At 41.2% G+C, this 132915-nt stretch overlaps 1 protein-coding gene across 1 annotated transcript; it reads right to left on the reverse strand.

Moving 5' to 3' along the window:
• Nucleotides 1–13731: 13731 nt before the first annotated feature.
• Nucleotides 13732–121356, reverse strand: cntn3a.2 (contactin 3a, tandem duplicate 2). The gene is made up of 22 exons (XM_051662873.1): nucleotides 121302–121356; nucleotides 115595–115724; nucleotides 96108–96283; nucleotides 92483–92575; nucleotides 91720–91923; nucleotides 89258–89360; nucleotides 86486–86670; nucleotides 69209–69345; nucleotides 68835–68964; nucleotides 60785–60935; nucleotides 56424–56551; nucleotides 52343–52512; nucleotides 43893–44010; nucleotides 38531–38689; nucleotides 38014–38163; nucleotides 29266–29336; nucleotides 28734–28968; nucleotides 22825–22934; nucleotides 22226–22412; nucleotides 21106–21218; nucleotides 20572–20737; nucleotides 13732–14495 (listed from the first exon to the last, which is right to left on the reverse strand). The coding sequence occupies exons 1-22, from the start codon at nucleotides 121354–121356 to the stop codon at nucleotides 14395–14397; spliced, it is 3072 nt and encodes a 1023-aa protein (XP_051518833.1). The 3' UTR covers nucleotides 13732–14394.
• Nucleotides 121357–132915: the final 11559 nt, after the last annotated feature.

Below are 132915 nucleotides of genomic sequence, written 5' to 3' on the forward strand. Positions count from 1 at the left end.
GATATCAAGAATTAGCGTTTTTACTAGTGCAAATGTAATTACTGATATAAAAAATTGCACTTTTACTAGTAATTAGTACATTAGAAGGTGCACTAGTACATTCCTGATATCAAGAATTAGCATTTTAACCAGTGAAAATTAAATAGTTGATATCAACAATTCATATCCTGCGAAAGATTAAAAGGCAATTCGGCTTGCCATATAACGATACATATGATACAAACTGGTTTAAAGGGCTTTAAATGGGCAAGAAATATATTTATGTCTGTATGTGTGCATGGTATTCTTTAGAGCAATATTCGATTGAATTATATTTTATCAATACTACTTTTTCAATGAAATACATTTTTAATAATTATTCTTGACTTGCCTTCTTGGATTAATTTTTTCAATGATGCTGCCGTCACATTTAGGGTAAAGAAGGTATCTCATAAGGCCCTCATGTTTTTACTTAGCCATGAGACTTACATTGCAGAGCTATTGTGTTTTTCACCCAGCTTCCCACACATTTGACAGCCAAACTTTCACATTTGTATTAATGAGGACATCCTTTGAGGAATTAGATTCGATTCCAACATTTCTTGGATTGTACATGCTTATTATGTGCTGCTGAAGTGTTGTCATAGCAATGATATTCAAATTCGCAGACACAAATGACTTTTGATGTGCTGATTATAATGCACATTAGGGAAAACACATGTATTGTGCTATAATATAACAATGATCTAACCTTTTTCTTGTCAGTAATTTATTTTCTGCCAGATCCTGTCTGTTAACTTTCAGATCTCCTGGGGTTGCTTTACTCCAGTACTGCACTCTCCAGGGGGAGGAACTATAGTTTCTGTCCTGTTTCTTCAGGAATCCCAAGTGTCCTCTGAGCTGTAGCGCATTCTTGTCTGAATATACTTCAGGATAGTTTTAGTATCTTAGTCATCTTGAAAAGGTAGCATGAAATCAACACTGACACTATTCACTTCCTTTACACATTACTGGTCTTATTGTGCACTATTCATCAGTGTATGATATTTTTAATAAAAATATTTGTCTTCATAATCATTCATTAAAAAGGAGAGTCTGTATGGTCTATTATTGTAGTTAATGTTAACCAATTTCCAAATCAAGGATACAATCAATTACAGATGGATAAAATCAAGTCCTTCACAATTTTTTCTAATTGAATATCCTGTTGCTCGGAAATACTACAGTACATAATTAAATGAATTAAGAATGTTGCTTCATGATGACTTTAAATGACTATAAAATGACAATAAAATATGATCTTATAGTGTAAATTAGAAATAATAATGTGAAGTGGTGTAAACCCATGAGATGGAGTCTGTCAATAACAAAAGTTGCCGGTGAACAGAGCATCTGGAGGAGAGACCTTTTACATAAAGTTAGACAGACAATTATTCTCTAGACAGAGCAGCTATTTGAAGACCTCAACAAAGACTCTCATTCTGCTGACTGAATTTGATGATATGCCTTCCAGAGGATGACCATTTTATCACCCAATGTTCTTCCTTCCTCCCTCCTTCCTCCCTCCTTCCTTCCTTTCTTCCTTCCTCTGTCCTTTTCTTTTCATTCCTTGGTCCTTCCTTCCTTTCTTCCTTCCTTCCCTTTCCCATTATTTCCTTCCTTCCTTCCTTCCCCTTTCATTCCTTGGTCCTTCCTTTCTTCCTTCCTTTTTCCTATTATTTCCTTTCTTCCTTCCTCTGTCATTTTCCTTTCATTCCTTGGTCCTTCCTTCCTTTCTTCCTTCCTTCCCTTTCCCATTATTTCCTTCCTTCCTTCCTTCCTTCCCCTTTCATTCCTTGGTCCTTCCTTTCTTCCTTCCTTTCCTATTATTTCCTTTCTTCCTTCCTCAGTCCTTATCCTTTCATTCCTTGGTCCTTCCTTCCTTCCTTCCTTCCTTGGTACTTCCATTCTTCCTTCTTTCCTTTCCTACTATTTCCTTCCTTCCTTCCTTCCTTCCTTCCTTCCTTCCTTCCTTCCTTCCCTTTCATTCCGTGGTCCTTCCTTTCTTCCTTCCTTCCTTTCCTATTATTTCCTTCCTTCCTTCCTTCCTTCCTTCCTTCCTCTGTCCTTTTCCTTTCATTCTTTGGTCCTTCCTTCCTTTCCTTTCCTATTATTTCCTTCCTTCCTTCCTTCCTTCCTTCCTTCCTCATCTTCTGTCATTTTCCTTTCATTCCACGGCACATCTGTCCTTGTTTTTTTCTTTCTTTCCTTCTTTTTTTCTTTCTCTCTTCCTTTTGAGGTTTTGAGACACTTGCACACACACACACACACACACACACACACACACACACACACACACACACACACACTGTTATGGTATGCTGAAGACACATGAATCCTGCAGGTGTATCACAATAAAAGAGATAATGTTTAATTTACCGAATGAAGCAGATAGAATAAGGAAAAATATGGATGGAAATGGCTGCATTAAAGCCATGGGTCATTTAGATCAGGACTCAGGAGACACTTTTAATTGACAAATTTAATCTAACAGGCTTATGCTGATCACTGCCGTTCTCCCTTTAAATCACCCCTACCTGTGCCAAGAGCTTGTAAAATACTCGCTGGAGATATTGATCCAAAAGATTTATTGAAATGCCAGGCTGTTCCAGAGGTTGCTGTCAGTGTTAAATTTAGAGAGACACTTCAATAAACCCTCAAGGCTTCTTCCTTATCTAGCGCTTTCTTATTAATTAATTGGATGGAAATGGAATGTAATAGAAATACGCATACATTTATAATAAATTAGGTCATTTTTAAAAATTTTGTTTTGGAATAACATCTCATTTTATATTTAGTGTAAAATAGCGCTGAGACATTCAATATTTCCCAGGGCTCATAAATGTATTCATTTCATATTAAAGCAAATTAGGACCGAACAAATTGGCTGAAATGGCAGGCATGTTTTCTGGCTAACATGTGAAGCATATCACCATGGTTGACAGCGGAGTTTGTTTGTTTGTTTTCCCTGTGACAGCTGTTTCGGACTTGGCCACACAGCAATTTATGAGGGCACTACGGACAGTTTATCATAGACAGAGCATAGAGCATACAGCATTCATCACAGAGGGAGCCAGGACATAGCCAAGAGATCAATTCCAGGGGCTCACAGTTTGCGAGGTATGGTATGAATCACTGAGCAAAGGCAGAGAAAAATAAAAAAGCTTAAAAAAATATAGTTCACGCTAAGATGCATAAAAAGTAATCTGGAATGGAATGCAGTAAATCCCTCTGTACATCACAGCCTTACAATTGATAGAGTCTCCCTAAGCACATGGGTTATCTGAAATGACTAAAATAGACACAACACAACAGAGATAACCTGTGTGTGTGTGTGTGTGTGTGTTTTATTACAGGGTTCAATTATGCAACTTGACTCTGCCTTTTTATAATCAAAACCAGCTGTTTATTCAGGTTGTCAGTGCAATAGTAAGATGAATAGTTCAGTTCCACTGAAATCTATTAGTAATGTAAAAATCCTAAACAGTGCATACATTATTTCTAACTGATTTAATAGCGAAACAACAGCCGAAGGACAAATTAGAAGAAAATCAGCTGAGGTGCAAAGCAGTGTTAACATTAGTTAAATATCTCACAGGTATTTAAAGTTAATAGCAAGCACAGTAAAATAGTATGTGCAAAACAAGTTCCCCTACAAAAGGCTCTAAAATGCAATGTAATTATTAAGTGTAAGTTGAACTTTTATGATAATTGCTCATCAGGGTCTCATCTGTTCTTAACACTCTTGTAATTAAACAATAGTTTTAGGGTGGAATATTGTGTATATGAGGCTAGCATTTAGCCTGCTAATAATGCTCATAGTAATGATTCGATTTGATTCAACTAAATTAGGCAAATTTTTCATTCAGATTTTTGCTTTCTACATTGGACAGCCCAAAGTGAAACTATTTTTAATATAATATTATATAATTAATATAATATAATATTTAACTTTTTATAATAATACTGTATTTATTGACATTAGTTAAGTGCATTAGTTAACATGAACTAATAATAAACAAAATAAACAATACTTTAACAGCACTTATCTTCACTGTAAAAAGAACACGGTGAAATGTACAGTAACTGGCTGGCAGCATTAGCTAGTAAGTTGCTGTAGTACATTACACAGTATGCTTACTGTAAATGTAATCACAGTACCTATAAAATACTGTAATTGTTATTACAGTAATAATCACAGTTCTGTAATTGTCATTGGAGTAATAGGATGCTGTATTTTTTATCACAGCAAATATTATACTACTGTAACAGGCATTACTGCATTAATTTAATACTGTAAATTAATAACTGTGAAATAATTACATACTGTAAAATGAACACACTGTTTTTGTCACAAAAATGACATTTATTGTATAACTTGTATCATTTGAAAATACTTAATAGTACTAAATAGATTTTATTTTCCATTTTTTATTTTGTAAACAACAACACTACTTTCCTGAACATACAAATCCTTCCTCTTTGTTCAAGTTACCCTGACAATGTAAACTGCAAGGCCTGAAATTATTTTGTTAATCTTTCATGCATATATAGAGAGTTTTAAAATGATTGATTTATTGTTTGAGGATTTTAGTTAATTTGACTGTACATCTAGAGACAAATATAAAAGAAAGAAAAAGAGAAAACAAAGGTTTATTAATCATACAGATGTGTGCAAGTCCTCTATTGTTTTACATTCGCTTTCTGAGACACGTTGACAGCCACATGTATCCTAGTAACGTTGATTCAATGTGAAAAAACACACAAAACATCACTTTCTAGAAAACTCTGTCACACAAGATATTTTCAAGTAATTTTTACAAACAAAACAGTAAAATCCAAGCACTGGAAGCAATGAAAATGTTCAGTTAAAAGTGGAAATGTATAAAAACACAAATTAAATATGAACCAAAAAGCTGTAGAATTTTAATCAAAATGTCTAAGACTGACTTTACTGGATTCTGTTTCCTGAACTGTATTCTTCTTCCTGGGATGGAGTCTTCTTCCCTGCAGTGGAAGGAATTAGTTACTTATGTAGGAATTTATAGACATGACTGATGGCTCTATAACAATTCTTGTTGACTCGTGACTTCCCAATAGAAGTTTCTACTACTGACAACACTACAGTTGAAGTCAGAAGTTTACATACACCTAAGCCAAATACATTTGAACTCAGTTTTTCACAATTTCTGACATTTAATCGTAGAAAACATTCTCTGCCTTAGGTCAGTTAGGATCACTACTTTATTTTAAGAATGTGAAATGTCACAATAATAGTCAATAGCTTTTATTGCTTTCATCACATTCCCAGTGGGTCAGAAGTTTATGTACACTTTGTTAGCATTTGGTAGCATTGCCTTTACATTGTTTAAGTTGGGTCAAACGCTTTGCTCACAATAAGTTGCTGGAATTTTGGCCTATTCCTCCAGACAGAACTGGTGTAACTGAAGTCAGGTTTGTAGGTCTCCTTGCTCACACACTCTTTTTCAGTTCTGCCCACAAATCAGATTGAGGTCAGGGCTTGTGATGGCCACTCCAATACCTTGACTTTGTTGTCCTTTAGCCATTTTGCCACACCTTTGGAGGTATGCTTGGGGTCACTGTCCATTTGGAAGGCCCATTTGTGACAGAGCTTTAACTTCCTGGCTGATGTCTTGAGATTTTCCTTCAATATATCCACATCATTTTCCTTTATCATGATGCCATCTATTTTGTGAAGTGCACCAGTCACTCCTGCAGCAAAGCACCCCTACAACATGATGCTGCCACCCCCATGCTTCACAGTTGGGATGGTGTTCTTCGGTTTGCAAGCCTCACCCTTTTTCTTCCAAACATAACGATGGTCATTAGACCAGAGGACATTTCTCCAAAAAGTAAGATCTTTGTCCCCATGTTCACTTGCAAACTGTAGTCTGGATTTTTATGGCAGTTTTGGAGCAGTGGCTTCTTCCTTGCTGAGCAGCCTTTCAGGTTATGTCAATATAGGACTCGTTTTACTGTGGATATAGATACTTGTCTACCAGTTTCCTCCAGCATCTTCACAAGGTCCTTTGATGTTGTTCTGGGATTGATTTGCACTTTTCACACCAAACTACATTCATCTCTAGGAGACAGAATGCGTCTCCATCCTCAGCAGTATGATGGCTGCGTGGTCCCATGGTGTTTATACTTGTGTACTATTGTTTGTACAGATGAACTTGGTACCTTCAGGCATTTGGAAATTGCTCCCAAGGATGATCCAGACTTGTGGAGGTCCACAATTTTTTTTTCTGAGGTCTTCGATGATTTCTTTTGATTTTCCCATGATGTCAAGCAAAGAGGCACTGAGTTTGGAGATAGGTCTTAAAATACATCCACAGGTACACCTCCAATTCAGTACGCCTCCTATCAGAAGCTAATTGGCGAATTGTCTAAAGGCTTGACATCATTTTAAGGAATTTTCCAAGCTGCTTAAAGGCACAGCTAACTTAGTGTATGTAAACTTCTGACCCACTGGAATTGTGCTATAGTCAATTAAAAGTGAAACAATCTGTCTGTAAACAATTGTTGGAAAAATTACTCAAGTCATGCACAAAGTAGATGTCCTAAACGACTTGCCAAAATGATTAGTTCACCTCTGGAATCTTCTTGTCCGAGTCGTTCATTCTTTTGTCACGTGACAGCCGTATGTGCATAGCGTATACGGCTGTCATGTGACAAAAGAACGAACGACTTGGACAAGAAGACTCGAGAGGTGAACTAATCATTTCTGTTTCCTGTGTGAGCAATGCATAGCGTATACGGCTGTCACGTGACAAAAGAATGAATGACTCGGACCAGAAGACTCGAGAGGTGAACTAATCATTTCTGTTTCCTGTGTGAGCAATGCATAGCGTATACGGCTGTCACGTGACAAAAGAATGAACGACTCAGACCAGAAGACTCGAGAGGTGAACTAATCATTTCTGTTTCCTGTGTGAGCAATGCATAGCGTATACAGCTGTCACGTGACAAAAGAATGAACGACGTGGACCAGAAGACTCGATAGGTGAACTAATCTGTTTCCTGTGTGAGTAATGCATAGCGTATACAGCTGTCATGTGACAAAAGAATGAATGACTCGGACCAAAAGAGTTGAAAGGTGAACTAATCATTTCTGTTTCCTGTACAGCGCCTATGCGGTTTTCACATAACAAACGAACGGAGGTTGCGCAGTGCACATGCGCGGCCAACACAAAATGAACAAATCACTCTCTAAGACTACTTGTTCTTCTGAGTCACATAAAAGATTAGTTCAAAATGAACGAATTGTTCATGAACGACCCATCACTATTCAGTACTGGGTAACCCATGCCTCACGGTAGCTTGCAAGAGAAAAACGAGTGAGAACTTAGCTTCTCCAAACGGAGCTAACTAGTGCACCAACACACACACACACACACACACACACACACACACACACACACACACACACACACACACACACACACACAAGCGTTGTGCGGCTATCATTATGAGGACTCTCCATAGACATAATGATTTTTATACTGTACAAACTATAGATTCTATCCCCTAACCCTAACCCTCACAAAAAACGTTCTGCATTTTTACATTTTCAATAAAACATCGTTTAGTATGTTTTTTTAAGCGATTTGAATTATGGGGACACTAGAAATGTCCCCATAAACCACATTTATAGCATAAGACCCTTGTAATTACCAGTTTGTAACCTAAAAAAAAAGTCCTCATAAACCACTTAAACCTGCCCACACACACAAACACACACGCGGGCACACACACACGATTCCAATTTAACTTTTATCCAATAATGTTAATGTAACTGATGACGTTATCGACTAAATGCCACCAGGTAACAAAATCTATCAAAATTTCATGTGCAAATAGTTTATTTTGGTAATATTATGCACACCAGCTTACTAGCTAAGGAGGGTGACTCTCTCTACTTCTCTATCCCAGTGCACTCTTATAGTTAAACACACAGATAACATTACATGAGGAAACTAAATTAACATAGCATTGAAAAATAATGAGCAAAGGTACCTGGCTGAAGAAAGTGTGGAGTCTTGTAAGTAAGCTCTTGCAACAAAAATAGTATGCAGAATAGCAGGTGGCCAGCAGCATATCGTTATTTCCAACACAGATGTTTTCTAGTTTTTGTTATCACACAGACAGAGGAGGACCCGACATGTTTATATCCTCCATAACATTAACCATTAACTGTTATGGAGGCTATGGAGGGTATAACGTTATGGAGGATATAAACATGTCGGGTCCTCCTCTGTCTGCGTGAGAACAAAAACTAGAAAACATCTGTGTTGGAAATAATGCAAAGTGTACCACCAGCAAAGACAGATTATTGTTTCTACTGCTGAAAAAAGAAAAAGATCCCGCTCAAAATAAACTGTATTGTGATTCACAGGAAAAATATATTTACTGTAGAATTCAGCCGCCAAAGAAATGTGACCATGATGCTTTGCAGATCTACAGCAACATGCTGTATACAGGTTCTACAGTAAGCATTAGTTCATTATACAGTAATAATGCTGTGAAAACTACAGAAATGTGTAACAGTGTAGGTTAACCTTAATTTCAACATATACTAATACATTTTTGGCAAAAGTTGTACATTATTAACTAATATAAACTATAAATGAATAGTACATTTACAAATTAACCAAGTTGTTAGTTCATAATACCTAATGCATTTACTAATATTAATGAATTTAACCTTATTGATTCATATTGGTCCATAGATATACTAATATAATATAATATAATATAATATAATATAATATAATATAATATAATAATATAAAAGTGTAATATAATATAAAACAGAAGAAAAATTCTCAGACTAAATCTTTTGACATTAAGGAGGTAAATCTCCAATAAGTTGTTTTATTAAATTTACTTTAGAAAATGTACACACATTAAACAATCAACATGCACACTTTACTATACACAGTGAACCAAGTTCTTTTCAATATGAAAACAGTATTCTGATCAAGTAAATCATCTCACAGAGATGTATTAAACAATGCATTAATACAGAAATATCAAAACAGTAGGTCAAGTGTTGTTACACATTAACATATGGAAGGTGAATCTGTTTGAATCTAACACTAAAAAACAGGTACATCTGGATTTTTTCATAATTTTAACCAGAAAGGAACAACATACTATCACTTGCATTCCACTATTTAATCTTTCTGCAAATATGACATAGTTTTGCTGTGCTTTTAAAAGACAAAGACAACTTGTAACATAAAAGCCATTACAAGGGTGATGTCATTAAACTCAAACAACCAAACAATACTATAAAATACAAATTATTTTTTTTTTAACCTTTTTAAGCATTAACATAAACCAATGATTTCTTTTTTATTTAATTTTTTTACATTTATTTTAAGCACTTATAAAAATCTGAATAAAATCCATAAAATGGGCTGACAGTCCCAAACAAAATACACAAGTCCAAAGAGGCACGTGAATGTCAGCAACCATTATCAAAGGTGAAATCAAAGTCATGCAGTTTCATCCTTGGACACAAAAACATCCAAGAGCTTTAACAGAGTTTGATGTGACATCTGTATTGTACGGCGAGTCTGTGGGGACAATCCGACTTTTCTCACTCAAAGAGGGTCGACGAGAGCATGTTTTCATTTACTTGCACTTTAAGCTGCTTCATATTTGACCTTACAGTTCAAAACCAAGTCCAAATGTACAGACAGCCTTTAACAATGCCCTAGAGTGTCCTCACATGTGCATAAGTGAAAATCGTACAAATGAGCTACGGCCTTTTGAGTGCACTACTCATCGCCAATCCTAAAATGACACTGGGAAAGGTAGCCACATTCCTTTCATGAGAAGAAACAAAAGAAGGAAGGAAAAAAGCAAACCTGTTCCTCATCAGTGGTCTGGACAGTCCTGATATAGCTCATCATGCTGTTCATCTCTCATCTATCTTCTCTGCTGTCCTGATAACCATTATTTCCTTGCAGATTTGGTCAAAAGCCCCTGCAGAGTACTATAATTTATTAGGGCGGATTAATGGCTTCTACATCACGGCAAGGATCCGTCAAAGCATTCATCACAAGATGACTAAAAGAGATCTGCTTTATGTGCTTTCAGGTCATTGCTCTAAATTTGAGTCATTCTTATTTTTTGTATTTTTTCAGCAGCAACGTTTTTGGCTGAATGTTTTTTTTTTTTTTTTTGTATTGCGATGCAAGTATAATAATTAATTACTGGGACTACAGTAATTCTCCACTTTTGAGTGCTACTGAGTAAGTAGATGTTCACCCCAAAGTTTGATAAACGCATCTGATTCAGCTGATAAAGGCCCTGAGGAGCATCTGGTGAGCAGCCTAATCAGTGACACAGTCCAACATGTACAGCTAGTTTAACAAATAAAACACAAAAATTTTTTGTCTGAAGTTTGCAAACAAGTTTAAAATACAAAGTAACTGAACTTTTAACAGTCACAGATGAACAAGTCACCGAATGGACATGGCCAGAAAATGGCAAATCTATCTCATGACATGCTGTACAAGTATGAGATGGCGAAATTGAGTTGGCTTGTACAAAATTTACGACTTTTACTCCCATAGAGAAAAAAAAATGAACCAACAAACAAAGTTATTATGATTTTTCCTAAGTTAAACCCTTTAACCTCTTACCCAAGCCTTAAACCTAACCATAAGTTTAATAGGAAAATACATTTTGTGTTACAGAGAAGAAAGAAAAACAATCAGGTTTGGAACGAGATTAGGGAAGCGTTATTGATTACAAGTTATTGACATACATCAGTCATTTGTATTGCATAAATAAATACAATTTATTAATTTGTTCACTGACATTTTCTTTCTTAAAATAAAGTGTTGGATAGAAGGCTAGCTAAAATTTGATAGTGTACCGATTTTATATTCTCTTTGTTGATTGGTTGGTCTCTATGGGATTAAAAGTCATACCTTTTCATCCTTGCTAAATTGAACAATATCTTTTTTGTCATCTAGAGATTATGTAGGAAAAAGCATGTGCAAACAATCATGACTGAATTTACTAAACAGATGCACCACATAACTTAGTAACATAATTAATTTAGCTTGTCCCTCCTTTTCTTTAAAAAAAGCAAAAATCTGGGTTACAGTTACAGTAGGTACTTACAATGGAAGTGAATGGGGCCAATCCGTAAACATTAAAATAATAATGGTTACAAAAGTATAGCCACAAGATGCAAACAATGTTTGTGTAAATATGATTTTAGTGTGATAAAATCGCTAACTAACAACTTCGTTGCCATGTCGACGTAACGCCGTAAACCGGAAAAACGACAATTTAAACAACTTTACAACTCAAATAATTTTTAACAGGAGAATTAATATAGTAAGTGCATTTTTACAATGATAAGCTTCACGTTTCTGCCTTTTAACCCTCCAAAAATTCAGCCTGATCTCATGAAAATTACTCAACTGTAATTTACAAAATGATATTACAGGGTTTATTACACGTATTGCTGCAGTTTCAAGGTGAAATGTCCACTGAGTGGCGCTAAAAGCGAGTTTCATGTTCTCCCAAAAAGATTACGTTTTTAAGTTTAATGCTCTATAAAGTTCTAAATAAATAAAACCTACCTCCCTAACCTAGACCTTCAACAGAAAGCTAACCAATAGTGTCATAAAAAGCAAACGTGACATGATAATTTTTTCTATTTTGAAATGAACAAAACCGACCTACCTACCCTAAATGCTACATCTAAATCTAACTGATAGTGTGATAAAAGCAAATGTGAGATGAAAAATGCAATAGGTGAACCAGCCATGTTATTTCGTGGTGTTTCTGACACTTTAGGCTCAGTAGTCAACTAGCGTGCTTTACCGGGTCTCAAACCCCAGTCTTCTAGGTTTTAAGTGCAGTGCTCTATCAGTTGCACTACCACACAACATAGCACATGTGAGTAAGCTTGTATATTTAGTTGGTTATGCAAAGCAAGCTTTAAAATATATCGTCTTTTAAATCATTCGTTATAGTAAATGTGAAAATGTGTGTGGGGAACATTGCGAAAAATACGTGTTTATAAACTATTAATCTGCTGTTTTACTCGTGATTTGTGTGAAAGTGAATAAAACACATTGCTGTTGTTGTGCCTCTAGTGTTTATTTCACCAGAAAATTGCATCCATATGTAGAACGAGGCACGTAAAAGTGGTTTGGCAAAAATTTTGATATAGTAAATTTTACCATGAGACCAGGTTCCAAAAATTGGCCCCATTGTAAGTGCCTCACTGTAACCTTGATTTAAAAAAAAAAAAAAAAAAAATGCAGTTAAAAAAAGTTGAAATTATTTTTTTTTTGGTGATCAACATTATGCCACAAATGCAGTTGATTGGCTTGACTTGTGTTGAATCAGAATATTCCTTTAGACAGGTGCTAAATGCACCAAAATAGTGCTGCACCATGAGTATTTAAATTGAGTCATTGTCATTCATTTCAGCACAAACATATTTTTATGTAAATAAGCTTGACCAATTATTTAAAAGTTTGTGTACATTTTCTATTGATCGAGGCAGCAGTAATTCATCAAAATATGATCAAATGATAGAGAAGAGCATGATAGCTCGGCATATATCCAGGTGTGCTGTGTAGTCGAGCTGCATTTTAAAGAGCTGATTCAGGTGTCTGGATTGCAGTGGTGGATGCTGTACAGCCCCAGTATAGTATGCCAAATCATGGTAGTCTACTGCATCCTCTACATTCTAGCACTCAGAACTAACCTTTAAGATGGGGCTATTGTAAATTGTGTTCAGTGCTAATTTTGTTCATTTTTAATTACCTTATTTGCATACTTTCTTTAGTAAATCTAGTACTAAATCAATGCAGACTGCGTGTGCAAATAAACAACACTATCAATTGACGCAATTGTTTCTTAGTGAATTCCCACCTCAGCATTTCAGATTTTGAATGGAGCACTTAAAAGTCAAGAATGAGTTAATACTTTATACTTTTTTTTTTCAATTCATAAAAGTAAATGACTCTGAAATGGCCCACCATATTGTAATAATTGGTAGCTCATTCTCACTCTACCTATTACTATAAACTGCATTTTGCACCATCAAAAATGGTAATATTTCCTCTCTAAACCAAATCCTTATTGCCTTTAGGTCTTAAAGTTTTACGTCTGTTATTACAAATTTAATAAAAGCATTTGTGACGTTCTCTAAAACATATTTGAACTAAGAATGTCTTTGCCATGTTGTATTGACTTAAAAGTCCAACATGTTCCCTTGGGTCGTAATAATTACATGATTCATAATACACAAATAACAGACGACAAGGCTGTACATACCACTGATGGCATATCATACTTCTATATAGCTGTGTGTTTACAATGTAAATGTAACCATCTCCTGCTGTTAACACAGTTCAAATAGCACAAATCCAGTTATCACAAAACCTCCATAATGTGACTGTATAATAATGTAACATTGTGAAAATCATGAATACAGGCTCTCAGATGCAACATGGTGCCTGAAGCAAATAAATATAAGCCTTATGTATACTAAAACATAGATAAGGCACAGAGACAACTCTTGAACAAGTAACTGAACTGGTAAGCAAAGGCAGAAAGGGATAGTTCAACCCAAAAAAAAAAATGAAAATTATGTAATTATTTACTAACCCTCGTGTCGTTCCAAACCCCTATGACTTTTTTCCCCTGTGAAGTGCAAAAGGTGTTGTTAGGCAGAATGTTAGCCTCAATTGCCATTCAGTTTCATTTTATGGCAAAGAGCAGTGCTAACATTCTTCAAAATTTCTCCTCTTGTGTTCCATGTAAGAAAGAAAGTCATACGGGGTTAGAACAACATGAGAGTGAGTAAATGATGTCAGAATTTTCTTTTTGGGGTGAATTAACCCTTTAACGATCCCGATAATTACAAAAGAATCACAAGTTTAACAAACAATAGCTTAATAACTACTAAAAAAAGATGTAAACAACTTTGGCATGTACATGGAAGTAAGGCATTTGTTCTGAGAAATCATGAAATTGGGATCTTAGTGCAGTTATAGGAGTCATCCCTCCTCTTTCACCAGTACGTTTCAAAAACCTTCGGCTAAAACCTTGTTAGATTCTCGGATTACTTTCAAGGAGACAATGATACACTGTACATAACATGCAGATGAAATCCAACCACAGTGACGCTGTCGTTTTCCTGTCATGCTTCTCAAATGCATCGCCAGGCATCGGCTCAGATAACTATGGAAAGATGGATCAATAGTTTTGCCTAAAAAGCATTTTGGTGCACCTGTCCGATGGTTCCATAGCGCGGAAGAGCACGGGCAATCAACCCGGTCAGAGGATGTTCAATCCTTCAGATTGTTAACACAAAGCTGGTCTCACTGTCGATAATGCAATAATAGAAAGCAAGGAGATGGGGATGGTATTGGGTCTCCAGGCTCTGGATCCTCGTACACTCATACCTGGAACGTAGAAAAAAAAATGTAAAGGCACCAGTTCTTCTGAAACTGATTAACTTGCAATATATGAATACAAATAGGCTAGCAAACATAACAGCAATAAAGAAAGGCATCACTGGGAATTGAAGGGTGAAATTAACGCTGGGGCTTTCTATCACAGCTTTATTAGTGCTTAGCTCTAAATCTGCCTACAGGTGGACAGTCTTGTACTCTGAGTGGGTTTACATTGACTTCCCAATAGTCCTCTATTTTAACTACTCAACTGAGCTATTTTGCATGATAATACAATGAAAGTACCCATACATTAATGTTTGTTGGTGTAACGTAATATAATGTGATGTGAATAAAAATAGTTTTATTCAATTGAAAAGTTTTTATTAATCTGACAATCAACCTGACAAATGATGATGTACCAACAAAAGTAAATTGTATTGGTTAGATCTTCAACAGGGGGTCTGCAACCCCAATAGGGTCTGCCAATTATTTGTTAACCTCATTTAACTAAAATACAATATTAAGTTGACTTTGAAGCTAAATGCTTCATGGTCTTTTCTACATGTTTACATGTAATGTATATGAATTATATGGCTGTACATCATTAATGATTATTTCAATGGTTTTGCAATGTAAGCATTATAACAAAGTACCAGTATGTAAATACAAACATAAATAAGTTATTGTAGGCCCGGCTCAAAATGCAACTCTAAATTGTATGCAATATGTAACGGAGGGGAGGTCCCTGCTCTATGTCTCTATCTACCAAGGGGCCGTTGGCCTGAAAAGTTGAAGACCCCTTGGTTACATCGAGTAGAAACAGATCACTGAGGTAACCATTCCAGGTTATAACTTTGCTTTTTGGGCAGTGGTGGCTCAGCGGTTAAGGCTCTGGGTTACTGATCAGAAGGTTGGGGGTTCAAGCCCCAGCACTACCAAGATGCCACTGTTGGGCCCTTGACCCTATCTGCTCCAGGGGTACTGTATCATGGCTGACCCTGCACTCTGACCCCAGCTTAGCTGGGATATGTGAAAAAAAAAGAATTTCACTGTATATGTGCAAATGTGTGATAAATGATTATAATGAACTCAATTAAGTCTCTTGAGCTGTGAAAGAGCATACTCTGAGCAATAACATCTTCCTCTGGGCAGTCTAGTGCTCTGAGTGAGTTTACATCGACTTCCCAGTAGAAGCTAGCTGAGCAGTTTTCCCTCTAAACATAAATAACTAATTAATGCTACAGGAGGCTATAAAACCATGTGGTTGGCACTGCTAATAATTTCCAATATTAACAACCAAAAAAAGCCACTCCTTTGCTTTTTTCATGAAAACTGGTCATTGTAGAGCATCAGATGAAAAATGTGAATAATAAGCCACAGAGAACAGTCTTCCCTTGCAGTTTCATCAGACTGTGATGTTGTATTCATGGGGGACCCGAGACGAACGGGCAGAGATAGATGGTGAGAGCTTGGGCTAGTTAATATAGATCAGACTGCTTAGCCCAGTGGAGAATAAAAGGTGTACAAGGAGGACACGTCAAATCAGTGAGAACTCGTTTAGAGAGTCGCATTAGACTCTGCAGGCTGCAGAAAAAGAGAACATCTACGTTGCAAACTGCACCTGCGCTATTGACTTGAGGGAATGAGAGGAGAACATTATGAGGTCAACTGTGCATTGTTTATTTTATAGGGGCCTGTGCTTTTTAATATCCCTTTGACACTGAATGTTTATCTTTTACATCATGGCCTTCAAAATACGAGGGCAGAGGAACACGTTTTGCATGTGTCTGTGGGTTCAACTCAGATGTATGGAGATCATAAGGTTGTGTAGCTGATATAATCGATTTGATTTTAACTCATTCACCCAGAGGAAATTATATTGCTCAGAGGCTGCTCTTTCATAGCTCAGGAAACATGATAAAGTTCTCAGTTATGTTTAACCCTTGGATGTTCGTAATGATCAAGTCTCTAATTTGGGTAACACTTTATTTGGATGGTCCCAAGTAGATATTTAACTGACTATAAGTGACTTATCAAGTGACTTATCAACTGGCTTGCTATAGCTAGTAAACAGTGTTTCAACAAACATTCAGTAGACTATCAATAGTCTGCATAACAGCAGCAAAATAACAGCTTATCGACTGACCTGCTATAGCTAGTAAACAGTGTTTCAACAAACATTCATTAGACTTTCAGTAGCCTGTATATAGATCTATATTAATGACCTACTTACATTATTGTTGAGAACATCAGTTCATTAAAAGGTCATTAATAAAGATCTATATAAGTCACTTATAGTCAGTTAAATATCTACTTGGGACCATCCAAATAAAGTGTTACCCTACTTTGAACCTGCCAGACCAAATTTATCCATTTGTTATCTCCAATTTAAAAAGCTTGCAATAAAGGCTCTGTTTGCTCTATCTACCTACTTTTAGTCTTAGATCATTCCACTAGATGGCAGAGAACACAATAAAAATATTTTTTTTCTGTATCACCTTTTAGTGTGACTCTGCCTATAGACATCCAGCCTTTTTTGGGAAGCAAAGAACCTCAGCTTTGCAATGTTGTATAACATTTCATCATCAATAGTCAGGAACATATTCAAATGCTGATTTGTTGTTAATACCTTTTTTGCCTAACTGCATTTTTTTCCTAGACATTTGAGACATAACATATTTACCCAGACAATCTGAGAGACAAGTAAAAATAGACTAATTTTGTAGAAAACAATCTAATGTAAGAGCTGATATAGAGTAGGGCTGCACAATTAATTGGAAAAATAATAGAGATTACAATTACAATTACAGCTGTCGCAATTATATAAGGAACACCACCTGCAACTCAACCCAGCAAAGACTGAGCTCCTCATCTTTCCAGCCAACCCTGCTCTTGAACACAACATCACTGTGCAGCTGGGTGCAACTACAGTAATGCCTTCCAAAATGGTCAGAAATCTAGGGGTAACCATCGACAACAAACTAAATTTCACAGACCACATCTCAAAAACCACAAGATCATGTAGATTTACACTCTACAATATCAGGAAGATAAGACCCTTCCTCTCTGAACATGCCACACAACTGCTTGTCCAGTCACTTGTCATAACCAGATTGGACTACTGTAACGCTCTCATTGCAGGCCTCCCTGCATGTGCAATTAGACCCCTGCAAATGATCCAGAATGCAGCAGCACGTCTGGTCTTTAATGCACCAAAGAGAGCGCATATTACACCACTCCTCATCTCTCTCCACTGGCTGGCGGTTGATGCACGTATCAAATTCAAGGCTCTGATGCTGGCATACAGAACAGTCACTGGGTCTGCTCCAGCATACCTAAAATCATTTATGCAGAGCTACGCACCCACTAGAAGCCTGCGGTCGGCTAAGGAACGTCGCCTTGTTGTACCAACACAAAGAGGCACCAAAACACTTTCCCAGACTTTTAGCTTCATCGTACCACGTTGGTGGAATGACCTTCCCAACTCCATCCGTGAAGCTGACTCACTCTCTGTCCTCAAAAAACAACTAAAAACACATCTTTTCCATGAGCACTTAACCGGTCATTAAAAAAAAAAAAAAAAAAAAAAAAATTCTTGTTGCAATTTAATCTGTTTTGAATGCTATTCTGATGCTAGTGAAACTTTGTAATATGGCACTTTTCATACCACTGTCTCCTTAAGATGATTCACTTATGTCTTTCTCTTTTGTAAGTTGCTTTGGATAAAAGCATCTGCCAAATGAATAAATGTAAATGTAAATGTAAATAATCATAAAAAGTATCAATTACAGCATTCCATTTCACAGTCCCATTGCGCCAAAATTGTCTGTTTACAAAATGTTTTCGGCCATTGTGAGCATGAATGCAGAAGCAAATCTGACATGTTTAAATCAGTTTAAAGACATATCAATAATGCTCAATATCTAAATTATACTGTGAAAAATTTATTCAATACATGACTGACACTTTATTTTACATGCAATTAAAATATTAAAGCAATTCAGGAACATACACTGATGAGCCAAAACATTATGACCACTGAAAGGAGAAGCGAATAACGTTGATCATCTTCTAACAAGGCCACATGTCAAGGTCTGGGTAGATTAGATGGTAAGCGAACAATCAGTTCATGTAGTCAACATGTTAAATGCTGGAGAAATGGGCAGGAGTAAAGACCTGAGAGACTTTTACAAGGGCCAAATTGTTATGGCCAGATGACTGAGTCAGAGCATCTCTGAAACGGCAAGGCTTGTGTGGTGCTCCTGGTCAGCAGTGGTGATTACCTACTGACAATGTTCCGAGGAGTGACAAACCACAAACCGGTGAAAGGGTGTTGGGCGCCCAAGGCTCATCGATGTGTGAGGGCAAAGAAGGCTATCCTATCTGATCCGAACCGACTGAAGGTCTACTGTGGCACAGGTCACAGAAAATTGTAATGATGGTTACGGGAGAAATGTGTCACAACACACAGTGCATCGCATCCTGTTGCGTATGGGGCTGCGGAGACACAGACCGGTCAGAGTGCCCATGATGACCCCTGTCCACCGTCGAAAGTGCCTACAATGGGCATGTGAGCATCAGAACTGGACCTTGGAGCAGTGGAAGAAGATTGCCTGGTCAGATGAGTCCTGTTTTCTTTACATCACATGGACGGCCGTGTACGTGTGCGCCATTTACCTGGGGAAGTGATGGCACCAGGATGCACTGTGGGAAGACAGCAAGCCGGTGGAAGGAGTGTGATGCTCTGGGCAATGTTCTGCTGGAAATCCTGGGTCCGGCCATTCATGTGGACGTCAATTTGGCACCTGCCACCTACCTAAATATTTTTGGAGACCAGGTACACCCCTTCATGGCAATGATATTCCCTGATGGCAGTAGCCTGTTTCAGCAGGATAATGCGCCCTGCCACACTGCACACATTGTTTGGGAATGGTTTGAGGAACATGATGAAGAGTTCAAGGTGTTGCCCTGGCTTACAAATTCCCCAGATCTCAATCCAATTGAGTATCTGTGGGATGTGCTTTGACGGCTCCACCACGCAATTTACAGGACTTGAAGGATCTGCTGCTAATGTCTTGGTGCCAGATACCACAGGACACCTTCAGGGGTCTTGTAGAGTCCATGCCTCAGCGGATCGGCACTGTTTTTGTGGCATGCGGAGGACCAGGTGGTCATAATGTTTAGGCTCATCAGTGTAGTTCTCAAGTTGTTTTGATGCATAACCTACATAAAGAATATGTCATGCAACTGCCCCACACAAAATAAGTATTTTAATGTAAATTCTATTAATCAAAATGAATAATCACAATTACAATATGAAAGGAAATAATCTGCAAATATGATTTTCGTCATAATCGTGCAGCCCTAATATAGTGGCTATTTGGGGCTTACAAAAGCAGTGATTGGAGCAGATATGAGACTTTTGTTTATTAACTTTTAATTCACAATTTCACTTTGAAATACTTTTGATGATTATTCAAACAAAATCCAATAACTAATAACTTTAATTTGCATTTATTCAAACATTTTTACAGGTGTTTATTTGTTTACTACATCTTATTTTAACATTTTGAACATTTAATAAACATAAAATGAACACTGAATTAACAGCAAAAGAACTTTTGAACAAATTAATATCAATAAAAAATCTTGTGTTTGCATTTGTGTCTCTTGTCAATGAGTGTTAGTGGGTTTGTGTGTGTGTGTGTGTGTGTGTGTGTGTATGTATGTATGAATGTATTCATTTATGTAGTATGTACAGTATGTGTGTGTGTGAGAGTGTGTATGTATGGATGCATTTATGTATGTATGTGTGTATGTACATATGTGTGAATGTTTGAAAATCTAGAGAAGACAAATGTGAGATTACTAAGGTATTTTTTTCAGGAGAAAGATCTGAGAAGCAGGAAACAAAAGTCTCCATTTAATATTATTTATGTGTAGGAGAAACAATCGAGATGTTAAAAAGGTCTCCTTAGTGATTCTTCTTTCAAGTGGGCAGATTTAATTAATTACATTTAATAAAGTGTAATAGTTTGCAATTAGATTAAATTAACAATGTTTATTAAGAATAGTGTGATCTTACTAAGTTTATGGATGTTGATGGGTTCGGTGGCCATGCCCTCTCCACCATCACTCAGTGCTCGGATCTGAATCATGTAATCATCATCGGCGGGTAAAGTGAGCTCCACTGAGGTCAGGTTTGTTGTTATTGTGTTAATTTCTTTATGTCTGTTCCTTCTGTATGAAACCTGTTAGAGAACAAAAGAAAGAGGTGCTAACAACCACTTACCTGTATTCAGTGTGATCTATTTAAGTTGGTAAGGGAAATACAATCAAATTATCACACACAGAGGGGTATTGCAGTGTTTAGTAGCAGAGCTGGTGTTTCTGCTGCACTGTATCGCATTTATTTTCTATATTTGCAGCAGAAATTAGTTTTATTTTTAATTTCTGTTCCTACTAATGTGGGTAATCTTGCAAAAAGAGAAGTAAAAATTTGCATTTTATTGTCAATGTTTTCTTAAATGACTGAGGGAAAAGAACAAGCTAATGGGATTATGTGAATATAATTCCCTATGGTTCAGCTCTGAGGTTTGCATTGCTGGGAAGCACTTACTTGATACCCAGTAACCTCTGACTCCATTTCCAGAGAAATGACAGACTCCCAATGAACAGTAAGCTTAGAGCCAATCAGGTTCCACTCCACATTCAAAGGTGGTTGCCCTGGCGCTGAAGGGAAAACACAGCTCATAAGTTACATGTGATTGACATCACAGAGAATGGCTGGAGAGCTGCCTTGCTACCAGACTAAAGCCATAATATAAACTGGCCACAAAAGTTTTTGGACAGTTAAAATGTATCAATGACATTGCATTAATTAAAAAAAAAAACCATGTGGCATCTGCAAACAAATGGTTCAATACTTTTTCTCAGGAATAAGTGTACTTTTCTTAACTCTTCAAGAGTTGTTTGGATCATTAAAAGTGCGCATTCCATAACACAGATAGAGCCAGACCTGAATGCAAGTTTATAGTGGATAGTGAAGAACTACACCTCTCCTGAAATGCAGGTACCCACTTTTGGGAAGTGCTTTGTCCAGTACGGAGGCTGAAGGTCAAGTACATCCTCAAGAGCATCTCAATGTAGCCGATGTTTCTTTTATTCAAATATATCATTATTTGCTTATTGCCATAACCTTTATTACATTAATGTATTACCAAGATTTTATAAACAACTGCATTACCTACACCAGAAGCTTATACTATTATATTTGGCTATTGGTTAACATTAATGTACATAAAAAAACAACAACCACATTATTGCAGAGGTACAACAAGTTACTACCTTTGAATAAAAGACTACGAAAACAGCATGTTTTTCTTTGAAATAATGAATTATAAGATCAGGAATGTGTATTAAGAAATTAAATAGGGTCCATTTTGATTTCATGTTTCTACTTATAAAAATAAATGCCACTTGATTTGATATTTTGCATTCATTTGCAATGGCCATTGTATTTGACTTAAATCTAAGCATGATCGTTTTGATATTGTTCTTTATCCTGTTGAATACAATAAAATGGATTAAACATATATATAAAAAAAAATAAAAAAAAAAAAGCAAAATGCAAATATTTGTTGGAGAAAGAGAGGATAATACTGTTTCATATATACTATATCTACAAAGGCTAGGCTTTAAAGGCTTTTGGTTTTATGAATTTTTGTGTGCATACTCACGGGACTTCTTGGTGGTCACATTGATGGTGGGTGAGAGAGGGCCAGTGCCCGCCGTGTTGAAAGCACTCACTGTTAGGAAATACTGAGTGTATGCTCTCAGATCACTGATGTTAACCTTGTTCTGATTAGCAGACACTCTGACTTTGCCCATGGTCTCTGGTTTTGTATCATCCTCCCAGTACACCACCTGATTTCAAGAGCAATGGAGAGAAAGCACAGGCTGTTTCTAAAGCCTCGGGGACATAACACTGTGGTGCCATTATGTTCAATGCAATAGAATTATTATACAGGACTACTTCACTTTCTTCCACACAGTGGGTTTGTGGTGACATGGATGAAAAGTTTCAGAACGGAATATGTAATGTGTTTTCAATGTCCTCAAAAAGGATCACAAACAGCCATTTCTCTTATGCTGTATAGAAGGCCTCCCATGCATAAGATAAGAACAGGGTACCCTATTCTTATTTTCAAATGGAGCATTTCCATGGGTACAGAGAGAACTTTGAGGTGCAGTGTGGGAGATGAAAGCCTCTGACAGAACCTATGGTGCATTTCAAAACCGGACAGAGAGTCATTTCCATTTAGACGGAGGGACCCACCTCGTAGCCCAACACTCTTTCTGGAGAAATAGTGAGAATATTCCAGCTCACTTTAATTTCAGTGGCAGAAATGCTTTTGGCCCACACTCCACCTGGAACACCACTGGGCTCTGAATGTAAAGATAAAAGGAGAAAAAGGTGAGTACAGAAATAAGAGAAGAGAAGACATAGGATGAGAAGAGAAGAGACGAAACAAGACTAAAAGAGATGAGATGAGCAAACTGGAAACAGGAATACATGAGACAAGACTAGAAGAGATGATAAGGGAAGAGACAAGAAATATGAGAAGAGAAGAGGTAAGAAGAGGAAGTGACAGGAAGAGAAGACACAAAATGAGATGAGAAGACAAGAGACAAGGAGACAAGACAAGAAGGGGTGGGACGAGACGAAAAAAGCAAGTAAAAAGAAGGCACAAGATGAGATGTGTAGACGAGATAAGAAGACACAAGACATGAAGAGAAGATGAGAAGAGAGGAGAAGAGGTGAGAAGAGAAGATACAAGACGAGAGAGAAGACAAGAGACGAGGAGACACAAGACGAGAAGAGGCAAGAAGAGAAGAGAAGGGAAGACACAAGATTTTATTAGACAAGAAGAGAAGAAAGAGGAAGAGGTGAGAAGATGAGACAAGAAGACACAAGAAGTGAAGAGAAGACAAGAAGGGAGGAGAGTAGGTGAGTAGAGAAGACACAAGACGAGAGGAGAAGACAAGAGATGAGAAGAGGCAAGAAGAGAAGAGAAGGGAAGACAAGAAGAGAAAAAAGGGAAGAGGTGAGTAGAGAAGATGAGATGAGATAAGAAGACACAAGAAGTGAAGACAACACAAGAAGGGAGGAGAGGAGGTGAGAAGGGAAGACACAAGATGAGAGAGAAGACAACAGATGAGAAGAGGTGAGAAGAGAAGATACAAGACGAGAGAGAAGACAAGAGACGAGGAGACACAAGACGAGAAGAGGCAAGAAGAGAAGAGAAGGGAAGACACAAGATTTTATTAGACAAGAAGAGAAGAAAGAGGAAGAGGTGAGAAGATGAGACAAGAAGACACAAGAAGTGAAGAGAAGACAAGAAGGGAGGAGAGTAGGTGAGTAGAGAAGACACAAGACGAGAGGAGAAGACAAGAGATGAGAAGAGGCAAGAAGAGAAGAGAAGGGAAGACAAGAAGAGAAAAAAGGGAAGAGGTGAGTAGAGAAGATGAGATGAGATAAGAAGACACAAGAAGTGAAGACAACACAAGAAGGGAGGAGAGGAGGTGAGAAGGGAAGACACAAGATGAGAGAGAAGACAACAGATGAGAAGAGGTGAGAAGAGAAGATACAAGACGAGAGAGAAGACAAGAGACGAGGAGACACAAGACGAGAAGAGGCAAGAAGAGAAGAGAAGGGAAGACACAAGATTTTATTAGACAAGAAGAGAAGAAAGAGGAACAGGTGAGAAGATGAGACAAGAAGACACAAGAAGTGAAGAGAAGACAAGAAGGGAGGAGAGTAGGTGAGTAGAGAAGACACAAGACGAGAGGAGAAGACAAGAGATGAGAAGAGGCAAGAAGAGAAGAGAAGGGAAGACAAGAAGAGAAAAAAGGGAAGAGGTGAGTAGAGAAGATGAGATGAGATAAGAAGACACAAGAAGTGAAGACAACACAAGAAGGGAGGAGAGGAGGTGAGAAGGGAAGACACAAGATGAGAGAGAAGACAACAGATGAGAAGACACAAGATGAGAAGAGGCAAGAAGAGAACAGAAGGGAAGACACAATATTTTATGAGACAAGAAAAGAGAGGAGAAGAGGTGAGAAGAGAAGATGAGAAGACACAAGAAGTGAAGAGAAGACAAGAAGGGAGGAGACGACAGAGAAGATAAGAGATGAGAAGAGGCAAGAAGAGAAGAGAAGGGAAGACAAAAGATGATATGAGACAAGACGAGAAGATAGGAGAAGAGAAGACAAGAGATAAGAAGACACAAGTCGAGAAGAGGTGAGAAGAAAATAAAACACAAGAAGAGAGAAGACAAAAGAAGAGAAGATACAAGAAGAGATGACTAGACAAGAGATGAGAAAACACAAGTCAAGACAAGAAGACAAGATTAGAAGAGAGGAGAAGAGGTGAGAAGAGAAGACACATGAAGAGATGACTAGACAAGAGACAATATGACAAGATTAGAAGAGAGGAGAAGAGGTCAGAAGAGAAGACACAAGACGAAAAGAGAAGACAAGAAGACACGATAAGTAGAGGTGAGAAGAGAAGACACAGGACAAGAAGAAGCAAAAAGATACAAAAAGTGAAGACACAAGATGAGATAAGACAAGAGATAAGAAACAAGTTGAGAAAAGATGAGAAGAGGTGAGAAGGGAAGACGCAAGAAGAAATGAGTAGACAAGAGGAAAGAAGACACAAGAAGAGAAGAGATGAGAAGAGAAGAGAGAAGAAGAGTTGAAAAGAGAAGACACGACAAGAGACGAGGAGACAAGATGAGAAAAGAGAAGAGGTGAGAAGAGAAGAAACAAGACAAAATGAGGCAAAAAGAGATGACACAAGAAGAGCTGAAAAGACAACAGATAAGACACAAGAGAAGACGAAAGGAGGCGAGTAGAGTAGACACAAGAAGAAATTAGAAGACATGAGATGAGAAGACAAGAGACAAGAAGACACAAGACAAAAAGAGGCACGAAGAAATGAGACAGGAATACACAAATTGAGATAAAACACAAGAGGTGAGAAGAGAAGACACAAAAAGAGAAGAGAAGACAAGAGATGAGAAGACACAAGAAGAGAAAATGCTAGAAGAGAAAAAAGACAAGAACAGATGAGAAGACAAGAGATGAGAAGACAAAAGATGACACGAAAAGATGCTAGAGGAGAAGACACAAGGAAAATAGAGTAGACAAGAGACAAGAAGACCCAAGACCAGAAGAAAGACGGGATGAGAAGACAAGAGATGAGAAGACTAGGGTTGGGAACCAAGAACCGGTTAAATACCAGAACCGTATGATTTTCATGACTTTCAATTCCATTAATTCTCATGTGCAATTTTCCACACATGCAGGCTGAATACTTAACTAAAATACTCTGACAGTGTTTCCTGCTTCCTGTACGAATTACTCTTATGAACTGGTCATTTTGAATCTATAGTGCAAAACATCCGACACTTCCGGTATGATCTTATTACTGAAAAAATGACTCTCATGAGCCGGTTCTTTTTAGAGAATCAAAATCACATACATACATCATTAAGAGTGGTTACTGAATTTATCTTATACTGATGCGCAACTTGAAATAATATAAGAACAGTTGAAGTAACAAACTTAATAAAACTGTCTCTGGAACTGTTACTTTTTATATTTAATGTGGTGCTTCAGACCTATGGGACTTCAATCAGGCAGTGCAGTTATTAACTGCTTGTTAATATGACAATATGAAGTTAAAGATACACACGTGTTTAATGAATGAATTATATATGTTATCACATTTATTGTTTGCTTAATTTTATCTATTATATCTATATCATATATATATATATATATATATATATATATATATATATATATATAAGTTAGGATCAATTATTGGATTGCATTTATGCCTCTAAAAAGTATGCAAACATATATTACATTTATATCTGGTTTGTTATATCTGCTTTGCAGAAATCTGAAATGTTCTTATCATTTGGCAATAGGCTGCTGTGGGCAGTAAATGCAATAAGAATTGTATTTCTTATTTCGACTAATTCTTCCTCAAAAGCACAGAAAGAATCATTAAGAGGAACCAGAATTGGTAAAAGGAATCAGAATCTAAACTGGAATCATCAAATTCCTAATGATTCCCATCACTATGAAGACACAAGACAAGAAGACAACAGAAGAGAGGACACAAGACTAGAAGAGACGAGAAGAGCCGAGAAGAGAAGAGACAAGAAGAGAAGATTATGTCCTTCATTACAATAGCAAGTGGAAAAATGAAAGCAAGACTGTTGCAAAATCTCTGGAAAATGTAAATGACTGGCCTTTATTTTAAAGGGATAGCTGAGTGACACAAAAAAACATTATCTGTACAGAAATTCAATTAATGCTGTTGCTTACTGACAGAACACTGTCTGCCCGTCACTCTATGCTGTAATAGCTAATATCAAACTGGCAATAAAGGACCCATCTGAAGTCACACTGTCATTCTAACTACTAAAAGAATGCCACAGTGGTATTTTAAATACTGAGCATACCACTCAAAGGTTTTAGAGCTAAAATCACCTGACATTTACAAGCAAAACATGGCAAACAGATGTGCTTTGCTTTGTAATTGCTATAAAAATACTTTTGTTTTTGCGTCACGGTTTTCTGGACATTTTGTAAAGTACTAATATAGTTCTTCTTGATGATTTCAGGCAAATTATGACTAATGTTGATTTGAAAAGAAAAGTTGCCATCCATAATGTTGTGTGTTACCCCATGAAGTATTTCCTTTGATAACTGCTATAAATTTAAAAATGGTAATCATTAGTGATTTTATGAGATCTATTACAAACTTCATGACGTCTTATTTACATGTGAAGCTAACATGTCCATAATCGGTAAATAATTTACTCTGAAACTGTAGCTGTAGACTATTAACAGCCTAAATCGTCAGACTTATTTAAAGTGCTGTTTGTGTGCCGGTTCACTATATTATTTTATGTTGCATCATAAAAGCATATATTGCAAAAGACTGTGCTCATAAGGCATAATTTACAGGGCAGTTTCACCATGTTTTCTGCTTGAGTTCAGTGTGTGACGCAGAGCAAAATAGCATAGAAAATCTACGGTCCTGCTACACATGCAGTGTGAATACTGCAACCTGTTAATATGTGCATCAAAATGAACATGCGGCACTTACGTGCCGGAGATGTGAAATGTGTGAAACACAGTAGGTATTTAGAATTAAGAATGTTCTCTTTAAGCTGCATGTAAAAAAGCATTGGTAAAGGAATTGATTATGACCTCATCCTCGGTTTTTTAAAAGAACACAGTTTTAAGCACCTAACAAGGAAACAAGGGCTTTGTTCAGATAGGCAGCACAAATCAAACTCAAATTTGTTTAGCTGATTGTAGTCTAAACAGCAAAAAGCACATGAAAACCCATTTTTACAATTCCAATTGTGACTACATCCATATATGGTTTGAAATTGGATAAAAATCAGATTTTTTGAAATGCGTTTCAGTCTGAATGTTCAAATTGGATTTCATTTATTTTTTTCATATTTGTTTTGTTCATCATTCGATATGGTGTTTAATGTCATACACAATGTCTACAGCTGTGTCTGAGCTCATGCTCACATGTGCCATTCATGTATTGAATAGCAAATAAGTGAACGAGTAAACGTTTTTGGACATATGCAGTATGCATGAAAGTGTAAATACAGCAATGCCTCTGACACTTACAGTATGTCGTCTGATGCACCTTATGAGTTCAGCACCATGGCGAGATGTCATGAATGTAAAACATTTTCAGTTTTCCATTCTGATAGCTACTCTTATATATTTTTGGCACCCTGCTATCGCCTCAGGTCATTACTATGGCAACCGATGTAGATAACAGATATTTTCTACAGTCAACATACGGATCCAATTTCATCACTTAAAAAATGACCTTATTGGATTTAAAAACAAATCAGATTTATGTGCTGTGTGACAAAAGCCAAGGGTTTCCAGGAACTTAACAATAACCACTAACAACGACTGCCAAATTCTTAGCAAAAAGAAAAAGGCTGGTCTTTTACTTTTTTAATATTCATATGTGACAAGCCAAACTAAAATATAGGCTTTTTAAGGTTTGTACCAGTAGAAGTGCCTTGGACTATCATTCCTCTACAGGCAATGGTTAAAAAAAAGCTTTAGTTTCCTTCTATTGTAACTTTTTTGTGCTGATTTTAATCCAATTTACAATCTCACCATTCTCAGCTGAGAACACAATGGTGATGGGGCTGAATGGTCCCTGGCCTTTGGTGTTGTAGGCACCCACTTTCACATTAAAAGGTGAAAAGGGTGGAATGCTCTCATTCCGGTACACGAAACGGGACTGCCCTGGTACGGAGGTGACGGCGTGTGTCCAGTTGACCTCTCCTAGCGGCCGTAAAGCAATGATGTAACCAAAACCGTCTCCATTTTGTAGTTCCTCAGGCACAGGCTGGGAGGGAAACAAAAAACTGTAGTGATATTAAAACATACAGACCAAGTTCACACCCAGAGCCATTCAAAATCCCATGCTGTTTTGGCAAAGAGACGCAGGCTCTCAAAAGCACAAATGAGCTGCTTTCTAATATACAACCAGATCTGAATTGAATGCCATTATGGGACTAAAGGGCCCAGATGGAAAACAAGCTTGGCTTTGACTGAAGTAATAAACACCCCCATTCAATTCCATTTAATTAGCCAAAACTATTACCTCGCGCAGAGGGAGTGATAATGTAGACAGATGACTTACCTCCCATGTTATTACTAACTCTGACTTGGAGCCACCCCCACCTCCGACATCGGCGGGGGCTGTATCAGGAACTGCGAACAGGAAAAGAAAGAAAAAAAAAAGAAACATTTTCAGAACAGAAGATGTATAGATGCATGGCCTGGCTTTCTTGTTTCTTTTCTTTTTTTGACTTTCCTTCTTGTATTCAAATTATCAATATCAAATTAAACAAAGCACCAGTCCCTTAGCAACTGCTTTTAAAGCTTTTGTGGGCAGTGTCTGAGTTAACTGGCTTTGTTGCTCATGAATTATCCATTTTTCAAAAGTCTCTTCACAATAACACAACCAGAATTTGTTCCATGATGCACAAGAAGAAAAAAAAAGAGCCACTCAAGCACTAAATGCACCAAAATGGATTGCTTAATCATGAGATATTTGAAATATACAGGCACTAAGAACCAAGGGCATAGGAACAATTTGCAAAATGAGGGGGGAAAACTTATTAAAAACCTTATCAACCTGGCTCATGAATTTTAACTAGGTGATGTAACGTTCCCCCAATAGTTGTAACTGATTTGATGAAAAGCAGGTAAGTCTCTGCAGGTAAGTGTGCGTTCGTTTTGTCATTTGTTCTTCTGCCGCTTCAACCGGTTGGCAGAGGCTTCTGTTTGGACTTAAAGTTGTCGTTTTATGTGGCTGGCTAAACAAATGTTATTTTCACTGTGGCCAAGCAAAACAAAGCTTTAAAAATATAGATTATTTCCTAAAAAGTGTGGAATTTCTAAAAGTGTTATAATGGTTAAAGGGACAGTTCACCCCATGTCATCTACTCACCCTAATGCCATCCCAGATGTGTATGAATTTCTTTCTTCTGCAGAACACAAAAATATTTCAGCTCTGTAGGTCCATATAATGCAAGTGAATGGTGACCAAAACTTTGAAGGTCCAAAAAGCACTTAAAGTCAACATAAATGTAATCCATAAGACTCCAGTGGTTTAATATATGTCTTCAGAAGTGATATGATAGATGTGGGTGAGAAACAGATAAATATTTAAGTCAGTTTTTACTATAAATTCTCCTCCCTGCTCAGTAGGTGACAATATGCACAATGATTGTGAACCACCAAAAACAAAAGAAGAAGAATGTGGAGTGAAAGTGGAGATTTATAATAAAAAAAATACTTAAAAACTGATCAGTTTCTCAACCACACTTATCATATTGCTTCTGAAGATATGGATTTAACCACCGGAGTCATATGGATTAATTTAATGCTGCCTTCCTATGCTTTTTGGACCTTCAAAGTTCTGGTCACCATTCAATTGCATTGTATGGACCTACAGAGCTGAGATTCCCTATCTGTCACTCACTCGACATTGTGTCGAGACACCTCTGGTATTTGATAAAAGGCCAATGAAAATTGGCGAGTGGTATTTGCATGCCACTCCCTGGACATATGGGTATAAAAGGAGCTGGTATGCAACCACTTATTCAGATTTTCTCTTCGGAGCCGAACGGTCGATGTCTACTGAGCTGACTGTTCAATCACCTCTGCTGGATCTGACGGCGCATTTCAGCGGCTTCTCCCTCCTCTGCACTGGTGCACTGCAGAGAACGCCCCTAGGTGCTTCAGCAGAAAAAGAGAGTATATTTTCCTGAAAGAGTATATTTCTCTAAAAGAGCGGCACACACGGAACGTCTTTTTAAAGATGCATCTTTTTAAAGATGCCTTTCCGATTATGTGTTATTCCTGGTTGCGGTCGTTACCTCTCATCTTCAGATAGTCACGATCGCTGTCTTTCGTGTCTGGGCGCGACCCACATGGAGGCAGCGTTCGTGGATGGGTCTTGTCCTCACTGCGAGAACATGACCATGGCAACGTTGTGGTCGTGGCTTGCATTCGTAAGAAAGCAAGACACCCCAGCGGCTCCCCGCCTCGGTCCTTCTACCTACGGGTTTGTGGCCAGCGCGGCTAGCACTGGGGGCGATTTGGGGACCCCAATGGGACCGCCTCCGCTGGGTATCCCCCCGTGGACCTCCCATTCCCCAGCACGCTTGTCTGCCCCGATCGGGCTTCCAGATGAGTCCGTCGGCTCGTCTCACAGCGAGTTTGACCTCTTGTTCGGAGCCCGTGAAGCTGATGTGCTCTCGAGCGCAGCATCGGAGAGTGGGCTTGTCCAGCTGGACGCAGAAGCCTCAGCTGGGCTCCCCCCTTCGGGGACGATTGCCCAGTCACAGGCTGATGCAGAGATGATGGACATGCTTTCCCGGGCGGCCGCGAGCGTCGGGCTAGAGTGGAACCCTCCGCTCTCCCCTGAACCCTCGCGGCTCGATGATTGGTTCCTGGGTCCGTGACGCCGCTCAAAGCAGCAACGCCCCACTCCAGTGCCTTTCTTCCTGGAAGTGCATGAGGAGTTGACAAAATTGTCGAAGGCACTTGTTACTGCCCAGTCCCTATTTCTCAGTTCCCCCGCCCTCACTACCCTGCCCGCAGAGCGCCGCCACCTGGCGCAGACACCCAAAGCTCCTGTCCAAGCCCTGTAGGTTCACGTCGTCCCTGACGGCCAAAGCCTACAGCGCTACTGGACAGCCGCCTCTGCCCTGCACGCCATGGCTCTCCTGCAGGTCCACCAAGACAAGCCGCTAAAAGAACTGCATGAGGGTAGTTCCTCCCCCAGATCTGATGCAGGAACTGCGCTCGGCGATGAAGTCTCTCGGGCGGAAGATGTCCACATTAGTCGTCCAGGAGCGCTACCTTTGTCTCAACCTGGTCGAGATGGGTGAGGCCAACAAGACACGGTTCCTTGCTGCCCCTATCTCCCAGGCTGGCCTATTCGGCGACACCGTCGAGGACTGTTTCGACAGTGTTCTCGATGGTGAAGCAGCAGACGGAGGCTATCCGGCATATTCTGCCCCGGCGCGGCTCAAGATCCCACACCCTGTCTGCTCGTCGCTGAGGGAGCCCCCCTCCGGCTCCGCCACAGCCCGCCCCTTTGGCCTGGCCCCGGCGTGGAGCCCACCGCAGGAAGCAGATGCCACCCGTCTCATGGCCGGCTGCCAAGAACCCACAAAGGTCATCAAAGTGCCCCTGAGACGGCGACCCAGGGTCGACGAAACCCACTGCACTGGAGCTGGTAGTAAGACAACTCCATCCCCCGGTGGATGGCAGAGTGGAGAATCTTTTGTTGCCTTTTCATTTGATTTCGCCGCATGCCCAAGTGGCTGCGATACCCAACAGTTCAGCAAAAGAGCGGTTTCCTCCTTCCCTGGATCACATACCAGGTGTGCACGGTCATCATCACGACCACCGTCCACCTTTTTTCCTTGCAGGATTGGCGCTCCAGCGGTGGTCTCCCTGCCCCTGCGCGCCCAGCTGTGGCACACATCCACCCCCGATGTGACAGTCTCCACGGGTTGCGAGGACAGGCCTCTTCCTTCCCCATCCCAGGCTGTTCCGCGGGTGGTCACAAGGAGCCAGGTAAGTGCTTCGATGTCCCTAGACTCAGCACGGCCACGACAGGGTGTGGCACCTCGACCTCCGCCTTGCCGCGAGGCCCCATCTGCCGGTACATTCGACGACATTGTCCCTATGGTCCCCCTCGCGCAGAACTTGGATGCATGGCTTGCACTTTCCAATCCATCGCTATGGCTGGTCCGGACTGTCCGACTCGGCTACGTGATTCAGTTCGCCAGGCGTCCGTCCAGGTTCAGTGGTATCCATTTCACCTTGGTGAAAGACGAAAACGCTGCTACCTTGCGTGCGGAGATTGCCACCCTTCTACGGGAGGGTGCGATAGAACCTGTCCCTCCAGCAGAGATGAAGAAGGGGTTTCACAGTCCCTACTTCATTGTACCGATAAAAGGCGGTGGGTTGCGGCCAATCTTGGACCTGCGAGTACTGAACAGGGCTTTACACAGACTCCCGTTCAAGATGCAAACGCAAAAACGCATTCTGGCGAGTGTCCGGCATCAAGATTGGTTCGTGGCGGTAGATCTGAAGGACGCGTACTTTCACGTCTCGATTCTACCTCAACACAGACCCTTCCTCCGGTTTGCATTCCAGGGTCAGGCGTATCATTACAAGGTCCTCCCTTTCGGCCTCTCCTTGTCCCCTCGTGTCTTCACGAAGGTCGCAGAGGCAGCTCTTGCCCTGTTAAGGGAGGTTGGCATTCACATTCTCAACAATCTCGACGATTGGCTAATCCTAGCTCATTCTCGGGACATGTTGTATGCACACAGGGACTTGGTGATCTCGCACCTCAGTCGATTAGGGCTTCGGGTCAACTGGGAAAAGAGCAAGCTCCTCCCGGTTCAGAGCATCTCTTTTCTCGGTTTGGAGTTGGACTCAGTCTCATTGACAGCGCGCCTCACGAACGAGCATGCACAGTCGGTGCTGACTTTTTTGAAGGCGTTCAAACAGAAAACAGCGGTTCCACTGAAACTCTTTCAGAGGCTCCTGGGACATATGGCATCCTCAGCGGTGGCCACCCCACTCGGGTTTATGCATATGAGACCGCTTCAGCACTGGCTTCAGACTCGAGTCCCGAGAAGGGCATGATGCCAAGGGACACATCACGTGGCCATCACGCCGGTCTGTCACCGTCATTTCAGTCCTTGGACCGACCTTTCATTTCTATGGGCAGGTGTTCCCCTAGAGGAGGTCTCCAGGCACGTCGTGGTCACGACAGATGCCTCCAAAACGGGCTGGGGCGCTGTCTGCAACAGGCACGCAGCCGCTGGCTTATGGATGGGCCCGCGGCTGTGTTGGCACATCAACTGCCTCGAGTTGCTGGCAATTCTGCTCGCCCTGTGGAGGTTCCAGCCATTGATCCAGGGCAAGCACGTGTTAGTTCGGACAGACAACACAACAACAGTAGCATATATCAACCGCCAAGGCGGTCTGCGCTCTCGTTGCATGTCACAACTCGCCTGCAGTCTCCTCCTCTGGAGTCAGCAGCACTTCAAGTTGCTGCGAGCCACTCACAGCGGACGGGCTGTCACGGCAGGTTACCCTCAGGGGAGAGTGGAGACTCCACCCTCAGGTGGTCCAGCTGATTTGGAGTCGATTTGGACAGGCACAGGTAGACCTGTTCGCCTCCCAAGAATCCTCACACTGCCCGCTCTGGTACGCCCTGACTGAGGCACCTCTCGGCATAGACGCGCTGGCACACAGCTGGCCCCCTGGCCTGCGCAAATATGCGTTTCCCCCAGTGAGCCTACTTGCACAGACTCTGTGCAAGGTCAGTGAGGACAAGGAGCAGGTCAACCTGGTAGCATCCTACTGGCCCACCCAGACGTGGTTCTCGGAACTCATGCTCCTCGCGACAGCCCCCCCCCCGGCGAATTCCCCTGAGGAAGGACCTTCTTCCTCAGGGACGGGGCACCATCTGGCACTCGCAACCAGACCTCTGGAATCTCCATGTCTGGCACCTGGACGGGATGCGGAAGACCTAAGTGGTCTACCACCCGCGGTGGTAGACACGATCACTCAGGCTAGGGCCCCCTTCTCGAGGAGCCTGTATGCCTTTAAGTGGCGTCTGTTTGCTAAGTGGTGTTCTTCCCGACAGGAAGACCCCCAGAGATGCGCAGTCAGATTGGTGCTTTTCTTCCTGCAGGAGAGGTTGGAAGGGCAGCTGTCCCCTTCCACTTTGAAGGTGTACGTTGCTGCTATAGCAGAACACCACGACACAGTGGACGGTAAGTCCTTAGGGAAGCACGACCTGATCATCAGGTTCCTGAGAGGCGCCAGGAGGCTGAACCCCTCCAGACCACGCCTCGTTCCCTCATGGGACCTCTCTGTAGTTATTCAGAGTCTACAGAGAGCCCCCTTTGAGCCTTTGCAGTCAGCCAAGCTTAAGGCACTCTCCTTAAGACTGCCCTCCTTACTGCGCTCATTTCCATCAAGAGGGTAGGAGACCTGCAAGCGTTCTCTGTCAGCGAAACGTGCCTGGAGTTTGGTCCGGGCTAACCTCATGAGATCTTGAGACCCCGACCGGGCTATGTGCCCAAGGTTCCCACGACCCCTTTTAGGGACCAGGTGGTGAACCTGCCAGCACTGCCCCAGGAGGAGGCAGACCCAGCCCTGTCGTTGCTGTGTCCGGTGTGCACTTTACGCATCTATTTGGATCGCACACAGTGCTTTAGAATCTCTGAGCAGCTCTTTGTCTGCTTTGGTGCACAGCGGAAAGGAAGCACTGTCTCCAAGCAGAGGATCGCCCACTGGCTCATTGACACCATAACTATGGCATATCTCTTGTGTAACTTGTGTAACCTCCGTTCCCTGATGGAGGAAACGAGGCGTTGTGTCCCTCTTGCCACAACGCTGAACTACCCGCTGAAATGGCCGGACCTTATATCGGCTCCTTAGCATAAATCCTGAATGAGTGGTTGCACACCAGCTCCTTTTATACCCGTATGTCCGGGGGAGTGGCATGCAAATACCACTCGCCAATTTTCATTGGCCTTTTATTAAAGACCAGAGGTGTCTCGGGCTCCCAAGAGTGACCCCTAGTGTCACTACATCAACACAATGTCTCGTTCCCTCCATCAGGGAATGGAGGTTACGCAAGTAACCAGGATGCATTCTTCTATTAATCTATGTTTGTGTTCAGCAGAAGAAAGTAAGTCATACACATCTGGGATGACATGAGAGTAAATGATGAGAACATTTTCATTTTTGGGTGAACTCTCCCTTTATAGGTGTACTCAGTAATACTTTGATTTATGTTGTGCCAACACCTAGTGGCACTGGTGCAGCACCATGCAATAATGGAAGTTCTGAGTTTCTGATGCCATTGTAAAAATGCGCTATTTGCAGTCAGCCATGATTCATATATTTCATAAGTGAAAGCATCCAATTATTAAGGTAAAACAAGCAATATTCAGGTGATCATATGATCTCAACATGGCGACGCTGATGAATGTGCGCCCAGCACCATATGTGAAGGAAATCAGCTGTTTCTTTAAGACTAGATAGGACTACAGTCCTTGTTTAGTTTTTTTCAGTTTAAAAGTTTAGCAGTTAGCAAAACATCAATGAGTGCACTTAAAACAAAGTATTTAAAACTAGTTAAATATAATCTTTTTATTATGGTGTTTACACTTCTGCAAAGAACATTGGTGACAAGTGTTGGGTGCAATCCGATTACAAAGTAATTAGTCACTGTAATCTAATTACGTTTTTGGTAATAAAACATATTTTAAATTCTTGTAATCAGATTACAGTTACAGACTTTCAGTTAATTACATTTAAGTACTTTACTAGGATTACACATATTTCTAAAACAAAACGTCTGTTTGTGTTTCTGTGACATCAGAAGGGCCCCATAACAAGTCACTGTAAGGGACAAACTTGTGGTACTGAGTGTATGACTTGAGTGCAACAATGAAAAAGGAGGAAATATAGACAGTATGGTGATTTTGTTGAGAGGAAAAGTATTTTAGAAAGTAACTTAAAAGTAACTAGTAGGGATGTCCCGAAGCCGAATACCTTACCGGAATACCGGAAAGGCACGAATAATGGCTTCAAAACGAATAACGGATTCACCCGAATAATATAAAAAATCTTGGAATGACTGATAATCCAAGAGGCACAAGGATAAAGTGACATTTTAAATAAACATATACAAAATGTAATGAATTTGTACATACAAAATGTAATGAATTTGTACAGCCAATATTTCTAAAGTGTAAACCTTATTAATGAAAATTTGCATGTTGTGATTTCAGATCGGATGGGCATGGTCTCTGTTAATTGTGCACGTCTGTAGCTTGTCAAGTGTAACATTAAGATACGACATCATATATACTTTCCACTTCTTGAAGTATGTTAATGTATCACATGATTCACACATGGTTCCCATGTATTCATTTATAGCCTAAACCTGAGCGCAATGTTAAATTCCTAAACTGAATTGATGATTTCACATCAGAGCTTGCATATCCGTCTTTTAAAGTTAACCACATTTATGTCCACATCAGCGATTAAGGAAATTATCTGGTTAAGACTTTATTCCACAAAAAAAGTTAAAATGCTCCATAAAGGATTAAATGCTCCATAGAGTATTCATCTATTAAGAATATTCCTGCTTATGTAAAACGAAGAAACTGAAACATGCTCCATCTTTTTTTCTTCTTCTTTAAACTGTGCTACCTCTGGTAAGGCGCTATATAAATGTAACATTATTATTATTATTATTTAACTAAATAATGGTATCTTATCATAAAAATTCCTGATAGACTTACGGGACTTTCACCTGTTTGTAGGCTATATTGATTTTATTTTTATTTCTTTTAATGTTTGAATTTGTATTTATTATTTACTGCAAAATGTGTGCTTTACATTTCACATTTTGCTTGACATCAAGAATAATGTTGTTATACATGCACAGACAATAATAATAATAATTATTATTATTATTATTAGGCTACTATTATGAAAAGGAATATACAAGGCATATTTTATTAATAGAAACTATAAGAGTAACATTTATAAATGGGCATTTAATTTAGTTTTGTTGCACTTCCGGTTTAAGCCCCGCCCACAACTGATTCTATCCGAATACAGAGAAAGATACAGATAATTTTGTCATATGAATAGATACAGAAACAAATACAGATAATGGCTTCACTGCACACCCCTTGTAACTATTAATGTGATTACTTTTTAATGAACTAATCGGTTAATAATATGATTATAATTTTATAATAAATTATAAAATGAGAAATAATTGGAAATTTGAGTAACTTACCCAACACGGTTGGTGACTCACCTGCATCTTCAGTTCTTGTCTTAAGAGAAGCCGGACTTGGTTCCCCCACACCGACGCTGTTTCTGGCCAGCACTCGGAACTCATATTCCACCCATGCATTCAGATCCACCACCGTTGCCGTCAATGTGTTCCCGTCAATCACCTCTGGGACTGAGAGCAAACAGAAAAGCCACGGCTTAACCGAAAAGACCTGGATTACACGGTGCCGCAAAGTCAACAACAGGAATGCTATGCTAAGCCAATGTTTACAGTGAGCCAGGAATGTCACAAAACATACATTTTTCTATTCTACATCTCTTTCTGGGTGGGATGTTATTTCAATGAATTCAAATTACATTTGGCAAGGCAAGCGGCAGATTAAGTCATTCTGCGCTAGTAGTACTTAGAGGTCCTTATATGTACTCAAAGCAAGCATAAGCTCCTTTTTTAAAAGCAGATGAGACCTGCTATGGTAATTTCAGCCTTTCGCTGAATTGATGCTTCACTTGACTAGCTTTAGCTAATCCTGTATTGTTACCCGTGTTCACCGCCTGCCAGCCCACAGTGAAAGCCGTCTTGGCCTGGATGATATAGCTTGTGATGGGGCTGCCGTTGTCCTGGCCAGGTCTCCAAGAAAGCTGAGCTGTGCTGTCCGTGATCTCCTCCACTGTTATGCCATCTGGAGCTCCTGGAGGGCCTGATTCAATCAGCCAATTAGCACTAAATTAGCAATTACAAATGAAGTTACCTTCACTGACATCTAACCTTGCTCACCCCCTGCCAAGAAGCTCTTCCCTTATCGCCCCATTATGCTTTCTAAAAGCTGTTATTACATTTTAAGCCATTTCTTTTGTAAGAAGTCTACATTGTTGTAAAGCCGATATTCAGTGGCATGTTTGTTTGTTTGGAGCTGTTTTCCTAACAGCTAAACCACGTCTCCTTTGAAAAGCTCAAAAAAAGCAATTAAAATGTGCAGAGAAATGCACGCCATCTCCTGCTACGTTTAACAAATTTGACACATTTGAAAATATTAAAATTCCATATTGTTTAGCAGTCTGACATGACTTCTACACAATCATCCAGCACTATTACACATTCTTCGGTCAAATATTATCAAATAAACTGTATAATTAAATGTTGTTCTAATCAAGGCAACCAAATGTCTACATCTGTGCTAGTTTAATGTCTCTCGCAAGTCTCTTTCTTCTCACCTAATAAAATAATATAAACTAAAATCAATATATCATATCCATTTATTAATTTATTTGGTAAGCAGCCATGTATAAAGTGAGATAGTGTAGTCAGTCAAAAAAAAAAAAAAAAAAAAACCTTCCAGTTAATACAAGACCCCACATTCTTACAAGCTACTTATCGTATTATGAGTTACTGCTGTCAAAGTTGGCATGTCAGGCTAAACTCAATTGAAAGGTATCTATAATAAAGGATCAATTCATTTGTGAGATGAATTGTATTAGATTTTCAATCCAAATTCCAATCTAAATTTCCAGCTTTCACAAATCCCAGTGGCAGTCCATGAAGGAATTTCAATAAAATATTTTAGTAGATTTTTTTTTTTTTTTTTTTTTTTTTGCTGTTAATTACACTCCTGATTATCTCGCCCTGATATCTTAAACTATTCTTGATAATAATGAAGCATTTTTATCTTTCTAATTGCCAACCCAACACTTTTCAATAAAGTAAACAAACAAATCATGCAGTGCCATTTACAAACTACGACCAATACAATCATTTATAAATTAATGGAGGGCCCCATTCCATCTAACAGGAACTCCATCTTCCACTCCTTCATTGTGCCAAATTCATATATGACCCTGGCGTTCAGTCTTTCACTTGTTTTAAGATCTTTAAGTAATTTGGATTTTATTTGATATTTTGGCTAACTTTCAAAGTCTTCACTTGTTGCATTAACCCATTGTGGGCATGATGACATGCATTGACAGGGACTAAAAATGAAATGTTTTTCATTTTGGTTCGTTCTGAGCAGAAACTGTATTTTTTCGTTCCAGTTCCAGTGTTCCGCAGAATGAAATAAAAGAACAGTTAATAACGTTCTTTTTTAAAATGACTACTCTGTGCTAAGTGTGGGTGATATTCCAGTGTTGCCTGATCTCACAAGAGAAAAAATTATCTGGGGTGCATTTCCCATACAATGAAGTAACTTATTGCTTAACAACCATAGTAAGATGTATCATTGGAGAAATTAATTAGCTAGTCACGACTGTTACCGAAACCGTAAAACTATGTCGCACATCCATCATTTGAACTATGTTGGTTCATCAACATAGAGCTGTCATTAATGACTTTATGCAGGGGGTGGAGTAATAACTTCCGTGAATATAAAAATTATAAAAGCTCATTTACACATACACCAGAAAGCCATTAAATCTGAGAAAGCAGCAGAAGATAGGAAAGATGCATGCACAGTGTAGATACATACAGTACATTACACAAGATGGGTTTCCCTTTACATCAGACTCTGGGATTCCCCGACATATTTGAGCACATAAACATATAAACGCCACATATGCGTTAACATAAACACATAAAAGCCATGATCTCCGACAGAAACCGTTTATGATGAGCGCTTTCTCTTAACAGCCTTTAATCCCCTAATCAACTGTATTTGTGTTTATGTGATGTTTCAGAATGGCGCTCTTCTACAAAACCCCAGAAAAAGCCGTTTTCTTAAATGCATGTAAATGTGGTCAACATGTTGACAAAATGAAAGATATATATGGAATAAAGATATGGAATGATATGATTCTACTGGACCTCTCTATAGCCTTTTACAAAGTTCAACCATCAGATCCTACTGTCCAACCTCTCTACTCTGGGCATCACAGGAACTGTGCTAGACTGGTTTAAGTCCTATCTCTCAGGTAGGTCCTTCAAAGTAGGCTGGAGAGGTGAGGTGTCCAAGTCACATCAGCTACTTACTGGGGTACCTCAGGGCTCAGTGCTTGGGCCACTTCTCTTCTCTATATATACAACATCACTGGGACCCATCATTCAAGCACATAGGTTCTCTTACCACTGCTACGCTGATGACACACAGCTCTACTTGTCTTTCCAGTCCAACGACATCATGGTGACTGCTCGAATCTCAGCCTGTTTGGCAGAGATCTCAGCCTGGAAGACGGAACACCACCTGCAACTTAACCCAGCAAAGACTGAGCTCCTCATCTTTCCAGCCAACCCTGCCGTTGAACAGAACATCACTGTTTAGCTGGGTTCAACTACAATAACGCCTTCCAAAATGGTCAGAAATCTAGGGGTAACCATCGATAACCAACTCAATTTCACAGACCACATCTCAAATACAGCACGATCATGTAGATTTACACTCTACAATATCAGGAAGACAAGACCCTTCCCCTCTGAATATGCCACACAACTTCTTGTTCAGTCACTTGTCATAACTACACTGGACTACTTTAATGCTCTCATTGCAGGCCTCCCTGCATGTGCAATTAGGCCCCTGCAAATGATCCAGAATGCAGCAGCACGTCTGGTCTTGTTGTACCAACACAAAGAGACACCAAAAAACTTCCCGGACTTTCGGTTTCAGTGTATATATATATATATATATATTTTATATATTCTTGTTGCACTCTAATCTGTCTTGGATACTACTATTCTAATGCAATTGAAACTTTGTAACGTAGCACTTTTTGTACTGCTGTCTCCTTAAGCTGAATCGCTTATGATGTATTATTCCTCTTTTGTAAGTCGCTTTGGATAAAAGCATCTGCCAAATGAATAAATGTGAATGTAAATATGGAAGCCTCAGCGAAGTGAAATGATGTCCACACAGAAAAATATAAAGGAACTATGATTCTAACCACAGATGGAGAGCTGTAGTTCAATCCACAAAACTTTGCGTTGCTGTTTGCAAATGTTTGTTGGAACTATGGTTTCGGGAAACACCAAATTGTTTAACTATGTTGGTAACGATGGAACTTGTGACTATCAGCATAGAAATCATAATAAGCATAACATACAGTAGGCTATATAAAATAACATCTTTTAAATAATGTATTCTTAATATTAAATATATCCCCAAAAATATTTCAAATATTTCAAATATACATCCGGCCATCTAAACTCAATTAATAGCCTAAATCTCTCTCTCTCCTGCATACACGCACAAACTGTGTGGGCACATTTAGACTAAATGTTATCTTTTGCAAATTTTTATATTAATTATTTTATAATTGTTTAATAATTTTATCTTATTTTAAAATTATTTGTTTTAATTACAGATCTGATTCTCAGTCACAACCCAGCAGCATCAAATCTATATTAAAGCATCTCACCTAATAATAATTCAGTGAAGACTTAGAAATGTACTTTTTACCTTGATATTTTTCCTTTCATCTGGATTAATCATGCATGTATTAATTATATACAGTTGCCAAAAAGGTCTTCAGTGTGTAGCAGTTTCCTTCAGGATCAAAGCAAATGATTATCATGTTCTAATAAAATGAGTGAGGCCCCATTTTTTGGGTAACAGGAAGTGGTGTAATTCCAAAAATGTATTGTAATAAACCCTTTGGTCTTTAGTTTCATGAAAAAAATAATAATAATTGGAATGAAATAAACCATTTATTAACCGGTTACCAGCATTTAAAAATAAAGTTTTTACTCCGGAACATTTGAAGGGACTTTGTTCCCGTTTTCGGTTACGTTCTGCAAAAATGTTTTCATTTTCAGTTTTCGTTCCTTGAATACAGCCAGAACCAAAGAATCAAAGCTTTAAAAATATTCCTTAATGGCAGTGTCAAATATGGTCTTGCCCGAACAATTTCAGTAGCATATGTCAATACTCTGTCTACACTGTTGACTTGGTCACTGATCTTTATTATTATTATTATTATTATTATTATTATTATTATTTTTCTAAAATAGATATGCCACAATTGCCCCTTCAATTATTTGGCCAGTGGTTGTACATGAGACATTATTGGTCATTCAGAGTTTCAAATAAAGAGGTCTGAGATTAAAAACTCACTAAAAGTTACTAACATTTTTAAATGTTTTCACCTGTTTAACAACATTAATTTACAATAGTCAAAGATGACTTCTCTTTTTGCTCACGTTTTGTCTTAGGTAGATTGCATTTTGTCAGCAGCCCAGTGTCTGTCGTGCTTAATATGAATCACCTTGTCTGTGTTTACCCGAATTGATTTGCTGAATCAAAATGGGAACTGTGACATATGAGCGCTAGCCAATGTGATTAGCGCTTTTGAGTTAGTTCCGCCCACTGCTGTAGCAACTGACAGAGGCTCTGCTGTGTCTTAAAGGTTTTGATTTAGGCAAACGGCTGCACTTTTCCCCCTTGAACTACAATTAAGCAAAATAAACATACTAAAATTTAATTATTATTTCTCAAAATGTGGGGGATGATTTTAGTTATTTCTAAAATTGAAAGGGACATGTCCCCCCCCCCCCCAGTTATAATGGATGCTATGCCCCTGATTTAAACGTTTACGGATTGGCCCCATTCACTTTCATTGTAACCCAGATTTTTGCTTTTTTTAAAGAAAAGGAGGGACAAGTCGAAACAATATGCCACAAATTCTGTCGATTGAGTTGAACTTGTTTTGAACCTTGTATATACTTTAAAACACATTTAATTTTGCCTCCCTTTTGTCTTTTCAGGACACATTTTGGATGTAAAACAAATTACGTTGAATCATTAGAATATCCATTCTAAATGGTCTGGGCTACTGTGCTTGAATGTTTGTTTTTTACACTGTATGGATCTGATTTATTCACATTAGTAAGTAAACTGGTTAAAACAGCTAATTTTATCACTTAGTTGCTACATTAATTTTGAATACATTTTTGAAGCCACTGACTGGCTGTTTTTCACTTACCTTTGACGATTAAAATGGCTGCACCCGATAAACTCTCGACATCCGTGTCAACCGCACAGACGTATTTTCCAGCATGTTTCAGCTGTATATTTCGTATCATGAGATCTCCAGACGTGCTCTAGAGATATAAACACACACACACGGACACATTACTGGTATCCACTATATCAAATGGTACTTTAATGCGACAGCAAGGTGTGTGGCTTGTTTGCTATATTCCCCAACAAGTGATTCTGTAAGTGCAGACATCCTGCTTGGTTTTGGGACTGAAAATGTGGCCAAACTCCACAGCTAATGGAGGATTGTTGGCAAAGGCTGTTCACTGCAATGTTTGAAACGCCCGTCATGGATAAACATTCCATCTGGCCAACCCTGAGGCTACTACAACACTGCTCTGAATCCAGCAAACAAACCTACTGGCTAATTGGCTAATTAGAGCTTAATCACATTAAAAAGGTAGTGTGATTGGATTCAGTGTGCCGACATCCTGTGATATTAGACCGTGCAAGTGATGAATACTAAATCCACACACTGCAATTAGAAGCATTGAATGTTGCGCATAAGGAGTAGAGGTGAACTTTGAAAGTGCCCTGGCAAGGGAACAGAAGAAGTACTGTGAAAACAGGTAAGGTGACACTTATCAACATGATCAGGTATCAAGTAATAAGATTCCTAATACAATATGTAATTATGCTGATAATAAGCACCTTAATAAAAGTAAAATATATAGGCTTTGTTCAGGCAGGCTGCAAAAATCTGATTTTTTTTTTTTTTTTTTTTGCATTCGAATCCAAACAAAATAAAACAACAATATGAAATTATTTTTTTACAAACCTGATCCAAACACATCCTTACAGTATGTGCTTTGAAATCAGATTTTTGGAAATATGTCTTAGTTTGTCAACAGTGTGTAATTTCATACACAATGTGCAGTAGTGTCTACAGATGTCTAAACTCAGGTTCTCACTTTTTTCAGCTTTCGCTATGTAGTAAATATTGAATTAGTGAACAAGTGTGAATATGTCAACTACAATAAATGACTGAAGTTCAGCCATGTAACTCTATTTGAAGCAAACTGTTCTTTGAACATGTTATCTGAAAGCCAATTGGCTAGCTCACATGTGACATGCTAAGCCAATCGGCTCGCATGGTGTAAACTAATTGGTCCTTTGACATGTAATCGGGTAGTCAGTCAACTTGTCTCTCATGCCACTCCCCCGGACATATGGGTATAAAAGGAGCTGGTATGCAACCACTCATTCAGGTTTTGTGCTGAGGAGCCGAGACTAGGTCCCGGCCATTTCAGCGGGTAGTTCAGCATTGTGGCAAGAGGGACACAAAGTCTCGTTCCCTCCATCAGGGAATGGAGATTACAAAAGTAACCAGGACATTCCCTATCTGTCACTCACTCAACGTTGTGTCAATGTAGTGACACTAGGGGTCCCTATACAAAACGGCACAACTAGCTGAACTGTGTTGCATGAACTGGCGGCGTGTGACAGGCAGACTGCTGTGTGCCTCATAGTCAGCGCACCAGGCCGTCACGTAACCTCCCCCAACGCTCCTATGAGTGCTGAATGGTCCATCAGGAACAAGTCGACTGCCCAACTATAGGGACAGGCTAGCCCAGCCGAGGCCTCTTTTCCCTCTCTTTTCTCCCCAAAAAGAATGGAATTTGTTAACTGACTGGGAGCCATAAGTGTCTGCATCGGGGGGTGTCCCTCCCAAGGGGAAGACACCGCGGAGACCACACCCCGCCCAAAAGGGGGGGGTATTTTGAGTGGAATACGTCACATGGTCTTATCGAGTCTTGTCGGAAGTATGTCATGTGGAGAGGTCCCATGGAAGGTCCCACCCAAAGGGGGAGGAGTTTCTACAGAACATGGCGACCGGGGGGAAGAGAGGCCTCTGCCCAAGGACGACACAGTTTGCCGTCAGGGAAACAATTTTGCAGAAGATATCATATGGGGTCGCCTTCAGGGAACCAGCACATGTGGAGCACCTACCTCAGTACAGGGGCTCATTAGCGCATGTACTGGGCCGGTCAGCGAGTTTCTTCACAAACTCAGCTGCCAGAGGGCTAAGGAGGAAAGTCATCCAGGGATCACAGTCTGTGAAAACAACTGGGAGTCAAGAGCGCACATCTTCACCTCAAGGGAGGGGAAAGGTGCTATGCGCAAGCGGTACACCCGGCCAGTTGTCCCGGAACTTACCTGCTCATGCCTGCCAATACACGGGACGAGACCAGCTCAACCCGGAGATTGTAGAACCTCGTAAAGGTGTTGGGTGTTGCCCAGCCCGCTGCTCTGCAGATGTCGCCAAAGAGGCACCACTGGCCAGGGCCCACTCCTAGTGGAGTGGGCTCATAACCCCGCAGGGGGTGGCACGTCATGAGCCTGATATGCCATCATGATGGCATCGGTGACCCAGTGGGCGATCCTCTGTATGGAGACAGCACTTCCTTTCCGCTGTCCACCAAAGCAAACAAAGAGCTGCTCGGAGCTTCTAAGGCTCTGTGCGCGATCTAAATAGATGCGTAAAGCTCGCACTGGACACAGCAACGCCAAGGCTGGGTCTGCCTCCTCCTGGCGCAGCGCTTGCAGGTTTACCACCTGATCCCTAAAAGGAGTCGTGGGAACCTTGGGCACATAGCCCGGTCGGGGTCTCAGGATCACGTGAGAATAACCCGGACCGAACTCCAGGCACGATTCGCTGACAGAGAACGTGAGGAGCGTGAGATCCGAGAACCACATCTGGGTGGGCCAGTAGGGTGCTACTAGGATGACCTGCTCCTCATCCTCCCTGACCTTGCACAGGGTTGGTTGCAAGTAGGCTCACTGGGGGAAACGCATATTTGCGTAGTCCAGGAGGCCAGCTGTGTGCCAGCGCATCTATACCGAGGGGTATCTCGGTCAGGGCGTACCAGAGCAGGCAGTGGGAGGATTCCCGGGAAGCAAACAGGTCTACCTGTGCTCGACCGAATTGACTCCAAATCAGCTGGACTACCAGAGGGTGGAGTCTCCACTCTCCCCTGAGGGTAACCTGATTTGACAGTGTGTACGCTGTGGTGTTGAGGTCGCCCGGGATGTGAGTGGCTCGTAGCGACTTGAGGCGCTGCTGACTCCAGAGGAGGAGACAGCAGGTGAGTTGTGACATGCAGTGGGAGCGTAGACCACCTTGGCGGTTGATGTACGATACCTATGCTGTGTTGTCCATCCGGACCAACATGTGCTTGCCCTGGATCAACAGCCGAAACCTCCGCAGGGTGAGCAGTACTGCCAACAACTCTAGGCAGTTGATGTGCCAGTGCAGCCACGGGCCAGTCCAGGAGCCGGCGGCTGTGTGCCCGTTGCATATGGCGCCCCAACCCGTCTTGGAGGCATCTGTTGTAACCACGACATGCCTGGAGACCTGCTCTAGGGGAACCCCTGCCCATAGAAATGCAAGGTCGGTCCACGGGCTGAAGAGGTGGCGACAGTTCGGAGTGATAGCCATGCGTTGTGTCCCGCAGCGCGATGCCCATCTTGGGACTCAAGTCTGAAGCCAGTGCTGAAGCGGTCTCATATGCATCAACCCGAGCAGTGTGGCCGCCGCTGAGGATGCCATATGCCCCAGGAGCCTCTGAAAAAGTTTCATTGGAACCGCTGCTCTTTGTCTGAACGCCTTCAGACAGTTCAGCACCAACTGTGCGCTCTCGTTCGTGAGCCGTGCTGTCATCGAGACTGAGTCCAACTCCAGACCAAGAAAAGAGATGCTCTGAAACGGGGAGAGCTTGCTTTTTTCCCAGTTGACTCGAAGCCCCAGTCGGCTGAGATGCCGGAGCACGAGGTCCCTGTGTGTGCAACACAACTCTCGAGAGGGAGCTAGGATTAACCAGTCATTGAGATAGTTGAGGATGCGGACGCCCACTTCCCTTAGCGGGGCAAGGGCAGCCTCTGCAACCTTTGTGAAGACGCGAGGGGACAGGGACAGGCCGAAGGGGAGGACCTTGTACTGGTATGCCTGGCCTTCGAAGGCAAACCTCAGGAAGGGTCTGTGTCGAGGTAAGACCGAGACGTGAAAGTACATGTCCTTCTGGTCTACTGCTGCGAACCAATCTTAATGCCGCATGCTCGCTAGAATGCATTTTTGCGTCAGCATCTTGAACGGGAGTCTGTGCAAAGCCCGGTTCAGTACTCGCAGGTCCAGGATTGGTCGCAAACCACCGCCTTTCTTCGGTACGTAGTAAGTAAGGGCTGTAGAACCTTGTAGACTGTAGAACCGCCTTTCTTCATCTCAGCTGGAGGAACAGGCTCTATCGCGCCCTTGCACAGAAGGGTAGCGATCTCCGCACGCAAGGTAGCGGCGTTCTCGCCTTTCACCGAGGTGAAGCGGACGGCACTGAACCTGGGCGGGCGCCTGGCGAACTGAATCGCGTAGCCGAGTCAAACGGTCCGGGTCAGCCACCGCGATGGGTTGGAAAGTGCGAGCCACGCATCCAAACTCCGGGTGAGGGGGACCAAGGGAATGATCATGTCGGACGTACCGGCGGGTGGGGCCTTGCGGCGGGGCGGAGCTCGAGGTTCCACATCGAGGAGATTCGAGCCCTGTGGCCGTGCTGAGTCCAGGGACATCGAGGCACTAAGCATAAGACTGGTCGAGGAGGGGGGAGGGGGAGTCTTGTCCCCATAGTCCACCAGACCCAATCCCACGTGGGCGTGTTTTTGCCACAGCTGGGCGCACAGGGGCAGGGGGACTGCTGCTGGGGTGCCATACCTGCAAAGATGGGACGGTGGACGGTGGCCATGACGACAGCCGTGCACACCGAACATATGACCCAGGGAACAAGAAAACCACTCTTTTGTTGAATTTTTGGGTACCGCAGCCTCTTGGACATGCGGCGAAATTAAATGAAAATGAAACAAAAGATTCTCCTCCTGGCCCTCCACCGGGGGATGGAGTGGTCTGCTCACCAGCTCTGGAGAAGCGGGTCTCCTTGCCCCTGGGTCACCCATCTCAGGGGCGCTTTGAAGCCTTCCTCGGGTTCTTGGCGGCCGGCCGTGAGACGGGTGGCATCTGCTTCCTGCACTGGGTTCCATGCCGGGGCCGGGCCATGGGGGCGGGCTGCGGCAGAGCCGGTGTTGTAGTTGCAGGAGGACGCCCTTGGCGATGAGCAGACGGGGTGCGAGGTCTTGAGCCGCACCGGGGCAGGATGTGCTGTATGGCCTCCATCTGCTGCTTCACCACCAAGAACTGCTGGGCAAAGTCCTTGATGGTGTTGCCAAATAGGTCAACCTGGGAGATGGGGGCGTCAAGGAACCGTGCCTTGTCAGCTTCGCACATCTCAACCAAGTTGAGCCAAAGGTGGTGCTCCTGGACCACCAGGGTGGACATCGCCTGCCCGAAAGACCACACTGTGAGCTTCGTTGCCCGGAGAGCGAGGTTGGTGGCCGAGCGCAGTTCCTGCATCAATCTCGGGTCAGAACTACCCTCGTGCAGTTCTTTTAGCACCTTGGCTTGGTGTACATGCAGGAGAGACATGGCGTGCAGGGCGGAGGCGGCTTGTCCAGCGGCACCGTAGGCTCTAGCCATCAGGGATGATGTAAATCTACACGCCCTGGATGGGAGTTTTGGGCGCCCACGCCAAGTGGCGGCACTCTGTGGACACAGGTGCACCGTGAGCGCCTTATCCACCTGGGGGATCACCGAATACGCCCTGGCCGCTCCGCCATCGAGGGTAGTGAGAGCGGGGGAGCTGAAAGACTGGGACTGGGCAGTAAAAGGTGCCTCCCACGATCTTGTCAGCTCCTCATGCACTTCCGGGAAGAAAGGAACGGGGGCGGGGCGTGGCCGTGGGCAGTGCCCCAAGCCCAAGAACCAATCGTTGAGCCGTGAGGGTTCAGGGGAGAGCGGAGGGTTCCACTCCCGAAGGAGGAAGCCCAGTCGAAGCCTCTGCATCTGACTGGACGAGCCCGCTCTCCGAAGCTGCGTTCGATAACTTATCTTCTTCCCGGGCTCCGAACAAGATGACGAACACGCCCTGAGACGAGCCGGCGATCTCGTCCGAGCGCCCGACCAAAGCAAGCGAGCGTGCTGGGGAATGGGAGGTCCGTGGGGGGATACCCGGTGGAGGTGGTTCCATTGAGGTCCCCAAATCGCCCCAGTGCTAACCGGCATGGCCTCATACCCGTAGGTAGAAGGACCAAGGTGGGGAGCTGCTGGGGTGGCTTGCTTTCTTACGAATGCAAGCCATGACCACAACGTTGCCATGGTCATGTTCTCGCAGTGAGGACAAGACCCATCCACGAACGATGTCTCCGTGTGGGCAGCGCCCAGACACGAAAGACAGTGATTGTGGCCATCAGTAGCGGAGAGATATCGACCACAACCAGGAATAACACACAGATGGAAAGGCATCTTTAAAAAGACATTCTGTGTGTGCCGCTCTTTTAGAAAGAAAATATACTCTTTTTTTTTTTTAGAATATACTCTTTTAGTTGTTTCTGCCGAAGCGCCCAGGGGCGTTCTCTGCACTCCATGGGTGCAGAGGGGGAGAAGCCACTGAAATGCACCATAGAATCCAGCAGATGAGGTGAATGAACTTTCGCGGATGAATTCAGCTTCAATGAATAGAACCGCTCGGCTCCGAAGAGAAAATCTGAATGAGTGGTTGCATACCAGCTACTTTTATACCCGTATGTCCGGGGGAATGGCATGCAAATTCCACTCGCCAATTCTCATTGGCCTTTTTTAAAAAAAACAGAGGTGTTTGGGGCTCCCAAGAGTGACCCCTAGTGTCACTACATCGACACACCGTCGAGTGAGTGACAGATAGGGAACTGGCACTTAAGTCATTACTTTGGCAACAGATGTAGATATGACAACCAGATACTGACTACTCTGTTTGAACAGCTGGATCCAATTTCACAACTTACAAAATTATATTGTGAACAGTAAGTCCTACATATAGGATTTGAAAATCAAATCAGAATTGGGTGCAGTGTGAACAAAGCCAAACTGACAAACTAAAGTAAATGTTACGCTTAATATAAAAACATAACTATAATTTAATACAATTTGGTTAGTGTTTTGAAAATGAGGTGATCACCTACATTAAATCTGAATGATAAATTCTTAGTCTAAAATCTTTATAGTCCTGGAAAGTATTCTTTATTGCTGTAGTTTATGAATAGTATCAGTATGCCTACTGATTCACTTTGATTTTGTCTGTGCTTGGTGCACTGCTGCACTCAAGTATTTGGCACAGAAAGCTACACTAATTTAATAAAAGCGCTTAAATTTCAAGTAAATTAAATAACATTAAATAAGATGTGTGTATTTATCTGAGGGTGAGATTGTGGATGGCAAACAAGAGGTAAATCTGCAATTTCAGCAGTAAAGATGTTATGCCACACATTTAGTTTCATTATGGAAATGAATTCTTCCAAGCTGTGAACTTCAGACTGATAATCCTACAAGATGGGTGGCATCAGAGAATTCATGAGAACTGGAATCTAATTACTGATAAGAATCACTGGCTTAAATGAAGCAGAGTGTGTTATAAGTGTGTGTGTGTGTATACAAATGTTGAAAGCCTTATAATTGTCAGCTATTTTTGGGTAGTTGATGATTAACATTAGTATTGATGCTTAATGTCCAATAACTTGTTTTTAACCAAAATCAAGATTTTAGGTTCAAATTTATATGAATGTGTGTGACAAATAAATTTTTTAATAACTCCAATTTTCCAAATATTCAATGTGGTCTTTCAATTAATATGGTCATAAAAGCTGCATGCATAATAATTATGGAAGAATTAGCAAAAGGTCTACAAATACATTTGACATGTTTGAATAGACACTAAAATGTAACATTTCAACATATTGACAGACACTGTTGACAGAACAGACTATACAGTGGGGTCCAAACATCAAAACCACCAGTGAAAATGCTTGTATTTTGCACTTATCTAACTTATTACAAAATTATTAGCATAACAATACTGTATGAGTGAAAAGTTGAACATTTCATGAATTTGATGTCTTCGTATTTAGTACTGCATGTCCTGCTTTTGCTTTAATGACAGCATGCACTCAAGCTGGCACAAATTTGTGTAAAATCTGACGATCCATGTTATCCTGGAATAATTTAAGGATGTTTCAAAGAGCATCCAGTGTGCTTCAATGGAAGCAAGAAAAGCTGAACTTTTAAACAAAGGAGTTAACACAGTCAATGTCAAAAAGTTGCTTACATTTGATTAGCTACTAAATATTTCTTATGACAGAGCTTTTCTTTGTTTCCATTTTTCAAAATACTTACAATTTCTGTTTACTTTCAGGTTTAGATGAAAACCAAAACCAAAAAAACAAAACAAAAAAAAAACTAGATTTTCAATGTGGTCAAAGATTTCAGGACCCCAATGTAGATAGATAAAATACTGTATATAGAATATGCCACTACTAAAGACTTACCCCACCCACATGCTCATAATGTTGGTCTAGCTTGTTGAGGAGCTGCCCATTGAATGCCCAAGAGAAGGAAACATCCAGAGCAGGGTCACAGGAGATCTGGCAGGGCAGAACGATGCTCTCCCCGACAATGATCTCCATGTCACCTGGACCCTGGGTGATTTGTGTAGGATCTGTTCAAAATCAGACTCAGCTTTAATCAAACAGCTTGTCATGAAGTTATTAAATGAAAATGTTCAGACTATTATTTGTATTGGTTGTCTTACACTGATATTATCTAATTAGGAGGCATAAAGTCTAAAAGGATTCATATCATACATTTATAAAAAAAAAATTTCCTGAGGTCCCATTTTTAATCCATTCTTTATGCATTTTAAATCCATTTAATCAATATTTTTATGACTGCAGTCCAAAAAGAGTCATAACTATTTTTTCTTCACTGTTTCCAACTTTCTCTCTGACCCTTAGAATTAAAAAGGACCTTTCAATGCTTTGCTGCGCTCACACACAGGCTGCAGGTTTGCTTTTGGGTCCAATATAATGTAGTTTGCGCTGCCCCATCCTTCAATAATCTTATCCTTTTTGCAAAGCTTGCATTACATTGTGAGAGGTTCACAAAACAACCCAAACTGAAATATGCCACACAAACTGTTAAGATCAGACTGAAATGATCAGTGATTTAAGATTTATTTTTTTATTTTTTTACATTGGAATCCTTAAGAAGGATACATGGTAGACTGGCAGGTGCTACACACAGCCAGGAACAAGCACAAGGTTTAATGAACTTTCCCTCATTTTACATATACCGTTAGTTCTTCAGGTGTTCAGGAATAATATTATCTATCCTACTTGCTCCTTGGTACCTCTCCGTGACTGGAGGGCCAAGTTTCTGAACACCTAATAGACCTCAACAACATTTAAATGGGCAGATTTTGATTAATTAATTTTGGTTTCGAAACTTTGGTTTGAGTTTCAAAACGTGAAACATATAATGAATGATTATTTTTTCTCAGGATACTTTATTGCCCCTCAAACAACTGCATCAATGTTTTAAGATGAGACCAATTTTTCATATTTTGCTTAATGTGGAGGTTACATCCAATCAAATTCACATTTAAATGTGTACGGCTGTAAAGAATAAAATGTAGAAATCTCAGCAAATCTGTAAGAGCAAGTGCAGCATTCCCTATTTTTCTCTTTAAATTGTGCATGCTCAACCTATAACCTACACCCGCACACACTCCATTAGTGTAATCCAGGGTAATTGCAATGCCATAAGCGAAGCGTGAAAATGGGTAATTACAACAACACACAAAAAGCTACTGTATCCCATCCCTGTTGAGTTGAGCTGACAGAACAAAACTGAACTGAAAACAGAGCTGAACTGCTCAACCTGATGATAGAGGAAAGCAATCAAACAGCTTTCCTATCTCAATGCATAATAAAAAATGAAGGAAACTTCATGACACACAAATCCTTTCATTGTACAGAAAACCTTTGTATATCCTCTCAGAGGCCAGCCGTTTGTTTGAATCTATTTGTTGTTTTGGAAATGGCACAAAGTATACTTTGGTTGTGTGCGTTTGCTGATCGGAATGTGGACATTATGTGTGACGCAAATATCGTAAGCAGCACAGTCTGTGCGAACTGTCCACGTGCGGCCCAGACTTTGCAGTCCAGTCTGCCTTTATGCATGGGATTTGCTGCAGTAATATGTGGGTCCACTAGGTGGCCACATTTACAGTCGGGTCATTGCTTTTAAGTAGTCAAAGAAGAGGGTGGACACTACCAATAAAAACAACTAAGTAGTAGTACAACAACAATGAATGGACACATTGATGGGCGTTTGTATAAACAGGTGAGAAGATACCCCCATTTATACAACTCCAGTCTTAAGGAGCATAAATATGTCTTCTGTTGTATGAATTCATGGACAATTAGTTGTCCTTCTTCTTCTATTTTCTTCGCAGCAGAAGTTTTGTAGACAATACAAATCTGTGCTGTCCTCCACAGGTCAGGCGGATTATCACAAAGTCTGCCCTTAGGGTCAGTGGAGTATATTTTAAAAGGCAATGCAGTCAACCAGATGCGATCTGATCCATAACATGGAAAAACAAAGTATTCCCAGGCCCCATAGTATATTTCGGTTTTTCGCGTTCTGGATCGGATTGCGCGCCAATGCGTGATGCAAATTTCACCGTCAAGTTTTTCTTGACACACGGACATTCCTTGTTGCCGCATGCACCTGCCATTGACTGTACTAAAAGAGTTTCACAAGGCAGTTGTAGTGTTCATGCATGGAATGCATAAGTATTCGCTCGCTGTCAAAAGAGTATGCTTCGAAAGGCTGGGCACTCGTCCGTGTGCGAGAAGATCTGGCACGCGACATAACAAAGTGTACCCGAGCCTTTAAGAGCGTACAAAGGTCAAGCAGTTCCGTAAACCTTGCTCCTATTAATTATTCATAACACCATAAGAATATACCAAGAATACAACAGCTTGATATTATGAAAAGACCAGGAAAATTTTCAGCCAATTTGCTAATTTTGCCCATCACAACCCACAGCGGATAATTAACTATATGTAGCACATTTATAATAATGCAAACTATTCTAAACACCTGCTGTTCTACGTAGTTTATATTTTGTGTAAATTGTGTACCTTGTTTATATACCTTCTGGTCTTGCATTTATTATATTATATGTGATACTTTCTGCATACTGTGCAGTTATTGCTTGGCTGCTAATGCACCTAAATTTCCCACATGGGATCAGTAAAGTACCTATCTATGTATCTATCTGTAAAATAACCATTTAAACTTTGCAAAATAAATGTTCAGGTGGTCAAAAGGTAATTGTCTCCCAATGAGGTCACAAAGACCCGAGTTCAAATCTCGGGTGAACAAACAAACATTTATAATAAATTATTTCAATAAAGTAGTGGGGGCATGTTTGACTGAAGTTATGTGATTTTACAGACTTCATTAACTTGACCTGTACTTTACAGTGCTATTACAGTAATATAACATCTATCCCCCAACCATGTTTGTCTTCGAGCAAGAGAGGAATCTTACAGACTGATATCAGCAGAAGTGGGATAAAGTGGCCAGTGGCAAGGAGGGAAGTAAAGAAAAGGAAGCTGCTTGGAAAAAGCTATATGTTATGACACAATTTAACAAAACACGTGAAACTGCAGCGGTAATAGAGAACACTGCATCTATGCGAGGATCCACCATCGTGGCTTAAACGGGCCAGTGTCATGCAAGATCAGGCTCAACTTGAGGAGTTGTTGTTTATCAAAAAAACCTGAAGTAGTTAATGATATCAACATTACTAACCTTGGGCCATCGCTTCATGTCATCTACCCACTCCTTAAACTTTGACGAGTGAGGTACTGTCAAAAGACGGTCATCGGAACTCTGACGTATCGACACTATGAAGCCACATATTTTTTTTATTTGGCAATTTGTTTGTTTTTTTGTTTTTTTACAAATGCAATACAATTAACATCACAATCCACTGAAGACATACGGCAATGTGAGTAAAAACACAGGAGACTGGAAAACAAAAACAGGCTTCCGTTATAAATCCTGGTTCACTATCACATTCAGAAAAAAGGTGGATAGCAGTGGTATAAGCTAGCAGGTTAATCAGTAAGCGCTATGGTAAGCTAGTGGGCTAATCGGCTAGCAGCATGCAAACCTAGCAGGCAAATTGGCTACCAGTATGTGAAGCAATTAGGCTAATCATCTAGCGGCATGCTAAGCTAGCAGGCCAATCAACATTGAGCCATTAAGCCAATAGATTGGGGTCCGAGGGGGACAAGAACTACAGCAGCATGATGAAATAGGAACTTTTTCTTGTATTTTTACATTGTATTATTTATATTAATGTTTACATTTAAATTTGGTTCTGACAGCTAGCTCACAAGTCAACTGGCCCACCAGGAACAGTCCTGGTGCTCCCTATTGCCATTCAATCCTTGTGTTGAAGATTTGTATCTTTTTTTGTATCTCTTGTATCATTCTAAAATGGTTTGTTTCGGCAGGAAGTACAAACTGTAATTCTGTAACAGTAAACCTCACCTGTAACCAGCAATCTTCCCGTAGTGCTGGATGCACCAAACTGGTTTCTAGCCAAGCATGAGTAAGTCCCACCATCCATCTTGGTCACATTTGTGATTCTAAGTGTTCCATCAGGGAGGAAAGTTATCCTAAAGGAGAGAACCACAATCACCTCAAATCAAACCAAAATCTGATTAAATTAATTATGGAGTGAGATTCCGATTACAAACGTGTTTTATCTTTCGGGAACAGTGGAATTGTGGTAAAATAAAAATAATTTGTTTCTTTGGAATTGGACATAAATCTTTGCACATTGGATGCTCTCCATGGCCGAGTGTGTACAGCTGCCTGAGAGCCAATGAAGCTGAAGTGTGTGTGTTCACATGAAATATTCATTCGAACACAGAGCTGACAGGCTACAAAAGCAGGCAATCCACCACCCCATTATTTGAATTAGACTTCCTGCCTTCCCATAATGATAATTTCTACGGTTTAAAATATTAATATATTGTTTTAATATTAGAAAAAACAAATATAAGCTCTGTTCCAAAATCAAGTGAGTTGCCTAATGCTTAAAAGGCAGCATCCTAACCATCATGAAACCACAAAAGTGACTGATTTGGAACGTTCCACAGAAGCAGTAACTCAACAAGCCACATAAATATTGCTCCTTTTATGAAGCACTCAGAAGACTCAACTTGAAATTTAAACTTTGCTAAGCTCCACCCCCACTGATTACAGATGCTTGCTTTGACAAGGTTGGCAACACATCCCAAATGAATGGGAGATTGCTGTGGATGCCACAATTTAATTAAAATATGCTCATAAACTGAGTAAGGAATAATTGACAGCGGACCGTTGAATTATTAAAAAACAATGCACACCGAGGTGGTAATGCCGAAGCCGTTACACCTCAGGTGTGACTTATTTTTCAATACTTCTACGGGCTGGAGTCAATTATTCCAATGGTTACCACATTGTTCAGGGTTTTAATCTCAAGACATTTTCTGGTTTTCTTTGATACAGCCCAAGCCTTCATTGCTAGTTCGAAAATGTCACTTTAGAAATAGCAATGAAGGCTTGCGCTGCTTTCAATAAAAAGATAGAAATAATATAGAAACTGCTGTATTGATAATGTTGTGGAGGTGCACTGACATCAAGGCTCTGTTTAGTGGTCACATATGTTCGTGTGTGTGTGCGCGCACATTTGTATGTGTGTCAGTGTGTGAGTGTGAGAGAGTCAGAGGGATAGCAAGGCCGCTACTCAACAGGAATTGAAATAAATGTAGGATTTTATAGTCATTGTTTGTCATTCTTATACAATGTACATACAGTATATCTTTGTGTTATTTTGATATTTTGCTGTGGTAGACTTTGTGAAACAACTGAAATAATTTGGCAAAGTGATGTGGAACTGTTATGCAGACAAGGCCTGGAACTACTTCATAGCTGTGCGTTTACTGAAAAATAATTGCACACCTTAGAATGTCTGTCAACCAGTCAGAATCAAGTATTCAACATACCCATGGTATAAATGAATATTATTCTTACGTGGGCTGGAATGAAAAGTGACATTGCAATGCATTTTTATCTTCCATGTTCCATGTTTTTGGCATTAACGTGACATGTTTACTCCCATGTATGGGAGAGATCAGCACATGCCTCCAAGCTTGACTCCGCCCTCAACAGCACTTGCAGAATGATCACCGGGTGCCTTAGACCCACAAACACAGTCTTTACATCCTGGCAGGTAATGTAAGTGTAAGCGTAGTTCTAGGGGGAGACTCACAGCTGTACATCATCACACCTTTATCTAGTTAGCTGCTAGCCAATCATACATCAGCCACTGCTTTAAAAGCCTGCTTTCAATCAACCTCTTTGCTGTTTCAATGTGCCAACATGGCAACCTCCACCTCCCCACTGCCACCAGTCAAGTCCCGTCCTGCACGGGGTTAGGCTCCTCACCCCCTGCCTCCTATCTCCGGCAGGATCTGACGGTTCGAGTAGCAATCTCATCGGACTGCCAGACGGGGCTTGCGCCAAAAAAGAAAATATATTCTGTGGTTCAATATCATTTCATCAAATAAATGTCAAGTCAACTCTACCAAGCCTGCGAGTCTTTCTGATAGAATTGCACCTCCAGATGTGAGGAGAGTCACTGGAAGCAGAAGAGAGAGGTCCCGCCAAGCCATCATGGAAGAATTAAGTTACCCGGTGACATTTTACATTTTCCTTGTTAATCACTCTGCCGAATTGTGTGTTTGCCTTTGTCCCTTTGTAATTATGTAGTTTAAAGTCACCATTAATTGCGGTTTAAGGAGCAGGTATGCTTGGATGAACATCTCAAACATTGATAACAGTGTTTTCTTACAGTATTTACATCATGTGTTGGAAAAAAGGAACAAATAAAAAAGAAAATATAGGCTGTCATCAGCTCTATGTGACCGACACAAAGCAACTTGTTTACTTGCACGACTCACCGAAAGTGAAGCGCTGTGCTGCTATACGAGCAGCTCAAGAAGAGCAAATGGTTTGCACGCGTTGCACTTGTATGATACTGACTAGCGCAGTTTCGTCACAATTTAATAGTGTTTAGCTTCCTGTTCAGCTCTTAACTAAATAAACACGCTGTGCACTTATGATGAAGGATTACAACAAGCGGTAGACTGGCATGCCACATGCAGGTGCGAGGGACTTCATATTAATAAAATACTCCTCTCTCGCTGTTGATCACATGCCAGACAAACTCTCAAACCTATTATTATTATTATTATTATTTTTTTATCAATATTTATCAATACTCACCTCATCCACCATCTTTCATTAGTTTTTTCACTGAGCTTGGCACAGTGTATTCAGGAATTGCCTTCTTTGTGAATGGTACATGTAATGCTCCTTAGTATTTGACTAAAATGAGGTATCTTAGGAGGCAGCACAAATCAGCTGCCTGCCTTTTGGAACAGCCTTTTTTGTTGTGAGCATACATATAATATCTTAAAATGCTGCCTCCGTAGGCAACTCACTAGGTTGTGGAACAGAGTAATACAAACCAAATGTTCTTTTAAGCGCCTTCAATTTGAAGTGCTTTCAATTTAAATTCATTGCTATTTAACTCTAACTGAACTCTATGACACTTAACCCTTTGCAATTACACTGCATCCCAACTATAGTTGATAGACATTAATCATACATATTTTCAGCTCCCTGTCCTTCCAACTCAGTAAAATGTACAGTACAACTCTGAAGGGCAATTCAAAACTACCAGCAATTCATATAATCAGTGTTGCACAATAATATCATACAGTGTACCAAATGCTGGTAACCCAGTATTGGCATGTTAACGTGCTAGTACACAATTCCCCAGCAAAGTGCTTATGGTTAAATTGGACTGGGGATGTCTCACAGAATGCTCTCAAAACAAACAATGGTGGCTTAATGCAAATCTGTTGTTTTCCACAGTAGTTTTCCACCCTTGACAGAATTCTCCCCATAATATTTAATCCAACTTCATTATAAAAAGCGCCAAGCTTGCAGTCCAGTGTGCTTCCTCAAGTGGCCTCCCACCAGGAGTCATGTCATACTTGACAGAGTCAACCCAAAATGCCGAGCAGCCTCCTGCTGGCCCAGCCTAATGGCCTGATTCATAATTCATGAGTGTTATGGTCAGTGAGCTGCCACAATCAGCGGTGTAGCTTCCTTATGATAATTGTTAAGTTGCAGCATGTGCATAGATAGTGTGAACATAGCAGAGCTGTAGGGGTGAAGTCTTGCACAAGATTGATGCTCAAAAAGAAGGAATTAAAGGGTTCACCCAAAAAAATGAAAAATCTGTCATTATTTTTTTCAACCTCATATCGTTCCTCGTATCATTGTTATTTGTTCAGTGGAAATCTTTACACAGAAATTAATATAACTCCATAATCTTTACCTCTGCTGAAGCTTGCATCTAGAAAAGGGCTTGTCAACATCACTGACACCAAAATAGCACTGGTTCTTGCGTGTATATTTTATTGAACCTGGCACAATGTTTTAATTCTGAATGCTAACGCAAGCTAGAAGCGTGCACACAAAGCTATCGTATGCTTTCAGAGGACTTGGAATATGGCGCACAAGCCGTATGGACTACTTTTATTATACTTTTATTGTGGATTGTAAATTGTGTACTTATTTGGTAGTTTATGTATTTTTTGGAACTTGACAGCCATGGAACAAAAATGTCACCTTTTGTGTTCCACAGATGAAAAAGAAGTCATGCAGGTTTGAAACAGCATGAGGGTGAGTATATAATGCCAGAATTGTAACTTTTTGTCTGAACTATTCAATTAAGAACAAGAAAGCAAGAGACAAAAAAAAAAAAAAAAAGCTGAAGATTATATCTGTACCTGTCGGTGCTCTGCAGCGGTTCATTGCCTTTCCTCCACAGGCTGACGGCTGTGGGATAGGCCTGCGGCCTGCACTCCATAGTGACTGTGCTGCCTGACTTGGCTTTAAGCAGAGCTCTGAGAGGGCTTCTGGAAAAGTCTGGGGGTGAGGCTGTGGAAAAACATAGGACCAGATAAGTCAAACAGCTGCCACAGGCACAGATTCACTTTACACACCATCGTGAATGGAAAGGAGGGCTGAGAGAATTGTTGTGTGTACACTGTGGATCTAAGACCATTTTAGCATTTTCTCTAAAAAACAAAAAAAGAAAAAAAAAATAGATTTTGGTATAATATTCCCCTAAACCTGTACAGTCACATTTCTGAGAATGAGAGCTTTCATTTGATATATGAATTGTCCATGTTAAATGCTATGTAAAGGACTTTTATATTCACATTCATATTACTACTACATTACCTCTAGGTGGCACTTATTTGCGACGCGGATATTTTCAGCCCTTATTTTGTTATTTTATGTAACATAAATGCAAAATTGATGGTATTCTTTGAAAAGTTCAGATTCTAAGCTTTCAAATGATACCACATATGCCTGACTTATGTATCCGGGGACTTTAATGCTTTAAGCGTAAACTTGTTTCGCGATATAGCACCCCCCTATTGACCCACTGGTGGGTCCAGAGAGTTAAAGGGGTTAACTAAAGGATGCCATTTAGTAGACATGATGGTACAGTATATATACCATGCAAGGGTAAAAATATGTCATCCTGTCGAGATTTTACTATTTATACAGCCCAGTGGCAATTGCTTTAAGACTACAAGGGAAGCACGGCTTCCCCTATAATTTCATAAGAAATGTGGCAATGATGAGTTTAATATGTGAACAAATAATATATATATATATATATTCATTCAAGTAAAGCAATTCACTTTTTTCTACTTGAAAATGTCCATAGAACTCAGTGGACACACAGTCCATAGAGCGCTATAGAAGCCATGCTTTAATGGGAGTCTATGGCAGACGCATGTTCCATTCAAATCAAGTGAGCAAAAGATTGATGTTCACTGGACAAGAGGCTTTAAACACATCATTTTTGGAAGTCAAGGAAGAACTTGTTATAAGTGGAGTTTAGTTGTTTACAGTGGAAAAGCAGCACAGCAGTTTGCCGCATTAATACTCAATTCAATTTACTATATGTGTAGACACCGGTGTGTATATGTTAGCTATTACAACAGCTTTGAATGTGGCTCACCCAATCAGAATCTAGGGTCTGAACTATCCATTTCATGATATTAGTTTGACTGTTTTGAGTCTTGTTTTTAACTCGTGTTATATGTGAAAACGCTTGAACTGTAATGTAAAACCATAATTGGTTTGTTATGAACAATCTTCAGAAGTTCCAAATAAAACAAAAAATAATGAAATCAGATGAACTACCATTAATTTGGTAGTTCATCAAATTAATTACCACATGGCTTTATAATATATAAACAATTTTTCTGTTGCATTTCCAGGAAAAAGAACTATATTGTGACACTGTTGATGTGATGTAAAATTACTCACCGTGATTTAAGATTTTGGTCATCAATGCTTATGATATTTCCCAGACAGACCGCACCAGTGTTAGAAGCTGTCCAAACAGTATTCAAAGTGGACCTTCTCTGAAATATGTTTTCAATAGTGATGACGTAAGTATAAAGAACTAACACTAATTGGGATGTCTAATGAATATACTATGCCGAGAAGCGGCGTTATCCAATGCTGCAGATAAAGTCGCTTATTCACTGTCATAGCTAACACGCTGTAGCCTAAAGCATTGTTAAATAGCATACCTAATTAGCTCATGGAGGGCAGCTGGCCCCTACACAAACATCATTAGAGGAGACCGGTGAAGGAATTGGCTACAGTCAGAAAGCATTGGTGTCCTTGATGACCTCTATCCACTTCCTACCTTAACTCGCTCTCTCTCTCTCTTTGTATGAGTTGATGACAAAGGTCTCAGTCTGGTCTTTGTCACCGTCTGCTCAAAGATTTTACCACCAGTGAACCCCTCCGTTGTGGCTTTGTCATCATTGTCAACAGAGCAGCCAACGTCTCTCATCTCCCACCAGCCAATCAATACTGGATTAACATTACTGAGGGTCACAGTGCCAGGCCACCCCACTCTAAATGATGGAAAATCAATTTTCTTATGGGAAATGTTTAAAAGAGGGGAACTCCTTGGTGTGTTAGCCCATTTCAAGTGTTTATTTGGCTATAAAAACAGTAGAGCACACCAGTGTATAAGAGAGCCATCTTCTGTTATTCATAACGGACCATACTGCATATTGAACCACTTTTTTGGAAATGGCACTGTTGACTTTTTGTAGTGGCAATAGAACCAATGACCAATGAGTTAGACAAAAAGCACACACTCAAATGTCCACCAAAATCTTTATATGGGTGTGTAGCGAGTAGGGCGTGGCTGAGCGATAATAATGGACGACTGGGGGAGAATTATCGCAATCAGCCGGGAGAGAGATAAAGAGGAGCCAGAGCCGCAGTTCTAGAGAGAGAGAGAGACACACACAAAGCTGTCTGTGTGTGTGTGTGTGTGTGTCTATGTGTTTGACGTGACTGCTGAAAAGCAGTGCATGTATTTTTTGTGGTGCTGAAAAGCACCCCATTATGTGTGACACTGAAAAGTGTGTGTGTTAATTAATGTCTTATTTTTGGGTGTTTACCCGTCTCCCGCTTCCTCCTTCATAAGAAAGGCAGAGGTTTGCCACAGGGTGATTCTTCAATTATGGGTTAGGTTTAGGTTTAGGATTAGTCATTGACACATGAAAACCACAAAAGATAGAATAGTTTTTATCCCGTCCGGTGTGTGCTGCAAACAGTTGTGCAAGAAAAAGCATCAGATTTCTTGGGAACAAGCTTGACAAGTGGTCTCGATCCATTCTGTTGCCTCTCCTGGAGATGAATAAGGAACTTGCGGTTCCCTATCTGTCACTCACTTGACGTTGTGTTGATGTAGTGACAATAGGGGTCACCCTTGGGAGCCCCAAACACCTCTGATCTTTGAAAAAAGGCCAATGGGAATTGGTGAGTGGAATTTGCATGCCACTCCCCCAGACATGCGGGTATAAAAGGAGCTGGCTCGAAACCACTCATTCAGATTTTCTCTTCGGAGACGAGCGGTTGTATTCAGTGAGCTGAATTACTCTGCCAATCCATTCACCTCAAAGCTGTTTGATTTAAGGTGCATTACAACGATTTCTCCCCCACGTGCACCGGTGGAGTGCAGAGAACGCCCCTGGGTGCTTCAGCAGCTAAAAGAGTATATTCTTCTACTAAAAGAGTATATTTTCCTTCTAAAAGAGTGGCACTCATGGAGAGCATCTTTTTAAAGATGTCTTTCCGTTTGTGGGTAATTCCTGGTTGCGGTCATTACCTCTCCGCTTCCGACGGCCACGATCGCTGTCTCATGTGCTTGGGCGCTGCCCGTGTGGAGACAGCATTCGTGGACGGGTCATATCCTCACTGCGAGAACATGACCATGGCAAAGTTGCGGTCGTGGCTTTCTTTCGTCAGAGGGAAAGCCACCCGAGCACGCTCGTTCGCCCCGGTCGAGTTCTGGGATGGGACCGCCGGCTCGTCTCGAGTTCGTGGTCTCATTCGGGGCTCATGAAGAGGATGAGCTGTCGGTCACAGCATCGGGGAGTGAGATTGTCCAGTCTGACACTGAGGACTCGGCTGGGCTCCCACCTTCGGGTGTGGTCGCCCAGTCGCAGACTGACACGAAGCTGGCGGCTATACTTGCCCAGGCGGCTGCGAGCGTCGGGCTGGAGTGGAACCCTCCACTCCCCCCTGAACCCTCTTGGCTTGACGATTGGCTCCTGGGCCCAGAGTGCCGCTCACGGCCGCGCCCCGCCCCGGTCCCTTTCTTCCTGGAGGTGCATGAGGAGCTTACGAGGTCATGGCGGGTACCTCTTGCTGCCTGGACCCGGTCTCACAGCTCCTCCGCTCTCACTACCCTCGATGGTGGGGCTGCCAGGGGGTACTTGCGTGTAGAACGCTGCCATCTGGCGGGACTGCCCGAGACTCCCGTCCAGGGCCTGTAGGTTTACGTCATCTCTGGCAACTAAGGCCTATGGTGCCACTGCACAGGCAGCCTCCGCCCTGCACGCCATGGCTCTCCTGCAAGTGCACCAAGCCAAGGCGCTAAAAGAACTGCACAAGGATAGTTCTGATCTGGGATTGATGCAGGAGCTGTGTTCAGTGACCGATCTCGCACTCCGGGTGATGAAGGTCACGGCGCAGACTCTTGGGCAGGCGATGTCCACCCTCGTGGTCCAGGAACATCACCTTTGGCTCAACCTGGTTGAGATGAGGGAGGCTGACAAGGCACGGTTCCTTGACGCCCCCATCTTCTAGTTTGGCCTATTCTGCGACACCGTCGAGGACATTGCCCAACAGTTCTCGGCGGTTAAGAAGCAGATGGAGGCTATTCAGCTGTAGGATTATCCACAAACGAAGCCATCAAATGAACACAATACCACATTCCACAGTTCAGAGAGATCCCCCACCAAGCCATTAGAGAGTCATAAAAACGAAACCATGGCACCTAAATTGCTGAAGGAGACCGTCTCCAACATTCCTGCTTAATCTCAAACTAGGGTTTGTAATGACAGAGCTAACCCATATGGACAACCCTTCTTTGTTCCACAAACTTAAACCCTTTGTAAGACCAAATGTCCAAGTAAGACCATGCAAAGATCTAAATTAGTTACTTGATATAAATTCGCTACACAGCACATCCTGCCCCGGCGTGGATCAAGATCCCGCACCCTGTCTGCTCGTCGCCAAGGGCGTCCCCCTGCGGCAACAACACCGGCTCCGCCACAGCCTGCCCCAGCGGCCTGGCCCCGGCGTGGAGCCACCCGAAGGAAGCAGATGCCCCCCGTCTCACGGCCCACTGCCAAGAACCCGAGGAAGGCTTCGAAGCGCCCCTGAGATGGGCGACCCAGGGACATGGAGACCTGCTGCATTGAAGGTGGTAAACAGACCACTCCAACCCCCGGTGGAAGCCCGGGAGGAGAATCTTTTGTTTCCTTTTCTTTTGATTTCGCCACATGCCCAGAGGGCTGCGGTACCCACATTGTCAAGAAAAGAGTGGTTTCCTCATTCCCTGGGTCACACACCCAGTGTTCACGGCCGTCGTTATCACGACCGCCGGACACTGCACCTATATGGCAGGCATGGTGCCCCGGAGGCTGGCCCCATGCCCCAATGTGCCCAGCTGTGGCACAAACACACCCACACCAGGGCGGTTTTGATGGACTACGGGGATAATATCCCTCCTCCCCCATCCCTGACCGGTCCTATGGTGGGTATCCGGAGCCAGGAAAGTGCTTCAATGTCCCAAGACTCAGCACGGCCATAAGTTCGTGGCTTGAGCCTCCTCAACGTGGCGCCTCAGGCTCTGCCCTGCCACGAGGCCCCACCCACCGGTACGTCTGACACGATTGTCCCCTTGGTCCCCCCCTTTGGAGGCGTGGCGTGCGCTCTCCAACCCGTCGTGATGGCTGACCAGGACAGTCCGACTCGGCTATGCGATTCAGTTCGCCAGGCGTCCGCCAGGTTCAACGCCGTTTGTTTCACCTCAGTGAAGAGCGAGAACACCACTGCCCTGTGTGCAGAGATCGCGACCCTTCTGCGGAAGGACTCGATAGAGCCTGTCCCTCCAGCCGACATGAAGAAGGGGTTCTACAGCCCCTACTTCATCATACTGAAGAAAGGTGGTGGGTTGCGGCCAATCTTGGACCTGCGAGTACTGAACCGGGCCACAGACTCCCGTTCAAGATGCTGACACAGAAACGCATTTTAGCAAGCGTTCGTAATCAAGATTGGTTTGCGGCAGTATACCTGAAGGACGCATACTTCCACGTCTCGGTTTTACCTCGACACAGGCCCTTCCTGCGGTTTGCTTTCGAGAGCCGGGCATACCAGTACAAGGTCCTCCCCTTCGGTCTGTCCCTGTCGCCTCGCATCTTCACAAAAGTCACAAAGGCAGCCCTTGCCCCACTAAGAGAAGTGGGCATCCGCATCCGCATCTCGATGACTGGATAATCCTAGCTCACTCTTGGGATTTGTTGTGTGTGCACAGGGACCTGGTGCTCAGCCGGCTGGGGTTTCGGGTCAACTGGGAAAAGAGCAAGCTCTCCCCGGTTCAGAACATCTCTTTTCTCAGGTTGGAGTTGGACTCAGTCTTGAAGATGGCATGCCTCACAAGCAAGTGCACGCAGTCGGTGCTGAACTGCTTGAAATCTTTTTTGGGGAGAAAAAAGAAGAGAAGAGGCCACGGCTGGGGTAGCCTGTCCCCATTTTTTGGGCAGTCGACTTGTCCCCGAGGTGCAGGGGACCGTACAACGCTCGTAGGAGCGTTGGGGGAGGTTACATGATGGCCAGGTGCGCTGGCTATGAGGCACACAGTGGTCTGCCTGTCTCGCACCGCCAGTCCACGTAACACAGTTCAGCTAGTTGTGGCGTTTCGTATAGGGACCCCTAGTGTCACTACATTGACACAACGTCAAGTGAGTGACAGATAGGGAAAGTCCTGGTTACTTTCGTAACCTCCGTTCCCTGATGGAGGGAACGAGACATTGTGTCCCTCCTGCCACAACACTGAACTACCCGCTGAAATGACCGGGACCTTGTCTTGGCTCCTCAGCACAAAACCTGAATGAGTGGTTGCGAGCCAGCTCCTTTTATACCCGTATGTCCGGGGGAGTGGCATGCAAATTCCACTCGCCAATTCCCATTGGCATTTTCTCAAAGATCAGAGGTGCTTGGGATTCCCAAGGGTGACCCCTAGTGTCACTACATCGACACAACGTCTCGTTCCCTCCATCAGGGAACGGAGGTCACGAAAGAAAACAGGACGTTACCATATACCGTGTAAAAAAAATTTTTAAATGAAAGGATTTACACTGAAATTATTTGACATTTTCTTTAAACAGGAATAGAAGAGTGTGTACAAATGCGGCATAAACTGTAATGCATTTCAGCACCAAATTAAGTAAACAACGACCAATCGAACAATAACATAGACATTTATAGCTATTACACTATGAAAAAAACTGATTGACTGAGATCAGACATAGTTGGCAAACACTGATGCAATTAATCTGCTTTTACTAACATAGCACCACAATTTCCCTGAGTGTTCGACCTTCCCTATGAGCACATATAGTGGAATGCATGACTTGATTGGACTGACCAAATTTAGACGTGTAAAGATTTCTGCCAAAGCATTTTAGACAAACATTCTTTTTTTTAACATACATCAATAATTCATTTTAATTATCAACAGAACAAATGTGTCTTTGGAAGTTCAAATAATCCAATCAAAATCTACAAAAAATTTGAATGGCCATGACGCCTCTGATTGCACATACCAAATCATGATCAGATTTTTAATAATAATAATAATAAAAAATATTAAGTAGTCAAAAGGGACCCTAAAAATGTCCTCATACGGGTAATGGGAGAATTTAAGAAGAGTTCAAGATTTTAAGAAGTAAAAAAATTGAGGTCTACCAATATATTGGTTTTACCAATTAATCGGTGCTGATAGTTGTTTTTTTGGAACTACTGGTTATCTGCAAAAAACTATTATGATAGTCTCCGTCATTTAAAAAAAAGAGTCGCACAATAAGTAAATGTATTCTGGGCTTATTTATAGTTAAATGTCCTGTTTATGTACAAAATCTAATTGGGATTTTGGATGCCTGTATATCTGTGCCCGTCATAGTTAGGAAAGACAATTTTTTTCTTACATTTTATAAATAGATTTTAATAGAACTATCCGCAGATTAGTCAGTTATCTGTCTCTTCCACCACCTTAGTTATCAGTATCTGCAAAACCCACTATCGGTCGACCTCTAGTCAGAAGAGTCCCTAATTGAAGAATCACTGAAATATCTTTAAAAAAAATGTCTTAAGGTGAAATGCAGTGTGAACAAAGGCACAAATAATTGCAACTGAAAGAGGAACAGCAGGCTTTCTTACCTAACACCACCAGCTCTGCACCAAAATAAATGATTCCATGTTTGTTCTCAGCAACACACTGATACATGCCAGCATCTGAGAGGTTTACATAGCTGATCGTCAAAGCTCCATTCTCTATCTGTATCCTGTCCTGTGACACAAAGGAAAAGCAATGAAAATACTTCTGTCAAAGCATTTTAAAATAGCTATGCATGCAGCTTAAACAACAAAGATAGAAATTTAGTCATTGTATAATCATCAAAATGTATACACAGTACATATAACAGAGCATGGTGAATTCTCCTGCCGGGGTTGTGAGTTTAAGACCTTTGCATTGCCAGTCCAGTTACAACTATGCATTCACTCTCTTATTACCTGCCCTGATTTATTTTTACCTCAGCTGCAAGTAGTTCTCCATTCTTCAGCCAGCTGTATGAAGGTTTGGGTTTCCCATTGGCCTTACACTCCCAAAATAATCTCTCTTCAATTGACAAAGCACTGTCTCGCATCGTCTGCATCCACTGAGGTTTTGCTGAGGAGACAAAAGTATAACATTTCCATTATCATTCATAATAATCATGAATATTTCAATGTACTTTAATTCCTGAGAATTATTGATGCTTCAGTAAATTTATTTAACCCTATCTTTATTGGAGTCCAACATTAAACTCTTAAGTTTTTTATACACTGAATGGCCAAAAGTATATGGAAGCCAGAACACTACACCCATATGGGCTTGTTGAACATTTAATTTCAGAATCAATAGCGTTAATCACTCCATTTAACAGCTTTCACTCTTCTAGGATAGCTTTCTACTGGATTTTCAAACATGGCTGTATGGATTTGCTCCCAATCAGACACAAGAGCATTATTGAGGTCAGGCACGGCTCACCGTCAGCGTTCCAATTCAACCCAAAGGTGTTCAGAGTGGCTCTGGTCTGAGCTGTGTGCAGGCCAGTCAAGATCTTCCACACCAGACTCTTTATCCATGTCTTTATGTACCTTGCTATGTATTCAGGGGCATTGCCACAAAGTTTCAAATACACAATTTGCAAGAATGGGCATTTAGTCTATAATAATTGCATTTGATAAAATAATTTAATATTTTACATATACCGGTTGTTGTACCGGTTAGCTATGATTGGTGGATTCTTCTCTGCATGATCATGGATAACGTAGTTATTCGCCAGAAATTCCGCAAATACACAAAAATGTTTTTTTAATGAAGTTGAAATAACACAGACTGGTGGCTTCAACAGAAGCATTCACAATTGATTAAAAACCTCAGAGCTTTTTTTTTATTTTTTAAGTTATCGTTAAAATTCCTATTCATTGTTAAAAATCCCATTCATTTTTATTTTTACTTCCAGAACCAGACTGTTGCACTCTATTACTGTTCTAAACAATCGGATTTATGATTTTCATCTGGCCAATGATAAAACAGATAAGAAATCCTTTAGACTTACATTGAAGGAGGGACCTGAGACATATATACAGTAGGGACGAAAATATCAGCAAATTTCAATCACAGTGGTAATTCAAAGTGCTTTACATGGACATAAATTAAAGATCCATAAAAGTCCCTTCCAAAATAACTTAAAAACAAGAAAAATAAAGACAAGTATAAAAATGAAGACATAATAATTTAACACTGAGTTCTGGGCGCCCCTTCAGGTGGGTAAACAGGTGCAACAGGGGTCCAAAGGTCGATCACCTCATGATATTGTAACGGCCAATCCCGTGACCTTTAATAGCCACCTTCCTGATGACCTAACGTCTATAACCCCATGATTTTAAAGCTACCACTCTTATAGTCTTTAATAACCCCCCACCTTTATTGTTCAGATGTTTATACCAGATATTTAAATGAAATAAAATGTTATGGTGCAATCAGTAAGAACATGAAAGGTTATGGCACTAAATCTGTGAGCCCCTTATCTGAGTGGAAGCACTGAACAGGTGCCCCAGGGGTCCATAGTCTTTAATAACCCCCCACCATTATCGTTTAGATGTTTCCACCAGATATTTAAATGAATAAAAACGAATGAAAAATGATTACAGAAGTAAAATGATACAGTGCAAACAGTATGTGCAACATAGTGCTCAGTCAGTAAATGCACAGCTGAACAGATGTGTTTTCTGTCTGGATTTGAATGTGGCTATTATTGTAACACATCTGACCTCTTCTGGTGGCATAATAGCTAAACACTGTTTCTCCTTGTTTTGAGTGAACCCTTGGTATTTCTAACTGACTTGATCCTCATGATCTGAGAGGTCTGTCAGGTTTATATTCAACAAGCATATCTGCAATGTATCTAGGTCCTAGGCCATTGAGTGATTTATAAACTAGCAATAGTCACATTAAAGTAAAAGACATTATATAACTATATGAGTGCTTCATCATGATTCAGACAAGACTAGTATCACACAACCTGTAGCATGAATGAAAACTTGTTGCATTTTCCATTTGCAGGAAGATGAAGAGACACAAGAGCGTACTGACCTTCTTGCTTCCAATTAATCAAACAGCATGTATTGTACATATGTCACAGCTAAACCCTACATTAAGCTTATGATTGGAGATTAGAGGCAATTTTAGATCAAACTAGAGTTTAAATCAAGGGTAGTGTCAGTTCAGGCAGGTCACGTAGTCAGCTTACAATCAGCTGATGCTCAACTGATCATGAATCTACCAATAAAATTCAGACGCTCATAAGAGAGGTTCTATTTAAGTCCTCCATTTATTAATTGCTTTAGCTGTCTTTCCATTGCATGGATGCAAGACGCACTTAACACCCTCCTCCATCCGCAGTTCCACTTCTTGCATGGCAGCTTCACCTTTTGGTTTTTCTCTACATCTGTCTTGTTGTTCTGTGCTCTATGACTACAGTTAATTGCCAGCTTAAATTGTATACAATCAATAAAGTATTCATTCAGTATTCAAGTTAGTATTCATTTGACGGAAGTGGTCCTGACTGAACTAGATTTGTAAAAAATAGTTCTACTTGCCCATGGAAAACCATTATTACAATGCTGGTGTGTTGTGGGTGGTTGCCAGCATGGGGGTGGGTCTTTTGAACCTAGCAACCACCCAGAACACCCTAGCAACCACATAGCAATGCACTAACCAACCACCCAGAAAACCCGAGCAATTGCATAGCATTTATGTTAAATCACTTTGAATTACATTGTGTGTGAAATATGCTATTTAAATAAACATACCTAGCATTAGCCACTCAGAATACTTTAGCAAACAGAAAGCAACATGCTTGCAGCCACACACAACACACCAGCACCGTAGTTATGGTTTTGCATGGGCAAGCAGAATTTTTTTCTACAAATCTCAGTCAGTCATGAAAACTCTCTGAAAGTTTTAGTATGATAAAGTGGGTATTGCATATTGATAGGATACTTGTCTAAATATGCTACGCTGCTGCTGCAGAGCAAAAACAGTGACTTGCTACTGCTAGAACATACACATACATACTGAGTACAATACACACTATGTGATTAATTGGAAGCAAGAAGGCCAATATGGTCTTATGTCTCTTTGTCTTCCTGCTAATGAAAAAGGCAACAGGTTTACTGTACATTCAGGCTTTAGGTTGTGTGATGCTAGTCTTGTCAGAATCATGATGGAGCCCCCATATGGTTCTATAATGTAACTTCCTCCTCACATTCTGCATATTTGATTTGAACCAATCACACTATGTTCAAGCAGACAAGTCTATAGATAGGTCATCAATCAGCGAAAATATCACCAGTCCTGCTAACCATGCTTGCAAGTTTAATAGCAACTCAGCACATAATTGATTGATAAGTGTTGCGTACTGATGAGCCCTTGCCCTGGTTTCTCAAAAATTAATTAAACCCAAGGTTTGTTGTTAGAACATCTATAAAATGCATGAGCTGACCAACCTTGCAATTGTTATAAATTTTTTCTGTTCTCTCCCTATCAACACCCTCTGACTTTTTTTCAAAGAGTTTGTGAACTCTTGCACTCTGATAGCATTGCGAAGACCTTGGTTTCATCATTGTAGAGGTCAGGTCACTTTAGTGGAAGGTCAGTGTTGCACCTGCCCTGCTAACCTTCTAAATAAGTCATATTTAAACCCAGAGAAAGCTTTAGAGAATCACCTTTATATATATATTTTTTTAAAAAATCCATCTATCTGAATTAGAACTTAGAAGTGGTGTGTAAACAGACGTATGTGGAAAGTGCAACTTTCAAATCCCATCTAATCAAATAGCACAATGCTGATGACCCAGAGGGGCATTCTATAGCTCAGAAGTTGCTCTTTGACAGCTCAGGAGACTCGAAGGGATAGTTCACCCAAAAATTAAAATTCTCTAATCAAAACTCACCCTCATGCCATCTCAGATGTGTATGACTTTATTTCTTCTGCTGAAAACAAACAAAGATTTTTAGAAGAATATCTCAGCTCTGTAGATCCTCACAATGTAAGTCAATGGGAACCAAAATTTTGAAGGTCCAAAAGCACATAAAGGCATCATAAAAGTAATCGATAAGACTCCAGTGGTTTAATATAATTTACGTCTTCAGAAGCGATATGATAGGTGTGGGTGAGAAACAGGTCAATATAAGTAATTTTTTTACTATAAATCGTCATGGTTACTTGTGTAGCCCGAGACACCTCTGGTCTTTGATAAAAGGCCAAAGAAAATTGGCGAGTGGTATTTGCATGCCACTCCCCCGGACATACAGGTATAAAAGGAGCTAATGTGCAACCACTCATTCAGGTTTTATGCTGAGGAGCTGATATAAGGTCCGGCCATTTCAGCGGGTAGTTCAGCGGTGTGGCAGGAGGGACACAACGCCTTGTTCCCTCCATCAGGGAACGGAGGTTACACAAGTTACACAAGAGATATGCCATAGTTATGGCGTCAATGAGCCAGTGGGCGATCCTCTGTTTGGAGACAGCGCTTCCTTTCCGCTGTGCACCAATGCAGACAAAGAGCTGCTCAGAGATTCTAAAGCTCTGCGTGTGATCCAAATAGATGCGTAAAGCACACACCGGACACAGCAACGACAGGGCTGGGTCTGCCTCCTCCTGGGGCAGTGCTTGCAGGTTCACCACCTGGTCCCTAAAAGGGGTGGTGGGAACCTTGGGCACATAGCCCCGTCGGGGTCTCAGGATCACGTGAGAGTAACCCAGACTGAACTCCAGGCACGTTCCGCTGACAGAGAATGCTTGCAGGTCACCTACCCTCTTGATGGAAGTGAGCGCAGTCAGGAGGGCAGTCTTCAAGGAGAGTGCCTTAAGCTCGGCTGACTGCAAAGGCTCAAAGGGGGCTCTCTGTAGACCCTGAAGAACTACAGAGAGGTCCCATGAGGGAACGAGGCACGGTCTGGAGGGCACGGTTACCTGGCGCCTCTTAGAAACCTGATGATCAGGTCGTGCTTCCCTAAGGACTTACTGTCGACTGCGTCGTGGTGTGCTGCTATGGTGGCAACGTACACATTCAAGGTGGAAGGGGAGAGCCTCCCTTCCAAACTCTCCTGCAGGAAGGAAAGCACTGATCCGACTGCGCATCTCTGAGGGTCTTCGCGTCGGGAAGAACACCACTTAGCGAACAGACACCACTTAAAGGCATACTGGCGCCTTGTAGAGGGGGCCCTAGCCTGAGTGATCGTGTCTACCACCGCGGGTGGTAGACCACTTAGGTCTTCCGCGTCCCATCCAGGGGCCAGACATGGAGATTCCAGAAGTCTGGGCGTGGGTGCCAGAGGGTGCCCCGTCCCTGAGAAAGAAGGTCCTTCCTCAGGGGAATTCGCCAGGGGGGAGCTGTCACGAGGAGCGTGAGGTCCGAGAACCACATCTGGGTGGGCCAGTAGGGTGCTACCAGGATGACCTGCTCCTCGTCCTCCCTGACCTTGCACAGGGTCTGTGCAAGTAGGCTCACTGGGGGAAACGCATATTTGCGTAGGCCAGGGGGCCAGCTGTGTGCCAGTGCGTCTATGCAGAGGGGAGCCTCGGTGAGGGCGTACCAGAGCAGGCAGTGGGAGGATTCTTGGGAGGCGAACAGGTCCGCCTGTGCCCGTCCGAATCGACTTTAAATCAGCTTGACCACCTGAGGGTGGAGTCTCCACTCTCCCCTGAGGGTAACCTGCCGTGACAGCGCGTCCGCTGTAGTGTTGAGGTTGCCCGGGATGTGAGTGGCTCGCAGCGATTTGAAGTGCTACTGACTCCAGAGGAGGAGACGGCGGGCGAGTTGTGACATACAATGAGAGCACAGACTGCCTTGGTGGTTGACATATGCTACCGTTGCGTCCTGTCTGTCTGAACTAACACATGCTTGCCCTGGATCAACGGCCGGAACCTCCGTAGGGCGAGCAGAATTGTCAACAACTCGAGGCAGATGATGTGCCAATGCAGTCACGGGCCCGTCCAGAGGCCAGCGGCTGCGTGCCCATTGCAAACAGCGCCCCAGCCCATTTTGGAGGCATCTGTCGTGACCATGACGCGCCTGGAGACCAGTTCTAAAGGAACACCTGCTCGTAGAAACGAGAGGTCGGTCCAAGGGCTGAAAAGACGGTGACAGACCGGCGTGATGGCTATGCGATGTGTCCCGTGGCACCATGCCCATCTTGGGACTTGAGTCTGGAACCAGTGCTGAAGCGGCCTCATATGCATCAACCCCAGCGGGGTGGCCACCACCGAGGAAGCCATATGCCCCAGGAGCCTCTGAAAGAGTTTCAGTGGAACCGCTGTTTTCTGTTTGAACGCCTTCAAACAGGCCAGCACCGACTGTACACGCTCATTCGTGAGGCGCGCTGTCAAAGAGACTGAGTCCAACTCCAAACCGAGGAAAGAGATGCTCTGAACCGGGAGGAGCTTGCTCTTTTCCCATTGACCCGAAGCCCTAATCGTCTGAGGTGCGAGAGCACAAAGTCCCTGTGTGCACACAACATGTCCCGAGAGTGAGCTAGGATTAGCCAATCGTTGAGCGAATGCCCACTTCCCTTAACGGGGCAAGGGCTGCCTCTGCAACCTTCGTGAAGACGCGAGGGGACAAGGACAGGCCGAAGGGGAGGACTTTGTACTGATACGCCTGACCCTCAAACGCGAACTGCAGGAAGGGTCTGTGTCGAGGAAGGATCAAGACGTGGAAGTACGCATCCTTCAGGTCTAGCAAACCAATCTTGATGCCGGATGCTCGCCAGAATGCATTTTTGCATCAGCATCTTGAACGGGAGTCTGTGTAAAGCCCGGTTCAGTACTCACAGGTCCAATATTGGCCGCAACCCACCGCCTTTTTTCAGTACGATAAAGTAGGGGCTGTAAAACCCTTTCTTCATCTCAGCTGGAAGGACAGGTTCTATCGCGTCCTTCCGTAGGAGGGTAGCGATCTCTGCACGCAGGGTGGCAGAGTTTTCGCCCTTGACCAAGGTGAAGTGAATACTGCTGAACCTGGGTGGGCGCCTGGAGAACTGAATCACGTAGCCGAGTCGGACGGTCCAGATCAGCCATCGCGACGGATTGGAAAGCGCGAGCCATGCGTCCAAGTTCCGCGCGAGAGGGACCAAGGGGACAACGTCGTCGGACGTACCGGCAGGTGGGGCCTCGCGGCGGTGCGGAGTGCGAGGTGCCACAGCACATCGTGGCCATGCTGAGTCTAGGGACATCGAAGCACTTACCTGGCTCCTTGTGGCCACCCCTGGAACAGCCTGGAATGGAAGAGGAAGAGGCCTGTCCTCTTAACCCATGGAGACTGCCACATCGGGGGCGGCTGTGTGCCACCACTGGAGCGCCAATCCTGCAAGAAAAAGCCCGTGGACGGTAGTCGTGGTGATGGCCTTACACAACGGGTATGTGACCCAGGGAGGAAGGAAGCCGCTCTTTTGCTGAACTGTTGGGTACCGCAGCCACTTGGGCATGTGGCAAAATCAAACAAAAAGGCAACAAAGGATTTTCCACTCGGCCCTCCACCGGGGGATGGAGTGGTTTTCTTACCGGCTCCACGTGTGTGGGTTCCCTCATCCCTGGGTCGCCCGTCTCAGGGGCGCTTTGAGGATCTCCGTGGGTTCTTCGGCACCGGCTGTGAGACGGGTGGCGTCGGCTTCCTGCGGTGGGCTCCACGCCGGGGCCGGGCTGGAGGGGCGGGCTGCGGCACAGCCGGTGCAGTCACTGCAGGGGAACGCCCTTGGCGACGAGCAGACAGGGTGCGGGATGTTGAGCCGCGCCGGGGCAGGATGTGCCAGATTGCCTCCGTCTGCTGCTTCACCATCGAGAACTGCTGGGCAAAGTCCTCGACAGTGTCGTTGAATAGGCCTGCCTGGGAAATGGGGGCAGCAAGGAACCGCATCTTGTCGGCCTCGCCCATCTCGACCAGGTTGAGACAAAGGTGATGCTCCTGGACCACTAGTGTGGCCATCGTCTGCCCGAGAGACCGCGCCATGACCTTCGTCGCTCGGAGAGCAAGGTCGGTCGCTGAGCACAGAAACTTGCCACAAATCTGGGGCGGAACTACCCTCGTGCAGTTCTTTCAGCGCCTTGGCTTGGTGGACCTGCAGGAGAGCCATGGCGTGCAGGGCAGAGGCAGCTTGTCCAGCAGCACTGTAGGCCTTAGCCGTCAGGGACGACATGAACCTACAGGGCTTGGACGGGAGCTTAGGGCATCCGCGCCAGGTGGCGGCACTCTGTGGGCATAGGTGCACCACGTGCGCCTTATGCACCATGGGAATCGGCGTATAGCCCCTGGCTGCCCCGCCATCAAGGGTAGTGAGAGCGGGGGAATTGCGGAATTGGGGCCGGGCAGTAAAAGGTGCCTCCCACGACTTCATCAGCTCTGCGTGCAAAGCCGCGACCACAACATTGCCATGGTCATGTTCTCGCAGTGAGTACATGAACCATCCACAAACGCTGCCTCCGTGTGGGTCGCGCCCGGACATGAAAGACAGCGATCATGACCATCCGAAGTTGAGAGATAACGACCGCAACCAGGAATAACACACAATCGGAAAGGCATCTTTAAAAAGACGTGTCTTTAAAAAGACGTTCCGTGTGTGCGCTCTTTTAGAGAAATATATACTCTTTTAGAGGGAAAAAGCTCTTTCAGAAAATACACTCTCTAGTTTTTCTGGCGTTCTCTGCAGTGCACCAGTGCAGAGGAGGGAGAAACCAATGAAATGTGCCGTCAGATCCAGCAGAGTTGAATGAACAGTAGTATTCAGCTCAATGAGCATGACCGTTCGGCTCCGAAGAGAAAATCTGAATGAGTGGTTGCATACCAGCTCCTTTTATACCCGTATGTCCGGGGGAGTGGCATGCAAATACCACTCGCCAATTTTCATTGGCCTTTTATCAAAGACCAGAGGTGTCTCGGGCTCCCAAGAGTGACCCCTAGTGCCACTACATCGACACAACGTCGAGTGAGTGACAGATAGGGAACTCTCATTTCACTTTCACATTTTTTTCATTTTGTTTTTGGAAGTTTGCATTCTTCCTGCATATCACCACCTATTGTGCAGGGAGGAGAATTTATAGTAAAAAAAGGACTTACATATTGATCTGTTTCTCACCCACACCTATCATATCGCTTCTGAAGACAGAGTTGTATGGATTACTTTTATGCTGCCTTTATTTGCTTTTTGGACCTTCAAAGATTTGGTCACCGTTCACTTGCATTGAGAGGACAAACAGAGCTGAAATATTCTTCTAAAAATCTTAATTTGTGTACAGCAGAAGAAAGAAAGTCACACATCTGGGAGAGAACGATGAGAGAATTTTCCTTTTTTGGGTGAACTATTCTTTTAATAGAGATCTCTGTTATGTATATTTTAAGTTTAAATTTTGTCTCAGAAGTTTTTCTTCAAACTCCTTTTTTGGATGAGCTATTCCTAAGCAAAAGTCTCCAATTACTCTCCATTTAATCTCATTGCTGTATAGGGGAAACAACTGACAACTGACACAACCTCTTAAACTCTAAAGCATTTTTGTGTTGCCGCCAGCAATTTTTCACACTCAAATGTAAAAGCTCATTATTTACACATACTGTGGACTAACTGCCAAAAAAAGACTCAAATTATTCATAAATCATATTGTATATATTTACAAGCTTAAGATTAATAGAATTAAAAAAATTATAATATTAATTTTTGTTGTTGTCCTAAATTTGTAAGCATGTAATTTAGGTTCTGTGCACCCCATCTCTCTCCAAATAGTCTTAATTTATTCCACTAGATGGCAGAAAGTACTACAAAAAATAAATTTTCCTCTATCGCCTTCCGTCACAAAATGCAGATCTGAAATGTAGGTGCGGCTTTAATGCATTTTAGCCTTTGCAGATGTGTTTGTCCATAGACATTCAGTCTAATTTTAAGTTATTGCACCATCCCCATTTTTTTTTTTACAGAATATCTCGCCTTCTGAGTGGACTAGAAGCTCAATCTAGGTGTCATTGAAAGACAAGATCCTCCCCTTTGCTATGATGTATAACATTTTATCAATTAGAATCGATAATGTCCTGGTTACTTGCGTAACCTCCATTCCCTGATGGAGGGAACGAGATGTTGTGTCGATGTAGTGACACTATGGGTCACTCTTGGGACCCCGAAACACCTCTGGTCTTTGATAAAAGGCCAATGAAAATTAGCAAGTGGTATTTGCATGGCACTCCCCCGGACATACGGGTATAAAAGGAGCTGGTATGCAACCACTCATTCAGGTTTTATGCTGAGGAGCTGAGACAAGGTCCGGCCATTTCAGCGGGTAGTTCAGCGTTGTGGCAGGAGGGACACAACGTCTCGTTCCCTCCATCAGGGAATGGAGGTTACGCAAGTAACCAGGATGTTCCCTATCTGTAACTCACTCGACATTGTGTCAATGTAGTGACACTAGGGGTCCCTATACAAAATGCCGCAACTGGCTGAACTGTGTTACGTGAACTGGCGGTGTGTGACTGGCAGACCACTGTGTGCCTCATAGCCAGCACACCAGGCTGACACGTAATCTCCCCCAACATAGTTATGAGTGTCGAATGGCCCTTTGGGGACAAGTCGACTACCCAAAAGATAGAGACAGGCTAACCCAGCTGTGGCCTCTTTTCCACTTCTTTTTTTCCACTCCCTAAAAAAGAAGGGGGATTATCTGACTGGGCCGCCAGGTCTAGTTGGGGGGTGTCCCTCCCAAGGGGAGGACACCACGGAGACCACACCTCACCCAAAGAGAGGGGGGATATTTAAGTGGAAAAATACGTCACATGGTCTTGCCGACCATGTGGAGAGTCTCATGGTAGATCCTACCCAACGGGGGAGGAGTTGCTACAAACATGGAGACTGTGGCAGAGGGGGATCTGCCCAAGGAAGATGCAGTTTGCCAACAGGGAAATAAATTAGTGGAAGATATCTATCGCATGGGGTTACCTTACAGGGAACCGCCACAAGCGGAGCACCTACCCCAGAACAGGGCTCTTAGTTAGCATGTATACCAGGCCGGCAGTGACTCTCTCCGAAAACTCGACTGCCACAGGGCTCAGAGGAAGTCAACCAGGGAAAATAGTTTGTGAACACTACTGGGAATTAATGGCGCAAATCTTCAGCTCAGAGGAGGTGAAAGGTGCTATGTGCAAGCGATACACCCGGCCAGCGATCCCGGGCTTATCCACTTGTATTGCGTGCCACTACCTGGGACGAAACTGGTTCAACACGGAGGTTGTAGAACCTTGCAAAGGTGTTGGTTATTGCCCAGCCTGCTGCTCTGCAAATGTCTGTTAGAGAGGCACCCCTGGCCAGGGCCCAGGAGGCCACTACACCCCTGGTAGAATGGGCTCTTAGCCCTACCGGGGGCGGCACGTCCTGGGCGTGATATGCCATAGCTATGGCGTCAATGAGTCAGTGGGTGATCCTCTGCTTGGAGACAGCGCTTCCTTTCCGGTGTGCACCAAAGCAGACAAAGAGTTGCTCAGAGATCCTAAAGCTCTGCGTGCGATCCAAATAGATGTGTAAAGCATGCACCAGACACAGCAACGACAGGGCTGGGTCTGCCTCCTCCTGGGACAGTGCTCGCAGGTTCACCACCTGGTCCCTAAAAGGGGTGGTGGGAACCTTGGGCACATAGCCCGGTCGGGTCTCAGGATCATGTGAGAGTAGCCCAGAACGAACTCCAGGCACGTTTCGCTGACAGAGAACGCTTGCAGGTCTACTACCCTCTTGATGGAAGTGAGCGCAGTCGGGAGGGCAGTCTTCAAGGAGAGTGCCTTAAGCTCAGCTGACTGCAAAGGCTCAAAGGGGGCTCTCTGTAGACCCTGAAGAACTACAGAGAGGTCCCATGAGGGAACGAGGTGCGGTCTGTAGGGATTCAGCCTGCTGGCGCCTCTCAGGAACCTGATGATCAGGTTGTGCTTCCCTAAGGACTTACCGTCCACTGTGTCGTGGTGTTCTGCTATAGCAGCTACGCACATCTTCAAGGTGGAAGGGGACAGCCGCCCTTCCAACCTCTCCTGCAGGAAGGAAAGCACCGATCCGACTGCGCATCTCTGGGGGTCTTCCCGTCGGGGAGAAAACCACTTAGTGAACAGATGCCACTTAAAGGCATACAGGCGCATTATAGAGGGGGCCCTAGCCTGAGTGATCATGTCTACCACCGCGGGTGGTAGACCGCTTAGGTCTTCCGCGTCCCATCCAGGGGCCAGACATGGAGATTCCAGAGGTCTGGTCGCGGGTGCCAGATGGTGCCCCGTCCCTGAGAAAGAAGGTCCTTCCTCAGGGGAATTCGCCGGGGGGGGGGGGGCTGTCACGAGGAGCGTGAGGTCCGAGAGCCACGTAGGCTCACTGGGGGAAACGCGTATTTGCGTAGGCCAGGAGGCCAGCTGTGTGCCAGAGCATCTATGCCGAGGGGTGCCTCGGTCAGGGCATACAAGAGCGGGCAGTGGGAGGATTCATGAGAGACGAACAGGTCTACCTGTGTCTGTCCGAATCAACTACAAATCAGCTGGACCACCTGAGGGTGGAGTCTCCACTCTCCCCTGAGGGTAACCTGCCGTGACAGCACATCCGCTGGAGGTGACGGCGAGCGAGTTGTGACATACAACAAGAGCGCAGACCGCCTTGGCGGTTGACATATGCTACCGCTGCCGTGTTGTCTGTCCGAACTAACACGTGCTTGCCTTGGATCAATGGCCGGAACCTCTGCAGGGCGAGCAGAATTGCCAACAGCTCGAGGCAGTTGATGTGCCAACACAGTCGCGGACCTGTCCATAAGCCAAAGGTTGCGTGCCTGCTGCAAACAGCGCCCCAGCCTGTTTTGGAGGTGTCTGTCGTGACCACGATGCACCTGGAGACCTGCTCTAGGTGAACACCTGCCCGTAGAAACAAGAGGTCGGTCCAAGGGCTGAAAAGACGGTGACAGACAGGTGTGATGACCATGCGATGTGTCCCGCGGTGCCATGCCCATCTCGGGACTCGAGTCTGAAGCCAGTGCTGAAGCGGTCTCATATGCATCAACCCGAGCAGGGTGGCTGCCGCTGAGGATGCCATATGCCCCAGGAGCCTCTGAAAGAGTTTCAGTGGAACCGCTGTTTTCTGTTTGAACGCCTTCAAACAGGCCAGCACCGACTGTACACGCTCATTCGTGAGGCGCGCTGTCAAAGAGACTGAGTCCAACTCCAAACCGAGGAAAGAGATGCTCTGAACCGGGAGGAGCTTGCTCTTTTCCCATTGACCCGAAGCCCTAATCGTCTGAGGTGCGAGAGCACAAAGTCCCTGTGTGCACACAACATGTCCCGAGAGTGAGCTAGGATTAGCCAATCGTTGAGCGAATGCCCACTTCCCTTAACGGGGCAAGGGCTGCCTCTGCAACCTTCGTGAAGACGCGAGGGGACAAGGACAGGCTGAAAGGGAGGACCTTGTACTGATACGCCTGACCCTCGATTGCAAACCGCAGGAAGGTTCTGTGTCGAGGTAGAATCGAGACGTGAAAGTACGCATCCTTCAGGTCTACCGCTGTGAAACAATCTTGATGCCGGACGCTAGCCAGAATGCGTTTTTGCATCAGCATCTTGAACGGGAGTCTGTTTAAAGCCCGGTTCAGTACTCGCAGGTCCAAGATTGGCCGCGACCCACTGCTTTTTTTCGGTACGATGAAGTAGGGGCAGTAAAACCCCTTCTTCATCTCGGCCGGAGGGACAGGTTCTATCGCACCCTTCCGTAGGAAGGGGAAGCGATCTCTGCACGCAAGGTAGCAGCGTTTTCATCCTTCACCAAAGTGAAGTGGATACCGCTGAAGTGCTGGAGCGGGGCGTGGCTGCTTTGAGCGGTGCCGCAAGCCCAGGAACCAATCATCGAGCTGTGAGGGTTCAGGGGAGAGTGGAGGGTTCCACTCTAGCCCGACGCTCGCGGCCGCCCGGGAAAGCATGTCCGTCATCTCTGCATCAGCCTGTGACTGGGCAATCGACCCCGAAGGGGGGAGCCCAGCTGAGGCATCTGCGTCCGAATGGACAAGCCCGCTCTCCGATGCTGCACTCGAGAGCTCATCAGCTTTGCGGGCTCCGAACAAGAGGTCAAACTCACCGTGAGAAGAGCCGGCGGATTCATCCGGAAGCCCGATCGGGGCAGACGAGCATGCTGGGGAATGGGAGGTCCGCGGGGGGATACCCGGCAGAGGCGATCCCATTGGAGTCCCCAAATCGCCCCCAGTGCTAGCCGCACTGGCCTCAAACCTGTAGGTAGAAGAACCGATGCGGGGAGCCGCTGGGGTGTCTTGCTTTCTTACGAAGGCAACGTTGCCATGGTCATGTTCTCGCAGTGAGAACATGAACCATCCACGAACACTGCCTCCATGTGGGTCACGCCCAGACACGAAAGACAGAGATTGTGACCGTCTGAAGTTGAGAGGTAACCACCGCAACCAGGAATAACACACAATCGGGACGCGTCTTTAAAAAGACGTTCCGTGTGTGCCGCTCTTCTAAAGAAATATACTCATTCAGAAAAATATACTCTCTTTTTTCTGCCGAAGCGCCCAGGGGCGTTCTCTGCAGTGCACCAGTGCAGAGGAGGGAGAAACCGCTGAAATGCGCCGTCAGATCCAGAAGAGGTGAATGAACAGTCGTGAGAATTCAGCTCAATGAGCATGACCGTTCGGCTCCGAAGAGAAAATCTGAATGAGTGGTTGCATACCAGCTCCTTTTATACCCGTATGTCCGGGGGAGTGGCATGAAAATACCACTCGCCAATTTTCATTGGCCTTTTATCAAAGACCAGAGGTGTTTCGGGCTCCCAAGAGTGACCCCTAGTGTGACTACATCGACACAACATCGAGTGAGTGACAGATAGGGAACATATATTTCTGATGATTTGTTTAGCATGATTTTCCTAAGGCACTGCATATTTTGTTCTGGACATCTAAGATATAACATTGGATTATTCACACAAGCAAGCTTACAGACAAGTAAACAATGGCTGATTTTTTAGAGAATTTCCTAAGGTAAAAGCAAATATAAAGTTTTTAGCTATTTTGGGCCTTACAGCAGCAGTTATCGGTGCGTAAAAAAGACATTTGTATTTTATGTCTTACAAATATCCTATTACACTTTGTGATTCTTTTGAACAACAAAACAAAATAAACTATACACTCATGTTCCTGAGAATGAGAGCTTTCATTTGATATATGATTTGTCTATTTAAATGCTATTTTAAAGACTTTTATATTCATATTCATATTTCTACCACAAAACCACTAGTTGGTGCTTATTTGCGACGCAGATGTTTTAAGGACTTATTTTGTTATTTTAATTAACATAAATGCAGAAGTGATTATCTATTATTATCTATGAAATGTTCAGATTCTAAGCTTTCAAACGATACCACATATGCCTCACTTATGTATACGGGGACCTGAGTATTTTAAGCGTAACATTTTTTCCTGATACATCGCCCCCTTTTGGACCCAACAGTGGGTCTGCAGAGTTTAAGAGTTTATGCTGTAGTGTTTTTTGCATTGTATTCCGGTAATGGGTTCCTTACAAGTCATTTTCTTCTTTCTATACAGTATATCTATTTTCTTTGAATCAATAGCACACAACATGTTTCCAAAGGTTTCCATATTTACAGATATTGAGTAGCTATCATTTACCATGGGAAACATTTGCTATTTTAATCACACTATTCAGTCATTTTTCTACGAGCAGCGATTTACAGTGATAGTGATCCAAGGATATCGCCACTTCATTAGCTTGAGCTCTGTTCTTCTTGTTATTGAGTCAATAGAAAATGACAGACCGAAGGAGCTAATGACAACTATTCTTGTTGGATATCCTCAAAAATATGTGAGATTAATAAAAATGTATTGCAAACACCATTTCCTGTTGACTTTAAAAGCACTATGCATTCTGAAAAATATGTGTTGAGAGTTATGGGTTTCTAGTCTTTTGATCTCTCTAAATTGTATGCATTTGGCTTTATAAAACTTTAACTTATGCCTTTTGACACATTTCTGGATCAACAAAAGTGTCTCAAATTAGCATTTAACACTCCTGAATCTTGGCACGTTGCAGCAATGCAGTGCCAAATCCATTACGTGAGCTTGATTTATTTTGGCAGTTTTGGAAACTATACGAAAGTCCAGACAAGGCAGAAAGTAATCAGAAAATAATTGACTGATAAATTCTTGTGAAATGTCGGAACTGGCAGAATTCCTCAGGGTAAATGATGGCAAGAAAGGCTGTGACAACAATAATATATTATGAGAATATTTCAAACAATTAGCATGCATTCACTTCAGTAACAGAGAAAATGATATGGCAAAGATTACACAGCACATGCTATTAATATCTATGAAAATATATTGTATACAGTATATATATTTTTTATTTAAAAATCACTTATTTACTACAGGATTCCCATCTTCAATGATATTCCATGTCTTTGCAATGACCTTTCCAGTCATATGTGACTACTGGATACAGATTTATATTATTTTTTTAGACAGATTCAGTAATAAATCATTTAGACCAACTGTGAACTGTTTCGACAAATTCATCGAAAAGAAAAGACTCAAAGAAACCATTTTACACTATTTTAGCAAGTTTTACACAACAGAAGAGCAATATCTAGCTAATGAAATACTTAAGAGCAGAGGAAAACTAGAAAAAGTATACTGACTATAGAAATGCCCATGATTTTTAAGGTTTTATCAATTTAAATAACCTTTCCTGGCCCAGAAAACATAATTACAAATTCCCAGATATTTCCAGGTTTTCCATGAGAGTGGAAACCCTGTTACTAAGTTGAAAAATATATTAGTACCAAGCATAAAACAATTATACCATGTCTACCAAATATAACAGAACAATGTATGAAATAATTATACAATGTTCACTAAATATAATAGTACCACGGATAAAATAATCATACCAACGTGTACCAAAAACAATAGTAGCATGGATAAAATAATCATACCATGTGCTTCAAAAACAATACTGTGTATGAAATAATCATACCCTGTGCACAAAAACCCACAGTACCAAGGATAAAATAATCATACCATGGCTACCGAATATAACAGAACAATGTATGAAACAATCATACCATGTACACTAAATATAAAACATATTCATGCCATGTGCGTTAAATACAACAATACTTTGTGTAAAATAATCATTCTGTACCATGTGCACTAAATATAAAAGTACTATGCTTGAAATAATCATACCGTGGAAAGACAGTCGTCCTAACACCGTGTTCTTTCCCATCTTGTTCTCTGCCACACATTCATATCCTCCAGCATCCTCCTGCTGAAAACTGGGAATCTCCAAAACGACATTAGAGTTCTTCATTTTCACCTTGCTGGGAAACGGAACTCCATTCGCTCTCCTCCATGTTATCTCTGGAACTGGGCTGAAAGTAAGAATTTTATTTTTTTTTGCAATTAAGCAAAATATCAGATATTCTTGTATTTGACTAAGCAGTTGTTGCAAGATTACATTCCAATAACATATTTCAATTGGAAATAAAATCTGACAGTTATGGTATCATAAACTGTGCTTCTATAGCTCAAATCACAATAGGTAATGCGCATGCAATCAAAAAGGCGATTGGCACTTTTAACTGTAAGGTGGGACTACAACTGCCATACAGTGGCAAGAAAAAGTATGTGAACCCTTTGGAATTACCTGCATTTATGTATAAATTTGTCTTAACTGGTCTGATCTTCATCTAAGTTACAATAATGAACAAACACAATCTGGTTTAACCTATAACATACAAATTATTGTATTGTTCTTGTACATATTGATTATACATCAAACATTCACTGTGTAGGTTGGAAAAAGTATGTGAACACCTAGGCTAATGACGTCAACAAAGTTTATTGGAGTCAGGAGTTGGCAAACCAGGCATCCAATTAATGAAATGAGATTGAGGTGTGGGTTAGAGCTACTTTGACTTATAAAAAGCACTCAAACATTTTCAGTTTGCTATTCACAAGAAGCATCTGCTGACGTGGGCCATGCCTCACAAAAAAGAGATCTCAGATCAAGAATTGTTGCTTTGCATAAAGCTGGAAAGGCTTACGAAGTTAAATTGAAGAGCTCAGATATTCATCTGTCCACAGTTAGACAAACTGTCTATTAATGGATACTAATTAGCACTGTGGCTACTCTCCCTAGAAGTGACTGCCCAGCAAAGGTTACTCAAAGGGCACACCGCAGAATGCTCAATGAGGTAAAAAAGAACCCTAGAGTGACAGCTTAAGACTTGAAGGAATCATTGGAACTGGTTAACACATCTGCTCATGAGTCTACTATGTGGAAAATATTAAATAGGCATAGTGTCCATGGCAGGACACCACACTGGAAGCCGCTGCTTTCCAACAGAAACATTGCTGCTCTCCTGAAGTTTGCCAAAGACCACCTTGACACTCCACAGCGCTACTGGGAAAATGTTTTGTGGACTGATGAAACTAAGGTTGAATTGTTTGGGAAGAACACACAGCACTACATATGCCGTAAAATTGGCACCACATACCAATATGAAAACATCATCTCAACGGTGAAGTACGGTGGAGGGAGCATCATGATTTGGGTCTGCTTTGCTGCTTCATGGCCTGAACCGCTTGCCATCATCAAGAGAAAATTGAATTCCCAAGTATATCAAGATATACTACAGGACAATGTCAGGGTGGCTGTGTGCCAGCTGAAGCTCAGTAGAAGTTGGGTGATGCAGCAGGACAATGACCCTAAACACTGAAGTAAATCCACTACAGAATGGCTTCAAAAAAAGAAAATGCAACTTTTGGAGTGGCCCAGTCAGAGCCAATAGAGATGCTGTGGAATGACTTTAAGAGAGCTGTTCACACCAGACATCCTAAGAATATGGCTTAACTGAAGAAGTTCTGTAAGGAAGAATGGTCCAAAATTCCTTCTGAACATAGTGCAGGTCTACTCCGCTGCTTTCGGAAACAATTGGTTGAGGTTACTGCTGCCAAAGGAGGATTGACCAGTTATTAAATCCAAGGGTTCGCTTACATGTTCCACAGCACTTTTAAAGACAAGAAAGATTATAATTGTTTGTGTGTTGTTAGCTTAAGCACATTGTGTTTGTCTATACTTGTGACTTTGATGAAGATGAGATCAAATTTTATGACCAATTAATGCAGAGAACCAACGAATTCCAAAGGGTTTACATACTTTTTTTTGCCACTGTATTTCTCCCATTTAAATGTATATGTGTGACCCATCTCATCCCCTTTTAATGTCTCTGCCGATGTTGATCTGATTGCATTTCAACTTTCTAACCCAAAGAACTGTCTATGTGACCAGACCTTTATACCTGAGGACAAAAGTGCTAACTAACATACGTGAGATAAACACAGCAACGTTTTAAAAACACAGATGCAATGGATTTGCATCTGTGGCACAGTTATTCACAACCATCTGGCTTGTAACAGTTAAATAGAAAAAGATACACATCCTTCAAAAAGAAAGAGAGAAAAATAAGAAATAAAAAAGCAGTAAGGGATGTGAAAAAGTGAAAGATAAAAAGGAAAACAGAAATAAAGGAGAAAAGAGAGAAGGAAATAAAGAAAAAATAAAGCCTTCTAGGATGGAAATTTTATTTAATTTTATTATTGTGTAGATTACTGTCCTTTCTTCTCATATCTCAGCTCTAACAAACTAAATGAGTTAGATTTCCTCATAAGACACCATCTCATTTCTTTTTGCAAGGAAATTGAGAAAACGTATATAGCTCATCCAGTAATGGGATCAATTGAGACAGCAAAATTGCCTCAAGGCAAAAAATAGACTTATACGGTATTATCCAAACAGACTTTGACAAGCATCTTTAAAAGGTGGCGAGAAGAGGTGGAAAAGGGCCAAGTTGAAAAACATATTAAGCTCAGTGACGGAGTGCCATGAAAAGTCGGGATACCCGTAAAGAAAGAAAGCAGCATTGGTAACTGAAAAGGGTACACTATTCCACTTACTTTCCCAAAGCAAAACACTCCAGTGTCACAACTGATCCCTTTGCAGCCGGGACCATGTCAGGGAAATGAACCTCTATTTTTGGCTCATATTCGCCCATTACACCTAAGAGAAAGAAAAAAAATGCTTTAATTTTCGTTCCTATTTCATACACAGGTTGAGACATACAGTAGGTATAATAGTAGAACCGTTATACAATGGATAGGTGATTCTTCAGTCAGGGTAAAATGTACACATAAATACAAAATGAATTGAAAATAAGAAGTTCTAAGGAAAAAGTGAAAAATAAAATTTTCCAGATTGTAACACATTTTATGTTTTTCATAGATGGAAATTGGGAAACAAGCCCAAAATGTAACAATTCAACACTTTAAGAAATGAGGAAAAAGTTATTAAATATACACTGTAATAAAATATTACAGCTAATATAACCTATCCTTAAACTCTATGGACCTGCCATCCATAGGCGGGCACTATATCACGAAATAAGATTACGTTTAAAACGCAAAAGTCTCCGGATACATAAGTCAGGCATATGTGGTATCATTTGAAAGCTTAGAATCTGAACTTTCCAAAGAACACCATAGTTTTTGAATTTATGTCACAGAAATAGCAAAATAATGGTTGAAAACATCTGCGTTGCAAATTAGCGCCACATAGGGGTAATGTGGTAGAAATATGAATATGCATATAACAGTCTTTCACATAGCACTTAAATGGACAAGTCATATATCAAATGAAAGCTCTCATGCTCAGGAATATGACTATGCAGTTTATTTTGTTGCCCTAATAACACAGTTCAAAAATCTTCAAAAAAATAACAAAGTGAAATATGATTTCTGTAAGACATCATATACAAACGTCTCATTTATGCGCTGATCAATGCAGCTGTAAGCCCCAAGTAGCCAAAAACTTTATATCTGCTTTTACTTTAGGCAGTGTTCTAAAAAATGAGCCATTTTGTACTGTCTGTGAGCTTGCTTGGGTGAATAATCCAGTGTTATATCTTAGATGTCCAGGAAAAGCATGCTAAAAAAAATCATCAGAAATATATGCTATTAGTGATAAAATGTTTTATATCATCGCAAAAAGGAGAATCTCAGCTTTTTTGTGACACCAACATTGAGCGTATAGTCTACTCAGAGGCCAAGTTTTTCAATGGCACAATGGGGGATGGTGCATGAACTGAAAATTAGACTGAATGTCTATGGACGAGCACATCTGTGAGGGCAAAAATCTGTTAGAGCACCACCTACGTTTCAGATCTTCTAATTGTGATGAAAGTTAATAGAGAAAAAGGTTTTTCGGAGAACATGATGCCATCTAGTGGAATAAAATAAGATTTTTTAAAGGGAGATAGAATGATCAGAACCAGAATTACATGAATTACAAAATTAGGACATTTTTTTTTTTTTCTGTTCATCATAAGACTGTAAATATACAGTATACAATATCACTAATGAAGTCTTTTTAATATTAGTCAGTATTATTTATGAAGAAATGTATGAGTTTTTTTATTTTTTTATATGGGGTCTTTCTGCAAAATTTGACCAATTTTTTGCAATTAGTCCATAGTATGTGTGAATGTTGAGCTTTTAAATTTGAGTGTGAAAAATTGCAGACGGCAGCCCAAAATTGCACCAGAGTTTGAGTAGAATGATTGTTTATGTAAAAAAAAAAAAATTCATTACCCTAATTGAAGAATCACCCACATACGAAAGAATGTTAGTAGGTGAACAGCTACTGTACTTTTCCAGAAAGCAAGCATGAGAACAAAGACAACATATAATTAATATCACTCTGGAGTCTGACAACATAAGTTAGGGAGGTGTGGTGTTTGCTGCAGTTTTTTGAGTGTTGGTAAACATTTTATCAAGCCATTGTTTGTTTACTTTATAGCTAAGTATATTTAGGACTGAAATTTTTTTCTTGGTTAGTAAGCAGGAGTGTCTATGGTTTCAGACTTTGGTTCATAAAACATGCTGTTGCAACTTGAGGATGGGGAACTCATTTGCACTCTCATTATGTTAAAAAAGGTGTTTGCATGGTAAACATGCTGTCAAGTCAAGACCAGAGAAAGTACTGTCAGTGTTGTGGGTGTTGCTTTCAAATCTTAAAACAAAACAAACTACTGTGATAATTTTAATTCAAACACAAGAGCTAGGATCAACAGTTACATTAAGATTTAAGGTTAAAATTTTATTTTTATGTTAAATGGCCCTGCGATGTTACAAATTATTTTTTATAAATATGCACAATAATTGTAATTATAACTGTATGCATATTCATTATTAAACAATTAGGAAAATGCTGTTTAAGTTAAATGTAAGAATAGCATGTCATACCATAGGACATGTCAACTTCCCACATTTATTTTACATTCAATAAACAAAGTTCAATGAAAACACTAAAGAAACCCCTGAAACACCTATGACCACCTAATCAGTGACATATTGACAATTACCATCTGTCCGTAGTACCAGAGGGGTCGGGGAGCTGAGGACTTTGCCTTTAGTGATGCGGTTTACCACCACACACGTGTAGTTACCCACATCCGAGGGTTCCACTTTGGCAATGTAAAGGTTTCCCGTCTCCTGAGAGACAAAGCGTCGATTGTCTTGCTGAACAAAGTAAGGGTACTCATTGAAAACCCATGCAAATGAGAGATCTGGAGAGGAGACGTAGAACAAAACATATGTAATTTATTGCAAAATAAATGAACCAGGCTGGCCAAACAGGAACTTTTGGGAACTTAAGATTTCTTTTTACTTTTCTGTATCATCATATGACATTAGAAGCCCAAACTATGTTAAATGCATATGAATGAAACACAACAAAGAGCGTCCACACCAAACACTGCAACTTAAATATGTCAATTGTGTAGGCTCATAGAGAGTAGATCAGGCAAGAGCACGTTTTGTCAAAAGTCCTGGGAAAAAAATAATTTCCTTTGAAGCCATAAAGTGCAAAAAGACCTTGTGGTGTTAAGGCTTTTGGACCTTGTAGCCTCTAAAAAGTAAAATAACTTTGCAGAATTTTTTGCCTTTTGAATACATGCGCAAGTTTTTCCCATTTGACACATGTGAATGTGTATGGATCACACTAAAAGAACAAAAGTCATAACTCTGTATTTTACACATGTATATTGCATATCTGTAGGCAAATTAAGGCTAAATTGAACTGTAAACAAAAACATAACACTATGAAAGCCAGTGTTGTAGCCTTACCTCCTGAAAACGACGGTGTACCACAAAGTAAAACTACCCCCTGGCCTTCTCGCACAGACACAGCACTTCTTGTTTGAGTTTTTAAATTCAAGTCTGAAAGACATTAACAAACTTTTAGACGATATACAGAAATACTATACAGGATGTGTGCATGAAAATACTTTATAAATGCAAAACGATATGCATAGGAACTTTTTCAAAACAAAGGGTTGTGAAATAAATACTTTTGATTGCTTTGTCGTATCAATACAAAATTTTACTTTGTTACAGGTTACATGATTGGGAACAAAACAAAAGCAGTTTTCAGAAGTTTCTTAGGCTGAGGGTCTCATAATTTATTATAATCTACAGTAGATCATTAAAAAAATATATATATAATTAAAATAATACCAAACAATTGACCCTCTCTGGGTTTTTTATTTTTTTATTTTTTTATTTTCAAATCAAATCAAATCAAATCACTTTATTGTCACACAGCCGTATACACAAGTGCAATGGTGTGTGAAATTCTTGGGTGCAGTTCCGATCAACATAGCAGTCGTGACAGTGATGAGACATATACCAATTTACAATAACATCAAATTAACACAACACAATTTAAACATCTGTTATACACATAATTACACTCAACAATATACAAATAATAACATACACTGTACAGTATACAATACGCTGTTTTTTTTTTTTTTTTTTTTTACTATATAGATACACATTATTCAATAAAAATTAAAAAAAAAATATATATATATATATATATATAAAAAGTATATATATATATATATATATATATATATATATATATATATATATATATATATATATATATATAGAATGTACAGTATTGTACTGTATTGACATTCAGGCTGTCGGTTGATAGTCAGTTGTTAAGAGAGAACATAATATAATAATAATAATATAATTTATAATAGTCCGGTGTGAGATATAAGAGTAAGGGTAATAAAGTGCAGTGCTGATGTATTTTGATCGTGGGAGATCAAGAGTTCAGAAGTCTGATTGCTTGGGGGAAGAAGCTATCATGGAGTTAATGCTGAGCTGTAGTCTACAAACAGAATTCTCACATAAGTGTTCTTTTTTTCCAGGTGGGAGAGAGCAGTGTGTATTGTAGATGCAATGGCATCATCAGTGGAGCGGTTGTTGCGGTAAGCAAACTGTTGCGGGTCAAGATTGAGTGGCAATACAGAGCAGATGTAATCTCTGATTAGTCTCTCAAAACATTTGCTGATGATGGGGGTCAGAGCAACAGGACGCCAGTCATTTAAACAAGTTATTTTTGATTGTTTTGGTACAGGCACAATGGTGGATGTTTTAAAGCATGTGGGGACTACAGACAAAGAGAGGGAAAGGTTGAAAATGTCCGTAAAAACACCAGCCAGCTGGTTCGCGCACGCTCTGATGACATGGCCCGGAATGCCGTCTGGGCCCGCGGCTTTGCGGATATTCACCCGTCGGAAGGATCGGGTTACATCCGCTACAGAGACGGAGAGTGAACTAACCTCTGCAGCTTCGGCCGCGAGAGCTCTCTCCGCGAGGGCGGTGTTATTTCCCTCAAAACGAGCATAAAAAGTATTTAGCTCATCCGGTAGAGAGGCAGCGGTGTTCATGGTGGAGTTTTTATTCCCTTTAAAGTCCGTGATGATGTTAATTCCCTGCCACATGCTTCTAGAGTTGGTGGTGTTAAACTGTCCTTCAATCTTGTTCCTATACTGGCGTTTTGCTGTTTTTTCGGAGGGCATAACTGGCTTGTTTATGCTCCTCCGCGTTCCCGGAATTAAAAGCGGAGGTCCGCACATTAAGTGCCGTCGCGAACATCGCTATTGATCCACGGCTTCTGATTCGGATAGATTCGTACAGTTCTGGTCGGAATCACTTCCTCTATGCACGTTCTGATGAAACACATTACGCTATCAGCGTGAAGCTCGATGTCGTCATCAGAAGCGGACCAGAACATCTCCCAGTCCGTGTGATCAAAACAGTCTTGTAGCATAGAGTCTGATTGGTCCGACCAGCACCGGATCGTTCTGAGGGTGGGTGCTTCCTATTTCAATTTCTGCCTGTAAGCAGGCAGAAGCAGAATGGAAGAGTGGTCCGATTTGCCAAATGGTGGGCGGGGGAGGGATTTGTAGCCATCCCGGAACGGAGAGTAGCAATGATCCAAAACCCGGTCCCCTCGTGTGTTGAAACTAATGTGCTGGTGATATTTTGGTGCGACTGATTTTAAACTGGCTTTATTAAAGTCCCCGGTCACAGTGAACGCGGCCTCAGGGTGCGCGGTTTCCTGCTCACTTATACTCCCATACAGTCCCTTGAGTGCCCGGTCTGTGTCGGCTTGTGGGGGAATGTACACAGCAGTGATAATGACCGCTGTGAATTCCCTCGGTAGCCAGAATGGTCGACACAGAAGCATAAGAAATTCCAGATCAGGAGAACAGAAAGACTTGATGGAATGTACGTTCCTCTGATCACACCAGGATTTGTTGATCATAAAACATACACCACCTCCTCTAGTTTTACCTGAGAGGTCTTTCGCTCTGTCCGCTCGGTGCACGGAGAACCCCGCGGGTTCAATGGCTGAGTCTGGAATCTCCGCAGACATCCAAGTTTCTGTTCAGCAGATAATGCAGCAGTCCCTCGTCTCTCGTTGGAAAGAGATCCGCGCTTTCAGCTCGCAGAGCTTGTTATCCAGAGACTGAACATTTGCCAGTAGAATAGTGGGTAGCGGGGGTCGATTTGCGTGGCGTCTTACTCTGATGAGAACGCCGGCTCTGTTTCCCCTTTTCCTCCTGTGTTTCCGCGGCCGTGCTGCCCAGACAAAGGGCTCTGCTTGCGAGTTTGTAAACAGCGGGTCGGCATTGAGGAATGTGAAGTCCGGTTTTCGGTGTGAGATCGCTGAACCAATGTCCAAAAGTGTTTGTCTGTCGTAGACAATAAGGCAGACAACATCCAAACAAAAAACATAAGAATTGTGAACAAAACAAACAAAACATTGCTATGTTGTGTCGGAGCTCGCAACGCAGCAGCCATACTCGGCGCCATCTTGAGTCCAAAATTTTTTTATATGCCTTTAATTTTGGGCATGCTACTGAAACAGGAAATCTTTAAAAACACCTCCAGACCTTAAAGGGTTAAGGGGCTACTTCTATCTGACATAACCCATACATTTTATTTTATTGGTGTAACCTAATGAATTCAACTTGATTCAGTGATGTTAAATAATATATTCTGACTTGAATAAAACCATTTTTTTAGATGATACCACATACAGTAAAGCATATTTTAGGTTAACATTCTTTTTCAGTGTAGTGCATGGTGTGAGGCCACAATTATTTGTAAAGTTGCTTTGGAACATGTTTTGTGTAAACGTATTGTGAAAACCGCAATACAAATACTGTAAATGGAATTGAACTGAACTTATCCTGGCAAACGTAATAACTCATTTTCCAAAAAAAAGAGCTATGTATGCATAATTGCTTTAAGGTGTCAGTAACTCAGTTCTCTCATTCTTTAAGCTAGCTCAATATTGGCAGCATCCACTCCAGCACCTGTCATCCTGCATTGAGTGGCTGAAGGGCTAACATAGCATGCTAGTACACAGTCGATTACTCACATGCAAACTGAAGGCTAGATCTCCTGCTGAGAATTGCTCCCTGTAGGTTGAAGGCAGTGCACTGGTATATCCCTCCATCCTGGGCCCGGTCCAGACTCCTAATGACCAAATTCCCCCCAGATAGCCGACGACGGTAATCAGTCCTGAGATTAATCAATGTGCCGTTCAGAGACCACCTACAGACACGCGCACAAACACACAGACAATAGAATGAAAAGCTCAATGTGTTGTGATTACCACAAAATTTGATTAATTTCTCTTGTGATAACCTTTGAAATTGATTACTTTTTGGATGTACTAGTACAATATCACTTGTAATATCATTGTATCATTACAAAGAACTACAAATGATTCAGGCAGGGTCCAAATTAACCAGGGCTCGGGACAAAAATACTTTAAAAAGAGACTTTTCACCAGACTTTTTTCTGTCCTTAATAAAAAAAAAGTTAGGCACATTTCTGGCACTGGATTAAGATCAATATTAAAGATACATCGATGAGCCAAAACATTATCACCACTCACAGGTGAAGCGAATAATGTTGATCATCTCCTAACAAGGCCACTTGTCATGGTCTGTGTATATTAGATGGTAAGCGAACAATCAGTTCTTGTAGTCAACGTGTTGAATGCAGGAGAAATGGACAGGAGTAAAGACCTGAGCGACTTTGACAAGGGCCAAATTGTTATGGCCAGATGACTGGGTCAGAGCACTCTGAAGGTTTGTGGGGTGCTCCCGGTCAGCAGTGGTGAGTACCTACTGACAGTGATCTGAGAACGGACAAATCACAAACCGGCGACAGGGTGTTGGGCGCCCAAGGCTCATCGATGCGCAAGGGCAACAAAGGCTATCCCGTCTGGTCCGAACCGACAGAAGGTCTACTGTGGCACAAGTGACAGAACATGTTAATGATGGTTATGGGAGGAATGTGTCACAACACACAGTGCATCGTACCCTGCAACAAGATGGTGACCTCTGTCCACCATCGAAAGCGCCTATAAAGGGCACGCGAGCATCAGAACTGGACCTTGGAGCAGTGGAAGAAGGTCGCCTGGTCTGATGAGTCCCGTTTTCTTTTACATCACATGGACGCCCGCGTACATGTGCACCATTTACCTGTGGAAGTGATGGCACCACATGCACTGTGGGAAGACGACAAACCAGTGGATGGAGTGTGATGCTCTAGGCCAGGGGTGTCAAACTCGGTTCCTGGAGGGCCACATTCCAGCAGAGTTTAGCTCCAACCCTAATGAAACACACCTGAAGCAGCTAATCAAGGTCTTCAGGAGTGCTTGAAGATTACAAGGAGGCATTTTGGAACAGGGCTGGAACTAAACTCTGCAGGGCTGTGGCCCTCCAGGAACTGAGTTTGACACCCCTGCTCTAAGCAATGTTCTACTGGGAAACCCTGGGTCCAGACATTCATGTGGATGTCAGTTTGACACATGCCACCTACCTAAACATCGTAGCAGACCAGGTGCACCCCTTCATGGCATGATATACCCTGATGGCAGTGGCCTCTTTCAGCAGGATATTGTGCCCTGCCACACTGCACACATTGTTTGGGAATGTTTTGAGGAAAATAATGAAGAGTTCAGGGTGTTGCTCTGGCCCCAAATTCCCCAGTGGGATGTGCTGAACCAACATGTCCAATCCACGGTGGCTCCACCTCGCAACTTACAGGACTTAAAGGATCTGCTGCAAAATGTTTTGGTGCCAGATACCACAGGACACCTTCAGGGGTCTTGTAGAGTCCATGCCTCGGTGGGTCGGCACTTTTTTGGTGGCACACGTAGGACCAACTTCATATTAGGCAGGTGGTCATAATGTTTTGTCTCATCAGTGTATACAAAACTGGACAATGATCCTTGATTTAACTTAATATGAAAATAGAGATGTATTAAGAGTGTATTAATAAAATGAATAATCTGCACAGTCTGATGACTTATGCAGTCTAGGTCTAGAGGTAATATAAAGCAGCTAGTTAAAGACTGAAAAGATTTCCCACAGCTCTTTCTCCCTGTCCTTTTCATTGCATGATGATTAGCGCCAGAGAGGATCATCAATTCCACTTCCTCACACCTCATCTACGCCTATCATTAAGACCCCAGATCCAAGCCCATCTGAGGCCACAACCACTAGCATCTAATTCAGAGGCCAGCGCTCTAATAGAGACAGCTATTCAAAGGGTGCAGGATAATTTGATGATCCTGGGGTTTCATCAGTCATTTATCCTGACAGGGTGTCAGTTGGGATCAACTCCCATGGTTCAACTGTGTGTCTGGTTTTAAGATTTCCATATCATATGGGTGGAAAACAGATCATTCTGTGTTGAATTCAAATAGGTAGATCAACATGCGCGTTTAACACTGGACAGCGCAACGTGAGTGCTGAGCGAGTTAGTCAGCGCTACGTGGGTGAGAGAGAATGGCCGGTGGATGCGCTGCGCAGTTTAATCGAGTATTAATAGAGTATTTAATGATCCTGGGGTTTCATCAGTCATTTATCCTGACAGGGTGTCAGTTGGGTTCAACTCCCATGGTTAAACTGTGTGTCTGCACACCCCAGGAACAGATGCCAATAGTAGAGGGGCCTGACACTATATTTTACCATGCTGAAATACCACCTTAAACTGGCCTAAGCTGGTTAAGCTGGTCAGTTTTTATGGTTTTAAAGGAGTTTTGGATACTTTTCACTTGTCCAGGCTGGGAGACCTACTAGACCAGCTTACACCAGCTAAGAACAACATTTGAACCAGCTAAGACCATGGTATTACTAATTAATCGCAAATGCATTTAACAATATTAATATTACATATTTTTGGTCACATAGAAATGCAAATTTTACAGTAAAGCATTGATTTTGAGTTGGAACACAGATGTAAATTTACTGATATTAACAACAGTAATATCATGTACTTATATCTTATTTCTAATATAATTTATGTTGGGTTATGTTCAAACATTCTGACAGTAGGACTTCTTAACTGATTTATATTTCACTAGGCTCTTAATTATTGAATTAACGTATTCCTTCAATTAAAGTTCATTAGAACTGAACATGTTTACAGTCATAAAATCTGTCCATAAAAAAGCTCTTTTGTTAAATTATCCTTTGTAGTTACCCTTATGAAAATGTACCACAGTTCTTGCATAGTTCTTGCTTCTCATTACCATGGTTAGATGTAATTATGGTTTCTAAAAAACAAAAAAACAAAAAAACAAAAAAAAAACAACAACAACTACGGAATTTGTAATGAAAACAGTAACCTAAAACACATTTAGAAACTTTAAAAACAACCACCATAAAAGTGACTTAAATGTCCCAAATATATATTTAATATAATTATAATAATAGTAACATTTATTGTAAATATATACAACATATCTGCCAAAACACTATAGTTTCTACTGTTAGTGTTACACCCTGTCTACACCAGACAGAGTGGCGTGTCACGTCAAAACCAATAGAACCCATTATAATCAATGATGCTTTCTACACTGGAAGCATCAGTTGCAGCCCATTGCGTCGTGCCAACAGTAAACGGGTGTCTGTTCCATTTTGCACTACACGTGGTGATGCTTCTACTGCCAACAACACAAATAAATGGTTTAGAACATTCATGTCAAAGCGTCCAGTGTAGACAGCCTCAAGCCGTTGCGTCACGTTAATGGACATGCCCATTGTAGACAGGCTGTAACTAAAGTAACTGCAAAGAATAATTCTATAAGGGTGATGATGTGTGAATTGAAAAGCCTTGTAATTAGCATTTTTTGTGTCACAGGGTTTTCCTCTTTACTGCAGTTTAGAATGTCGGGGGTGTTTAATCTGGTTTCATCCAGCTTCAGCATTGAGGCTTTAAGATTTCCAATTCAGATAGGTAGATCAACATGCGCTTTTACCACTGGACAGTGCTGAGCGAGTTCGTCAGTGCTACGTGGGTGAGAGAGAATGGCCGGTGGATGCGCTGCACGGTTTAATAGAGTAGCACATTTCTTCACACTTATGGAGTATTTGGCTTTCGGTGTTTCCCATGCTCAGCAGAAAATGGCAGCTTATATATAAGAGTGGGGCAAGTGTCTGACCCTTGATCGTTTCGCCAATCGGCCTACTACTCGACCGGCCCACAGGGAAAAGTCACGGTGCTCCCGATGGCCAGCCCATCCCTGCCTTAAACATTTTAACCTACCAGCTAAATCAGCTAAATACTAGCTTTCCCAGGCTGAGAGACCAGCTTAAACCAAAAAAGACCAGCAAATCACCTTAGGCAGTGCTCTAAGTGGAACAAAATCGGTGCCAGTACTCCTTACCTGAGAGTTTCTCCGTCCATCTGGGGGTGCGGCACCCGTAAGTGTTTCTCCATCAGGGTGACAGTACTGCCATCACAGAACAGCAGCCAGTATGAAAGAGTTGCTGCTGGTACTGTGGCCTCATTTTGTCGTCTTTGCTGGTACTGTGTACCAGTGCGTACCGGCTCACTTCGAGCATTGAACTTAGGCTGGTTTAAGCCTGAGATTCAATCATTTGTTTGCGCCACCACTGTTCATGGAAGTCTCTGTGTGGTTGAGACGTTAACAGAGGTGTAAAAACAGAAGCATTGTGACAGATCAATCGTTCAATTCTCAGGGGATCATGTAACACCTAAAATCCCATAAGACTGATATCAACAACACAGTGTGGTGTGTTTATCGAGCTATGCGCTCTCGTGATCAGAGATGCTGAAGTCTACACATTGAAAAGCAATGTTCTCTCTAATTTTTGTTCTTGCAAGCAAACATTTCTATTGGGCCGACCCCTTGGCCACCAGAGCAGAAACATTTTTGTCATTATGAAAAATGCAAGACAACTTGTTTTGTTGATATAACATTTGTCGAGATCTCAAAAACAAGACAAGAATACTGCACAGCCTCTGTGGGATTGTGAAAGTGCCACTATAAAATCTTTATACTCTTCGCGGCAAATTAATCAATGGCGTAAATTTCTGCTCAAGATTTCTCACAGATTTACTGAAGAAAATTCAGTGGACAATTGGATGGACTCCAGTTGAAATGCTCATTCATTTTTAATGAAAGTGTTTTATTGCCACATTAAAATAAAAAAATACGATTTTGATAATAAAATCGTAACATTAGAAGAATAAAGCGGTAATGTTTTGAGGCTAAAGTTGTAATATTATTTTATAAGTGGTAAAATTAGTAGTTAAAGTCATAATATTGCGAGAATCATGTACAGATATTTCGAGAATATAGTAAGAATATCAATGTCAGACTTGAGGATAGGATTTAACAAAAATGAAATCCTTTGTCTTTTGGTGCATCAGCACCGGGTTATCATTAATATTCGGACACTGCAGTGGTTATGTAAACAACGTAACAAAACAGTTTAAACACGACAATCTGAAATTTTGTGCAATCTGAAATGGTAACCTGTGTTCCATTTTTCTTTTCATCATCACTTTTATTTTCCTTTCCTTACAACTTTATTCTCATATTACGACTATAATCTTGTAATGAACTATATTCCCAAAATGTTACTACTTTAATCTTGTACTGTCTCAAAACTTTATAACTTTATTCTCGTAAAAGGCCTATTATGAGTTTTTCTCAAAATATTACATCTTTAATCTCATACTATGCCTTTATACTCATAATTTTGATTTTATTCTCAAAATACTGTATAACTTTAATCTCATAATGCTACAACTTTATTCACATAATTTTGACTTTATTCTCAAAATATTACTAATTTAATCTAGTAATGTTACAATTTTACTCTCAAAACTTAATGACTTTATTCTCGTAAAAGGCCTATTATGAGACTATTCTCAAACATTACGACTTATCTCATACTACAACTTTATACTCATAATTTTTAACTTATTCTCAAAATATTACTATAACCACTTTATATTCATAATTTTGACTTTATTTTAAAATATTACTCCTTTAATCTCATAATGCTACGACTTTATTCTCAAAATATAACTATTTAATCTTATAATGTTACAACATTATCAAAACTTTAATTTATTATTTTAATTGCCGAGCATCGGTGCACAGCCATTTTCAGATCTCTCCAGAGATGTCCAATCGGGTTCAAGTCTGGGCTCTGGCTGGGCCACTCAAGGACATTCACAGAGTTGTCCCTGAGCCACTCCTTTGTTATCTTGGCTATGTGCTTAGGGTCATTGTCCTGCTGGAAGATGAACCTTCGCCCCCAGTCTGAGGTCCAGAGCGCTCTGGAGCAGGTTTTCATCAAGGATGTCTTTGTACATTGCTGCATTCATCTTTCCCTCGATCCTGACTTGTCTCCCAGTTCCTGCCGCTGAAAAACATCCCCACAGCATGATGCTGCCACCACCATGCTTCACTGTAGTGATGGTATTGGCCAGATGATGAGCGGTGCCTGGTTTCCTCCAGACATGACGCTTGCCATTCAGGCCAAAGAGTTCAATCTTTGTTTCTCATGGTCTGAGAGTCTTCAGGTGCCTTTTGGCAAACTCCAGGTGGGCTGTCATGTACCTTTTACTGAGGAGTGGCTTCCGTCTGGCCACTCTACCATACAGGCCTGATTGGTGGAGTGCTGCAGAGATGGTTGTTCTTCTGGAAGGTTCTCCTCTCTCCACAGAGAAACGCTGGAGCTCTGTCAGAGTGACCATCGGGTTCTTGGTCACCTCCCTAACTAAGGCCCTTCTCCCCCGATCACTCAGTTTGGCCAGGCGGCCAGCTCTAGGAAGAGTCCTGGTGGTTCCAAACTTCTTCCATTTATGGATGATGCTCACTGTGCTCATTGGGACCTTCAATGCTGCAGAAATTTTTCTGTACTCTTCCCCAGATCTGTGCCTCGATACAATCCTGTGTCAGAGGTCTACAGACAATTCCTTGGACTTTATGGCTTGGTTTGTGCTCTGACATGCACTGTTAACTGTGGGACCTTATATAGACAGGTGTGTGCCTTTCCAAATCATGTCCAATCAACTGAATTTACCACAGGTGGACTCCAATCAAGTTGCAGAAACATCTCAAGGATGATCAGTGGAAACAGGATGCACCTGAGCTCAATTTTGAGTGTCATGGTAAAGGCTGTGAATACTTATGTACATGTGATTTCTTTTCGTTTTTTATTTTTAATAAATTTGCAAAGATTTCAAACAAACTTCTTTCACGTTGTCATCATGGGGTATTGTTTGTAGAATTTTGAGGAAAATAATGAATTTAATCCATTCTGGAATAAGGCTGTAACATAAAATGTGTAAAAAGTGAAGCGCTGTGAATACTTTCCGGATGCACTGTAAATAACGATGTTCGCGTGGCACTTAATGTGCGGACCTCCGCTTTTAATTCCGGGAACGCAAAGGAGCAAAAACAAGCCAGTTATGCCCTCCGAAAAACCGCAAAACGCCAGTACAGGAGCAAGATTGAAGGACAGTTTAACACCACCAACTCTAGAAGCATGTGGCAGGGAATTAACATCATCACAGACTTTAAAGGGAATAAAAACTCCGCCATGAACACTGCTGCCTCTCTCCCGGATGAGCTAAATACATTTTATGCTCGTTTTGAGGGAAATAACACAGCCCTCGCGGAAAGAGCTCTCGCGGCTGAAGCTACAGAGGTTACTTCACTCTCCGTCTCTGTAGCGGATGTAACCCGATCCTTCCGACGGGTGAATATCCGCAAAGCCGCGGGCCCAGACGGCATTCCGGGCCGCGTCATCAGAGCGTGCGCGAACCAGCTGGCTGGTGTTTTTACGGACATTTTCAACCTTTCCCTCTCTTTGTCTGTAGTCCCCACATGCTTTAAAACATCCACCATTGTGCCTGTTTCAAAGCAATCAAAAATAACTTGCTTAAATGACTGGCGTCCTGTTGCTCTGACCCCCATCATCAGCAAATGCTTTGAGAGACTAATCAGAGATTACATCTGCTCTGTGCTGCCTCTCTCTCTTGACCCATTGCAGTTTGCTTACCGCAACAACCGCTCCACTGATGATGCCATTGCATCTACACTACACACTGCTCTCTCCCACCTGGAAAAAAAGAACACTTATGTGAGAATGCTGTTTGTAGACTACAGCTCAGCATTCAACACCATAGTGCCCTCCAAGCTTGATGAGAAACTCAGGGCTCTAGGCTTAAACAGCTCGCTGTGCAGCTGGATCCTGGACTTCCTGTCAAGCAGACGCCAGGTGGTTAGAATAGGCAGCAACATCTCCTCATCACTAACCCTCAACACTGGAGCCCCACAGGGCTGTGTTCTCAGCCCACTACTGTATTCCTTGTACACACATGACTGTGTGGCAACACATAGCTCCAATGCCATTAAGTTTGCTGATGACACGACAGTGGTAGGTCTGATCACTGACAATGATGAAACAGCCTACAGAGAGGAGGTGCACACTCTGACACACTGGTGTCAGGAGCACAACCTCTCCCTCAACGTCAGTAAGACAAAGGAGCTTGTGGTGGACTTCAGAAGAAAAGACAGAGAACACAGTCCCATCACCATCAATGCAGCACCAATGGAGAGAGTCAGCAGCTTCAAGTTCCTGGGTGTCCACATCACTGAGGAACTCACATGGTCCATCCACACTGAAGTCGTTGTGAAGAAGGCTCATTAGCGCCTCTTCTTCCTGAGACGGCTGAGGAAGTTTGGAATGAACCGCCACATCCTCACACAGTTCTACACCTGCACTGTAGAGAGCATCCTGACTGGCTGCATCTCCGCCTGGAACGGCAATAGCACCGCCCACAACCGCAAAGCACTGCAAAGGGTCATCGGAGGTGAGCTTCCCTCCCTCCAGGAAATATATACAAGGCGGTGTGTGAAAAAAGCTCGGAGGATCACCAGAGACTCCAGTCACCCGAGCCATGGGCTGTTCTCACTGCTACCATCAGGCAGGCGGTATCGCAGCACCAGGACCCGCACCAGCTGACTCCATGACAGCTTCTTCCCCCAAGCAATCAGACTTATGAACTCTTGATCTCCCACGATCAAAATACATCAGCACTGCACTTTATTACCCTTCTCTTATATCTCACACCGGACTGTCATAAATTATATTATTATAATATTATATTCTCTCTTAACAACTGACTATCAACCGACAGCCTGAATGTCAATACAGTACAATACTGTACATTCTATATATACTACCATATATACTTTTTTATATATTTTTATTTTTTATTTTTATTGAATAATGTGTATCTATATAGTGTGTATTGTATACTGTACAGTGTATGTTATTATTTGTATATTGTTGAGTGTAATTATGTGTATATCAGATGTTTAAATTGTGCTGTGTTAATTTGATGTTATTGTAAATTGGTACTGTCTCCACGGTCACGACTGCTATGTTGATCGGAACTGCACCCAAGAATTTCACACACCATTGCACTTGTGTATATGGCTGTGTGACAATAAAGTGATTTGATTTTTTATTTGATTTGATTATACTAAAAGTCAGGTATACAGGATCAATTTAAGCAAATACGCTGGTTTCTTGATCATAGTACAACATATGACATACAAAACATACAATAGTGCAACAGTAATCTGTCTGGTACAGTTTGGTAGTATGTAGCTGTATGTGTGTATCAGTATGCTATGTTAGCTGATAAGTAGTTTTAGTTTAGTCTCAAAGTTTGTAGTAAAACAATCATAACTGTAATTTTAATTATGCTACCTCATCTGTCAGCATGAAGCCGGTGGATCGCATTCAGTCTCTTTGTACGTTACGTCATTGTTTTGGTCGATGCTCGCTCGCTCGCATCCCTATGGAGTGTGTGCACGAGCAACAGGTAGCTGGCTGCAGTTCACTTAATGGCCACAGGTGTCATTAATAACAAGGGTTTCTGAATCTTACATACTGCACCTTTAAAATATTCTGACTTTAATCTCATACTATGACTTTATTCAAGTAATTTTGACTTTATTATCAAAATATTACTAATTCTATTTATTTCTTTATTTTTAACGTGGTACTAAAACGCTGTCGTATATTTTTGGTTCAGCCTTATGCACAGAATTTCTTACTGTCTGCGCCTGAGCAACATCAGAAGCGACCATTTACGCATGTGTGCATTTTAGGGGGAGCATTGCTGACAAGGAAGGACATGAGCTGGTTTCCACCACCCACACTACAAAATTTAGCAATTATTCTTAAGAATAGGTTACTGTCAAGTGCCGCTTTAGTGGATGACACAACAGGTTAACCATACAACCATACCTGAGTAAATATGATAGAATATCACAACACTTGATGCATTGGTTCCAGTCACACAGGCTTAACATTTTCAGCCATGTATATTTATTATCTTCTCTTTTAACCATGTTTATCTCTACAAGCAGATGTATATGTCGTGAACATAGCACGGATCAGGGTGAGAGCTAAGAACAAAAATGCTTGTGACATCTCAGAATTCCGCTGTAACAGAATTGCTGTTCCGTTGAAATCATCAGCTGCTTTGAATGCAAGGCATTCTGTGAGCAATGCAAATAAGAGCCGCGCAGTGTCAATAAGTGGTTTTCAGTTGGGTAAAAATAGTAGTGAGCCAAGTGAGACCCGATCAAGGGCACTTGACACACTGCAGAAAATAGGTGCCACATCCGTGCAGGCTGTGATAGCGGGAGAAATGGAGATCGAGCGAAAGCGAGGGAGGGAGGTGTGAAGTGGGGTTACGTTCGCTTTAGGGCTTTTCTGGAAAGTGTCATGTCTCTAGTGTGGCTAATGCTGAACTGGAGTCGACCCTGCTGTTCATATCAATTTTGAATGAGGTAGGGGTGGGAGGGGGCATCATTGATATAACTGCTGTTGTGGGCTCCAAAGCTCTAGGCTCATCTGTGCATCTCTCTTCTCGTCACATGATGCTCAGATTTCAACGCCTGTGGACTACCCTTGAGACCAGTCTCTGGCTGTGGGGGCCAGCATACTGTATGTTCCAAGGCAGTAATGTCCCTCCACACATACACACACACACACACACACACACACACTATTGGTTAGCAATGTGGGCCAGGCACTCTTGCCAAAACACTTGCTTTTCTAACAAACAAAACCAAAACCCAGGTTCTGGGTGATATATCCAATATTTTCAACATGTTTACCATGATATAAAACATGTTTATAACATGTTTGCTGCCGATATAAAAGTAAACATTTTAAATATCATGATGATTTGAATGCACTTTTTTATATTTCTATTTTTATTTGTTTCAAAGTCAATTCAAAATTCCAATTCAATGATTCATTTGTGTCATCACTCTTTCATTTTTCATATACTACTAAAATGTTTTATGAAAAATATAGGCCTATATACAGTGGTGTGAAAAAGTGTTTGCCCCCTTCCTGATTTCTTATTTTTTTGCATGTTTGTCACACTTAAATGTTTCAGATCATCAAACAAGTTTAAATATTAGTCAAAGATAACACAAGTAAACACAAAATGCAGTTTTTAAATGAAGGTTGTTATTATTAAAGGAAAACAAAATCCAAACCTACATGGCCCTGTATGAAAAAGTGTTTGCCCCACCTGTTAAAACATAACTTAACTGTGGTTTATCACACCTGAGTTCAATTTCTCTAGCCACACCCAGGCCTGATTACTGCCACACCTGTTCTCAATCAAGAAATCACTTAAATGACCTGCCTGACAAAGTGAAGTAGACCAAAAGATCTTCAAAAGCTAGACATCATGCCGAGATCCAAAGAAATTCAGGAACAAATGAGAAAGTAAGTAATTGAGATCTATCAGTCTGGAAAAGGTTAGAAAGCCATTTCTAATGCTTTGGGACTCCAGAGAACCACAGTGAGAGCCATTATCCACAAATGGCGAAAATATGGAACAGTGGTGAACCTTCCCAGGAGTGGCCGGCCGACCAAAATTACCCCAAGAGCGCAGCGACGACTCATCCAAGAGGTCACAAAAGACCCCACAACAACATCCAAAGAACTGCAGGCCTCACTTGCCTCAGTTAAGGTCAGTGTTCATGACTCCACCATAAGAAAGAGACTGGGCAAAAATGGCCTGTATGGCAGAGTTCCAAGATGAAAACCACTGCTGAGCAAAAAGAACATTAAGGCTCGTCTCATTTTTGCCAGAAAACATCTTGATGATCCCCAAGACTTTTGGGAAAATACTCTATGGACTGAAGAGACAAAAGTTTAACTTTTTGGAAGGTGTGTGTCCCATTACATCTGGCGTAAAAGTAACACCGCATTTCAGAAAAAGAACATCATACCAACAGTAAAATATGGTGGTGGTAGTGTGATGGTCTGGGGCTGTTTTGCTGCTTCAGGACCTGGAAGACTTGCTGTGATAAATGGAACCATGAATTCTGCTGTCTACCAAAAAATCCTGAAGGAGAATGTCCGGCCATCTGTTCGTGACCTCAAGCTGAAGCGAACTTGGGTTCTGCAGCAGGACAATGATCCAAAACACACCAGCAAGTCCACATCTGAATGGCTGAAGAAAAACAAAATGAAGACTTTGGAGTGGCCTAGTCAAAGTCCTGACCTGAATCCTATTGAGATGCTGTGGCATGACCTTAAAAAGGCAGTTCATGCTCAAAAACCCTCCAATGTGGCTGAATTACAACAATTCTGCAAAGATGAGTGGGCCAAAATTCCTCCACAGCGCTGTAAAAGACTCATTGCAAGTTATCGCAAACGCCATTTTATGATTGCAGTTGTTGCTGCTAAGGGTGGCCCAACCAGTTATTAGGTTTAGGGGGCAATCACTTTTTCACACAGGGCCATGTAGGTTTGGATTTTGTTTTCCCTTAATAATAACAACCTTCATTTAAAAACTGCATTTTGTGTTTACTTGTCTAGTCTTTGACTAATATTTAAACTTGTTTGATGATCTGAAACATTTAAGTGTGACAAACATGCAAAAAATAAGAAATCAGGAAGGGGGCAAACACTTTTTCACACCACTGTAGCTTATTATTGCTGTTTAATACTATATTAAACAGTTAAATAAACAAAATAAATGCATGTTGTTAAATAAATGCATATAAAAGGAAATGTTTACATACTATTCTTCCTTGTGTTAATTTTAAGTCTTAAAACATGCTTTATTTTGACTAGATTTCGCTGTGTTTTAGCTCTTACTAGAGCTGTCATAATTAACGTGTTACAGTTTTTTATTTTCCAATTGCTAATAAGCATCGGTCAATACTGAAGCCACTTTTTCAAAATTCTTCATACAGTCTGCATTACCAACATGCATCAAGGCCAAACAGTTAATCTTACCTCCAAAACTCACTCAAACCACCAAAACACTTCATATGTCTCAAAATAAGCTTTTTCACTCAGAAAGCATACATTGTCACTCAGAACACACTGACCTAAAAAAAAAAAAAAAACACTAACAACAGGGATCATTACATAAATGAACTTATCTTTGAAGTTTGAATGATTTTTCACATAAATCAGTATTTCATTAAAGAACAAGCCTTTTCACTGTATTGATTGTTGTGAGGCAGGCAAGGAATGAGGATCTAAATGCAGCTTTAATGTAAACAAAAGATGAACAAAGTAACTCGGAATATAGGAGAAAAAAATAAAAACCACAAGGAACCAAGCACAGAGCATCGAACAACACATACTAAGACTGACAAAGAAAACAGGGAAAACAAGGGCTTAAATACACAGGGGCAAACAAGGGAAGGAGGAACACCTGGGGAAACAATCAGGGAACAAGAAACACCTGGGGAAACAATCAGGGTGAACCAATCAAGAATTAAAACTACAAAGGACTACAAAACTAACACAGGAAACAGGAATAAGGAACTAAACAAGAATTTCAACATAAAAGTCTAGACAAAGACAGGGAATACATGACAACTGTACTAAAGTATATGTAACAAGAATGAATCAGAAATGCTGCAATTTGCTTCCATATCCTTTATTCCTTCTATATCTTTGCATATAGTAATTTACTTGTGAAAAATTAAAAGTTGAAAAAAATACAATAAATAAATAAATTCCTGAAATTCCAGGGCTGCAATAATACAGTTTTTCTGAATTGCTAAAACACATTTCTTGAAACCGTCACCCATTTTGTCACAACTTTAAGCACAAAACCAAATCTTCAAATGACATTCACAAAACCCCTGACTATACCCAATACAGTATTGAATGTCTGTATACTAACAGTATGCAAGTGCTGAACAGTATATAACAATAGTCCAACTGCAAAACCCCAAAAAACAAAGAAAACTCATTACATTACAGTACACTCACTCAAAAATGTTGTGCAACTGTAAAATCAAAGTAAATGAGAGATTCATTCTGCCTCAGAATCACATTTTCACATCATTAGAAACAAGTGTGAACAATTTTTGTCATTGTGTGTAAACGATGACAACTGTGTTGTAGTTGTATTAACTTTTGCTGCCTGTGTTTACTGTTTTGCAACACAAGTGCATCACAGTGCGAAATATGTTTTGGTGAGTGAGAATGTGTTTAGAGTTTTGCAAAAAGAGTGATTAATTCGACAAATGGGTTTAGGCCACGGAGCATTTGGTTCAGAGAATGGGGTTTAGTGTTTTAGCAATTCAGAAAAACTGTAATTACAATATATATATATATGTAGAATGTCTAATCCAACCCTGGCAGCCTTCAGGAGAAGTGTCTCCACACCCCGCATTCATGACATCCAGTAAGGATATCTGGTCATGTGGATGGTGGTCATAATTGTGGCCCTTATCTCATCAGAGACCACCGCTCTTGGTCTTCCTCTCCTTTGTCCTCCACGCACTCTCCCTCTCCCTGCCACTCTTCTTTCCCCACCAACCTGTATTCTTTGATCCATGTTTCCAAACTAAATTATTCCGAAGCCATCCTCTTTTGTCTGTTTGGTAACGAAACTAAAAACAGGACACTTGGGTAGCTTTCAGCTGAAATTGCAATCAGCTGTGTTTGGAATGATTAAATATTCTGCTAAGATTTTCTATATATTTCAGTCTGGTTACTGCAGAAATGCACAACATTTGCCATTGTTCTGTTTGAATGATTTTAACAGTTGTGGTAGCAGTGTGTTAGCATTTTAAAACACGTGCTGCACATAATCCTAGTTTTGCAGGTGGTGGAGTATGAATGAGAAAAGAGATCATGGACTTTGGAGAATGTGGTCATTGAATGCATTTTGTGTGAAAGCATTGAAAAATGATTCACAGTTTGGTCCACATACACTTCTGTTTCGCTGACTGTGTGAAGAGACTTTGACAATGTGACTTCAGTTTTGACCAGTGCATGTTAGCAAATGAAAAAAACTGTAATGCATGTGATTCATTTAAGTTTAACGTTTTAATTTTTCTTAATCACGATTAACGCACTTACTGTTAATACAGCATCAACTGGCATAAACACTGGTTGGAAAGACGGAACCTTTGTAATGTGTCCGCCCGGAGTCATTACACTGACACACACTTCACAACACACACACATCAGCGCTTTCCTGTCAGTGATAAAATGACAGAGAAAGGAGCTCTTAACGCTATTTGATGAACAAAACAAGCCCAGATGGGGCTTGTGATAGAAATCAAGTATTTTTCATTTTAATGACCACAGAACCACAGCAAGTCTTAACTATCACCAAAACGTAGAATGAGATGTTTTTGTCAGCAAGCGCTTTCATGTGGAGTTCAAAGCAGCGCTGACGCCCTGACGCGAATCATGAATGCGGCTTCGTGATTAAAGATGTAGGAAAGCGGATAGCCACAGTCTACCGGCAGATTCATATTGTGGAAGATGAGAGTTTGAGAGATTTAATGCCTACTGCAGTAAAAAATGCAACATATTGAGAGACTAGTTCTTTCAATTAGTCAAACTCTCACTTAGACTTTGGGAAACATTTAATGTTACTTGAACAGGTGCTATTTTAGTGCATTTCTATCTTTATACTGTGGAAGTTTTTTTTTTTTTTTGGAAAATGTTAATCAAGCATTATATTGTTACATATTGTTTTGTTTTCTTTCCTAAGATGGAAATAAATGCATTTTGACAGGAAAAGAAGTATATATTGTGTCAAATTTCAACACTTTCAAAATCTGCCATTAATCGCAATTAACTCCAAATAATTATGCGATTAATCACAATTTTAAAAAAATATCAACTGACAGCACTAGTTCTTACATTAAACATTTTGAATCTCCTTGGCAATAATGGTTGTTTTGTTGCAATTTACTTAAATATATCTCTTTTGATTAAACATTTAATATCATCAAAAGTCTGAAATATTTAATTGTTACATCCCTGTGTGTCTGTGGCTATTTGCCATTGTCTGTGTGTCTTGTTCTGTCACCAAACAGAGACCTTCCATTGGTTGTTCCTGCTGGAATCCCCGATGACATCATCATTATCGCCACCAATCGCCACAGACCGCCGCCTATATAAAGCCCGCCCCAAACACATTCGGGAGGAAGTTTTGGGTTCGAAGAGGAAGCTTGGAGTTGGAAAGTTAGAGGAAGTTGTGAGAGAGAGTTTTTGACTGTTATACGTTGTTCGATCATCTGTACTTAACCTACCCAATTTGTGTTATTGTTTGAGTTTGTACGTCTCTGTTTTGTTTTCCCTATTGGTTTTCGTTATTTATGGTTCCATGATTTCATCACTTTGTTTGTGAGCGTGATATTAGGGAAAACGGACAGGTAAGAAGGTCACGTGACGTACATTGAGCACATGTAGGTATTTTTACGACTGTATAAAAACACTAGGTTAGTGAGTGCCACCCTCGGTATGTTTTGGCTAGGAAGAGTAGTTTAATTAGGGCGTCTTGGACGCTGAAGATCTTTTCTTTTGTTTCTAGTCAGTTTAGTGGTTTAAAAATAGTTAGTGGATTTTTGCTTATTTCGTTTGTTTGGCACCACTCGCGTCCGTTTCTCTCCCCACTTCCTGTGTCCTGGTATTTTCAGGTATTGTAAATATTGTGTGTATATATCTATATTTTCTTTCCACTTACCACTTGCTCACCTTGCTCATAGCACTTGTATAATAAATCACTTATGTAAACACTATATTTCCTCTTGTATGTGTCATTTGTTATCCAGCACATCAAATATTTGTTAATGTCATTTAATGCTACTCCCCAACACCCCTAGACAAGCTTGGGGTTGTAACATTGGTGATATTTTATATTTTCTAGCTATATCACCCAGCCTTAGTATTTACCAAACCTACTCAGACATACAAAATAGCGCACAAAGACAGCTTTTACTTACTAAAAGTCAAAACAATAATTTGGTTTTTACAGTGCCATTTGACTGTATTTGTATTCACAGTGGAAAGATATGTCTATTAAGGAAACTCATTTTTCATTCAAGCCTCAGCAAGGGCAGGTGTTTTGAAATTCTAATAAAACTTTGAAAGATAGAATTTTATTGAACTCATGGTTTGATGTATTCTTTCAAGCAATTACCTTGTCATTTGCACACATCTTTTTAGCACCAGATTCATTTAAACTCAGCTACATGACTCACTTCAAAACTGTATTTTTGTCTGCAATCAAAGTTCATTTAAGCATTTATATGTATTAAATCAAATATTTTACACAATTAACTGTTGATATAAGTATGGGGGTTTGTCAAATCTTTATGCTTGAGGTTTTTGTCAATATTTTTTTGCCAAGGTTTCAGGAAACTTGGGTGGGAGAAATGCTATTTTGACAGTTAGGGGAGCAAGTGCTGCACCGTTCAGGCCAGGCCTGTGAGATAGTGGAGGAGTAATTTAAAAGTGCATCTACCTTCAGTTTTTATGAGTCTCATGGTCTTACTGGGACAATTTATTCGAGGGAGCTGACAACTCAGCTTCTCTGCTCAATAGCAGCAAGGAGGAAGCGAAAAGTGTTTCAGCCCGATTTGCACATCAAGAGAGGTGTGCAGGTTAAGGAGCAGGCAGTGGCTCTGCGTGACGCAGAGCACAGCAAGAGAACAAGCAAAAAGATGATTAGAAGACAGGGAGGAATGCACAGGTGTACAAAGAGTACAGTAAAGCTAAACATCAACAAACATGTCTTCAGTCAGAGGGATGAAATCTGCTCCTTAACAGAGGTGGGCCCAGCAGTCACTTTAGATGGTGATTAAAGATTTGAATCTAGAATGAGATAGTTCAACCAAAAATTGAAAATCTTCATTTATTCACCCTCATTTATTCACCTTCATTTATTCCAGCCCCTGTCTTTCTTCAATGGAACATAAAAGGAGATGTTTAGCATCAATGTTAACAAGTTTGGAACAACATGAGGGTGAGTAAATGATTGCAGAAATTCAATTTTTGGGTGAAATATCCCTTTAAAAAATCCTGGTGGGGAAACCAGTACTGCAGCATCCCATACTACTGACGACCATGATCGAAAACACAACATGCTGGAGACCAACTATGCTGGTATATTCTAGCTATTTTCACATATGGAGATTTTGGAGACAAAAACAGATTTGTAACAGGAAACATGTTACAAACATGTATTCCAAGTATTCTTTTGAAAAAAAAAAGATGCAAATCTTGCATTTGAACGATCTAGTTTGGTTTAAATTGAATGATGCATAGCACGTAAGGTGTGTCACGTGTTTAATTGATGTGGAAGTGTCACTGTATTCACTGAGCCCTGCCAGCATGAAGCCAGAATAAATATTGCAGTTTTATGGCTCCTCTGTTGAGATGGAGCCCAGGACAACACTATGAGGTACAACCTTGGGATGCAAAATCTATAATCCATTAAATGACAGAAACACTCCTGACTGTCTATTACCATCAGATAATGCAGGTGTCAAAATGTGACATAGTGCTACTAAGCTTATATCTAAACTGTACATAAAGCAGAAATTAATGGACTGTTGAGACATTCCAAATAACAACATTATTTTGTTGTCACGAACAGCTCTCACCATTGCGAGGGAGTGAAAGTTGTGAAATCTGTGCAATTTAGTCATTAAACGTTAATAATATCATACGGCTCCGCACAGATAAACTTACCCTCACGCATGATTGCACAATCATTCAAATTACAGAGGGTAAGGCTCTGTTCCAAAAGCTAGTGAGCTGCCTATGTAGGCAGCATTTTAAGAAATAACAGACACACTCCCAACGCAAAGGCTGTTCCAAAATCTGAATTATGTTGCCTTTTAAGATGGTGGACAAAGCAATAATTTTTTTTATTAAAAATATACCTACTTATAATTCATTCAATCTGAAAAGTATTCATAAAAATAGTTCTAATCTAATTAACAATTTATTATTTTACTCAATAGTTGTGTGTCCTATGTGTTTTTATGCTACTTATGAGTAATATTGAGTATTGCATCATTAGCTTAGCAACATGCTAACAGCAAACCTGTGTACTTCAGTCAGGATGTTGCCTTGGAAGGCAGGTGCCTATGTAGGCAGCAGACAGCAAGGCAGCTCTGGTTAGGTTTTGGAAAAAGCCATAGAGAGAGAGAGAGAGAGAGCAACAGAGGCAGAAAATTCAAACTGCACTGCATCATACCTGTATTGAGGGGGAGGAATGCCTTTTGCATCACAGGTAAGTGTGGCTTCTTCATCCAGCAAGCCCACTGTAAGATCACTGGGTTCCATCCGCCATTTTGGGCCATTAAAGGATTTATAATCCAGACACTCTGAGAGCAGATTATAAAAAATAAAAAAAATGACAAAACACAATTCTACTTATATATAGTACACGTACACATTAGGGCTTTCAATCTATTCAAATTTTTAATTGAATTACTTGCATGATATGCTGATTAATTAATACAAAATAATTGAAATTAATCACATATATCAATATTTGCAGAAATAGGCAGCCCCCGAAAAGATAATTCAATATACAGTATTATAATCAAACTATTTATAAATAGAATAGATAATACATATAATAATACAGATGATTCAAAGACAATTGATTGACAGAACATAATTGTGGCAGATGAGTAAAGCATTGATAAGACAAAAGCAAAAAGTGGCTTAAGAAGTCAATAAATTGTTTGGTTTATTTTCACATAATTGAACTTAAGCCTATTACCATATTTTCCGGATATAAAGTTGCACCTGAAAATAAGTCGCTCTTGGTCAAAATCGCATTGTTTAACGCTGCTGATTATTAAACAGAACACGTGTCCTCTTTTTCAGACCTTAAAAGCCTGGTTGGGATTTCTAGATTTCCCAAAAATGTCTGGTATTTGGCTGTTTTAATATTAAAGAGAGTTCTCTACAGTCGTCATACACTTTGTGTGTGCAGTAAGTAACCCGATGAAACCAAGTGCGTCATTAATCGTCTTCACGTGGCTTTTCTCTCTCTCACGCTGTACTGTATGTTATTGTGTCTTTTTCTTCTCTTATACACAGTTATGCGCACACCCACACACACACATACAAAAATATTGGCACCCTTGGTAAATATGAGCAAAGAAGGCTGTGAAAAAAAATCTCTATTGTTTATCCTTTTGATCTTTCATAAAAAAAGAAAAATCACAAAAATCTTACCCTTAATTGAAGTAAAACAATTGAAACAGGGGAAATATCTCATTACTAAATAAATATTTTTCTCCAAAACACATTGGCCATAATTATTGGCACCCTTTTATTCAATACTTTGTGCAACCTCCCTTTGCCAAGATTACAGCTCTGAGTCTTCTCTTATAATACCTACTGAAGTACCTACTGACACCTGGCAAGGGATCTGAGACCATTCCTCCATACAGAATCTCCAGATCCTTCAAATTCAGAGGTCCATGCTGGTGGTCTCTCCTCTTCAGTTCACCCCACAAATTTTCTTTGGGGTTCAGGTCAGGGGACTGGGATGGCCATGGCAGAACCCTGACTTGTGGTCAGTGAACCATTTTTGTGTTGATTTTGATGTTTGTTTTGGATCATTGTCCTGATGAAAGATTCAACCACTGACCATTGTAAGTTTTCTGGCAGAGGCAGCCAGGTTTAGATTTTTTATCTGTTGGTATTTGATAGAGTCCGTGATGCATTGTATCTGAACAAGATGTCCAGGACCTCTGGCAGAAAAACAGCCCCACAACATTAAAGATCCAGCACCACATTTAACCATAGGCATTGGGTACTTCTTCATCTCTGTGTGCACCAAACCCATTTCTGGTGTTGCTGCCAAAAAGCTTTTTTTGTTTTGTTTCATCTGACCATAGAACCCAGTCGCATTTGATGTTCCAGTATTGGCTGGCAAACTGAAGATGTTTGAGTTTGAGGCTTTTTTTCTTGAAACCCTCCCAAACAACTTGTGGTGATGTAGGTGATGTCTGATATATATTTTTGGAGACTTTCTGACCCCAAGACCCAACTAATTTCTGCAATTCTCTAGCCTGGCAAGATCCTTGGAGATTCTTTGGCCACTTGAAACATCCTCCTCACTGTGCGTGGAGACAATATAGACACGCATCCTTTTCCAGGCCGATTCTTAAGATCTCCAGTTGATTGGAACTTGTTAATTATTGCCCTGATGGTGGAAATGGGCATTTTCAATGCTCTTCCCATTTTTTGAAGCTCAATAACCTTTTGCCGCACATCAGAACTATATTCTTTAGTCTAACCCACTGTGATTGATGATTAAGGCAATTTGGCCTGTGTGTTACCTAATATTTATTCCCCTGTGAAACAGGAAGTCATGGCTGAACAATTTCATATTCCTAGTCACCCAGGTGCACTAAACAATTTAAAATATGAATGGGAATATACTTCAAATATATTTTATTCATAAGAATTTCTAGAGGTGCCAATAATTGTGGCCAATGTGTTTTGGAGAAAAATATTTATTTAATATTGAGATATTTCCCTTCTTTCAATTGTTTTACTTCAGTTAAAGGTTAGATTTTTGTAAAACAATTTTTATGAAAGATCACAAGGATAAACAATGCAGATTTTATTTCACAGCCTTCTTTGCTCATATTTACCAAGGGTGCCAATATTTCTGGCCACTACTGTACAGGGCGTGTGCAGACAGCTTGAGAGCCCAGTGTATTATGAGTAACTTTACTATGTAAGGGTGCTTACACTAGCACTTTTGGTGCGCACCCGAGTTTGAATGACGTCAAAGTTTGGTTCGGTTCTTTTCGATAATTTGAACACTGTTTTCCAAACTCGGGTGCGCACCTGGGAATTGCACCCAGGTCTGCTTGAAAAGATGGTCTGGGGTAGGGTTCTCTGCTGATATGAACGCAATCTTACCAAATCGTGGAAGTGAACCGAGTGAATACATAATGACGTATAATTTGCGTGTTTGCAGGCTTATGATTGTAATTATAATGGTATAATGCATTTCTAATACCTGCTTGTCTCCAAATAAATCCCCTTCAGAGAGTAACTCACATTTTTCACATCTCCTGCAATGCATCCATGGGATCACAGCAGATAAACACTAACATTCATTACATCATTGCACATTCAATGCATCCGTGTCGTTCTGTGCATCTAAAGTTTTGGTGGTCAATCCAAAGAGATTAATACTTTAATAACACAGTGAAGCTGATCTCTTCTTGAGTTGTTACCTAGTTACAGTGGTAAACAGCTGCCACTTGTACTCACATTGATGAGATAATCGGACTGTGGTTCAGACCCAAATAATATGATGTGAACAGAGACCTGCAGGGGTAAGGGGAGGGGGAGGAAATGAACTCGGGTTCAGTCCAAGCAATCGAACCAAGTGTGAAAGCACCCTAAATATGTGTGATTGTATACTTATCCATTCGGGGATCGCCATAGGAAGCATATGTCCATACACACCTTGTGAGAAAGGATTTACATTCATTAAACATGGACTGTTCTGCCCGTTTTGACTTTTGTTATAAATGTTTTAGACAGTGCTTGGTAATGGGAATAAGCTGTGAACTGAAAGTCTCTATCATCCCCGTTGGACACACATGCTAAACATAATGGGTAAATATCACTGTGCAGGAAAATCGTGAATAAGTCGCACTGACAGAGGTTGTATGTGGCAGGCATTAGGACTCGGGGGCAGCCACCTGACTTTGATTCAGCCGCTCATTAGCCGCTCAATATGTGCCAATAGTACCCAGCTGAGATTAGTCCAACTGCAGACCCTCAGAATCAGCCGTTTTCAGGGTTTCAGTTGGATATGATTAACTTTCATCAGCTGTCGGTTTGTTGTCTGTACAGCTGGAGATGCGCTTTCTGCCCTCTGCGGACTGACACTTGCAAAAACATGGAGCTGGCATTTGTTTATTACCGTGGCGTGATTAATTGTGTAAAAAAATTTTTGCTTTGTTTTTTATATAACTAATTGCACTGAATTAACGTGTTAAATTGACAGCCTTAATACATATTTATACATATACTTCTATATAAAGGAATAGTTCACCTAAAAATGAAAATGTATTTATTTCATTATTATCAATCATTATTCACTGGAAATCTTCCCCTCCACCGTAGCTATTAAATCTCATTTGTGCTTCCCTTTATCAACCCTTGGTGCAAAGCAATCATTTATGAGACAAGTGATAACCAATGCCGTTTGGCATTCTAAACATCTCCTTTTGCGTTCCATGGAGGAGAGAAAGTCACACATCTGGAACAACATGAGGGTGTGAAAATAATGACAACATTTTTAATTTAAGATGAAGTATTCATTTTAAGCATAGTTTAAATCCAGCCTGTTTGCTGAAAACAAACATAAATTACATTTGGCATGACATTCAGCCTTTTTACAAAGAAGTTTGTTGGTATTTGTGGGAACAATTTTGTGCAGATGACAGAACTTGCACAGTAACAAGCATGCGTAGAGACAGAGCGCAGAAAAACGGACCATATGTGGTGAGATCACACCAGGTGTGTGGGTTTTAATCAAGTGCAATGCTCACATCACTCAGTTTCTGTTTAAGATGGTATCCAATTGACAAAATCACAGGATTCTGCACATTTAAGTGTGACATTTGTTTGCAAAACGGAATGTCAGAAAAAAAGACGCTCACAAATGACATTAAGATTTTGCTCATCAGAATTATAGTGTTTAAAAATACACTGTATTTATATTGCGTATCCTCTTCTCATCTAAACTGAAATGCTAGTCTACATTCAGTTTATATGTTGGTTCTACAAACTGAATCTTTGAGGGTGATTTGATATACAGTGTTCCCAAAAAGCATTTGGACACTTAAACCACACACCAAAATGTATGAATCTCATTGTATTAGATAACAAAATATCAAAACAATTGGTATGTATTTTAAAGAAACATAGCACAAGCAAAACATTTCACAAAAATAAGCTTTTCAATTATAAATGACAAAACCATAGATAGTCTCAAAATGAAGACAAAAAGTATTTAAACAGTCAAACATTAGTGGAGTATGTGCACAGTTAATGTGATGCACTACACCTCTGGTTACTCTACTAGGACACTTGTGTGAAATCTGAGCAGGACTGACTGCATACATACACTAAAATGACTTTAGAAACCAGTTAGTTAAAAGTAATCACAAAATAAGTATAAAAAATCGTTTTGAGAAAACATCTAGCATCACTTGGTTTGATATTTTGTTATCTATGCAATTAAATTAATCCATTTTTAAATTTAGCTCCAGTGTCCAAATACTTTGGGAGCCTCTATATAGTATATACTGTAGTATATTTCCAGAGAATTTATATTCAGAAAAATAATTCCCACTTCCATATCTGTAAGGAGCAGAACCATTAAACTGTGACATGCTATTTCTATTTCCATGGAGGACACATAGTATCGAAGTCTCTCAAAGCTTCCATGACACAACGCAATTCATTTTCAAATTGACTGCGCAGCTTAATTGAAAGCACTTGCACAACGGCCAAAACAAGTCTGGTTCCTGTAAGCCTGATTCTGTGCGTCATGGTCTATTACTGTCTTCTGCTCATAATCAAGATATGGGCTGTTAACAACAAATGCTGTAACAACACATTTGTTCCTCTCTGCTGTGGGTTTACACTGGACCAATTAATGACCAGATAAGTTAACCACATACATACTTTAAGTGTAATGCTTCACTGAGCTAGAGGAAAACATTGGACACAGCGGTCCATGTCCATGAAGCTTGCTTTGAGAAGCAGCTCCCATATATGGTTTCTTCATTTTATCCGTGACTGTTAGAAATTCTTCATGCTGAAAAAATTAAGTTAAGTTGATAGAGACATAGTTGTGAATATGCCACAAGAGCCACATGGGAAAAATTATCAATTCATTTTACCTGCAAGATACTCCATGATTGATACCAGAAAAAACTGTTTCCATAGTAACGTCATCTTCAGCTGCCAGGGGCGAGTGCTACTTGCATCCAGTGCACGGTGAAGGAACGGCTGATCTCAAGAGAAAAACACACCTGACCTGTTGAAGAGTGAATTATACAAGAAATTAGAACTTACAGATCAATGAATGAGTCCAGTCTATTTTTCTCAATTAACTCTTGCTGTTTGTTTTTATATTAAAGAAAGCCATGAGGTAAAAAATAAGTGGTTGTTGTGTGCTACACTAGACATACCGTAATATACCCAAAATATTACAGCACTAATACAGCTATTGTTGGCTTAAAGACCATTTTGTTTTATTGGAGAGACATACTGTAAAGTGGTGAACACAAACAAGTGAGTAGATGTCACTTCTTGCAAACAAACAGAACTACGGACCCTTTTCACAGCCTGTGATGGCATGTTTCTGCCTTATTTAGCAATGTAAATCTAACAAATTTAGCAAACTAAGTTTTTTTCCACTCAACAAATACAAAATAATGTCTATATTTCCTTCTTGTTCATTTAAGTGCGCAAGTCATACACTCAGCACCACATGCTTCTCCCTTACAGTGATTCGTTAGTGCCTATTCACCTGTCACAGAAACACAGACATACATATATACAAAATACATTTTTATATAAAAATACATATAATTAATATTATTTTAGAAATATGTGCAACCCAAGAAATTTACTTAAAAGTAATTTCCCTAATTTAAAGTCAGTACCTGTAATGCAATTACAAGAATATAAAGGTGTACACATTAAACAGAGTCATTTTAATGCATGTCATCTTGGACTTACACTGACACCTAGAGGCCTGGATGCAGCATCATTCAAATGCAAAAGTTTTTAGAAATCAATGCCATTATAGAAATTCACTATTCACAGTCAGCCATGATTAATTGAATCCATGAGTGAAAGTGTCAAGTAACAGGGTGGCTACTGAGATTAAACGACTAGTATTTGGCTAGTCATGTGATCCTAACTGAGGCAGGGCTGGATTGGTAATCTGGCATACCGGGCATTTTCCAGGTGGGGCGACGCACTTTGGGGCCAATTAGGGGCGAACTGGCCATCGGGAGAAACGGGCGGGCCAGTGGGCCGGCTGCAAAACGGGCCGAATGGGCCGCGATAAGCTGAAATGAGCCACAAAATGGAAAATATGCCGAAGGGGGCAGCAATATGCAGTTTCTATGTAAATCCCGGGCCGATTCTCTTCCCACTCCACCCCTGAACTGAGGGGACCCTCAGCTTTTTTAAGTTACTCATAAGACTGGAGTCTTCATCTCATGTGAGTAATAATTATATAATACATATGTTTTAAAAGGACTATTAATTTTTTAAGAAGTCATTTTTTTATAAATAAGAATAAAATTACTGAGTGCACTAGTGCCTGACCGATATATCGGCTGGTCGATATATCGGTATTGGTGTATATGTTTACCGATATGCGCCGATATGATAACTTTTTTCAGAACATATATTGCAGAAAACAATGCTTTAGAATTGGTGTCATAGCGTAGTTTGTCCAGCAGAGCGCGCTCCGTCTCCACTGTTTACAGAGCTGACTCTGAACTGACGGTGGCTCTGCAGACAGGGCGGAGTTTAGCTGTGTCTCTTCATGGTAAGTTGCTAACTAATTTGTGAAATACATACTGGATAGTTAATAAACAATGACCCCATCATTTTCCCTTTTCAATATTACTAATTTAATGTTAACCCTGTACATGACAACCATGTCACTCATGTCTGTTTGCTGTTAGCCAGCTATAGTTTGTCAGTGCAGTCAGTAATGTAGCAGATTGAAAGGTAAACATCAGAGCATCTTTTTGCAGCCCAGCAGACAATGGTACGGTGGTGGATTGTGTCTGTTTAGTGTTGATTTCACACTATGTTATTACCTATTTGGTGAGACACAATGCTGGAAAGTAAAATAAACAATGTCCGTCTTTTACTCTCCGTGACATCGAGCTCATAGCTAACTAGCTATTCATGTAGCTACTTTCATTGTTGTCAGCTGAGTGGAAGCTAATGAGTAAACTTTTGTTCTGGATTCACAGTTTGGTACCCCCTTCAACTGAACAATTCCAGTCATTGCATTTACAAAATGTAATATTTAAAAGTCTGGTTTTCCACCGTTGAAAGTTTCCCCATAACTTGTATAGCAGAATCTCGGCAGGTGTAAATACTTCTTGTTTTACAACCTGCCAATAATTGAATGGCAGTATTAATATAGTCAGCATTTGACTGATACTAAACAGTAATACTGATGTTTATTTAGCTATTTATTTTATTTTTATTTATTCTTTATTTTATTGGTCAGCGATTGACATACTAAACATACAGTACTGCTGTTTATTTAGCTATTTATTGTATTTTTATTTATTCTTTATTTAAATGGTCAGCAATTGACTAATACTAAACATAAAGTACTGATGTTTATTAAGCTATTTATTGTATTTGTTTTTATTCTTTATTCAAATGGTCAGCAATTGACATACTAAACATACAGTACTGATGTTTATTAAGCTATTTATTTTTATTTATTCTTTATTTTCTCAGTATTCATTTCTAGAATTTGCTGACAATGTATAATAATAATGTCAAATATTCTTTGATAAAAATATTTGTTTAAGAAAGCAGCCTTCTGAGTACCTTTGCATAGTCATATCGGTGCAAAATCTGTGAAAAATCCATATAGAAAAGGTCTGTTTTCATTCCAGCTCAAAAATTAACTATATCGGCCACCATATCGGTAATCGGTGAATTTTCCCTCTCTAAAATCGGTATCGGTCTCAAAAATCCCATATCGGTCGGGCTCTAAAGTGCACCATTAAAATTACTACTTTTTGTACTTAAAACATAATTAGATTAAATTAACTAATTGCTTTGTAATTAGATTACCCCCAACACTGATTGGCAAAATTTATGCACATAAAAAACTAGAGAGATTTTGATAATGGAAATAAAAACAAAAAGATGGGAAGACACATTTAAAGGTGTTGTAAGCAATTTCAGCTGTTCTGCTAACTTCCTCCATTTTTCTAACTTCAAACACATGCCCTCTTTCCAAAACTGCCCTCCAAAGACATGTCTGCCAACCCAATGTCAGCAAACCCCAAGGGATCAGAACTGGTTAGCATGGTTTGACTGGTTAGATGCCATAATTGCAACCTATGGGGGCAAAATGTTTCTTTCTCCATTGAGAAGAGGGCCCTATTTTTAGAACACTATGGCTTAAGTGCAGCACTATGCGATATGTCATTTGCGCAAAGTCAGTGGGCATGGCCATGAAGTTTTTATATTTTTGTGCAAGATTGCACTAAGTCAAGGCGCAAGTGGGTTGGTGAAACTGCATGCGCATGTCTCATTTGGAAGGCTGCGTCCTCCAGAGGTCGCATTTCTCGGCCGCATACGTCATCAAGGCTGTCTCGTTTCATAAAAGCGAGTAGGACACTTAGAATGCAGCCTTCGAATGCAACCTTCTTTCACGGAAATTCAGAGGATGCATGAGGTGTATCCTTCGTGGGTACTCGCAACCCACAATTCTTTGCTTCAACGGAAATATCTAAAAAAATAACGCTAATTTGCCTGTAAATATGTTCTCATATTGAAGTAGCTCAATAGATGGGTGCAGAGTATATAATATGTATAATTACATTAATATATAATTAAAATAAAGTATTAGACTAAAAGTACAACTGTAAAATCTATTTTCTTTTCTCTTTACATCATAACTCTCCTAAAATGTACCTCATACATTCCCTTCTAAATGGACTTTGTTACTTTCTCACTCGAAGCGCTCGTGCTTGTTAAAGAGTGGCATGCTGTCATAGCAACCATGTTACGTTCTGTTTCCGTTTGTCCTAAGAAGGAAAAAACAAGATTTTTTAAAGGAGGATGCTCGGTATACTGCAACCTTCAAAGGATGCATCCTACCTAGCACGCAGCCTTCCAAACGAGACATAGCCTATATGATTTATGTTCTCTATCGCCTCTCTGGGACAAAATAAACGTATTATTATTATTATTATTAATCCATCATCTGCTGGTAGAATCCCCAAACTGCAAATGCAGGAACTGATTTTAGACTTTGTGCTGAGATTAGACGTACTTCTCAAAGTATTTCTCAGAAACATAGCAAATTGCGCTTTGCGTCACTTCATTAGCATACAGTACACCCCCCCACACCCCCCAGCACAAACCCCATACACAAAGTAGTATCCAGGCCACTGAAGACCAGGGTACTTCAAGAATGATAATTATTGTCATCTTGTGCAGCTGCTGTACCGTGAGGCCTCAGGAAGGATTCCCCTGTTCTTTCATATTTTAGGCGGGTTTTAACAGGAGTAAGCATATAAAACTGGATTAAAATACTCTGGATTTTGTGTAAAGAACACTGCATGTCATGTTCCTTTTTTGCTAAGCAGTTCTGAAGCAAAATCCTCAACGGCAGCAAGCCTGTGAGACCTTCTCATCAAACTGGAACGTCTAGTTTCTTCCCATTAATAAGAGCATATGTTATGTAATCAGGGGTTATTAGCTGCCTAGTCTAGTGCCTTTTATACAAACAATTCAACTTCCCTCTGAATAAAACTCCTTGAAGATGCAAAACTGCATCATGATGTTTATTGTTCAATACCTCAACTGTGAGGACTGCTTAAAAGAGCTCTGTCCACTCCACTACAAACAAGGTAGCTGTTTCTTTGATAATGTTTCTTTGTTCTTTAGCATAATCATGGGTTAATACAAGGCATGAGCATTATGACCAAAATCTTATGTCACAGTCTGAGTAATTTTACATCACGGTAACATTATATATCATGACATAGCTATTTCTGCTGTAAATTCAAATCCAAATGTTTTTATATATTATAATAACCATGTGGCAATGCCTTTTTTGGATAATCCAGTGAATTAAATACTTTACAAATGAAATGTACTTCATTTCATTTAATTATTTTCTATTTTTTGGAACTGGATTAGCGCAAAGCAAATAATATGTTATTATTTATAACAAATGAATAAGTCGGGACATAAACAGCTAAATTACGCTTTATGTTGTACCTAACAATACTCCTTAATAAGAAGATTTTTCTAATCTTGACCCTGAATAGGATTTCATAAAAGCCCTGAACCAAACCAAGCAGTTTTGAGGTGAATCACAACATTACAAACGTTAATTTAAAGCAAAAAGTATTTGAAAATCTGTCAAAAAGACAAAGCTACAAGACTGTGTTCTTAACATCTTTCAAGAAGGAATGCACTACAATCCCATGAAGTATTGTGAATGACATAATCAAATTAAAAACGAAAAATATAAAACTATTGATTTAAAGATGTAGATCATAAGTATATAGACAAAATACTTAAAATTGTTTTGCAAAATATTCTGATACATGGAAATATATAAGCAGTTTGAGAGTGTGAGATTGACTCATAGGAGCATTCACTGCAAAGCTCATTTAGAGTGCTTTGTTGGCAGCAATTCTCTGATTGGTGGATATTTCTCTGCTGGATAATGGATACTGTAGTTTTTTTACCAGGAATTCTGCTCTTTTCATGATTTTTTAAAAATGAATTTAAAATAACGTGGACTAATGGCTTCTACAGTCAGACTGATCTCACAGTGAAATCGGAAACAGTAGGTTAACTTTTCTTTAGCTAAAATCGGTCTGTGCTTGCCGTAATTTTAAACACTGCCCCCAGTGGCCAAAGCAGTAAGTGTTGTTGGGCGTATTGGCACGTGTAAACTCCATTTGTGGGTCAAACATCCACGGAGGGGGACAAAAATGATTTGTTTTCATCTGTAAACTCAGAATCGCGCTTATCACTGATTATATGAACACAATGACTTCCTGGATTCAACACAGGATCCAAACCCAGGTCTCCCACATGCTGAAACAACGCTCGTTTCCAGTCGCACCACAACGGAAACTTGAGCCGATGCAAAAGTGTATGATAGGACATGTCGCTTGTCAGTGAATCAGCATTATGTGTCTGATCTTAGGGTACTAGAACTTTCGGAAACAACATGCCGACTTCCCATGTGATTGTGTTGCAACAGAAGCATTTACCATTGATTAACAACCTCAGAGCTTTCGGTAGGTCTGTCTTTGAAAGGTTATAAGTTATTGTTAAAAATCAATTCACCTACAGAGAAAACGAATGGGATTTTTACCTCCGGAACCCGACATTACTTCATGTTTCTATGTGTTTCTTACATGTAAATAATGCAGACAGCCCTGTCTACTGCACTACTGTTAAGTCACTAATCAAATATGCAAATTTGTGACACTGACCATATTAACTCTTTTGTATAAAAGGTCAGATTTTCTTGCTTCCATTGAAGCACACAAGATACTCTTTGGAACACTCTCAAGTCATGCCGGGATAACATGGATCATGAGGTTTTTCACATGTTTGTGCACATTTTTTAAATTACATTATCTTTCATATCTTTTAAGGCATACTGTCATTAAAGCAATAGAGGAACATACCAAGTACTAAGAAATCCTGAAACATTCCATTCAAACTGTTCTGCTGAAAATAAGATGCATAATTTACAAAAGTATTAAATTAAACAATGCAAAATAGAACCATTTTCACATGTGGTCTCAGACTTTTGAGTGAGTCGAGATCTGTTACAATCTACAACATACCCCAGCTTCCTGATGTCAGTAACATACTGAGTGTAAAAACACTTATGATGAAAAATGTTCAAGTGTAGCAGGAAATTCATTTGAACTATTCTTTTCTCCTGATAACTATATTCAGTCAATAACAGTTATTTTTAAGCTGTGAAATGCTTCAGGAAACTGAAATATAAGAGACAAATACACTTACGAAGCGTTCTGACGAACAACACACTTGGATTACAGTCCATTCATGATGAATAAATCTGTTACTGTCCCATAATGCAAGTATTATTTACTAATGCTTTCATAGCACAACGCTTTATTTTGTATAATACTCAGGTGAGGTCTTGCTGGGTTGTTTTGATGATGCTGTCATTCTGCAAAGAGGAATTACTGCGTGGCTGACTGGCCTGACTGATTTTCCCAATTACAAAACTGTTGAAAGCAGTTTAGCCAGGACAGATATTATATTTTTTATTTAATTATTTTCATTTTTTTTACAGGGTGCCTGACACATGAAATGAGGCTGAAAAAAGCAATGAATATCTATTATGTCCCTTACGTAAGGATGCAGATATAAATGGCATCATGTGTGATTTATCCAAACGTGAGAACATTGGCTGCAATGCTGTAGATCTGCAAATGGAAGCAGTTCTGTCACAACACGAAACTACTGTACTATATAAACATTTTTAAACGAATTAATAACGTGACAATCTAATGCCGATTAAGTAATCGAATTAATCACAATTAATTGCATATATCAAGATCTCTGAGAAAGGCCCCCAAATAAAGATAATTTAGTTTAATAAACGACACATAATAATTAAAATAATTATAAATATAAAATGTATAATATAATAATGTTGATATTTGCATTTGTATTAGTCAGATGAATAAAGCATTGATTAGACAATCCAAAAAGCTTTAGAAATCCATTTCCATATCATAAACAAATGCCTTACACTGGCCTACAGTCCACAACAATCCATTTTCAATTTAGTTCATTTATCTGTCTTGTTCTCACAGTACGTGTTCTTGCGTTCTGTCTGCCCTAATTTTAACTGTTGTGAATTAACATATGCATCAGACGCTTTAGGCTACATCCACACTAAACCGGATACATTTGAAAACAGTGTTTTCATTTTCAAAACGCTCTCCATCCACACGTTTCCACATTTTCAAGCGTTTTCCAAAAGTTCCATCCACGCTGAAACGTATGAAAACTCTTAAATTTTGCCCTTCCATGTATGGTCTGAAATGCAATTGTCCTCGTGTTACATGGCCAGACAGCAATTCCGGGTAAGCTTTCTTCGCCTTTGAAGGGAATGCAATGTGAAGGTTGTACAAAGTAACATTTATCTTTAACAATACTATCAAAGTGAATAGCAAGCACAACAACTCCACTACAACATGGGCCACCATCTTGATTGTTTTGGGTTGAATGGATCACATGACTATGTCACATGAAAACAAATACGTCATCGTCTTCAGATATCTCAATTTTCCCTGTCCACACTCCAGCACAAAGGAGACACACCCATTCCTTGTGAAAACACGACATGTACTTCAAGATTGAAGTGCTCCGATGGTTGGAAAATATTTATTTGTATTACATAATTTAAGTATGGTTCAAGCGTATGATTAATTGCGTTATTTTTTTATATAATTAATCAAACAAAAATTAACATGTCAAATCACACACACACACATTCAAACATACACTATATTGCCAAAAGTATTCGCTCACCCATCCAAATAATTGAATTCAGGTGTTCCAATCACTTCCATGGCCACAGGTGTATAAAATGAAGCACCTAGGCATGCAGACTGCTTCTACAAACATTTGTGAAAGAATGGGCCGCTCTCAGGAGCTCAGTGAATTCCAGCGTGGTACTGTGATAGGATGCCACCTGTGCAACAAGTCCAGTCGTGAAATTTCCTCGCTACTAAATATTCCACAGTCAACTGTCAGTGGTATTATAACAAAATGGAAGCGATTGGGAATGACAGCAACTCAGCCACGAAGTGGTAGGCTACGTAAAATGACAGAGCGGGGTCAGCGGATGCTGAGGCACATAGTGCGCAGAGGTCGCCAACTTTCTGCAGAGTCAATCGCTACAGACCTCCAAAGTTCATGTGGCCTTCAGATTAGCTCAAGAACAGTGCGTAGAGAGCTTCATGGAATGGGTTTCCATGGCCGAGCAGCTGCATCCATGCCATACATCACCAAGTGCAATGCAAAGCGTCGGATGCAGTGGTGTAAAGCACGCCGCCACTGGACTCTAGAGCAGTGGAGACGCGTTCTCTGGAGTGACGAATCACGCTTCTCCATCTGGCAATCTGATGGACGAGTCTGGGTTTGGCGGTTGCCAGGAGAATGGTACTTGTCTGACTGCATTGTGCCAACTGTGAAATTTGGTGGAGGGGGGATTATGGTGTGGGGTTGTTTTTCAGGAGCTGGGCTTGGCCCCTTAGTTCCAGTGAAAGGAACTCTGAATGCTTCAGCAAACCAAGAGATTTTGGACAATTCCATGCTCCCAACTTTGTGGGAACAGTTTGGGGATGGCCCCTTCCTGTTCCAACATGACTGCACACCAGTGCACAAAGCAAGGTCCATAAAGACATGGATGAGCGAGTTTGGTGTGGAAGAACTTGACTGGCCTGCACAGAGTCCTGACCTCAACCCGATAGAGAACCTTTGGGATGAATTAGAGCGAAGACTGCGAGCCAGGCCTTCTCATCCAACATCAGTGTCTGACCTCACAAATGCGCTTCTGGAAGAATGGTCAAAAATTCCCATAAACACACTTCTAAACCTTGTGGAAAGCCTTCCCAGAAGAGTTGAAGCTGTTATAGCTGCAAAGGGTGGGCCGACGTCATATTAAAACCTATGGATTAAGAATGGGATGTCACTTAAGTTCATATGCGTCTAAAGGCAGATGAGCGAATACTTTTGGCAATATAGTGTATATTTATATACACTACGGTCCTAATAAAGTGCCCGATGTGGTCTTCTGCTGTTGCAGCCCATCCGCCTCAAGGCTCATCGTGTTGTGCATTCTGAGATGCTATTCTGCTCACTACAATTGTACAGAGTGGTTATCTGTTTACCGTAGCCTTTCTGTCAGCTCAAACCAGTCTGGCCATTCTCTGTTGACCTCTCTCATCAACAAGACGTTTCCATCCACAGAACTGCCGCTCACTGGATTTTTTTTGTTTTTGGCACCATTCTGAGTAAATTCTAGAGACTGTTGTGTGTGAAAATTGTCATGGTTACTGGTGTAACCTCCATTCCCTGATGGAGGGAGCGAGACGTCGTGTCGATGTAGTGACACTAGGGGTCACTCTTGGGAGCCCGTGACACCTCTGGTCTTTGATAAAAGGCCAATGAAAATTGGCAAGTGGTATTTGCATGGCACTCCCCCGGACATACGGGTATAAAAGGAGCTGGTATGCAACCACTCATTCAGGTTTTATGCTGAGGAGCCGATATAAGGTCCAGCCATTTCAGCGGATAGTTCAGCGTTGTGGCAGGAGGGACACAAAGTCTCGTTCCCTCCATCAGGGAACGGAGGTTACACCAGTAACCATGACGTTCCCTATCTGTCACTCACTCGATGTTGTGTCGATGTAGTGACACTAGGGGTCCCTATACGAAACGCCACAACTGGCTGAACTGTGTTACATGAACTGGCGGTGTGTGGTGGGCAGACTGCTGTGTGCCTCATAGCCAGCGCACCAGGTTGACACGTAACCTACCCCAACATAGTTATGAGTGTCGAACGGCCCTTTTTGGGGACAAGTCGACTACCCAAAGATAGAGACAGGCTTCACCCAGTCGTAGGCCTCTTTTCCCCTTCCCTTTTTCCACTCCCTAAAAAAGAAGGGGGATTATCCGACTGGGCCGCCAGGTCTAGTCGGGGGGTGTCCCTCCCAAGAGGAAGACACCGTGGAGACCACACCTCGCCCAAAGAAAGGGGGGGATTTTTAAGTGGAAGAATATGCCACACGGTCTTTCCAACCATGTGGAGAGCCTTCAAGGTAGATCCTGCCCAATGGGGGAGGAGTTACTACAAACATGGAGACTGGGGCAGAGGGGCTCTGTCCAAGGAAGACGCAGTTTGCCAGCAGGGAAACAAACTAGCGGAAGATATAGATCGCATGGGGTTAGCCTTACAGGGAACCGCCACATGCGGAGCACCTATCCTAGAACAGGGCTCTTAGTTAGCGTGTGTACTGGGCCGGCAGCGAGTCTCTCCGAAAACTCAACTGCCACAGGGCTCGGAGGAAGTCAACCAGGGAACAAAGTTTGTGAACACTACTGGGAATTAATGGCGCACGTGCAAGCGATACACCCGGCCAACTATCCCGGGCTTATCTGCTTGTGTTGTGTGCCACTACCTGGGACGAAACCGGTTCCACCCAGAGGTTGTAGAACCTTGCACAGGTGTTGGGTGTTGCCAAGCCTGCTGCTCTGCAAATGTCTGTTAGAGAGGCACCCCTGGCCAGGGCCCAGGGAGCCGCTACACCCCTGGTAGAATGGGCTGGTAGCCCTACCGGGGGCGGCATGTCCTAGGTGACGTGCCATAGTTATGGCGTCAATGAGCCAGTGGGTGATCCTCTGCTTGAAGACAGCGCTTCCTTTCCGCTGTGCACCAATGCAGACAAAGAGCTGCTCAGAGATTCTAAAGCTCTGCGTGCGATCCAAATAGATGCGTAAAGCGCGCACCGGACACAGCGACGACAGGGCTGGGTCTGCCTCCTCCTGGGGCAGCGCTTGCAGGTTCACCATCTGGTCCCTAAAGGGGTGGTGGGAACCTTGGGCACATAGCCCGGTCAGGGTCTCAGGATCATGTGAGAGTAACCTGGACCGAAATCCAGGCACATTTTGCTGACAGAGAACGCTTGCAGGTCACCTACCCTCTTGATG

The sequence above is a fragment of the Myxocyprinus asiaticus genome, chromosome 29, assembly GCF_019703515.2.
Source record: "Myxocyprinus asiaticus isolate MX2 ecotype Aquarium Trade chromosome 29, UBuf_Myxa_2, whole genome shotgun sequence".
NCBI classification, from domain to species: domain Eukaryota; kingdom Metazoa; phylum Chordata; class Actinopteri; order Cypriniformes; family Catostomidae; genus Myxocyprinus; species Myxocyprinus asiaticus.

What these genes read in the sequence shown, in the direction of transcription:
- cntn3a.2 (XM_051662873.1), bottom strand. Translation starts at nt 121,356, where the DNA reads ATGACGTTACTATGGAAACAGTTTTTTCTGGTATCAATCATGGAGTAT. An exon ending in GAGTGTTTTGCTTTGGGAAA is followed by an intron (nt 86,671 to 89,257) that starts GTAAGTGGAATA and finishes TCTTACTTTCAG; the next exon opens with CCCAGTTCCAGAGATAACAT. An exon ending in AGGACGACTGTCTTTCCACG is followed by an intron (nt 69,346 to 86,485) that starts GTATGATTATTT and finishes TTGTCTCCTCAG; the next exon opens with CAAAACCTCAGTGGATGCAG.